The 103,701-nt window shown below is 40.1% G+C and overlaps 10 protein-coding genes across 14 annotated transcripts; 3 read left to right on the forward strand and 7 right to left on the reverse strand.

Annotated features, from left to right (window-relative positions):
* Nucleotides 1–1,894: 1,894 nt before the first annotated feature.
* On the reverse strand, nucleotides 1,895–13,245 carry LOC102219984 (prospero homeobox protein 1). Of its 3 annotated transcripts, XM_023352463.1 has the most exons (6): nucleotides 13,206–13,245; nucleotides 11,759–11,850; nucleotides 10,283–11,680; nucleotides 6,427–6,534; nucleotides 4,980–5,174; nucleotides 1,895–2,553 (listed from the first exon to the last, which is right to left on the reverse strand). In XM_023352463.1, the coding sequence occupies exons 2-6, from the start codon at nucleotides 11,828–11,830 to the stop codon at nucleotides 2,386–2,388; spliced, it is 1,941 nt and encodes a 646-aa protein (XP_023208231.1). In that variant the 5' UTR covers nucleotides 11,831–11,850; nucleotides 13,206–13,245; the 3' UTR covers nucleotides 1,895–2,385. The 3 variants fall into 3 exon arrangements, with proteins under 3 accessions (XP_023208231.1, XP_005797823.1, XP_023208230.1); XM_005797766.2 differs by having other exon boundaries at nucleotides 10,283–11,850; XM_023352462.1 differs by having other exon boundaries at nucleotides 10,283–11,850; nucleotides 13,143–13,230.
* A 2,231-nt stretch (nucleotides 13,246–15,476) lies between these two features.
* Nucleotides 15,477–26,487, forward strand: LOC102220845 (dihydrolipoyllysine-residue succinyltransferase component of 2-oxoglutarate dehydrogenase complex, mitochondrial-like). The gene is made up of 15 exons (XM_005797684.3): nucleotides 15,477–15,606; nucleotides 16,487–16,520; nucleotides 16,603–16,642; nucleotides 16,918–16,979; nucleotides 17,081–17,155; nucleotides 17,233–17,288; nucleotides 18,054–18,162; nucleotides 19,042–19,203; nucleotides 19,377–19,462; nucleotides 19,561–19,658; nucleotides 23,055–23,185; nucleotides 23,587–23,660; nucleotides 23,734–23,817; nucleotides 23,924–24,091; nucleotides 25,805–26,487. The coding sequence occupies exons 1-15, from the start codon at nucleotides 15,544–15,546 to the stop codon at nucleotides 25,937–25,939; spliced, it is 1,377 nt and encodes a 458-aa protein (XP_005797741.1). The 5' UTR covers nucleotides 15,477–15,543; the 3' UTR covers nucleotides 25,940–26,487.
* On the reverse strand, nucleotides 25,958–36,587 carry rps6kl1 (ribosomal protein S6 kinase like 1). Of its 2 annotated transcripts, XM_023352782.1 has the most exons (12): nucleotides 36,495–36,587; nucleotides 35,198–35,317; nucleotides 34,857–35,031; nucleotides 34,507–34,631; nucleotides 33,744–33,836; nucleotides 32,753–32,800; nucleotides 31,683–31,815; nucleotides 30,200–31,603; nucleotides 29,607–29,696; nucleotides 29,385–29,467; nucleotides 29,199–29,294; nucleotides 25,958–28,814 (listed from the first exon to the last, which is right to left on the reverse strand). In XM_023352782.1, exons 3-12 carry the CDS (start codon nucleotides 34,990–34,992, stop codon nucleotides 28,704–28,706), a joined length of 2,319 nt encoding a protein of 772 aa, XP_023208550.1. In that variant the 5' UTR covers nucleotides 34,993–35,031; nucleotides 35,198–35,317; nucleotides 36,495–36,587; the 3' UTR covers nucleotides 25,958–28,703. The 2 variants fall into 2 exon arrangements, with proteins under 2 accessions (XP_023208550.1, XP_023208551.1); XM_023352783.1 differs by lacking the exons at nucleotides 34,507–34,631; nucleotides 34,857–35,031; nucleotides 35,198–35,317; nucleotides 36,495–36,587 and having other exon boundaries at nucleotides 31,683–32,666; nucleotides 33,744–33,784.
* A 797-nt stretch (nucleotides 36,588–37,384) lies between these two features.
* Nucleotides 37,385–40,045, reverse strand: LOC102219474 (olfactomedin-4-like). The gene is made up of 5 exons (XM_005797764.2): nucleotides 39,939–40,045; nucleotides 39,688–39,855; nucleotides 39,389–39,601; nucleotides 39,038–39,179; nucleotides 37,385–38,299 (listed from the first exon to the last, which is right to left on the reverse strand). Exons 1-5 carry the CDS (start codon nucleotides 39,996–39,998, stop codon nucleotides 37,503–37,505), a joined length of 1,380 nt encoding a protein of 459 aa, XP_005797821.1. The 5' UTR covers nucleotides 39,999–40,045; the 3' UTR covers nucleotides 37,385–37,502.
* Nucleotides 40,046–42,071: 2,026 nt separating this feature from the next.
* On the reverse strand, nucleotides 42,072–44,476 carry LOC102219212 (olfactomedin-4-like). The gene is made up of 5 exons (XM_005797763.2): nucleotides 44,377–44,476; nucleotides 44,120–44,287; nucleotides 43,334–43,546; nucleotides 43,100–43,247; nucleotides 42,072–43,022 (listed from the first exon to the last, which is right to left on the reverse strand). The coding sequence occupies exons 1-5, from the start codon at nucleotides 44,428–44,430 to the stop codon at nucleotides 42,190–42,192; spliced, it is 1,416 nt and encodes a 471-aa protein (XP_005797820.1). The 5' UTR covers nucleotides 44,431–44,476; the 3' UTR covers nucleotides 42,072–42,189.
* Nucleotides 44,477–45,407: 931 nt separating this feature from the next.
* lrrc74a (leucine rich repeat containing 74A) lies at nucleotides 45,408–51,811 on the reverse strand. Its single transcript, XM_023353046.1, has 14 exons — nucleotides 51,751–51,811; nucleotides 50,517–50,699; nucleotides 49,286–49,461; nucleotides 49,103–49,210; nucleotides 48,917–49,010; nucleotides 48,741–48,790; nucleotides 48,580–48,661; nucleotides 48,406–48,491; nucleotides 48,135–48,329; nucleotides 47,961–48,056; nucleotides 47,268–47,411; nucleotides 46,992–47,096; nucleotides 46,537–46,622; nucleotides 45,408–46,075 (listed from the first exon to the last, which is right to left on the reverse strand). Exons 2-14 carry the CDS (start codon nucleotides 50,623–50,625, stop codon nucleotides 45,466–45,468), a joined length of 1,941 nt encoding a protein of 646 aa, XP_023208814.1. The 5' UTR covers nucleotides 50,626–50,699; nucleotides 51,751–51,811; the 3' UTR covers nucleotides 45,408–45,465.
* Nucleotides 51,761–55,862, forward strand: angel1 (angel homolog 1). Its single transcript, XM_005797761.3, has 10 exons — nucleotides 51,761–51,875; nucleotides 52,324–53,037; nucleotides 53,346–53,572; nucleotides 53,659–53,728; nucleotides 53,820–54,262; nucleotides 54,360–54,495; nucleotides 54,599–54,709; nucleotides 55,042–55,075; nucleotides 55,249–55,412; nucleotides 55,492–55,862. Exons 1-10 carry the CDS (start codon nucleotides 51,785–51,787, stop codon nucleotides 55,650–55,652), a joined length of 2,151 nt encoding a protein of 716 aa, XP_005797818.2. The 5' UTR covers nucleotides 51,761–51,784; the 3' UTR covers nucleotides 55,653–55,862.
* A 1,488-nt stretch (nucleotides 55,863–57,350) lies between these two features.
* On the reverse strand, nucleotides 57,351–64,222 carry vash1 (vasohibin 1). The gene is made up of 7 exons (XM_005797760.2): nucleotides 63,318–64,222; nucleotides 61,744–61,832; nucleotides 61,400–61,456; nucleotides 60,979–61,053; nucleotides 60,185–60,566; nucleotides 59,133–59,242; nucleotides 57,351–58,703 (listed from the first exon to the last, which is right to left on the reverse strand). The coding sequence occupies exons 1-7, from the start codon at nucleotides 63,531–63,533 to the stop codon at nucleotides 58,634–58,636; spliced, it is 999 nt and encodes a 332-aa protein (XP_005797817.1). The 5' UTR covers nucleotides 63,534–64,222; the 3' UTR covers nucleotides 57,351–58,633.
* Nucleotides 64,223–64,797: 575 nt separating this feature from the next.
* fcf1 (FCF1, rRNA-processing protein) lies at nucleotides 64,798–68,596 on the reverse strand. The gene is made up of 8 exons (XM_023352535.1): nucleotides 68,513–68,596; nucleotides 66,790–66,854; nucleotides 66,605–66,676; nucleotides 66,370–66,518; nucleotides 66,179–66,251; nucleotides 66,001–66,088; nucleotides 65,143–65,237; nucleotides 64,798–65,046 (listed from the first exon to the last, which is right to left on the reverse strand). The coding sequence occupies exons 1-8, from the start codon at nucleotides 68,513–68,515 to the stop codon at nucleotides 64,998–65,000; spliced, it is 594 nt and encodes a 197-aa protein (XP_023208303.1). The 5' UTR covers nucleotides 68,516–68,596; the 3' UTR covers nucleotides 64,798–64,997.
* Nucleotides 68,595–103,004, forward strand: arel1 (apoptosis resistant E3 ubiquitin protein ligase 1). Of its 2 annotated transcripts, none has more exons than XM_023352533.1 (22): nucleotides 68,595–68,653; nucleotides 69,262–69,477; nucleotides 70,730–70,898; nucleotides 72,185–72,405; nucleotides 73,113–73,184; nucleotides 73,313–73,539; nucleotides 74,287–74,524; nucleotides 74,627–74,796; nucleotides 74,921–75,101; nucleotides 96,026–96,270; nucleotides 96,370–96,447; nucleotides 96,523–96,664; nucleotides 96,753–96,874; nucleotides 96,997–97,072; nucleotides 97,507–97,616; nucleotides 97,719–97,898; nucleotides 98,162–98,284; nucleotides 99,232–99,361; nucleotides 99,466–99,524; nucleotides 99,640–99,729; nucleotides 99,821–99,996; nucleotides 101,056–103,004. In XM_023352533.1, the coding sequence occupies exons 2-22, from the start codon at nucleotides 69,330–69,332 to the stop codon at nucleotides 101,156–101,158; spliced, it is 3,060 nt and encodes a 1,019-aa protein (XP_023208301.1). In that variant the 5' UTR covers nucleotides 68,595–68,653; nucleotides 69,262–69,329; the 3' UTR covers nucleotides 101,159–103,004. The 2 variants fall into 2 exon arrangements, with proteins under 2 accessions (XP_023208301.1, XP_023208302.1); XM_023352534.1 differs by having other exon boundaries at nucleotides 96,155–96,270.
* The last annotated feature ends 697 nt before the right edge of the window (nucleotides 103,005–103,701 follow it).

Raw genomic sequence — 103,701 nt, forward strand, 5'->3', positions numbered from 1 at the left:
TTCACACTTTATCACCTAACAACCACGAACCACAAAGTGGAAAGAAAATGACGCATGGCTTTCAACGTTTCTTACAAATCAAGACCTATAAAGTGACATACTCTGCAGAACAGCTTTTCGCTGCAAATACAGCTCTCAGTATTTTGTCATATCTCCCTACCAGCTTTGAACATCTACAAACTAAAATTCTTGCCAATTCTTTCTAGCAAGAGAAGAGGTTCAGCCAGAGGGAATTAAGATATTTGATTGATCCATTCTAGACCATGAATCTGCTTTAATCTAAACCATTTTAATATATCTCTTTCTTTAGGTTTAGGGTCATTATCCAACTGGAAGTTGAACCTCCTACTCAGCCTCAGATGTTTCATGACTTCTAACAGGTTCTATACATGGGATTGTCTTATCTGTCACACTTCTCATCAGTTCTCACTACCTCTTCTCCATCCTAGCTGTACCATTGTGTTTTACATGTGATGGCAAGTGTTAGTTTTCCAAAATCAAAAGCTTGTGAATGAAAGAGAAATTTTAAACTAGAGTTCCTGTGAGTTTTGTAAGATTGAATGAGCTGTAATTACCCACACCTGAGTTGTGGATATCTGCAGCTCCTCCAGAGTCCCTCTTGGATGCTTCTCTGATTAATACTTTCCTACATTGTGCAATATTAGACCATGTCTTGTTAGGGTTGCATATGTTACATATTCCACTTTGAAACACAATAGTCCACAGGATGTTCAAAGTTTCAGATATTGTTTTATTACCTCTTTTGACTTCCTCCCTGACCCGTCTGCTGCGTTTGCTGGTCTTCATGATGCTAGTTGTTCACTAATGTTCTCTAACAAACCTGTCGTAGCTTCAGAGAACAGCTGGATTTGTATATAGAATAAATAGCACCCAGAGGTGGACTCTGATTACTAATTAGGTGACTTCTGAATGTCACCTTCAGTGAAGGTAGTTTCACTTGTACAAACACACAAAGAACTTTTTCTATTTTTACTGGCAAAAAAGATCTGAAAACCATGTATGAGTTCCCTTTCATCTCACATTTGGGCACTATTTTAAGATGCTCTTTCATCAAAATACACTAAGGTGTACGGAGATGTTTTTAAATAACAAAATATAAAAACGTGTGAAAGCATTTGCAAGGTGCTGTATACAAATTGTGCATGAAAGCACAACGTTATTTATCTCAGATTAATACAAGTAAGTTTTGTTATCAGTTTATTCGTTTTGTTGAGGTGTCAATATTTTTGCTCTTGAGACTCTTGTAAATTCTATATGTACTTCAGGTGCAAAAATTACTTTTCATGTTGCACAAGTTGCCCTATGTACGCCCTATGTACAAACTTATAAAGAAAATCACACTGAATGTTTGTACTTACTTGGAAGTTTGAGTCTAGAAAAGCATATTTGTCATGTAAGAAAAAAAATAAACAAACTGTTTTATGTTGCTGCTTAACTTTAGTATGGGTTTCAAACAACCCGGAGCCTGGAAGAAAGAGTCATTGGGGTTCTGGAATTTTGCTTTGGTGGCACAACTGCGATATGAGGTCACCTCGGGCATTAGTCATGAGGAGGGAATGCATTGTGGCTGTTTTTAAGACATGGCGGCCATCCACATCCGCAGCGGCCGCACAATGAATGCAGGCCTTAGAAAGTTGACTTGAATTGGCTCCGGTGAACAATGTGGACGGCATAGTTCGGGGAATGTTTAACAGCTGGCTGTTGGACGTGGATTAGAGGCACCTTAGGGGAACCGCAGCAGCACTCGTGACACCTTTTCAGGCAAAAATAAAACATTTAAATATGTGCTCATTGGAATATTTCTCAAAATAAAACTATAGCATTGTTTTTGCTTTATAACTTAGTGCATTTTTAATTTCAGTAAAATCATCCAGAAAAATGCCTGTTTGCGAAATATGATTGTTCTTTACAAGACAAGAGTTTTACCTTCACACATCATTTGCATTTAATCAATAAAACACTAAACAGACGGGCTAATAATGTACAGACAGAACATTAATAAATTATGCAACAGAAAACCAGCACTTCATGTTTCTTTACACAAGATGCAGAGCTTTGGAATAAAATTAAAACCAAACAGTTATCCATATTGACTGGTAAAAATCTACATAATGAATGATTACATCTTTGCATTTTGTTTACGCAGCTACAAACACACAAACTGTCAAAACAAAAAAGCAAACATTATCTTTTTTATCTTCTAATTTTAAGAAAGCAGAGCATAACATTTCACATTAGGGATCCATTTCCTCTGAAATCACTTTTAAACTATATTTCACCTCACTAAATTACACTACAAGAATTGAACTAATACCGTCAAGTAACAAATCAAAATTCATCTGTACAATTTTCCAAAACACAAATCTATAAGTAGGAGGATGTCTTGAACTCCTCTGGGATTTCGCTGTCCAGCTTACAGATCACCTTGTAAATTGCCTTTTTCCACGAGGAGTCTGAATCTTTGGTGGCAGAGATGGCGTTGTAAAACTCATGAAGGGTGATTTCAGCGACCTCCAGGAACCTGTCGGGAACCTAGAAAACAAAACCAAAGCAGGTTAAATTATGAGTGGATCTCAGTGTTGAAGAAGCTTTTATGTAATGCTTTGCTACAAAACGGATTCATATTTGCTTCTCCTAAATATGTGAAATGAGGACCTGTAGAGCATTTCTTCAAACACTCAAGCTGATGAAAGGGAGTTTTTCTCTTTGTTCTCTGAGCAGATACTACAAAAGCAACACAGCAATCATTAACCTTCAATTGAAAGTCTCTTTCATTATAAATTCTTGTTTTCGTGAACCTAAAGTAACTACCATTAAGGTCTAAGAGTTTATGCTAAGTTTAAAGCAACAAAACATAGTAATAAATAATAGAAATATATTAGCTCCTCACTCTGACACCCCTAAATAAAAATCCAGGGCAATACACTGCCTTCAGGGTTCATTTAATTGATACTCTGTGTGTACGTCATACAGCAGACCAAATGGCTATTGTGACTCTGGAGGAGCTGCAGAGATTCACAGTGAAGGTGGATTAACATGTTGGCAGGATATATGCAAAAAAAACAACAACAACAAAAAAACAACGTCTTGCCTCAAAAAATGTATTGGACACAGCACACATGTGGATGAAGCTGCTGTGCTTACAACAAACTAAAACAGAACTCTTTGGCTGAGATGTAAATAATGTGAAGGAAAATTAATGCTGTACATTACTTTGAAAATACATTTCTCATGACTAAACACTGTGGTTGCAGGATCATGCCATACAGATTCTCCTTTTCTGCAAGGACAGGGAACCTGAAGGGAGCTACATACAGGAGGATCCTTGAAGAAAACCAGTTAAAAGCTGAAACAGGGTTGATAGTAGGGCAGATGTTACCAACAATATAATGGTTTATAATAGAGCAAAGTGTATACATGTGTTCGAGAGGCCCAATCAAAGTCCATAACTAAATCCAAGGGAGAGCCTGCATCAACACTTGAAAAATGATGTTCGCAGGCACTCTCTATTCAATCTGACTGAGCTTCAGAGGAATGAAAAAACTTTCAACCTCTAGATGTACCAAATTATTTTAGAGTCTTGCAGCTATTATGCCATGTAAAGGTACAAAATATTGATTTAGAGGGACTGAATGTATTTGCAAGCCACACTTTTTTCAATTCTATTTGTAAAAAATTTTGAAAATGTATAAAGATCTAAGTGTGTGTATCCTGATCAAAGCATGGTTAATGATGAGTAAAACAAATCGTTGCGGTAGGACTACAACTACTACAACAGAATCCATTAAAGTTTAGATGCAAAGGATGAAGGGAGAGAACCTCAACTCAGCACTTGTTTCCCATCCACTTGTCAGTTCAGACAACAATTGTTTGCATAAGTTATTTTTCTTTTCCCTCATCTCCTGACACAAAAGCATCCCTGGGAAAGGAATGTCTTGGTCCCAAGGTAAAGAAAACGCTCCCATCCCTTTCCCACCACACAGCCTTCTCCCTCGGAATCCACAGCATCTTTCTCAGCATTCCGCATCAGTAGCAATCTCTGCCCCACTCAGGCGTGCGGGCTCTCTAATCCTGAGTTGTTTTAGCAGGATTTTGTGGCTTCCTCTTCCCACAGTTTGATAAAGCGTCACTCTGGAGTTTAGATAATGCCAATAAAGGCTGGCCAGCCACAGGTGCAGTGTGACACAAATAGGTCAGCAACACAGTCAAACATGTGCATAGACATGCAACCAATGCAATATTTACTGATTTATGTTTCTATTCCTTGAACCTTTTCACATAAACAAACAGCCAGAGTTATGGAGTGGTTTAGAGCAATACATGTTCATGAAGTAGAATCCAAGTTTGTTTTGAAATTTCAGTTCTTATATGTGTAAAGATGGTAAAAACATGCCCCAGAGGACTTGCAGCTGTCTTGCAGTAAAAAGTGGATATACATAAAATATTCAATGTAGATCCTTGCCACACACTTCTAAATTTATTTGCATATTTCTCCTTCCACTTCGTAATCATGCACTACATTGTGTTGCTATTTGATCCATGTGTACATGTTTGGTCACATGTACTTCTTCACATGTTGCTTCATCCAACCACTTTCTGTGCTTTAAGGTCACACAGTGGGTGGTGTTACAGAGATCCAGGGAAGTCCCTCGTCTCTCCCAGAGACAACACAGGGACAAATAAGAAAAATAGCCATGCTGGATGTATATCCAGTGTAGAATCTTCAGTTAACCTAATTTTCATGTTTCAGGACTGTGAAAAGGACATAAATGTACCAGAGAAATCAAACATTCAAATGCAAAAGCCTCAACCAAGATAAGCTTCACTCTAGAGGTGCTAACCACTATTTAATATTTTGAAGAAGAAAAAAAAAACCAATTGGACAATAAAACTTTCTTAAACAGTCATACAAGAGAAACCACAACATAACTGTGAGATGACGGGTGAGTGACACCTACGTGAAAATCGTTGGCTTTGTTGTAGTGCATGTTCAGCGCCCGGAAGAGCTCAGAGTCCCTGCTGACTGTAATATCTTTGACATCATGGACGCCTTCAGCGATGGCCTGGCGTGCAAACTTCTCCATCTGGATGTAGTAGAACTCCCTGAAGTTGCTGAACCACTTGATCAGCTGAGAGGTGATGCAGCGATTGAACTGGGAAATAAAAAAAAAAATTGAGGGGGTGAAGTAACAAATTAATTTGACTGCGCTGCAACAGAAAGTCTCGCGCTAACAAGTCTTTGCAGTTGGAGTGTGGCACACCAAAATTTAAAGCTGCAAAATAAATTGTATTGTACTCCCTAAAATGTTGTAGTTTATTTGTACAGATTGTAAATCATTTTTCACATGTGTAAAACATTTTTCAAATTTCAAAAAGTCTTCAGCATAGGTTTGCACACTTATTAGCTTCACCGTACTTGGAGGACAATATGCCACCAAACGGTCAGTCAGGGAGAAATATTAATTGCTCTGATCTTTTCCCACCAATGAATGAAACAACATCTGTCAGGGTTGTGTTTTTAAACTCAATCTTGACATTAGTCTTGTTATTCTATCTCATCATCCAGAAAGACAAGAAAAAAAATGCCTAAAGGCTGGGCAGGCATCAAAGACGCTTCTTCTGTCTGCTGTGGCGGATGAGAAAGCAGCAGCACATAAGGACAGAAGGAAGCTTCCCTCTCATTGACTCGGCTGATAGGATGGAATCAGACACTGGGATTATGTGCCCTTTTGTCCGTTGCCACTTCCCACCACTGGATTGCAAGCAAGGAGGAGACGTTCGCAGGGCTGCAGCACCAGCAGCATCCCCCCCTTCTGACCCGAGGGTCAGCGCAGACTGAGAGACAGGGGCCCGCGTCGGCTCAGAGATCCCAAAGATGAGATAGAATAGGTAATAGAAGAGAGGGCTGGAAGATGTTTTTGATGAGATTTGAAGGAGATGGTCCAGGTAAAATGAAGGAAGAAAAAAACTAACTCAAGATGACAGAAAGCTAAAAGAAAATATCAAAAAGGCCTAAAACAAACAAACAAACAAAAAAAAAAAACACAGGATGTTGTGTTTAGTACCAGATCACCGCCTCGTTGCATCTGCAAAGGTCTCTAATACCAACTCTGTGTTGACACTCAATAGCAATCCCTTGCCTAGAGAGTCCTTTGTCACTCCATTTGCTGACTGGAGAGGCTTTTTTTCCAAGAGAGAATGCCCCTGTATCTCCCTCTGCCCCCAGGACAAACTGGCAGATCAGCGGCTTTGTTATTTAAACCCTCTGCGGTTTTTGTCTCTCTCCTCCGACACACTGCTGATTATTTCTATCACAAACACATACTGACAGGTAGACACTGGAGGTTAAATAGCAGGACAATTATTCTGTATATCTATCTTTTTTTCTACTTGTAAGCATTTTACCTTGACGTCAGGGAAGAAGGTTTTCAGCACATTGGAGCTCGGGTAGCGGGTGTAGAAGAACATGAGCTTTGCCTTCTTCAGATGACTTGGAGTGAGGCCCTCCTGGATGTTCAAGTTGGTGTTAAGGAAAACCCACAATTAAAGTCAACGACAGGATCCGGCGCAAAGTGATAGTGGACCAGAGGATCATGTTGCCTCCATCTTGGGCCAAATTGGATTTCGCTAAAGAACAGCTCGGCATTAACTTGGAAGTCAATAATGACCCTAACTTGCGCTTATTGGCAAAACAGAATTACAAATTAGATTAGGGATTTTTAATTAGAGAGCTAAGCACTTCATGCCTATAAGTTAAGACAGCTTGTGTTGAAATGTTTTGAAAGGAGACACTGATTGTTAGATACAAGTGGGGAGGGGGATTTTAAGACAGCATATGTTGCTATTTTTTTATTAAATAAAGTGGCCAAAATGTCAGCATGTAGACCATACAGTGCCTCGCAAAAAAGTATTTCTTTCTCTATGCTGTATTTTAACAATATACAAAAAACAAGCTTCCGTGTCTTTTATATAGTATTTTTATGATTGACCGATACAAAGCAGTGCATAATTTTTACATTTAACATTTGAACAAATAAAGAAACATGAAATTTGTATTGTTCATATGTGTTTAAGTCCCATCACTATGATACCCATAACTAAAAATCTAATTTGAAAGTTATCTAAGCAATAAATAAAGTAATTGATATCTAAGTTACCCAATTAGTTTGTTAATCTAAATTAGTACAATTTAATTTCAGCATAAATCCAGCATAGATTTCAGCATAGATTTTCTGCGAAGGCCTCTGAGGTTTGTTAGACGACATTAGATAACAAACAGGGTTATGAAGCTCAAGACGGAGGATAGAAAGGACAGGGATAAAGTTGTGGAGAAATTGACACAAGTTTAGGTTATAAAACAATATCTGTAGCTTTTAGTATCTGACAACTCTTCTTGAGGCTACTCTGCTTTAATACTACAGTTGACAAGCTAATCAAGCAGATATAACCTGATTAAATAACCAGATAAAAACAGATTGTTAGACTTTTTTTGTGTTCAATGAAGAGCATTTAAAAACATTAAGCTTATTCTGAACTAAATTTAGCATTAGGCAGTTGGAATATTTATTGACATGGCTGTTTTAAATAAAATTGATTAAATTATATATTTTATTTTAATTTTAACATTAATTTTGATGTTGATTCTATTATACTGTGATTTTTTTTAAATATCATGATTGTCACAGATCTAATAAAGATGAGTACCTAATTCAATTTAGTTAATTAAACAATGTAAATAAAACATGCAATTATATCAGAAGTTCTTCTCCTGGAGGTGCTTCTGACCATTTCCTATGTAGTTCACTGCCTTTAGGTCATAATATCTCTTATCAGGTCACAACACCTCACATTTATAAGGGAACCATGCCTTTGAAATAAGGAAGTATGGATGAAAAATTTATGTGGCATTGTTCAAAGAGGAGCAGAGCTCTTTGCACTGTAAAGATAAAGTGAATCCTAAAAGGCACCACGCAATATACCTCTCTAAATCCTTGGCAATACGACCATAGACGAAACTCATCACCTCCGGGATTATATTGAAGATAATGTATTTTATTTTTGAGGCGACTCTAAGAAATGTATTTTCCAGTGATCATTGGAATTCATGTAAATGATCATGTAAGTAACAAAGCAAAACAAGAATGTTCTTCTGGTCCACAACACTAACTCTGTTATTTTCTTCTCAATTTCCATCAAATGTATTCAACAACAAATGCTCAAGACAAGAGCTCAAGTGCTATGGTTGGGAAGCACTTGTGGTTTCCACCAGCACTCACATGTGACCTTTTAGAAGCACCCCTATCACTCTGATGATGGAGAAATAGATCCTGCACCTTTTCAAGTCTGAGGGGAAAAAAAACTGATGCTTCCTGAAACAGAGACTGAAGCTTTCTCTGCCTTTGAAAAATTGGCTTTTGTTCCCGGCAATTCTTATCAAAGCCTTGTATTCCTTTTTATTTGTCTTTCTCTAGACTTAAAGTCATTACTCTGCTCAGATTAAAGAAGATGCTATAATTTTCTGTGGGGTTAGCAAGATCAAAGGGAAAATTCTCCTTGAAGTTTGTTGCTGGAACTGCCCACGTTGAAGTGAACCTCGACCAGCAATTGTTCAAATGGATGCACTAAAAGAATAGAAAGCCTGGTCTAAATAAAGAGAAAATATTGTGCATATGGAATTTTCTAACATATGTTCTCCTAAGTAAACAGGTGGCATCAAGCTCTCCAAACTGCAACCATGTAAAACATAATATGTTGATAGAAAGCCATGCCATTTGGTGAAATTTTATATATATATATATATATATATAAAAGTAGCTTTCCAATTGTAACTGCAATAATTCACATAAAAAACCAAACATATGACTATGATTGTATTTTTGCTGAATTTTAAAAAAGTGAAATAAGGCTCTACCTGGTGCCTGACAGAAAAATTTTTGCATCTTGAAATTTTTCACATTTCATCACAATTCAAGGAAGGAGAGTTAATTATGAGTGATTAACAAATGATTTTTTTTACTAAATAGAATTTTAAAAAATGTAGTGTGCATTTATTCTCAAACCCTCTTAACAGCGATTCCCCACAATAAGTCAGTAGAACCAATGTTCTATAGAAGCCATCTAATTAATTCATATCCTCCAAATGATTACAATTAAATCTCAGAATAAATCCAGCTGCTACGTGATGGTTTCACGGGTTTGTTGTGGAACATTAGTGAACAAACAGCATCATGACAACCAGCAAAAACAGCAGACAGGTCCAGGAGGACGTGGTGGAGAACTTCAAGCAGAACTGGGTTATTAAAAAAAATCTGAAGCTTTGAACATCACACAGTGCTCACTTCATTCCACCATCTGAGACTAAAAAATGTACGACACATCTGCAAAACATACCAAGACATGGCAGTACACCAAACTGACAGGCTGAGCAAGAAGAAAAGTGATCAAAGAAGCAGCAAAAATTTATCAAAAAAGCAGTAAAGAGGGAACTCTGGAGGAGCTGCAGGGATCCACAGCTCAGGTAAGGCAATCTATTGACAACTCAACCATTAAATAAACTTATATAGTGCTTTTCCAGTTATTTTGACTACTCAAAGCACATTCACAAACACTGACACATTTATACACCAATATGCAGATCAATAGTCAGCTTTTGGCTAAGTGCCTTGCCCAGGGGCACATCAATCTTACAACCTTCTGATTATAGGACTCGACCCACTGAGTCACAGTCACCCCAGTGGGTTGTCTCTAATCCAACTTTATGGAAGACTATCATTATTGAAACTATTGTTGAAAGCAAACTGTAAGACATCCGGTCTAGTCCTAAATCCAATTAACTTGAATCTGCTGCTGACAAACACTCTAAACTGATTTGACAAAGTTTGAGCTCTAACAAATAAGAAAAAAATGTAAATCTCACTTTTTCTTCATAGAGAACTCCTGTCTCTATGAAACTTAAAGTTATATAGACAGAAGTTAAAAGAAGGTCCAGCAAGTATTGACTCAGATGGGTTGTATATGAATCAACGCAACAGTTTGTAGTTGTCTATTTTTTTCTAATTTAAAATCTATCTCTCCTTTTACTTTAATTTTAGACACTGTTTTTTAAAGTGTATATTACAAAAAGTCCCATTAAATAATTTTGAAAATTGTGGTTATGTGAGAAAATGTAAAAAGGATCAACAGGTGTGAATACCTTTGCAAGGCACTGTAAATCACGAAACTTAAAGCTGCTCTAGTTCAACCTTCTGGAACCAAAGGATATATTGAGAGACATGTAGGGGTTTCGTTCAGCCAGGCTCTGCAGTTCGCCGCTCTCCATCTTGACATGGGGCAGACAAAGACCATCAACTCCCACTGCTCCCATGGAGGAGGGGCGATGGTGGTGGCCGAAGTGACTGGATGCCACCTTGGATCTCATGGCGACCGCGTCCCAGGACAGGTCCACTGAGTCCGGGGAGGTCCTGTCCATTGAAGGGGGCATGCAGGGGAGTGTGCCAAAGTTGGAATGGGGCCCGTACTTCAGAAGGTGCTCCAGGATGTGGCTCTCGTGGAGAGGGGGCGCGTAGCTGAACTGGAAAGGCGTTTGATGAACGGGGTACGGCCTTTTCACTGTTGGAGTGACGGAGCTCACTTGGGTCACTGGGGGCTTGCGAACAACTAGTGAAAGTGCTTCTGTCTGGTCCTGTGAGGTTTGAGCCTCCGAGCTCTCACAGAGCTCTGACGATCTGGATTTTGATATCTCTTCGGCTTGTGAGTGATCAGGGGCCAAGCTCTTCCTGTCTGCACCCAGGCTGATCTGTATCTCTGGGGTAGAACACACACGCTGCTGGTGGGATATGTCCATGTCTGTGGAGGAGGACACCTTCTTGAAAACCTTGTCGATGCAATCATTAACTGCTTTGGAGAGCTCCTGCTTCAAGGTTTCCTGAAGGTTCTGACTTTCTCTTTGGTGCATCGGGTAACTATCTGCTTTGATTCTGTCATTACAGTTTGACGTTGCTGTACTGTTATTTGTCTCCAAATGCTCTTCGGGGCTTATGTAGCATGCGTCTGTGCTTTTTCCTATGATGTCATGCTCAGAGTCAGCTCCTGCAGCTTCTCTCACAACAAATTCTGGATCTTCTTGGCTGTAAACTTGCAGAAACTTTTCCTGGAGTTGACGCAGAAGCCTTTGCATGCTGTGCAGCTGCTCTTTCAGCTTGTGGCATTCCTCTTCCTTGGTATTGCAGTTATCATTGCAGCTGCTTCCAGGCTTTCTGTTCATCTGCCATCCCATGGTATTGTGCTCCTGATGCTGAGGCAACCTTTGCTTACGTTTGTTCTCCCTGCATGATTCTCTGGCCTCCCTCATTTCTCGGGCATCTGTGTCGCACCGCTCCCCATCACCGTGCTGCCTGCTGTTGGGAGAGCCAGCCATGACTCTAATAATGTTCTCCACTCTAGCTCTCTTGGCTTGCAGGTGATCGGGCAAAGGGTGATCTTCTTCTGGGCTGACTCCCGTGGAGACATGATCACTTGGGGAAATGGCCTCGACTGTGCTGTCCTTCGAGGAGACGCTGCTCTGGTCCTCTTGGCCAGAGTCAGCAGCAGCCACAGAATTAGAGAGGTAAAAATGGTTGTCATCTATTGCCCTTTTATTGTGAATCGTCTTCCTGAGGAGCTGAGAGATGATGGATCCGTTTGAGTAGGCGGCCAGCGGTTCTTCGTACATGTTTCTACGAAAGCAGGGCAAAATTACCTCAGGTTTGTCGTCCTCTAGGCAGCTTTCACTGGAGCTGTGCATGGTCTGGTCAGGAAGACTGAGGTTCATGTTCGCTGCCGATCGTCACACTGCAAATGTCAAAGAATTTGAATGGACAAGACACAAATTTTAAGATGAAAATAATTGAAAAATGGGTTGCATTAACAAAAGCATTTTTCACATCATATACATAGAGTTTTATCGTTCTTAACTCCTTTGTCATTTTTATATTCCTTTATCCCACTTTGTAATTCAAAAACTCTCCACAGCCTTTAAATACAAAATTATCTACATGCATTGCATATTTGTACGGCAGGCTCATTCATCTTTGTGCAACATGCAATCTGAAAGAGTGTGTAAAACATTTTACATTTCTTCAGTTTAGCAAAGAAAAGTAAGAAATTACTAAAGAAATGTCTTAAATAAAGGAATGTTTGAATTTTTTTCATTCTCAGTTTGTTATAATGGTTTACAGAAAGAATCAAAGAAGAGCTCTCACGAGAGCCGCAGACCACACATTCAACACAGCAACAAGAAGAATCTAAATGAAAATTATGAGATATAAATGAATTTACTTTATTAAAGGAAAATCCAGATTAATTGTTTTTTTTTAAGAAAGTTGTGATAAAAAGCTCTGTGTTCATATAATAAATAAGTATGGAAACTTTTTTAATGGTAATAGGAAAAAAAAATTCTAAATTATTTTGAAACATCTATCTTGGAACTTATAAATTACATTGTATCTTATTTTTAGTGGATTCAACTGAAAGATGCCATTTATTTTATTGATTGCCAAAAAAAATTAGCAATATTGAATTATAAATTAAGATATCTCCTTTTATTTAGACTAATGCAAGAAAATCAGCTTGTCTTGCTAGCAGCAGTAAACAAAATGTGAAATTTTAGCAAGCTTTAGTGATAGGCGTTACTGTTATTATTTCTATTATTAATATTAATATTATTATTACTTGTAGGAGCAGAAGCAACAGGTTAATAATTATAATATAATACAATATTGGAATTAATTCTAATTGAAGATTCGGTGTAGTAAAAGTATTATTATTTGTTGACATATCAGAAGGCTAATAATACTAATATGTATAAAAATTTAAATTGAAGTTCAGCTGCAGAAAATCTGAAACGTTTTAATGAAAAATACACAAAAATCTGCCAAGAAAATTCAAATGATTGATTTAAAAAAAGTGATTTCAAATGGACAGCAAAACTAAATTCAAAAGTTAAAAAAGTAAGCACGTCATCAATGTATTAAGAATCTTATAAACTAGTGGCAACATTTTCAGTACAAATAACATGTAACAACGACAGTGTTAAAAAGCACGGAATTACAAGAAGCGAAGAGAGTTGCATGCATTCACTTTACCATATTTATTCGTGTGTACAGCCTAACCGGCGTTGGATCACAGCGGCGCTGATGGGACCTTACCTGTTGCGCTGGGACGTGCTGCCGAGCTGATGGCCTGCGCAGACTGCGAGTTGGCTGCGGGGAGTGCGGAGGAGTCGATGCATCAAAGCCGGGGCGTGGCCATGCAGACACAGGGAGGTGGTCTGAGGGTCTCATCAACCAGAAGATACTCCTGCACCTGAGATATATGACTGGGGTTGTTTTAGAAATGACGGACTGAAATCTGATGACAAACTTCAAATAAATGAGTCGATGTGCACAAACTTATTAATATCGTCCGTTAATATTTATCAAGCTCAAAAGTCATTTGGAAGAGACTCAAGTAGAGTCATGTCTGTAAAATATGATATAGGTCACTTAGTATTATTTTTTAAAAAATATGTAAATAAAGAAAACATTACTTGAAAAATAAATGTAAACAATATTGAAGTTGTGTATTCAGTGTTAGACAAGAAAGATGAATTAGAAAAGCAGGTATTACAATTGAAACATGCAGCCTTCTCTTTTCTTTTAGCATAAAATCATTTCACAATCAATTCAGCAAATCAAACAGTTTTTTAAAAAAGTATATTGCTATTTAAGTCAACTGTACTGTGAAAAATTATCTTTACACTTTGGAATTTTACATATTTTGCACTTAAAAAAATCCAAACAGTACTAACGTTGGCATTATCACTTAGAAATATGCTGTATTTTCTTATCTTTAGTGATTGCATTTGAAAGTCACATTGCAACTCATTTTTGTTATCGGTTGAGATATTTTGATATAAATCTTTAATGGTGACAAACGATGATGGCAGCATCATGCTGTTGGGATGTTTTCTTTTTTACAGGGATAGGAAAACTGGTGAGAGTTGATGCAAATATCGATGGAGCAAAATAGAGAACAACACTGGAAGAACAACCTGATAGATGCTTTTGCTGAGAGAAATTAGAAATTTGATTCAAGAGTGTTCGAGAAGGGATGCATCCAAAAGTTGAAGAAAGTTTTTCAAGGACTGAATCTGGGCACCTCCAGGCCTGATCATATGGCATATTCATGTGGCGCAATAAGAATCAATATAATCCAAGTCATAATTTGTGGCAAGGCTGAAACAGACGCTCTGGATCCAACTATACTGAGCAACAACTTTTCTTTTTTTCTTTTTTGCAAAGAATTGCCAATTAAATTCAGATTCTATATGTGTAAAGCTATATGAGATAGCCTGAAAAGACTTGCTATGTGTAATCCTTCACAGTTAAGCAGTGCTTTATGTTAAACTATCCCATGGAATCTAATTTTTAAGTCTGTATCAGTATGTTGCAAATTTGTGAAAAAAAAAAAGCTAAATGGGAAGCAACACAATTAATTGTACCGCTCATGGTAGTAACATGCTCCACTATTTTCGTTCTGATTTGTTGTTTTTGTAGACTTCTGTTCATAATTTTTGTCTCTGGTTTTGGTTGTCATGCAGCTAGAAGGATTATTGCTCTTACTCTTTTACTTTTGGACAGTTGTAATAATGCTTAATCTTGGCAACAAGATATTGGAACTGTGATTACCCGATTAGCACCTCAAAAGCTCAAATAATTCCTGCAATAGGACACAATTAAGGCATCCACGAAGGAGGTTTCATGGATGCCGAGCAGGACTTAAGAGAGGAAAGAAAAGGAAGAAGTTCAAATCATCTCTTCTGTTGTTCATAGCGAGCAAAGACCATCTCTTCTACTCCAGCCTCTCCCTGCCGGGCAATCATACAGCCAAAGGTATGGCAAAAGCAAATGAGGTGATCTAGGAGTGATTGTCTACAGCTGATGGTATAATTAAGAACTTGTTACTGTGGAATACTGTCTCTGCTATTGTCTGATATGGAGCTGTTAGCATGTCATGTCACCAAGTCTTCAGTCAGAGGCCTTTTGTTGTCAGACTGACTGCTACTGCAGATAATTATTGCCCACTGAATCACCATCAACAACTCTTTGAAGCTATTTGGATGATATGAGTTATGACAACATTTAATAGCTCTTAGGGATATAAATAACAAAAAGTATTTTCCGTTTGAATTTAAATTCAATACTTGTGCAACACAATGAAGCAGTGACATGTACAATTTTATAATGTTACTTAACAATAGGCTAATCATTATTTATTTATTTTTCAATCAGCTAATAATGTTTTACAGATTACTAGCTGATTATTATTTATGGGTATTAAACACAATTTCTTTTGGAAATGGTAAGCTTTTCGCCCTGTCCCCCCTTCAGCCTGAGAACTTGGTTTATCCCACGCAGCTTCCTCGACTCTTGCCCGCGCCCAGTCTGTCTCATCGGTGTGACCGGAGTTCCTCTTCCGCTGACAGGCTGCTGTCACACAGCTACCATGTTATCCCATTCCCGGTGTCTCACCAGGAATTTCGGCCGCTCCCTCTCTGCCATCCGCCAGGTAGGTACAAAATTTACCAACTTCGGTTGCTGCTTAGCTCTGCTTGCTTCTGGCTGCGGAGAAACCGCAGCTTCTGTGCGCTCAGCTCTGTCCGTGCTAGCATTAGCATTAGCTGCCCCCGCTTTAGGCCACGGCTAGGCCGGAACATTGCGAGCCAAGGACAGGGTGACACTTGTCAGCACAAACCAATACTGCAAACCTCATTAATATGTGGATATCAACACTGGAGATGTTTGACTTGGCTATTCAATGTTCGTGTGAGGTTGTTTTATTATATTCTCGCATCCCTGTGGAACATGCTAACAATCCAAAGCTAAAAAAAATACCCTAATGTTGGCTAATGCACTTAGCTGTCATTAGGCTGAGGTCATATTGTGAGTGAACGCAAATTATTTGAATATTTGGGGAGTTTTCCAACTAATGTGTAAGTGTGACCGGCGGCAATGTAAACTCGTCACTTTCAGTCCAGGCTTATTGCCGGTGTGTTTATAGTTTCACACATATACTCAGGATTTAATGCAATTGTTCGAACCTAAATATTATTTTGCACTTATTGATAAGGTATCCATATTAAACTTACATTTAATATGAAAAAAAAACTTAGAAAAACCTTTTACATAGTAATAATATCGATTGTGTCAAAGGTCAAAGTTAACCTGCAAAAGTGACTTTTGACCCGCAGCACCTCACTTCTATCCTGTCTTGCACAGTAATGCGTAGTCCCCAGTCTTCTGAGGAAGATTTCTTAATGCAATCAGTTTTGCACATTTGTATAATTTTTTAAAACTGTGGCATGCAGACATAGTAACTGTGGCATGACTTATACATAGTCACATGTATAAGTTGCAGGTATTTTGACTAGATTGTATCTTTTTTGCAGGGAAACAATGTGTTAGCTCGTCGGGCCACTGCAGGTATGCTTTGTTATTGCTTGAACCATAGGCTGACCACATACATGTAAGATGTTGTTTACATGGTTTTTCTATTTATTTTCAGTTCTATCAGCCTGCCATCCTACAACTCTAAACAACAATGTGTAAGTACATTGTTGTTTACTCCCTCTAAAAAAGGATGTACTGTCAGTCATGAACATGTTTGACATGACAGATATGCCTTGGAGCAGGCAATATTTCATTGAGTAATATTTGGCTGCTAACCATGCAGTCCTAAATCTATTTTTATGTCAGACTGACAAATAATCATTCAGCAGTGACTCTCAATTTACAAACTAACTTAAAGACGTATTATAATTTATTTAAATGAGAAATGTAGAGTTGTGTCTACATTATTCTTGTTTTTCTTTCTCATCAGACCATATAATCCCCGTTCCAGTGTCTTCCAAGTCCAGTACTTCAGGACATCTGTAGCTTACAGTATGCAATCTGTTTGTCCACCAGTTTTAAACTTGTCTGAACATAAAATGCAATGATTGATGTATGAAGATAATCCTTTTCCTTTTGACTTTACTCCTTAGGAGATGAAGTTATCACAGTCAAGACTCCTGCATTTGCAGAGTCTGTCACAGAGGGGGATGTAAGGTGGGAGAAAGGTAACACCTTTGATAAGACTATTTTACTCACTTTTCAGAGGTTATCAGACACTAATGCAAGGTTATGTGTTCCACAGCTGTTGGAGACTCTGTCTCTGAGGATGAGGTGGTGTGCGAAATTGAAACAGATAAGGTAAATTAATTTACTTTTGATTCTTTGGAATTTCTGTTAAGGTCATGTTATAAATCTGCAAATTTGTACTTCACTTTATAAGTTCTGTTTTGTAGGTGTAATGAACTGCTGACCAAACTTATTGACACTTAAGAATCCTAGCATCAATTTCATAGCAACCAAATCAGGGCTTTTACTAGCATTTTTGTCTCGCAAAACGTCCAAAAGAATTGTTTTTTTTGCTTTTGGCATAAATCATGAGCATTTGTTTCATAGCATTTAACATTTTAAACACTGTATGGACACTAAAACACATGCAGAGTGATAAATCAAATAAGAGAAAATTATATAAAGCTGCCCTTTCGTTATTTATAAATTGCAGGAAATATGCCTTTTGGCATGTTTGAATGTCATATACAATTTGAGTGAAGTGGAAATGACCAAAAATAGTTTTTCTGTTACACACTTTATTTAAAATATGATGGCTACTGTAATATATCCCAAAAAAATTTATATCAGTTGCATTTATGTATTTTTTTTGTTTGTCTTTAAATTTTATTCCTTTTATTATTATTTGATATATATATATTTTTAATTAAAACCGGATTATGTAAAATTAATCTAATGGCGCAGGGTTAAAGCAGAGTATCATGTATGTGTTGACTAAGCTGACCGTCATAATTGACTCTAATCAATTATGATAATCATTCAAGGTAGCCCTACACTATTAGTGGATTTTTGTCCTTGGTTTTTGTTTTAATTTTTGAGTATTTTTCATCCTCTCAGACATCAGTGCAGGTTCCCTCTCCTGCTGCAGGAGTGATAGAGGAGCTTTTGGTCCCAGATGGGGGGAAGGTCGAAGGAGGAACACCACTTTTCAAGCTTAAAAAAGGAGGTATGAAAATCCAGGCTTATAAAGAGTCTCTGATCCTACAAAAATAATTATAAATTGAATTTCACTTTTAGAACATAAAAACATCTGTTTTTATACCTGTTCTTAGATTACATTTTAAATTTCAGCTCTGAAGCAAATAATTAGTTGTAGTTTTTGGGAAATAAAATCAAAACATCAATTATATTATCCAGCCCTAGCCTCTTTGTCATACAAGATTATGTGTTTAATGAACAGGATGGAATAAAACCTGGGTCACCATTAGATATTCATAGTATAGTCTATAAAAATACCACACTGTCATATTACCTCAGAAATTTAAATTGGCTATATGTAACATGATCTAATAGCTTTCTTTGTTTTGCAATTGGAAGTATTTCCAGAACACCTCATGTGTTTCTTGTAACAGATGAAAAGTTTAGTAGTCTTTGTTCTGCCTGGTGAATGACAGTGATCAGCAACAGGTGAGGGAGGGGACAAAGTTACATTACAGATGGGAAAAGGCAAGAAAGTGTGTGTGTTTTTTTGTAGGTATTTCAGTAGCATTCAAAACAATATGATGGCCAGCTTTAAATCCAGGGTCTTCAGTGAAACCTGGAACCGTGACATATCATAATTGTTATGAATTGTACAAAGAGTCTTAAACTTAACCGGAAACCAATTAAATTGACATAGTGGTATACACCTTAAGGTATTACTCAAGTTAATGTAACTTGGATGCTAAATTACATTTGTTGTAAGACATAAATGTAAATATTGATCTTAAAAACTGTTTTAATTTAATGCACTCTTCTTTTTTTTATATGTATATTTTTTATTGTTTGAAGCATGCAGAAACTGCCTTATAGCAGCTGCCTTCACTTTTTCTTTGTGTCCCTTTAGCTGGGGCTGCTAAGGCTCCAGAATCTCCCAAAGCTGCTGCGGCTCCTTCACCACCTTCTGCTGCTCCAACTCCCCCACCTCCTCCCTCCACCGTGGAGCCCATTCCCACCACCATGCCCCCCGTGCCACCTGTGCCAGCACATGCTATGGACACCAAACCAGGTTAGTTGTCATCGGACAGACGGTCCGTGTCATGTGAGAACTCATTTGCCTGACATCTGCATTTGTGTCCTCCAGCTTACACAACTAATTGTTTTGCATCATTTTGGTCAGCGTCTTTTTTTGCCGTCCACGTCTGGAGGTGCTGACTACTTCATTGTTTTTCTGTCTTGAAGTTTCAGCCATCAAACCCACTGCTGCTCCAGCTGCGCCAGCAGCCCACGCTGAGGGAGGAGCTAAAGCAGCAAGGACAGAGAGCAGAGTAAAGAGCACCTTGATATTTTATTTTATATGAAATCTTTTAGGTTAATGATGTTTACTATAAAAAATGTTTTCTGTGGGGTTTCTTTATTTTTGTAGGTTAAGATGAACCGCATGAGACTAAGAATTGCCCAGAGGCTGAAGGAAGCTCAAAACACCTGTGCTATGTTGACTACGTTTAACGAGGTCGATATGAGGTAGGAAATTCTCAATTAGTTGACCTACATTATTAAACCCTCAAAGCTATTTTGGATTATATGTGAAATGCACTCTGCTGCTTACCGAGTACTGATTGGAAAAAGTCAACTTTTAATTCTTAAAAGATTTACACATCCTGGTTTCTGTGCATATCTACTTTTTGGTAGTTTGTATTTATTCAGACTTCCTGTCTAAGTGCCGTTTGCATGCACCCATGTTAAAAGGCACAACAACACTTCCACAAATGGTTATAGATTGGAATCTGCCCAATAAAAAAAAGCTTTTTGAAACCCAATATCCTCTTAAACACTGGAATGTAAATATTTGGTCATAATTTCATCTAAAACGAAGATAAGAATTGTTAAAACAGGTTTTATTAATTTACAAGGAAGCGTTAGTGTCTGCACTTGCCCCCCGTGCTGAAGAGGACACTTTGAGGATTTCTTTCTCCCCGCAAATGTGTGGTGTCGGCTTTCGGCTATTCAGGGTTTTCTGTGTATCCTAATTGGATTGACATTGATGGTCTGGAGGAAGACTTCCCAGTCCTGGGCTCATCTGGAGCCGAAGGAATTGGTCGGAACAGGAGGCGGGAGCATCTGCAGAGGCCCACAGAGACCTGCGCTCTGAGTGGAAGAGCTGCCTGCACTGATATGGGCTTTTATGACAGCCCAATAAGATTTACAGGCTCTAGAAAGTGAAGATTTTTATCGCTTCTTCTCTCCTTTCTCGGAGAGTCTGTGTCTTGGGAGGGGCTAATTATGTTAGCGGAGAAACCCTAGAGCTACAACAGGGTTAGAGACAGGAAAACAAACAATTAAAAAGAGAGATACAAGAGAAAAATGAGCAATAGAGAAACAATTAGTAGAACAACTTCAATAGCTGTATACCTCACTCTCTTCAGCACCATTATCAAAAAGTAGATCCTTTGTCCAGATTTAATACTTAAATGTATTGCCAAATTATTTAAGAGCTATAAACATTAATTATTATTTAGGGAAAAAGTTACATCATCATTTAATTTGAATAAGTGAACCTCATTTAGATTTATTAGAAAGAAGGTCATATAGAATTGAAACTAGAAGTTTCCACAAACTGAATAACGTTGTACAGCTTTTTTCTCATCATCTGAACTGTAATCAGACCAAAGTTACTTGTTTTAGGTTAGTTACAATTACCTAAATTATTTCTACCCTTATTATTTCTATCTCCTAAAACTAGAGAGTCCATGCAACAATGATGAGAGAATATGTCAAATTTGTCATCAAAATCAGAAGTGGTAAATGGTTTGTACTTGCATAGCTCTTCATCTTCGTAGTCCAGAGGACTCCAAAGCGATTTCACTCCTAATGCCACACCTGGAACACACTGCTTTCTTGACATGATAGGAATTGCTCTGTATCTCTTGCCTGATGGCAGCAGCTGGAAGAGACCATGGCCAGGGTGTGAAGAGTCATTTAAAATGTCCAAAATGTAGCTAAGACAATAATCTTTCTTTATTATTTAAAGAAAGATTATTAAATAATATGAACAATATTTGTTCGCAGAGTTTATAATGCAATTAATTCAAAACAAACATGCAGATTTTAACTCTTTAATCAATAATCATGGTTAAAGGCAACGTTTCAGGCACTTCAATTCTCACGTGAAGATGAAAGTCAGCACCTTAACGAACACCAGAGCACGACGTTTATATTACAGATGAGATAAACTGGTGAACAACTAGACTCTATGACCACCATATGTACAATGAAATACATATCTGCATTAAAAACTGGATTCATAATATTCTTAAATAAAGAATGTTCAAAAAAAAAACTGTACTCTGATAAATATATAACTTCATGGATTGTTGAGGAGTATTAGGAAGTACAATTTTCAGATTCCTGATTGTGTTGCGTTCATCTGTTCAGTTATATACAAGTATGTACATGATGGGAAAGTCCAACCATCACAATGATGAAATTAATATGAAACTGTTTGGTCGTAATGACCATTGTTATATTGGTGGAAAAAGGGGGACTTTTGTAAGCCCAGCTGGGAAGCATAGGAGTGGCAGCATTATTTTGTGGGGCTGTTTTGCTGTAGGGGATGCTGGCGCACTTCATAAAATAGATGACATTATGTGGAAATATTGAAGCAACATCTAAAAACATAAGCCAGAAAGTTATATCTTAGGTGGAAATGATTTATCCAAATGGACAATAAACCAAAGCAAATGGCCAAACTGCTTACAAATGGCTTAAGAACATCAAATCTGTTGTGGCCATCTCAAAGTCTCAGTTCTATGGAGAAGTTGTGGGTAAATCTGAAAATGCATGTGGGAGCGAAGCAGCCTTCAATCGTGACTGAGTTCCTCCAGTTGTGTCAGGAGGAATGGGCCAAAACTGCAGCAAACTATCATGACAAGCTTGTGGAAAGAAATTGAAAACTTTTGACCCAAGTATTGCAGTTGAAAGGCAATGTTACCAAATACAGAGGAAATGTATTGACTAATATTTTATTAGGTAATAATATATATTATTAGTGAATTTTATTTATATATACATGTATATATATGTTTGTCAATTATAAGTATTATTGACTAATATATTCAAAATCATTACTGTGGCATTGAACAAATAGAAATATTTTTGGTCATTCTAGCTGACCTAAAACAAGAGAGTCCATGCAAGTTTGGTCTGATTTAATTTCAAACTGTAAAAAAGAAAAAAAAGTTAGGTTTATGTAAACTTCTGGTTTCAGCTGTATTCTATGCATTTACTGCTGTTATTTTTTGATTACGGGGTAAAGGTAATGTAAAAAAAAAAATCAATCTATCTGAAATTTAAAATATTGCATATTGCCACTTAAAAATGAGGACTTTTAATTCAGAAACGTCGGCCTGTTTAAAGTAAGTTCATATCCTCTGCAGTTTATGCACTGATTCTTTCCTTCTGCATTATTGAGGCGTGGTAGAAAGGCAACTTAAGGAAGGTTTGTAGGTTTTAGCTCATCTAAATTATTGGGTCTAGTATTGCTCATCTTCCCCTAGACATAGGTCTCCACAAATAATCACAAACTGTGGAAATATCACATTGTTTTCCTTCCACTTAACTTTCCATTTTGAATACAAGCATAACTTGGCCAGAATTTCTGTTTACAAGAACTAATAGAGTAATCCAATTACGTAGTTACACTTTTTGAATCAAATTATTTAAAAAAAATTGCTTTTTATGTAATATTATGTTTTCAGATGCACTTTTATCTTCACATGTAAAATCTTTCCGTGAACATTTATACTTTTCAAGATTTCATTCCCACTTTTATTTACATATTTGCGAAGACTCCGTTCCGTTTCAGGCTTCATCGTTGTCTTAATGCCGTGTTTCACTGTGACTTCTACTTTATTTCTGCAGTAACATCAGCGAGATGAGGAAGGCTTACAAAGATGCTTTTCTGAAAAAACACAACATCAAGCTGGGCTTCATGTCTGCGTTTGTGAAGGCTGCCGCCTACGCTCTAGTTGATCAACCTGCTGTCAACGCAGGTACAGAATTAAACTTTTCAAGACTAGGAAACCTTAACTTTGTGGTGGATGTTTCACTCTGTCTTTGCACGTTTGGTTTCAAGGCGGGCCAAGTGTGTGTGTGGTGAAGAAAAAGATTTAAGTTTCATTGCCCAACCTCAAAACCAACTCCTAACTTATTTTCTTCCCCTAGACTACCCTGACCTATTTAGAAAGACCACAGTGAAACTAGGGGGGGATGTGTTGTTGCCTTTTAAAGATCTATAATCGTCTGCGGCGTTGATTACCCACAACTTTTGACTTGCATGTGAGAGCGAGTGGTTTACAAGAAAACAGCTTTACCTTGATGGAAATGAAGCGAGAACTTGTAATTTATCCTGGACGAGAGATTTGTGTAACATTCATGTTATTTGTGTTTCCAGTGATTGACGACACAACCAAAGAGATCGTGTACAGGGACTATGTTGACATCAGTGTTGCAGTAGCAACACCAAAGGTAAGAGAAGTAGACTTTATTGTATTAAAATACCTGCTTCAGAAGTAAAATGTGTACTATATTTATTTGTCAGGGATTGGTGGTTCCTGTAATACGAAATGTGGAGGAAATGAACTTTACTGATATTGAGAAAGCAATCAATTTGTTGGGAGAAAAGGTACGATTTCACATCACTTCATTATTAAGCAGTTTTCTGCGGCCACGCGACTCACTTTTGATGTTTTACTTAATTTATTTATTTTTTTGTAATTCTACATTCACAGGCGCGTAAAAACGAACTAGCTGTTGAAGACATGGATGGAGGCACCTTCACCATCAGCAACGGTGGCGTGTTTGGGTCCTTGTTTGGCACACCTATAATCAACCCACCTCAGTCTGCTATTCTGGGCATGCATGGCATCTTTGACAGGCCTGTTGCAGTGGGTGGCAAGGTTGGTATTTAAATTCCTGTTAAAGATGCACCGCAAAGTTGGCTGATTTCACACTTGATCGACTCCTGGAAATGTGCCACACCACACGCAGATCATGCAAACAGTCCTTGAACTTGGCGTGGAAGTCATTACTGAGACAAAGAGTTAGTTGGCCATTTTCAGTAAAACTAAGGTTTAAATCGCATTGTCTGCAGAGGCTTTTTAGGTTTTCCTTAAGTAACTAATTTAAAAAACTAAATCTGAGCTTCAACAAATGACAGAAGCTGACTATATCACAGCAAAGTTTATCTCTTTTATCTAATTCTGTCATTGATCATGTTTTATTGAGGCTGTACTTCTCAAATAGGAACAAGATTTTTTTTTCTCCCTAGTAGTTTTTTTTATTCATGTTAGAATGATAGACAAGCTTCCTGTCAGTAGGTGGCAGCAGTGCTCAAAGTAAATAGGCTGTCTTTTTGAAACAGAATAAAGTAACAAATGTTTACAATAAAAAAATCATTAAACCCAGTGTCCCAGCTTCTCTAAAAATCACAAGCTGAGCAGACTTGTTTAAATGTTATAACATTTTTAAAATTCAGTTTAACCCAATTTGCAAGACTTCAAATAATAAAATCAGCAACAACTTAAAATTGAAGTTGGTGCAGCTCATTTTATGAAATTTGTTGTGACAATTAGGTGCATGACAGAATAACTAAGGACCACTGGAATAGGGAAATGTTGAGGCTTTTGGTGATGTCATATTCAGGTTTAGGTTCACCTCACACACAGGGATCACTGTTCCCAGTAGGACTGCGTCTCATTGTGCGATAACATGGGTGAAAGTTGTGATAACCATAGAAGTCAGTGTGAAATTTATTTATATAGCATATTTAAAAGCATCAGTTGACCAAAGTGTTTCACTATTACAACCAAAATTATAAGATGGTTATGGCTCACTCATGCACAATCACATAACAGTCCAGGCTAGGTTTTCTGACTCATGATAAATAAGTAAACAGTGTTAATTTCTTTCTGCTTGGTGTTCTTGACAACGCTAAACTCCAGATAATGATTAGTTACTATTAGCTACTGCTACTATTAGCTATGTCTACTGGGAGAAATATAAAATTCCTTATTTCCACTCAACACAGTTTAATGAAAAAAACAGACATTAACAGCAAATTCAAAATATATTAGACACAGCCTTAATTTATTGCAGTCCAGGCAATTGTTCATAATGCACATTATATGCTGCAATATTGTGATTATAATACATTTGTGATATATTTTTTTAGTTATATGTTTCAGTTAGTAATCCTAACCCTGCTCATTATGCTTAATGCTGATATAAGATTCTAAATACAAATTGTTAGTTGCTGAAGTTACATTGTGAAGTGTGCAGTCACAATTTCTTTGCTTTAGAATAATAGCATAGTGGTTTAAGTTTGATCTATTTAGCTGAAATCTACACAATTAGATATGATTAAAATGGGATGGAGTAAAAAACTAATTTGATTTCACAAAGTCTTCAAAAACTAGTTTAATATTTATGGTTCCTGAGGTGAAATCTGAGTTTTAGAATCAGATTGATTTCAGATTTCTTTTGTCAGATTAAAAAAAAAAAAAAAATAGTCTTTGTTTGCATCTAATTCCCACTTAAAACTAAAATTTCTAAAACAATTTATTGACAGAACTGAATAAAAGACTCCAAAATGTGTGTTTTCTTTTGCGTAGGTGGAGATCCGTCCCATGATGTATGTTGCTTTGACGTACGATCATCGTCTCATCGATGGCAGAGAGGCCGTCACTTTCCTGCGTAAGATCAAGTCTGTGGTGGAGGACCCCAGGGTGCTCCTCCTCGACATGTGAGCCTATGACAACTCTGGGCCCACTAAACCAATCCCACACAAACAGCGGCTGTACACACCTAAAAAAAAGAAACTTTACCATTACTGCAGTTAATGTATTGTTGTCTTGGTTAACTAGGGAAAAAAAGGTTTGTTTTGAAAAGTTAAATTGTGAATGGACATTTGTAAGACCGGCTGGGCTGCAAGGTTTGGCACTGGGCTCTGTGGTTTCAGGTGCTGGTCTCTTGATCAAAGAAACAAAAAGAAATATTCTATAACTTGTTCGCCAAATGTCATTTTCTACACAGAATTTAATAAAAATCCAGTTGTTGTGAGATGACAGGCAAGTAAAGATACAACTACATAGAATTTTATTATTGTGGTTGAGAGATGAACAATGAGCACATATTGGGCTAGAAAACAAGGAACACTATGTTTTAAAAATCTCCAAAGTGAAGGAATCCTCAGAGGGTTTATGCCATCTAGTTCATGAAATTCTCTTTTTGCTGTGTGACATAGACTATTTAAGAGAAAAGGAAAGTTTTAAACAATAAAAACTTCATTACCCCACTGCCCGTTTTCTGTTGGATGATTTTTGTGGATAATTCTTGAATGTTTAATCTGAGGGCGTGAACTACAAATGACAAAAAAATGTAAAAATTAGCTATTATGCTTTAGAATGGTGTCAGTTCCTCCAATATTGCTCAGACTTTAACTCGTTTGAGAAGCTCTGACAGTTTGTAGGTTTTGCAAGTGTTTCCAGATAGGCCGCATTATACTGATTATAGTTATTTTAGAAAGGGAAATGTACAGGTCAAAACATGAATATTATCATTTGATGTGCCATGATTGTAGCCTTAAGCAAAATCAAATCTGCAATCGCTAAGTTTAACCAATCACTTCCTAAAAGAAACATTAATACTTAAGCTGATGGTAGGTTTTAAAATAGTAATTGACCACTATTTGGAAAAGAAAAACTGAACAAATTGATAAGTTTGTAAAACTGGAATCAATGTTTTGGCTGCTTTCCTCCTCAGCTCTTAATGTGGATATTAGCATTTAAATTTCAGTTAATTTTTTGTCTAGTTCTCTTGAAGCAAAAAAAAAATTATAGATTGCTTTATCCTGGGATATTTCATTGTTACAATAGCAGTTATTTTCCTGCTATTTTCAATTAAAATCCATCCACAATTTTGATTTAAAAGGGATTTTATTCACATGCATGGCGATTATGAAGATATGTAAAACTTAATTATCAAAATTGCATTAAAACACATCTGAGTTCCCATGGGAAAAAGTAAATCTGTTCCTTAATGGAACACAGTGCCTTGGAAAAGCATCAGATTTTTCACATTTTCCCACATTACAACCAAAAATTAATATACATGAGAAAAATCAACACAGATAAGTGTTTAACAGAAATGTGGCTGGTAGAAGATATTTTTTCCCCTCATGGTTGTGGCAGCATCATGCTGTGGTGATGCTTTTCTTTCTCTTAGACTGAAAAACTGGTCAGAGTTGATGGGAAGATTGATGGTGCTAAACACAGAATAATTCTGGAAGAAAACTTATTAGAAGTGTAAAATATTTCAGATTGGTGTGAATGTTCACCTTTCAGCAGGACAACAGTAAATGGATCCAGAGCAACAAGGGAGTGGTTCAGATCAGGGGCGCCAAGTCCGGTCCTTGATAATTACTGTGAGGCATATTTTAGATAAATCCTTTCTCCAACACACCTGAATCAAACACACACTGTGATGGGGTTCTATTATAACTTGGACAAACAAAAATGACTTCAATGCATCACCTTCAAGGTGACTTGAGTCTAGCCACAGACTGACTCCTTGTGGCGCAGAGCCCTGCTTTTAAAGCCACAGGCTCCGCCTACAGAAAGACCAAATATGCAAAAACAACTAAAAAAATTGCTTATAACTCAAGTAAACTCTTAAGGTATACACAGTAACAAATTGCGACTTGCGATCAAAAATACAATACTCAATTTAATAGAAAACACTCAGTACGTTCTGACGACATCACTACGTCATCATGTTCCTCCTGGAAACAACCCTGCTTGAAAATAGAACCAGCAAAAAGTTTGAAGCTGAAAATAACAGATTAGGCTTCATTTGTTAACTGAAGCAGGAACACCACGTGTGCACCCACGATGAGCCACGTCAGTTTAAGCTGGAACAAAAAGACAGTTAACGACTATGTATACGTTTGTGTGTGCGGGCGTGCTTGCATGCTGACACGGACTCATAATTAAGTTCCGGCTCGTGACGGCTCCTCCGTCACACATACTTTGTTACCAAACCTGTGCAGAGCTAAATGACATGCTGATGAGGGAATTAAATATTTTGATTTAGGTTTTTTTTTTTTTGGAAAAGTTAATGGTGTGAAAAGTTTCCTGATAGCTCTTGGAAGACTGGACCCAGGTACTCCATGTTTTGATCAAAGCCTATTTTCCATATGTTTATAGAATAAAGATGGTTATAAGTATTCACTTCAGGGAGATAAACATCAGTGCACTTGATATTCACAGATTAAAATCTTGTAATTTTTTTGGAAACTGCTATTTTGTGTCACTCTCCCACATAAAATTCCAATGAAATGATGTTTGTAATGTGACAAAAGTCAAGTGGTATGAATACTTTTGCAAGGCACTGGGTATCCCCAACCTTTGTTTAATTTTTTCTTTGGGAAGCTCCTGTAAAATTGTAGGATGTTTCAATCCAGCTGATCTGTTTGTTTTAAAGTCCAGTATGGCACAAATGATGGGAGGTCTGCTAGCAGGACAGAGCTTTCCAGGAGACACCGCTGAAGAAGGGGTGGCATTTGATGTCGCTTACTCCTCCACCTCCAGAACCCAAGCGATAACCTGCATCAAACTGAAGTAGCTATATAGAGAAAAAAGATTCAGTTACACACTTTTTTTGTAGAATCTTACAAAACTGTTCATGTAGTTTAAACTTAAACTCTGAGCTGGAAGGTTGAAGATAACAGTAGAGGTGGTGCAGCATTTTGAACTGGGGCAGACAACAACACCAAACATACAGTCAGAGTTGAAAATGGTTTTGATGAAAGCATATTTATGTTGAAATGGTCTAGTCAAATCCAGATCTGAATCTATGGCAAGACTTTAAAATTACTGAAAAAATGATCAAATATTTAAGTCCCTAAATGTTAAAAGCAGGAATCTACTTCTCTGTGTTATAGTCCCAAAACAGATCAATGTTTGTGGTGGGGTGCGAATACTTTTGTGAGGCACTGTGAACTCTAACCTCAGTGAGCAGGGACGCAGCTGCAGCACTTAGGTGGTCAGGGATGAGCAGCTGGGTGTGGGAATGGATTCCCGCTGGATGGAGCTGCCAAAGGGGCTGGAGGAGCAGGGAAGATCTTTAGCTTCATCATGACATGTGGAACTGCTATGGAAACCAGTTTCACTACTTTTATTGTGTTCATCTCACCATTCCTGTTAGAAGTTCAAAGAGCAAAGCCCCGAGACTCCACCAGTCACAAGCCTCTGTAATCCTCGACACTCCTCCGATTTCTGGGAATGCACATTGAACTGGGTTTAGTTATGTTCATGTTTAACGTTCCTTCAGAAAACTCCAGTACCACTGACTTGTTGCCACTAGATGGCAGGGTAGACTAAGGAGACTGGAGCTTGAGGTGATGTGTGTGTTTACCTGGAGCACAGTACATCTGCTCCATGGCTTTGGAGCTAATCTCTGACTGAACCTCACTCCACTGGCTGAAAAACGTCAAACACACCTTTCCTGTGAAAACATGTCACTTAGTTAAACTTCACATTACATTTTGTGCAGACTTGAAGCGGACATTCAAGTTTACGCACCCCTATTATAACGCCTCATTATTAGGATGTAAACAGTGAGACTCAGGTGATTACTTCTCAGAAATGTTTTCCTTGTTTAATGTATCCTATAATTGTAAGAATTTAATTGAAAAAACAAGAACTGGAGATTAAAGTTTTGCAATGTCCCAGCCAGAGATCAAACCTGTTTCTGATTTAATGTCTGTTGCAAGATATTCAAGGCTGGTGTGAGTTCAAGATGTTTTCTAAACAAGAGTGGGCAAATAAAAGAATCAACACGGGCTTCACTAAAAATATTATGCCCACAGTTTGCTTTTCAATTGTGTTGCACATGTCAAAGGTCACATTAAAGTTAGGGAAAGTTCTGAAATAATTTATCTTGGTCTCATTTTTTACATCACTTAAACCTGGTCATTTGACAGGGGTGTGAAGACTTGTTGGTCTCACCGTTGCCAGTGAGCAAAATGTTCCTCGGGTTGAGATCCCGACACAAGATGCCTTGCTCGTGTAGACTCTCCAGGGCCAACAGAATCTGCGCCCCCCACACACGCACCTCTCCTTCTGGAAGCCCCCAGTAGCTCTGTAAGGCCTTCTCTGCAGGCCTGGAGGTCTTGGCAGGAAAGCGCGGCAGGTGACACCAGCCGTCCACCTCAATGATCTGGTCTTCTTCGTGCTTCTCTGATCCCTCCAGGTTCTTTCTGTCGCTGTGGGATGTGGCTCCCAATGGGTCAGGAGAGAACCAGCTTACGTATGATCCTGCTTTTAGGTTCTTCCCTCCAGGACTCACTACCTCACATGCCACTTCTATACCCTGTTTTTCACCTCTGGGACAATTTTCTCTTTTTTGACATGCTCCTGATGACTTAACCTGTGTATTAACGCTTCCGTGGAAAAGAGAAGCAGGAAAATCACATGAACTTTCAGAGATGATGGTTGTGTCCGCATGGTCAGAAAATACTGCTCTGTCCGTACTCCTGATGACTATCATTCCATTTCTTTCTTCTACAAGGGGACTGCTTTCTTCCTTTGACTCTGCATTTATCTCTTCAGAACTTTCAGCAACAAAAGATCCCTGATGAGAGCCATTAGTTTCCCATGATGCCCTGCCACGGATTTGGGTTTGGCAATGGAGAGGGAGATGCAGAATTGCAGGAGAGGAACTCATAGCGTCTTTTTGACTTTTAGGGGGTTCTGTTCTTTTAAACAAGATCTGATTTGTCTGAGGTGTTGCTCTTTGCAAATTATTGCCAGTCACTGCATAGAGGTTGGTGTTGTTATAGCTGTGTGCTGGGTCTGCAGCTTTCCAGGCTGCCTCGAAGTCTGTACTGCACTCTATAAGACCCATCCCAGCCTTCTTTTTATGGAGTTCTGACATGACATCGAGAGCTTGGCTGACACGGGCACAAGAGAGAGGAAGAGCTGGCTTTTCCTGAGCTTCGTTGGAATGCAAACACAAACTAGGGGCTGGTGGATGGATGTGGGTGTTGACCTGTGTCCTCGTGAGGCCGGAGATCAGCGTCTGCTGATCCAGCTTGGTGTAAAATGACGCGGCCGATCGGGTGTTCTGGAGACAACCTGTCTCCTCTATGTAGGAGTGAGTCCCGCAGCTTTCCAGTCGCTGCTGAGTCTCGTCCCATGAGTTTGGGAAGTCTGTATCCGGACTCTCGTCGGTCAGTTTGTGTGGAATCGCTGCTGTGCTCCTGCTGTTTTGCTGGTAGTCTCTGCTGATTGCAGGTGAGGTGTGGCTTGTCTTCAGCTTGACGTTGTGCTGCCCAGAGATGATGCATGGGTCCAGGTGTTCCCTGGCTTTCTCACTTCTAAGTTTGTGCAACTTGGAGAAAAGCCTCCCACCTAAGAAAAGACAAATAGTTTTCCTTTATGTTTTTGATGTTTCTTGTAAGAAATACACGGCCAGATGTAGCCACTTTACCCTTGATATGCTCCAGATGCAGGTACACAGCATCCTCACTGACATAATACCGTAGCAGCTTCACCATGTAGGGCACACCTTGAGGAATAATGGTTGTTTGGTCTCTGCTCTCCCAGCTAGATTTGACAAGGCTCTGTGAAAGCGCACACATGTAATGATTTATTTAGAGAATTATTCTGAGAAACGTTCTGGCTCATGACTTTGGAAGTGTTTGACACCTGCGTCTTGTCAAGGTATTAAAACCACTTGAGCTTTTTCACATTGTGTTACATTACAACCACTGAGTTCAATGTGTTGCATTGGAATAGTGGATGATACAAGATAGTGCATAGTTGTGAAGAGGAAGGAAGTGAGACATGGTTTTCATTTGTTTTATCAACAGAAAGTTTAAAAGTGAACATCAATTTTCAACTTTTGCCACAGATTCCACATTGGACTTTGTTTCTGACTTTACCTGACTTTACCTTTGAAGTCTTCACAGAACAGCTGTAGTTCTACTGAGTTTAAATTACACATAGGTGGAGTCTTTTTAATATTTTAGTGACCTCTGAAGGCAATTGGTTGCACTAAAGGGGAATGAGCGTAAAGAGGTTCAATACAAATGTTAGGTGACACTTTAAAGATCAATAATTGCAAAGAACGTTGAAACCATGTGTTATTTTCCTTCCACCTCATAATTATGCACAGCTTTGTGTTGGCCTGTCACATGAAACAACAATGAAATACTCTGAAGTTTTGGTTGTATGAAAATAAGGAAAATGACAAAGGTATTAATACTTTTGTAGGGCACTGTAAATATTACTTTAGCTGAAATTTAAGATGCACTTCACTGTCTAAAATCATGAGAGCTCTCTGGCAGATTGATGCTGAGAAATGATGATGGAGAAAGGATGGAGACAGTTTCCATCGACTGCTTTGATTACAGGAACAGGCCTGCTGCCAGGTAAAACCCTCTCATCGTGTCCAATAGTCAGCGGAACGATGCTAGAAAATGAATATGTAGGTTTTATGTAGCATATTGAAGTGGATGTGATCAATTATTGGCTTTTAATTCTGTAGAGCATCCTTACCTTTACAACAAACGTCTCTTTGTTGACCATGCTTTGCACAATCAGGACCTTTGAAATAAAAAATACAACATTCTCAAGCTTACATAGAAAAGCAGGTAAATTATTGCAGTACTGTATATATATATGTATATTTTTTTTTAATCACGGTAAAATGCAGTGGATAATTTAAAACTTCATTATGTCAAGCTACAGCTCCCCTTCAGAGTTTTTGGCCCTGTGGAAAAGACATAACTTCATTTCTGTATTAAATAATAACTGTTCCAAAATTGTTGGTGCTTCATTTATTTGCACTTTGAATAATTACTACCAATACAGTGACCATTCTCACTCTATTACTCTTAAAAAGGGAAAAACAAGAGAAATTTCAATTCAAGTTGGGCAGATTTAAAAAAAGAAAATTCTGCAAACCTTTATGCTTTAACAGTAAAGGTCAATTTTTTATATGGTGAGATGAGAGCAGAATTGGGCTTTTCAGTTACAGTCACTTTAGGTCGGTCTGATGTGAAACAAAGGATGGTCCTTCATCATCACTGTTAAGTATACTGGAGTATCTGTGGGTCTATTACCATTCCAAAGGCTCATAACCTTGTTGCACAAAATGGCTTCAAGGACTCTCTAAAGCACCACACAGATCTAAATAAAAGAAATCTGGTGGCCTTTACCAGAACACTCAAAAGGGGACTTTCAGGTAGTATTTTATCAGATTGGTAACCAAAATACACAGTTAAATCAAAAGACAAGGTTCAGTAGATACACAAACAAACTTCTTCTGTCCTGTTGGCAAAGGAAGGTTGTTAATTAGCCAGTGATTTTATAAACAGATAATTATTTAATGTGAGAGTTGTTTCCCCCCATAATGTACTTAAATATAATTTCTGTTTTATTTTGCACATCTTTACCTGGGGTGTCAATCAAAATTTTAAAGCTACATCACAGTATTTAAATAAACAATTTCATTGTAATGGTTTACAGTGAGAGATTATGTACCTACCTTATCGCTGACTCCCACCACTTTACACATTTCCAGATCCTCTACGGGAGAACTCAGGTGTCGGATCGGGCGAAATCTCAGACTGCTGTAGCCCTGGGAATCAAACCCACAGAGAAGACAGCAGTGCCTTGATTGGACAATGGAAATGCTTGATTAAATGCAAAAATTATGTGATTGAAATAGCTTTGCACTTTCAGTTGCCACGTAAGTGAATTAGGCTATACAAATAATTTTGCCTTTCCTAATTTCAATTTATTCTGTGTATTTTCTGTTAAGATATTGCACACATTTCCTCCCACAGTCCAAAAACATGACTGTCAGGTAAATTGGTCTCTCTAAATTCTTCCTAGGTGTGAGTGTGAGTGCGTGCATGGTTTTTTGTCCTGTCTGTCTCTGTATTGCCCTGCGACAGACTGGTGACCTGTCCAGGGTGTACCCTGCCTCTCGCCCGAAACGTTTGCTGGAGATAGGCACCAGCACCCCTCCTGACCCCACTAGAGACAAGGGTGTACAGAAAATGGATGAGTGGTGGATATTGCACACATCAAAATATGTCTATGACTGTCTGCAGCTCCCCTTAGCTTAATCTATTTAGGTAACGGGTTTTAGATTCCTTAATTAAATGTGATGAAGTCAAGTTTTCAAACGTTATGCTTTAAAGAAATATGAAACGCAGAGATACTGCAGTTATTTGCAGTACCTGAGTGTCTGCAGCTTATCATCAGGTTCTTTGTTGATAAGCTACTACAGATGGTTAACTTACCCCTAAATGAGTGCCTCCTTTTCCTAGGTTATCCTGCAGATGGGTTATAAAGATTTCTTCGGCTCGCTTCAGATACTGGGTTGTTTTCCTCTTCACAGCCTCCCTCCTATCTTTGTTTGGGTCCACTATTGAAGAAGCGCAATGTTGTGTTACCAATAAAAAAATAATTCCTGTAGCTCTGTGGATCCTAAATCTTACTCTGTGGGGAAAAAAGCTTAACCAGCAAATGAACCTGTGCTTAGCATTTGCCTTCTGACTTCCTGCTCTTTTTTATGTCACTGTCACATGCCCGCCTTGTGAAAACCCGGCTATTCCTATCCCCGGTTGAATGATTCATGCCGTCTACTCACACTGAACTCCATTCAGCAGTAAGTCCACTCCATTCTTGTAGTAACTGAAGGCCGCCTCGTAGTCTTCGTTGACCTCGCTGTCCAAAGCCATTCGGATTTGCTTGGCAGCTTCCACCAGGTAATCTCTCTTTGCCATTTCTGAGATTCTTCTGGGTCTCTCAAGGTCCAGATGGGCCTGTTCACAGCACAGATAGTTGGACGTTGGTGCAGACACATTAAGACATGAACAACCTATCTAATTAAACCCAAACTGAAAATGATTGTGTCGCGACTGTAAGTATACATATATTAGAGAAGTTCTGCTTTTACAGAGTATTCAATCACCATAAACTGGCCATCACCTTTGCTCCTGCGTCTTCTTATCAGCAGTAAGAAACATCTCTCTCTGTTGTCACTGTGTTCTGTGTGTTTCTGCCCCCAGAGAAATCAGGGCTCAGGTCTGTGTTGCAAAGCATGATCATCTGAGCCAGTGGAAACAAACGGTTAACATCTCAAGCAGAACAGGAAGTGAAAATAGACATGTGTTTTCTATTTTGGACGAAGAGAAAGAAAAAGAAGAGCAAATGTAAAGACAGAGAGAAATGACACATGTACATGGATTAGGGTAAGATCAGCATTATGAAATTTTTAATGCACGTCTTACACGTCAATTTAACAGCATGCAACAAATACAGGCCTATGTGAGCCACGTCATAGCCACATAAATTTCTAGTCACAGTAATACACAAGTCATTTGAAATAGATCATGCATGAGATCTCTTTCATACACTGCCTTGCCACAATATTCATATATTTAAATTTTCGTATTTTTTTCATGATACAATAACAAATCTCAGAGTATTTTTGAGGGTATTATATAAAATGTTCATCTCCCAGCAGGAAACACTAAATATATGACCACTGACAGATTGATTTATATCTAATCAAATTTAATCTAAACCCAGCAGCCTAGTCAAAGTCCAGACCTGAATGAAATTGAGAGTATGTAGCAAGAAAATTTATATTTACAGATGCTATCCATCCAGACTTTTCAAACATGAGCTATTTTGCAAATCAATGACAAAAGAATTTAGTCTCTGAATGTTCGAAAATAATAGAAACATACACCAAAAGACTTAGAGCTGAAACTTTTGTAAAACTTGATTCCACAAAGTATTTACTAAGAGGGCCTAAACAAATATGCACCCCACATTTTCATTTGCAAAACATGAAAGGCATCCACTTCATAAATATTCACAACTAGGTTTTAGTCAGTCACCTTAAAATCTATTAAATCTTGTAGGTGTAACAAAATGTGACATAGTGCCAGAAATACTTTTGCAAGGCATTCTGCATGGCATTGTGGGCTACAGCTAAAAGAGCACTGTATGAAATAATGTCAGTTTTCTCCCAATGTTTTAATTACAACTGAGCCTCTGGCATCTCACATGCAGACATTCAGTCTCTGTCATCAGAGCAGAACATCTTCAGCGACATAAGGAAACACAAAAAGCCATCTTAAGTGTCCTCCATCAGTATCCATCATCCCCTCAACCTGGACTTTCACAGCCAGTGAGCTAGCAATGTATCATCACCCATAATTACACTAAAACAACAGAAGACAAGTGTGCATGCAGATATAAGACAGACTGTACCTACCGTAATGTAAGCATGGCCTGGACTCTGCGACCCAACAGCAGCATCAGCACCAGAAGCGACCCGGATCATCAGCAGGAGGAACATACTCATCCTGCTGAGCAGGAGAGGAGGAGGGAGCTCAGCCGAGGCTGCTGATTGGCTGAGCATGATGTCATTTAAGGGTACCATTTCACACAAGGCACTCGCTTCCCCCCACTCCTCATCATAGACGGTGAAAGATTTAAAGAGACAGTGCTGTTTGAGTGTATAGACCGAAGAGGCCATTTCAGCTCTGATTTATTGTAACAATGGAGTTCAGTGTTCACCCTATAATCCCGCCGCTAACTTGAAATAATAGTTACCATGTTTGGCTTTTCTGTGCTGTGGACTTTAAAGGTGGGATTTACTCCCCCCCATCCTACTTAAATATCAGCATCGGTGCTCAGTACCAGAGGGAGTCAGGCTCCAACTAACAGCACAAAGAGGAGTCACCCCCAACCACACATGCATCCTAGGGGAGGGCAGGTTCACAGAAGGGGGTTAGGCACAGCAGCATGACTCTGAAATCTGATCCTGCAACCTTATCCACAAAAATACAAGGATTATCAATCTTAAATGAATCCTTCAGCGACTATTTTTGTGTCATATGAGGACTTTTCCCTTTAATTAAACAAAAACAGACATTTATCATTTCTGAATTTACTTGAGAAACAACAACCACAGCAGATTATCAGCAAGAGAGACATTTTTCAATGTGTTTATCACATTAGATAGAGACTGTTTCATTGGACACCTCTGATTTGATTATCATGTGTCATGCATTTTAATCTAAATAGTTGCAATATTGCCTGTGGCATAAAACATAACCCCTAATACTATCATATATAACATACAGAACACAACTGACAAAATGTGGATGCTTCAGTTTGATTTATTCAGGAAATGGCAGGGGAAAATCTATAAAGGTTTTATAGAGTGGCTGCAGATCACTCATATCAATCACAATACAAGGATCGAACCCATGTTGAATCATTCTTTGTTAAATTTCACATTGTATGACACATAATAGCCATCGTTGAACATGTAGAGCTTCTGATCAGAGGGGTTGTAGTCCAGGTTGCTGTATGAATTCTGGAACTTCTTGAATTGGATGCTGAGGTTTCTCTCTTGCTTGGTCTTGGTGTCGTAAGCATAGAAGATCTCCTCAGTGTTGATATCCACCGTCCTGCTGGCATACATCACTCCACAGATCATGAAAGCATTGCCAGCTGACTGTTTGTATACACCAGTATGCCACGTATTCTCAATGCCAAAAGAGTCTTCATTTATTTTAGCAATGACAATTTTTCCCTTGTTCCCAGTCGAAGCATACATTACCCACAATCCTGTTTCATCAGCTGCAAAGTCCAGGTTCTGACTGTCCGAGTAAGCATAAGAGAAACTTGTGCTTGCGCCAGAAATCACTCTGTAGTCATACTTGGAAGAGGTCAGATTAAATTTGGTCATGCTGAAAGGGGTGTTGTGCTGGTAGTAAATTGAATTACTGTGCACTATGTAGTTGTTGCCAACACCCACCCAATCAGTAGGAAGGGTAATTCTTTTATAGTTCTTCCTCAAGAGCAGATTTTCATAGTTGGAGTAAAAATAAAAGTCATAGACACCCCCAGGACTGGTGTATGCGCCGTAGAAGTGCAAGTTCTCATAACCTCGGATAGGCTTGGAGTCTTTCCCCCAGCCACCGTACACGTAACCTGAACTGAGATGAGCATTGAACTGCACCACCAATGGATTGCTGAAGCTTAAGATTCCCGTGTGATTGCAGCTTCCTGAAAAAGAGAAAAAAAAAAAAACACAAAGGATGTTGGCAATGCTGCTCCATCTCAGTAAATTAGAATATCAAAAAATGTTTATTTCAGAAAATCAAGTAGTGTGATATTTGATCATTACTGTTACAATAAAAAAAAATTTCTAAGAATATTTAAATTTGCAGTAGAACCACTATGAATGGAGTTTTTAACAGAATTGCTCTATTGAAAAATGTAGGACACGCAAGAGAAACTCTTTCATTAATGAGTATCTCTTAGATGAAATCCTGCTTCATGTACCATGGCATGGAAGTGACAATGATGAGGCCTAAAGATTGTCCAGGTTGCTTTAAAAGCAGCCAGTAATTGTCCCTGCTGTTTGTAAACTTTTTTACACAGTTTCCCTTCCATTCAACTTAAACTTTGAATCTACACTTTGAGAACTGCCAGTCTCCTCAGCAGTGACCTTTATCTCTTTCTCTCCTGCTGGACACTGCATTAAAATTTATTTTTAATTTGATCATACTTTAGATAATGTTTTAATTTTCTAAGGAACTGAAACTTGGCTTTTCATGAGCTGCAAGCAATAACTGTCAAAACTAATGGAAATGGGTGGTTAAAATATATCTCGATATACGTATATATAATAACAGCAATATGATGGACGTTTTCTGAATCAATAATGTTATTATTTACAAAGATGCATTTTTAGCTGTTGAAGTACAAATTGTTATCGATCATGTTAGGCAGCCCTCTTACCAATATCTGGTTCGATTATATCTTGGTCCTTCTGACACTCCTCTAGTTTCATCTGCAGCTTGGCAAACTGATGTCGGATCACCTCCAGGTTGCTCTTGTCATAAGTCTCCAGCTGGTTCACAAGGAGCGTCATGTTGTGGATCTGGAGACAAAATAATAAGAAAACTATTGCATGTGGGAAGGAACTCTACCAAAGGGTGTCAAGTCTTGAAAGGAGTTGTACTTCAATACAAAGGTTGCTGGTTGTAATCCAATGTCCAATACTTTTGTAGATTTATTTGTAAGATGCTACAGGATTCAATATTTATGTATCCTGAGAATCTAAGAAGATTTGTACAATTTGTGTTTTACCTCAATGTACAGACTGTTGAACAGGGGTGAAGAAGAGTTGAGCGAGTCTTTGAGCTGAGACACCAGCATCTCAAACTCTCTGAGTTCAATCCTGAGCATCTCAAAATCTAGTTTGATGTAATCATCGGGACTGCTTTCCAAGACGGCCAATCTTGCCTCCAGTTGCTTCAGTTCTTCAAGATAAATCACCAGTTTGCCCTTGTACTTCACCATCTGAAAAAGACAAGAGCAGCTATAACATGATTTAATCATATTGCACGTTTCTAGTTTTTATTCTTCATCCTATCCCTAACACACACCTTATTCTTCTGGATTTCAACCTCCAGGATTAGATCTTTGCTGACTTGCTGCATGTGCTCAACGCGGTCTGCGGGGAAGGTGGTGTCAGGGAGGAAAACATGGCAGATGCACTGACCAGATGAATCCACAGAAGTCGTCACATTTCCAGACTCCCAGTCTTGCACTGGCTAAAAATGAATTTGACATTTACATTTATTAGAACAACCACAAATTATGCCATGAAGACATCATAGAAATAAAGACTACTTACAATCCAGGCCAAAGCAGGACTAGAGGCGCTGAGGAGCAGAACTAGAACCAACAGCATCATGACTCACCTCACCTCACCTCTCAAATGTCTTTTCAGACTTTGTTGGAGTTTTTAAAGACTGCTCATATCAGATCATTGCGAACACCTTCTCTTTTCACATGGTTATTAACGGATTCAGCAGTCAAGCAGATGCTCATTTACAAGCAGCTTGTGATCGTCTTTGTTTACACACAATGCAGTAAAGTCTTGGGAATCCAGAGTATAAGACCCAAATAGGATGTGGATGAGAAAATCACCACATGTGGATGAGAAAATCACCACATGTGGTAACATCATAAAGCACTTTTTATGATTCCTTCATTGAACTTAGTATTTGTGTTTGGTGGAGCAAAGGCGTGTTTAGACAGCATTTGTTCATTTCTAGTCATAGATAGTGATAGTGTTCTTGTTTGCTTTCTGAGTCAGGTGGTTTTATGCCAACGCAAGGTTTGAACTGAACATGGAGAGCGAATTGGTCATCTGTCATGACAGCTAAAACTTTTTATGGTCTGTTTATTGAAGCATCACCTCAGAAAGTTTCAGCTTGAAGGATTGTCAGTGCTTAGCTTTTTTTTTTAATGTGTGGTTCAATTTGCAATTTCCAAAATGTAACTCAGAGAAAGAAAAACAAAACATTTTGTTCACTGTATAACTTTAATGTACTGCATAACTTTATTTGTGCAAAGCTAGATTTAATTGCAAAAAAGGATTCAAAAGTAATGCCATTTTAAACATAATAAACTTTGACATGTTTTTTGTTCCCAAGCAAATCAGTCAATCATTCAAGTCTATTTTAAAAGCACATTTCAGCAACATCGAATCTGTGTCTGTATTCAGGGGCTGATGGTGTGCAAAAACGGGATCCTGTAACTTTGGCTAAATTAGAAATGATTAAACGCCATCAGATGCTTTAAATATTAATTTATATTTCATTTTAGCTGGTATAGTTGGGTATTATTGGTAAATTTTACTCCTTTTTTTTTCTTTAAAGCTACATCAAATTTTATCAAATTTTTCCAAGAATATGTTATTTTTTTGTTTTTTTTTTATTTATATATTTGTTAAAACTGCCACCACATCATGACAGTGTGAGACAGATAATGTGTAAAGATCAGGCTCCTCCACTTCCTCCCTGAGCTACTATTGCCATCTGAAGACATGCACCTCTCCCAATTTGTCCCAACCAAAAGTAAACAATCAGAGCGAGTAAGAGGGTCTTAGGGCTGTCAATCAAAGTCGCATACATGCTGCTAAAATGTACTAATGGCAAAGAAACAACTGACCTTTGGCATTTTGTTGAGGCACTATTTATTGCTATTAAATAGTTTTTTCAAATTTGCTCAAATTTATAATTTCATTTCTATATTTGTTGATTCATTTACTATCAAAATCCCTTCAAAATGTAGTCTTTTAATGTTATATATTGTTTGTATAGATTGATTTTTGATAAAATATACAAATACTAATTTTCATGTGAAGTTTGAAAAGGTAAAATCTAATTTTGGATGACTATACACAAAAAAGTCCATATTGATGTTACTACTGACTTTTGATACTCCCAAACTGAGATTATATCAGATTAAAAAATCCTATAGACATATGATGCAGAAAAAAAACTTACTTAGTGGGAGAAACATTAAGGGATTTTAGAAAAGGTGTGAATATCTATGATGCAAGGTTGGAAGTGAATTTAACAGCTTTCCTGAAGAAAATTTGAAAAGAAAATGGTTATAATATTAGTATAATATTTCTTTGATAATCTTTTAGAGAGGGTTTTTGTTTGCCAAAGAGATCCAGGGAAAGAACAAAATCAAAGGACACTGACACTGTCTTGAAATTAAGATTAATTTTTATGCTTTGAAGGTTTCTATTGATATGTGTTGGTCAACATTCACAGTACAAATTTCCTTTGTTTTCACAACAGACTTTAACTTACACCTTAAACTGTTGTATAAGTGTTGTTGATAGTACATAAAAATTCAATTACAGAACATTTATTTGGTTTCATTTGATTTTGATTTAATTTGATAAATTATTTGTCTTACTTCTAGCAGAAAACCGATAAACAGTTGAATAACCAAATGACACAACACCTTTTGCATGCTTCAAATCATTTATTAGCAGTCAAGAAAAGGGATGGTACAAGAAAAAGGAGAAAAAGAAATTCATTAATCATTCATATCACATTTCTCTATCAAGGAGAGAAAGTTGTTTAAGTCACCAGTAACACCAGTGGCGCCACTGTGGCTTCAACTGTGTTGTTAAACCAGAGATGGTAGCTCACATAGTAACCATCATTGTACATGTAGAGCTTCTGGTCAGTAGGATTATAATCCAAGTTTGTATACCTGTTTTGAAACCTCTCAAAGGTAATACTAATGTAGCTCTCCTGTTTAGTTTTAGTGTTGTACTTGTAAAATATCTCTTCAGTTAGGGTGTCCACTGTTCTGACTGCGTAAAAAACACCACAGATCATGAAGGCATTAGTAACACCTGGCTTATAAACACTGGTCAGCCATTCCTCTTCAATCCCAAAGGAGGCCTCGTTTATTCTAGCTATGACCACCCGACCCCCGGACCCTTCAGTAGCGTAGGTCACCCACAATCCTGTTTCATCTGCAGCAAAGTCAAAGTTCTGATTGGCGGAGCTGCTGTATGAGAACCTGGAGGAGGCCTTGGGAACCACCCTGGACTCATATTTCATGGTGGTAAAATTCAGTTTAGCTAGTCCAAATGGGCTATTTATCTGATAATACAGAGTGTTATCACGCATTATAATATTGTTCCCGGTGCCATACCAACCACTGGACAGGGTGTGATGGAGAAAAGGGGTTCTCAGAATAAGGTTCTTGTAGTTAGTGAAGAACCGGATGTCCGTCATGGAAGTGGTAGAGTAACCAGCGTACCAGTACATGGACTCTCTGTCAGAAATAGGGTTTGAATCTTTCCCCCAGCCTCCATAATAGTAGCCGGCATTTAGCTGGGCATTCAGATGGCTCACCACAGGCTTGCCGACCCTCAGTAGGCCAGAGTTAGCACAAGAACCTGAGGTGAAAGAGAACAGTCAGTTATATGAGTTTAGTGATTGTTTCCATCTCATGTGATTGTGTGAATCAGCTCACCGATGTTGGGGTTGAAGAGCTCCTGGTGGCGTCTCTCACATTCCTCGAGCTGAAACTGCACCTCTAAGTACTCTCTGCGAGTTGAAAGCACCAAATTCTTGTCATAAGTCTTCTCCAGTCTGTCCAGGGTGACCAACATGACAGTTACCTGTAAGATAACACATGCTTTTGTGTTAGTCAAAGACTTAATTTTTTTCCAGGTGACCTTCTGTGTGTCTACGGCTGATGACTCACCTGTACATGCAGGGACTCAAAGACAGTGACCGAAGCATTGATGGAGAATTGCAGCTCTACAATCAGAGCCTCTACTTGTTTAATCTGCACATTTATCTCTTCAAAGTCAGCTTCATTGTAGTCATCAGGATTCTTTTCCATTGTTTCGATTGTCACCGTCAGCTTTATGATCTTTTCTGTGTACTGTGTAATCTTAAGTTCATAGTCCTCCACCTGAACATAACAGATTTCAGTGCAAATTTAGGGATTCTTCTTCTACATCACTAATAAGTTACAATGCCTTGCAAAAGTATTCATACACCTAATTTAAAATAATAACAGCTGCAAATCCTTTTAGTTATGTTTTTACCAGCTTTGTACATCTAAACCCAAGTCTTTGTCCATTCGTTTTGCAAAATAAATCAAGCTCTAAGTCTGGATAAAGTGTACCTGTAAATTGAAATGTTAAAATCTTGACTCTCATTCTCAGTTTGATTTAGTAATGGATTTTGATTTGGGCATAACTTTGTAGCTCTGGCTGTATTGTCCAGCTTGGATGAACCTTTACCACAATCTCAAGTCTTTTGCATCCTCTGACATGTTTTCTTCCAGTTATCTGACCACCACACTCTTCATATTTATATTTGTAAAAATCTTTGAAAAGGTTGTCTCCTTATCCTTCCAGTTCACAATAAGCTCTCCTTGGAGTTGGTTTAGCTTATAAAATCCAAACTAAATGCATTAACATTTGAGATGTGAATACTTTCACAAGGCCCTGGTTAACACATCACACGTGTTCCTTAGTACCTTGCCCATCTCCAGTTTCAGCTTGTTTGAGATCTCAACAGCGGTCTGCTCCACCACCACCAAATCACCGACAGGAAAGGTTAAACTGGGCAGGAAGGCATTGCAGGTGCACCTTTCCTCACCTCCTGTCTCATTCCTTAAACTCTCTGCACTCCACAGGCCAACACCCTGAGATGAGGATTGGAGGAAACAGTGATCAGCACATGTCTAAATCAAGGAATGTACAAAAAATTATTTCAAAGTCCTGCCATACATACCCCCATGGCTACAGTGGAGCTCAGCAATGCTGAGAGTATTAGAGTCTTGATCATTTTGCAGTCTGTATCGTTATGGTTGTGGTGGCTTGTTCTCCACCATTTATATAGCCTATTCCTATAGCTACTCCTGGATGCAACACCTGCCACAGTTCACAGCATTGTTGTCCCAGGCTGGTGACAGAATATGCACCTCTTGTCAAGTTTATCACCCGGATAATAAATAGCCAGATGTTTGCAGAAAATTATCCCTGTGCATGTGTTGGTGTCCCATAGAGGAGGTCATGAATAGTGTACATACAGTAAAAGTAAAAAAAAAAAAAGAATAGATATTGTTGAACAAATATTCAAGTTTATTCATAAAGTGCATTAAATATGATTCCAATTTAAAACTCAAATACTAGTTGAACTCAAAAAACCAAGAAAGAAAACACAATTAAATCAACAAAAGTAAATCAAGACATGGAAATATTAGAAGACATAAATTGCTCTATATGAATATAGAGCAATAGATTAAGAAAATGCTATGTATATGGCTGTATTTTAAGACTATTTTAAAACTCCATTCTGTATATACTTATGGTTGTCTTTGCCTGAAATCAACATTTTTATATAACCTGATACATTTAACTATGACAGAAATCCCATACTGACTAAATTTGTAACAGGGAAATACTTTTCACAGAATAAAGCAGACTATAAAAGAAATTCAGTAAGACTTCATATTTAGTGTGAATGTTGAAGGTCAAGATGCTAGTCCTAGAGGCTATCATTTGTATTTCAGCTAGCTTCAGCCTTTAGCTTATTGTAGCCTATAAACTGTTGTGACCTTACAATTAACTTTGTAAAGAGTATTCTGAACAAATTTCTAATACTGGGATTTTTGCATTCACTGAAAGTTTTCACTCCTTCAGTATTTCTATTTACATTTTGCAGGCTTTTGCTTCATTCTTCTGCTTCTGCCTATTTCTCACATTTCTGCTAACCTGACTTCTTATGCATCTGCAATTTTCATAAAAAATATTTAGCTTACAGCATTCACACTACATTGTACAATGCAAATTTTTCTTTTTTATTATTACACAGCCAGTGTTACTTGATGCTTTTTGTTGGATTCTGTGAGTCTTTCACACCGTGCTTCTTCACTTTTCGTTTCTTTAATTTCGTAGTTTTTGCCTTACTCTCTAGCTGCTGTGTGTTTAGAGCAGGCCTGGACCTGGTCAGGCTGTTGCCAGTAGGACTTAGCTTGCTGTAATCCGTCTCTAGATCGGAGCGAACGCCCTGAGCAGAGATGGATTTGCTTGTTGGAGAGTTGGGGGAGGCAACCAGGAGGTTGGGCTGAGAGTAGGACCGCATCGCTGGAGAACTGGTGGGACGGTAAGGGGAGGTTCCTCCCAACATGGGCAGATGAACATGGTCGCCGCTCATATTAGTGACAGAGTAGCGACTGCTGTTTGACATGACGATGTGGTGCCAGGAACTGAGAGGGGTAGCAGAAAAGGGCTGGGGGCCACCTGAATCTTCCTTGGCGCCTCCTGGGGAGAAGATCATGGAGCTGTGAGGTGTGACAGCTTCCACTGCCGTCTGGAAGGTCTTCAGTATACGGTCACTCTTCTGCTTTTCTTTCTTCTGGCGGGACTCCACCTTCTTCAGCTGACGACGGTGATCTCTCACCATCTGTTTTCTTGTATCTGCTAGTCCCCTGAAAGAAAGATTAAATACATTAAAAACAATCTAACTACCACTCTACAATTTTCACAAAAAATATTCAGCTTACACCATTCACACTGCATTGCACAATGTAATTTTTTTTAGTTTATTTTTATTTTTGATCTCTAAAGATATTTATTGTCCACAAATTAGTAATGTTGTGATGGTAGTTGGGTTCAAATAAAGGAGGGACCCACAAATTGAATTCTGTTTAGGGCCTCATATAATCTTGGACTGGCTCTGGGCAGATAAATTGAATGTGAAAAACCTCCACGGGAGCGGATACTTTTGCATGTCAACATGATTGTTGAACATGTGATGTCATTTATATTTCATATCTAAATCATGTTGTCTTCAAACAGCAATAAACCTCATTATTGCACAGACATCTACACACTATTACACAGTCAATAAAGCCTGTCAGTGAACATAATCAGGGTAGGATAACCTCACCTGTAATCTACCATTCCCGTTCGGCCCCGATCAAGTCTGTGAATCAGCTCCTCGATCTGAAATCGACTCAAAGGAATGCTTGATTGCTAAAAGTTTCACACACACACACACACACACACAAATGTTATAAGGAGATATCAGGAGCATATTTCATTATCTGATGCATTACTCCAAAAGAGACTAAACTCACTGCAATCATTTAATGCATAGATTTGCCTGACTTTTCAAATATCTTTCAATGTACCTTTTTCAGTTTCAACCAACAATGTTTAAATGGGATTATATCAGAAAAAGCTTTCAGAAAGCCAAGCAAACTGCTGCTCAATCCATTTAAATACAAGAAAGGTCTACCTGCTCTAAGCAAAATGAAGTATAACTGAAGGCTGTTGGACAATAATTTATTAATCTGTCACATTATTGTTGCATGTGATTTATTACGTAATGGGCTTGGAAACCTGAACTGCTTTCCTGAAGTCAGTGACAGGTACTCGCATGGTGCCATCTTTGTCAATATTCCGAAAGAAGTCCCATAAACGCAGTTTACGTTTATCAAGATAATCCTGCCAGAAATAATAGGAGAAAGGGCTTTAATGATTTTAGTAGCATCAAAATATGTATTTTTGTGTAACTTTTAGGTTTTTTTTATTAAGTTTTAAATTAACATACTTTTTCAAAAAGTAATATCATGCAAAGTTTGTAGAGACTCTTATTTAAAACAAACTGCAGCCAACCTGAATGACTTTCATTGGATCAATGCGTTTGGGTGGTTTTTGAGCTACAAAACCTCCGACCCCTTCATACTGCACATCCAAACCAGGATGCTCCTGACACGTCAGTTCCAAAAGATTCACAAAGTTCTCATTCACCAGAACATTCTGTTCAGACGAAAGACACAATGGACAGAAATGTATCTTGTGTGTGATTTTCATTTACTTCATTAACTTGAACCTAAACCTTTTCTGCTAAGCTAATACGTCATATAAAGTACAGCGCCCTTCACATATGCTACAGCCACAAAATTGCATGGATTCCATGGGTGTTTTATTTAATAGAACAACACAAAGTAATGCATAGATGTGAAGTGGTATGAAGCTGATAAAGTCTTGAAATTCTTTTTTAAAAATCTGAGAAATGTGTTGTGCACTTTATTCTGATATTCCAAAATAAAACCCAGTGCAAAGAATTCAGCTTCAGCTCAGCTGTCAGTTAATTGCTAAATTAAGTTGTCAAATTTTAGGGCCTTCATTTTTTTATGTTTATTAAAAAATTATAACTGAACACTGAAGTTTGTAGCTGTAACCTAATTAAAAAAAAAGAAATAATAATAATAATAATAATAATCAAGGGTTATGAATTCTTTTGAAAATTTCTCTAAATGTAAATCTTATTAGGTCATCAAACTTAAAAGAGTCGGAATCACTCACACATATGTTGATCTGCTCCAGAGCCGTTTTTGGTGTGTTCTTCACCACATTTACCAGGGCAAGAGCTCCCTCTACTGTTACAGCGTTATAAGCCAGCTGCAGGAGTAAAGGAACAAAACATCATCCTACAGTGCATCTCCAATCTGGCCAAATTAACCCAGTCAGATAACCCACCAGGAGGACTCGTAGCGTTTCATTGTAATCCAGACCTCTGCAGAGCATACTGACTCCTTCATTGGTGATGCAGTTGTTGCTGAGATTTAGATGCACCAGAGTGTTGTTGAATTTTAGGGCCTCTCCCATGGCTAAGGCTCCCTCATTTCCAAAACCGTTCCACGATAAGTCAAGATGTTTCAGCATCGTATTCACCTAGAAATATAAAATGGAATAAGATCTTTTATAATGGTTGATCAGAAAGGAAATGCTGTTTGTTATTTAGTCAAACCTTAAGACCAGCAGAAAAAGCCACAGCCCCTTTCATTCTAAGGTGATTCCAGCTGAGATCCAGAACTTCCACGCCTTCGTTGTTTGCTGTTGAAGTTAGTGGGATTTCTTTTCTGTATTCTTGTCAACTTTCTAACCACTATAAATTAGACACATATACTGTACTTTACCATACCCAGCAGCTGTCCCAGATATTCTCCTCCTTTTCCACAAAACTTATTATGACTCAGGTCCAGATCCTTTATTCTGGAATTGGTCTAAAAGCAGATGTGAACGCAATGTGATCATTTTAGTAAAGAACCAAAAATTTGTTTTATTCATTTATTGCCAACTTACTGACAGTGCTTCTGTAAAATGCTTAGCATCATCATCTGCGAATCCATTTCCTGAAAATAAATAAAGTGCTAAATTAGTAAATTAATAAACTTTCTCTCAATATTAGTCGTAGAAATGTTTCCTTTCACATAAGCCTCCAACAAAAACACATACAAATTAATGTAAGTCCAAATTACCTGAAAGTTTAATGGACTTTAAAGAAATGCTGTCCATCAACATCTTAGCTACATGCTCAGCTCCTTCAGATTTCACATGATTGTTGGATAAATCCTGAAACAAAAACTAATTGTTTTAAGAAATTCTTTTTTCTTTCTTTCTTTCTTTTTTGTATCCTAGTGGTTTGTTTTTGAATTTTTACATACCAGATGCTGGATGGTAAAATTAGCCCTCAGCAGCTCTGCCAGATATTTGACCCCCTCAGCTTGAATATCATTATAGGCCAGCTCAAGAGTCCTGATGTGCGCATCAGACTGGAATAAATGCAGCTCATCAGATTTATCTTTTCAAAAACTTTGTGACAATGTGAAATTTCATTTTGAACTCACCACCAAAGCAATAGCGAGTGCTTTGCAACCTAACGGTCCGAGGCCATTGTAGGTGAGTGTCATTGTTGGGGAGCTATAGTTTCGAATGAAGTGGGAAACTGGAACCACACCCACCAGTTTGCAGGCCTCCATGTACACCTCAGCAACAGACATGTGTTTGATGAATTTCTTTTTCCCTGAGTTTAAATGAAATGTACACAGTAAGTACCAGCGCGACCCCTTTCATGTGGAGACTGTCACTCAGGAGCACCTTTGAAAATGTGGATATTTTTTCTTTAATATATTCAGGTGCATCTTAAATTAATTTTCCACAAATGACAGTGAAATGTAAAATTCGCAATTTCTATAGTCTTGTTTGACTTTTTATTTCAGTTAGTGTTGTTTATTTCAACTTACAGTTAATAACATAATTTTTTCTTTTATTTCTTTTTCCAAAAATTATAATGTTTAATAGATAAATGCCCGACTTCTGTAGTACATCTAAGTAATGTATAGTGCTTTTAATTTTTGGTAGGAGCTCCTTTTGTATGAATTACTGTATCTGTGCACTATGGAACTGTAACAGTTGTAGCCCAGATGCAGCCCATGCCTTGTGAATATTTGTAAATCTCCATTGTTTGTGAAAATTTTTTCTAACACACTTTTTCCTTCCTCTTGACATTTCAGCAAAATGCTTGGATGCAGCAATTCCACAGCAATAACTTTTGTGGCTTTCTCCTCTTTGGGGTGAGTGTCAGTGAAATATCTTCCCCATGATTATGTAAGCCAGTGCTTCTCAATTTCAGTCCTCAGGCCCCCCTGCTCTGCATGTTTTAGATGTGCCTCTATTCCCAAACAGCTGATTCAAATGATTGCATGACCATCAAGTGCTGCAAAATCCTGTTAATCACTCGTAGATTCAATCCAGGTGTGTAACAGAAGGGAAACACCTAAAACAGGCAGGGCAGGGGGGCCTGAGGACTGGAATTGAGAAATACTGATGTAAGCCAAAATACATTTCTGTGTGAAAACATTTCTATTTATTGGTCTTAATCTTCATCTTCTACCTAATATAAACACTTGAAATAAAATTTGGAGCACAGTTCCACTTTTGTACTTAGTTACAATAATAAATTATTTTTGTAAAATAATTTTCGAATGTATTGAGACTAACCTGAAAGGCAGCCCATAAGTCTATTGTTTCATAGCAGTGAAAGCTTTTTCAAAAACAAAAACAATTTCAGAAACTCACCATCGGACTCCAATTCTTGGTCAGACTCGGTGTCTGTGGCTTGTGACTCAATAGGTGAAAGACAGTCTTCATCTTTCAAACTTAGTTCTTCAAAGGAGGGTATTGACATTAGAGCTTTACGTCCAAGCTAATGTGATATCCTTCCCTTTAACAACCTTTTAATTTCTTTTGCAAGAGTTTGTACTGGGAAAAAACATAGGCTAGTTACGTCCAGAATGTAATTCTACCCTTGAGATTATGTGTCATGCAGAGAGCTATTAACAATTTATGCATCAGCTTGGTTCCCATTCTCTTCCTGCAATACTAACTGTCGGCATTTCAAAGCAAAGCAGCAAGTTCATGTTTTCTAATATATGGTATTTATAGTTAAAAGTTAAAAAAAAGCCTCAAAGGAGTTAAGGAGTTAGGAGTTGAATTAGTCTACCACAATTTTTGTCGCAGTTGTTTGGTTAATTAAAAGCAATAGATATTGAGGTTATGCTCCAACATGCATGTCCTCAGTAAATAGTGCTTTCTTATGGCCCACTGAACACCTTAGCTTATGATTTAACAATCCAAAACCCTTTTCTTCTAACTTTTCTCCTTCCTGAAAACCTGACACACCTTTAATTAAACTTAGCTAAATCCTATTTAATACATATTCAATTTTTTTTAATCTGCTTAACAAATTCTTCAGGTTGTCTTTAATATGTTATTTGCATTTTTTTTTGTTTTAGTTTTTTTCTAAATCTTTCTAAATAGTATATAATAAAAATCTTTATAGCTACATTTTAGATTCTCTAATTTAATTGGATGATTATCTTCTCGCCTGCTGTTCTCATTTATGATTAAACTATGCTTACTCAGTTCAATATTTTATATGCGGTTTTATTCTTATTGCCAAATAATTACAAATACAATGATACTTACTTAGTTTAGCATTTTTGGGGGTGTTTTATGATTGTTTGCCAGACTGCTTTATGTTTGTTTGCAAGACTAGGTAGGCCCAAAACAGTTTTTGACTGGACCAAAAACAACCAGTCTAAATAGACTTCATTGAAGTCTATTTCTTTAGACGGCAATAGTTACGACATGTAGACAGTTTTAACACATATGTAAAAAAAAAAAACATATTTTTTAAAATAAAAGTTACATGCTGCACTTTTAAAGTAAGAGGGCTTTGTTGTTGAGTACTGAGGTCAACAAAATTGTACATGAATCTGCGCAAATTATATGAGAATTTGACTTGCCATACCTTGCTTACCAACACCACCAACATCAAAGTACGCATGCGCAGAATACATTTCAGAATCATGATCGGCGTTTTGCTGTTTTACGCGTTCTATCCGCTAACTTGGTTCTTGTTCCGTCGACCGTCAGGTACATCTAGCTATAACTTTTATGAAGGCGTTACTTAGACTTGTTTTACTTCTCTACTGTTGACTAATGGTTACTAAGGTTAAGTTTGCTGCTGACTGAGCAGTTTCTTTTCTGCGTGCGAAGTTATGTTTTTTTGTGTTCATAACTTGGTCTTACACAACTTGTGTGGTTTTAAAGGTCAACTGACTTGAATTTTCTTCCGTGTTGCATATTTTGTTTTAAACTGCTAACTGGCGGTAGTTGTTTACCCTTATTCTTACGCCCCCTTAAGACGTCTAAAGCATAACACGTGTTTACAATTTGCAGTTCTCTTTACTGATAGCTGAGCTAGAGCTTCGCAGTTTTTAAAATAAATTACTTTAACAAGAAAATAAATACAACAAATTAAATTAATTAGTGGCAGAGCATGAATGCACCACTGTTGTCCTATTTTTATCCTTTCTTGCAGAGGCCTTGAAGAGAAGTGTTCCTCAGTCAGTTAATGGCACAACAGTGTGGGATGGTGATACTGTCACACTTGGGAGCACCCAGTCTGAAACAACCATGCAGGATCAGAGTGGAGAGACGAAGGAAAGGCTAAAAGAACCAGTGCCTCAGAAAAACATTCAAAGTCCCAACACGGATGAGGAAAACCTGTCGGCTGTCCTGCAGAAGGACATGAGGATTGACGCAGCTGCAGAGACAACTGAAATGCAGACTACATTGGAGGAGGAAAGAGAAGATCCCAAAATGGGAGATGGGGAAAAGGTTGTCTTCCGTGACGTTATACATGACAGTCAGAATGAGAAAGAAATAAGCACTTCTTCAGGCGATAATGTCGATGTTCTGTTAAAATACCCGACGTTGGAGGGAAGCATGGAAAAAACCAACTGTCCTGAAAAGAATCAAAGCAAGACTGAAAACAGTAAGGAAATGCTTCAAGCGTCCAACGCTGACACGTCAAAGAGTCCAGATGAGTGCTGGGATGATTATATAGTTACCACTGGTAACCCCCTTCTCTCCAACTCCCAAACATATCTTAAAATTGATGAGCAACATGATGCACAAACCGGCTGGCACTTTCCTGTAGGACCTGGCCTAGCACAAGAAGTTTTCTGCCCACAGTGGAGCTTTCCTGCTTCAAGTTATTACACTACTGTGGAGCCAACTGTGCCCTTTGAAGGTAGGAAGGATTTTTATTTTTGTTTTAAGTAACTTTAGCCTTGCGCTTAATATCTTCCAGATCACTCTGGTGATCTGGTTCTGGTCTGCAAGTTTGACTAATGAGTTGGATTTTTTCAGCTCAAAAAATTGTATTCATTATATACCATGTGTTTTTCTTCCACTTAGTTTTCTGCCAATATGTTTGGATACAGCCCTCTGTGTGCAGGAAGCATCTTCTGCATTGACCTTTTTTGGCGTATGCTAAATGTGGAGTCTGCCAGTGGCTGTTTACTAGAATATAAAAGTTTGTCATAAAACATTTTACAGTGATGTGGAGAGTGTGGGAGGACTTGGATGCTGATTCTGAGAGCGTTCTGACCCCGATCACAATCAAAAAGGCCTCTCTGGACTTCACTGTCATGTCTTACAACATCCTTGCCCAAGACCTTTTGGAGCTGAACCAGCATCTGTACGCACACTGCCCCCTAGAGATGCAGCAGTGGAGCTACCGCTGCAACCTGCTCTTGAATGAAATCGAAAAATGGGCACCAGATGTGAGTCAGATCCGTGTGTTTTCTTATGTATCCGATGTGGTACAGCAACTGATCGTTTTTGTGTGCTCTTGTCCGTCTGTGTGTAGATTTTGTGTCTGCAGGAGGTTCAGGAGAACCACTACCATGAACACCTGCATCCTCTCCTTTCTCAGATGGGTAGAGCAGCTAAGATGACCCAGATGAGCTGTATTGGTCCATGACGTTGCATCAAAAATTTCATACATACTCTGCTCATGTTTTTCCCCAGGCTACACCTGTGTGTACCAGCGGCGTACAGGAACAAAGACCGATGGCTGTGCTGTTTGCTATCAAGGCTCACGCTTCGCCGAAGCCGCCGTTTCCAAGCTGGAGTTCTTCAGACCTGAGACCGGGCTGTTGGACCGGCACAACGTGGGCATCGTCCTGCTGCTTCGCCCGCTGGTCACCACAGAAGCAGAGGTCAAGGAGGCCGGCCCGTCCCTCTGCGTGGCCAACACACACCTGCTCTTCAACCCCAGGCGAGGTGACGTGAAGCTGGCCCAGTTGGCAATAATGCTGGCAGAAATCGATGCTGTGATAAAGTCCTGCAAGGCCAGAGGTGAACACTGTAATGTTGTCTTCTGTGGAGACTTTAACTCTGTCCCACACCTGCCTCTGTACCAGTTCATCACCACTGGTGAGCTCAGCTACCAGGGTCTGCCAACATGGATGGTGAGGAAACAAAACGGAAGGACAATTGTGTTCAATCTGAGTGTGGATCATCCTCCTGCTGATCCTTGTGTGTGTGCATGTGTGTTGTGTCCAACAGATTTCGGGCCAAGAGGACCTGTCCTATAAGCCCAGTTATCACAGACTGTTTGCTCCTCTGTGGCCCAGCTCTCTGGGGATCTCAGACACCTGCCAGTACACAGCAAATATCAATAAAACACAAAGTCAGAATTCAGGTCTGTGATTGTTATCAGTGGTGTATTTGTTATAATGATCTGAATAGCAGGTTTACATCTGTAGTACAACTGTTTCCCATGATCCCCTGCTCTCCTCATGTAGGGACTCGTGGCTACTCACATGAATTCATGCTTCAGCTGCGCTTCTGTCCAGCCGCATGTGTTCGTCCTGAGAACCTGGCCCTGATTCCTGGAGTAACCGACAGCAAACCAGGTTGTGCACACATGCAGTCCTAAAAAATAAATCTCTTCTGGGTTACAGTGGGACCTGTGCAGAAGTAATAAAAAATATGCTATTTAATATGTAGAACCAAGCAGGACAGATGGATAATTAATTTTTTTTAATTCTCTAGCGATGCCCTTGAAGTTTGTGAAAAGTGAGACATAATGATCTTGAATAAGGGTTATATCATCTCCTTCCAAAAGTATTAAAATATTTTAATGTTTCCTACATTTTGTCTCCTTGTGGCATTTATTTTGTATTCAGCTGTTTTTCCACACCTGCTATTCTTCAATATTAAATTTCTTGTTTCTCTTTGAGCTCAGATACTTCAGAGGACGCTCAACATTATGAGAAAAGGTTGGTTCACCAGATATTTTGGTTTCCAATCTAAATAAATATTATATAAAGTGATTTTTATCTTTAAAAGCCACAATCATTGTCCGTTTTAGAATCACACTTGTAATAAAATGTGTAATTTACTGACAGGATATTTAAAAGCAGAATTAAGATGGGTACTGAATGTGTCGCAGGTTCAGAGACCGTCTCAGGCATCAGGTGGACTTGGAGTCTGTCTATAAACACGTCCTTCCTGGTTCTGGCTGTCCAGAGGTCACGACCCTGCACTCTGAGGGTGGAACTACTGTTGACTACATTTTCTATTCTCCAAAACGTACTTTGACCAAAAAACAAAGAGGTAAAAGGACAGGATTGGAAGAAGCCAGCTACCAAGTGTTGACTTTAAATTGCTTGTATTTATCATTTTCTTCTCCTAGCTTATAAAACGTCTGCAGGAAAAGGCCTGAAGCTTGTTGGTTCGCTCTCTCTCCTGTCTGAGGACTTCTTGTGGTCAATGAATGGACTTCCCAATCACATATTACCTTCGGATCATCTCAGCCTGGTGGCTCGATTCCAGCTGGAGCTTGATGACGCATGAAAAAATAGAAGTTAACTGTTGAGTTGTAAGAACTCACTCTGTTTTTTTAGTGTAGAAATAATGAACCATTTTGTTCATAACACACGTTTGTAGTTTTTATTTTTTTGTACAATACTCTCCAATGAATGGAAGTAGAAGTTTGAATAAATATTTTTCAGGTATGCATGGCTTGTGATTCAGCCCATCGTAAATAAACCTGCTGCTGTTTAATCCTCAGGATCTCTGTGTGATTCAGAGCTGGGAATGTGACCTTAATATCTGCTCTCAGACATTCAGTGTGCATGCGTGTGTGATTAAAGCTTGAATGAATAAATGATGTGTACAGTTAATTTAGGCATGTTGGCACAGAATAAGAGCTTCTCACGTTCCTTTAACCATATTTTCTAAATATTGGTGCATCACAGATTTTTCTGTGATTAAATACTACAGAAACTTTTGTCTTCTGGCACTTATGGCTTTAATGGAACTCTACGGCTCTCAAACATTTAAGGTAATTGCCCTTCAGCAAGTTGCAGAAAAACGACTTGCATTTTTGACCCATCAAAAAGCTGCTGGGATATTTCTGCTTTTACGACTTGGATGTGCTCCCTGATCTTAATTCTTGCAACCACTAAAAGTTATTAGAAAAACCCCTCAATATGAGGAAGACCAAACCTATTGGTGCCAGCCATGATTACAGGACGCTGCATTAGCTTGCAGATGTAGTTTTGAAATGGATAAACAGCCTCTGAAATAGAAATGTATGAAACACGCATAAAAAACTAACTATAAAACTAATAAATGATTACAACAAGCATCACATAAATTATTTCAACCAGTAGGGATGAGACTGACAATTGGGAGTGAGCATCCTAATTCTTGTGCATTCAGAAAATAATTTTTTGTGGGTATTTTTTGTTTTATAACAAAAAACACATGCTTTTGGGATTAGCTGCAATTAAATCACTTTAATTTCCAAAGACAAATTAAAAAGGTTATATAACAGTAGGTGAACATTTTTCCACGATTGTAATTTACTTAACTTTTAATCTTAACCTCATGAGTTACTGATGGCAGGTTTTAGCCAACTATTAACATCTGTTTTCAGGCCAGATTTAATCAAATACACATTTTCCCATGATAAAGCTGCTAGTGGTGAATAATGTAACACACATTTTGATTGTACTTGCAATAAATTTTGGACCATAATCTTGTTTCATGCAAAAAAAAAAGCAATCCATAAACAACCAAACAGATGTTAAACATAATTAATGCTTAGTATGCAACATCTGGAGAATTGTAAGACTAATCTAAAATTGAGATTAGCGAATTTCACCCTGATAATCATGATAATCTGTTAAATTATAAAATGCTGAAACCTAACACTCCTTTACACCCCATCAGTGTTTTTATTCTCTGGATCTTCTACTTTCATTTTACAGAGTTAGTGGCTTTGGGTTTCTTTTCCATAAACGTAAGAGAGTTTGTTTTTACAGTTCTCAGCCTGCTCTCATTATTGTATTGACCTTCAGCTGAGAACACGATTTTCAAGTGACATCCTGGTGAGTGAGACACATTCCCAGCCTGACATTCAGGCCGAGAATGTGAAACAGGCCAATGTCTATACTACTTCTAATAGTTTCATTATTCTCATTAGCTAAGGGATTTGGAAACATGGTATATTCCCACAAAAAGTAAAAAAAATCTAACAGAAACAAACTGATGTGACTCTTTATTGTAAGACTGTAAACTGTTTTTGACACAAAACAACTGCATTACAGAACACTGAAGAGAAAATGGAGAACACTCAGCGAGCAGATCAAACTGTTGATGGTAGCAACATTCAGGAGAATGTGCAGTGTTTACTGATCACAAACACTGTGGGCACCATAAAACGTTGTAAATTCCAGTAAAAAATACAAAAGCCCAGATAAAAGTGCTGTAAAAATTTCTTTACACCTAGTAGACACCATTTAAGGCAAGAGAAAAATGCTACAATTAAAATTTAGACACTAAAAAAAAGCTGGTATACCATATTTGCAGTTTGAGTCAGAAGTTTACATGCTGAGTTTTCGCAATGATCCCAAAAAGTCACCAAAACTGTTTTTGCGAAAAGACAAAGCAGGGGAACGTCAAGATTCTGCAGTGAGAAAAATCTGAACCATATAAATTTGTGGACTATGCCCAAAGGCTGGGCTCACACCGGAAAATAAAGCAATGATTAGCTTCTGTAAACTTCTGACCAAAGCTGTACTGTAAGTCAGATTTCAAATAGTTGACATCTACATATGTATTGAATGCTGTGTTTGTTAGTTAGCTATAAGGGGAATCAATTTAATAGACAGATTGACAGATTTTATATTCTCAAAGGTTTTGGATTGTTCATTAAAGCGTCTTTTTACACTTGGAGATATACATTATATGTATGTAGGTAACTGAATAAAATCTTGATTTTTCTGTAGACAAACAGGTTTTGGGGTCACTAAAAGCTTTTTTTTCTATTAAAATTTTTAAACAAGGCACAAAGGTAGCAGGCATAAACAAGTTACTACACATGTAGCTGTTGTCTAGTTAAATCAAAGTGAAGTTACACTATGCAATCTGTCTTAAACTTACAGTACAGTGATACAGATTGTAGAAAAGCCTAACAGCATAGAGATGTGATATGTAAATTAATGCGTGTACACTTAGCTGTACTTATTCAAATATAGTTTTGGGTTAAAGTAGCAAAACTGCACTTATTTATTCATGTAAAAATGCAATCTGCACATTTAGTCCCTCTCTTCATAAACTGGGAGCTTTGCCAGCACCAATTACTGGAACTGTTACAGAAAAAAAGGTCTGTAACAACATAAGGAGAGCTGAATGAGGTGCTTGTTTCAGGAAGAACAGTTGCTGGTGACCTGTTCCAGAATGCATTCAGAAAACAGGCCAATGTCTACTCAAAGGAAGTAAACCGGTAGGTCCATCGTGCAGATGTGTAGTAACAACAGAATCCTTCTTCAGACTCTAATCTGGTATCCATTAATATCACTTGGTTTTTGCTCCAAAACCTTCTTCTCTCCAGAGGGGCTGGAACAAAAACAGAATCGTGATGATTAATTCTTATGCTATTTCTTTAGCCGGTTGCTGTGAGCAATTCAATTATTAATACAGTGGAAAGTCTGCAAACCCATCTTAAAATGCAAGGTTTTTATAACGTAAAAATTAGACTTATTTCAAAAGTTAACTCTATTTTTTAAAAAAACATGTTGTCTTTTCGGGGAACAATTTAAAAAAAGTTGAAAAAAGATTTATTTCTTTTTCTACTAAGTTGTACAGGTTTTAAGACACATTAAAACAAGAGAATGGATTTTAAAAGAAAATGTTTTCCCTTTTTTCAAAAATCAATAAAACTTGCGATTTCATCAGGTCGATGCAGGTCTTCTCTGTCTTTTGTACATTAAGTGGCTGTATTGTTTTTATGAGAATGGATCATTAAGCGCATGTGGTCAATCCTACCGTCTCTCAACTCGACTGATCCTCCGGATGGGGCTTCCTGGTCCTTTGAGAGGAGAACCCATGCTGTTTCTCCTGTCCTTAGTAGGAGATGGAGGCACTGGCTTTCCAATCTGCAAAAAAAAAAAAAATTGTATAACTTATTAAAAATTACATTTGAACATCAACAGTTCCTCTGTTCTCCCCTTCTCAAATACCCCTAGCTTTAATCTGTTTGTGCTTTTAAAGTGATTGTGTAGAGCACTCAGTAGAAAGGCCTCTTACTGATGGATGGAGCCGTTAGTTTTATTATCCATAATGTGCTGTATCATGGCTACACTCATAATCTTGGCATGAGAGGTGATGACAGAGAAACATCTCAGAGAAATTGCCTCTCAAACAGCAAATCAGCTCAGAGTCACAGTGGAGCAAAAGATCAAAGGAAATGCTGGCGCATCTTAATGATGAGTAAGTTAATTACCTTCAGTAATTGAGTCCAAAAGGAGATATAATTTTTAATACAAATACATGTTACAATTTTTATACATACAGTATATATACTGTATGTATATATATATTTTTTTATTTTATTTTATTTTTTTATTTTTTTATTTATGAAGACATTTTATGGTGATGTTATGGTCAACACAATCACAGAGAAGACTGCTGACAATACTCCAGTTGGATCTGAATTTCTTTTACTAAAAAAGAAAATTTTACTTCTCACAACACAGTACTGCACAGATAGACACTAGGAGGTGCTAGAGCTCCTGCTCTTTTTCCTCTGGACAAAAAGTGCCCTTCTGAAATGTTTTTTTTTTTCACAATGTAGTGTGTGACCTGTAATAAATCTCACACTACTAAAGCAGCTGGGAATTTCTTGTGACACACAAGGTGCCTTTTTTTTATACTTGAGCACCTGCCCCCCAAAAATATCTCTGCACGTCTCTTCTTTCAAATAACTTTTTGGATTGGTAAGATGTGCTAGCTTCAGGATATAGCATAACACTATAAAAAGTAATCACCATCAGTAATATATCAAATACACAAGCAAGAAATTTGAGGCCCAGCTGTACCTTCAGTCTCATGTCTCGAGTGTGTCTCTCCAGCTCCTTCCGCAATTCCTCCTTGCTCAGCTTGTCCACGTCCAGTATGGAGTGTTTCCACTCTATCTGCTCCACACTATGAGGGTCATGGGACACGTACTGGCCAATTTTAATCTTGCGCAGGGTGTGCCAGTAACCCCTGTAGGCTCCTTCAAATTCCTGAACCAAGTCCATGAGTGTTCGAAACTCCAGAGGCTTGAACATGAGGTCGTCCCTGCGGCTCATGCCCAGGGCGCCGAACCGCCCCCCGCTGTGAACCCCAAGCACAATGTGGTAGAAGTGGTTCCCTGAGAAGTGAGATTTAAAGCTGAGCGGGAATCGCTCCACACCGGGCATGTTGTTGGTGAGATGGCTACATCAGCATATGTCAAGGTACTCGACGTCAGGAATTCCTTAAATGTGGAGGCAGTGGCACTACTAAACCAGATTTACCAGGAAGGTCAGTGTTTTTTAAGGGGGCACAGAAGAAAAGAATGCATCCTCTGCTACCAGATGAAACTCTGATCCTATCTCAATATGGCAGAAGCTAAAAGTGCAACGCCTTAATTTTTATTTCATTGTTAAAGTAAAACTTTAAAAGTAGGAAATCAAATTGATCCAAAGGATCAATTATTTTTGTTTTTTGTGTCAGCGCATCATAAGATATGATTTAATAATATGTTTTGTTCATCATTTTCCAAAGCTATCCCTTGGTCAGAATCACAACAGCAAATACATTTAACACAATCTGAATAATGCAACACGCTCTACAGCTTTAAAGATACATGGCCAGGATCACCGCCTCTAAACATTTAATCGGCAGAGCCTCTTTTGTCATCTCTTTAGCGATGTCCATCAACCTGTGAAAAACAAAAGAAACAAAGAGAATTGTTTATGTTATATTTATGTTTGCACAAAACATAAACACAAAATCTATATGTAATAAGTGCGAAGACTGTTTTTGTATTCACCAGGTCAACATTACTTCCATGAGTCAAGGAAATGGGATCAAAATTTAATAAAGCGAGATCAGGAAGTGTGTTTCAGGCATCTGCTGACTGACATTAGCAGCTACTTGCAAAGCCCGAGGGTAAACAAGAGACACAGCTAATCCGAATGCATCCCTGGCAGACGCAGCACCATCCCAGTTACCCTCCGAGGACAGAAATCTGTTTGTGTCTTGATTCCAAAGGAAGAGTAACTCACGCAGTGAGAGGACGGCTTTTCTTAATCTCAAAAAACTGTGTTCCTGTGTGATTGTACCTGTAAGATACAGTTAAGGTTTAACTGTTACACAGGCATGAAGAGCAGCATGAACAGAGAGGGGGGCGCAGCTCTTTAGTGCTTTGTTATATTCATAGGCTGCTGATTAATAATGAATGACTCTCTGCACTAAGTGGAAATCATGGTTTTGGTACAGAGTGCAGAGTTTACACTGGATAGACTATATTACACAAAATCCCTCATTTAATTTTACAAAACAAACCCCCAACTAACTCATTTAGCATTAAATGAAAGCAATCAAGTACTGTAAATGCATGGGAGGATACTGTAGTTCCCTGATGTACTTCTGTATGGCTTCCAGGCGCTGTGGGATGGTAGTCGAAGGTTGGTATGAAGGCACACTTGGCACTGGAATCTGTACGGGGGGAGGGTCAAACAACTGCATTACAACAACAATCACAATATTCACAGCAACTTAAGGCAGTTTAATTGGGTAGAATCATACATATGAAAGGGAATTCAAAGAGCTTTAGAAGACACTTGAAGAACAAAAAAAATATTCAATTTCAGCATTGCATAAGAAGAAAAAACTGAAAAAAAAGAAATATAAAAGAAATAAATAGCAGAGACATAATAAAAATATACTTCTTAAATAATATTTGACCTTAATGGGTCAAATATGAAGGTTTAGCCTCTTACTAAAGAGGCAAAACCTTCAGACAGACTAGACAGACAACACTCTGATCACAAGAGGATTCTAAATGATTTACACCTGACAAGCAGCTTTGAAATACATTTAGGCCCAAGACCATTCAGTGCCTTATAGACAGATAACAAGATTTGAAAAACTGTTAAAAACTGGGGGGAGGGGGCATGCATTGATTTAAATACTTTTCTTCCATTTTTCTTGCATTGGTAAAGGCTCTGCCAGCAGTGACACACAGAGTCTTCTTAAAGACAGGGTGACAATAATTTCACTCAATGAAATTAAAAGCTGATTGTATTATCTCCGTGTTTTGATAGAAAACTCTTTATTCTGGAAATGTTTTGAAGATGATAGGACGCTGGTGTAGTAACAGACTGCATTTGGATGTTAAAATTTAGGTCACCAATGTTTTATGCATCTTTTGAGGATTTTAGCCTCATTAAGTCAAAAGCTTAGTTTTTATTTCTAACCTTGCCTTTTCTGCCTTGAGTTTGAAGAAATGTTGCTGTATTCACCCACTGACAGTATGAGCATAATGACTCAGTGATGGCAATAAACTGTGGTCATGCAGCGGCACTGACACCAACCGGTGTGTTATAGCACCATTATGTTGTAAAAGATTCTATAACACTTCAAACTCTGAGTTGGGTGAAGCAGGTAAATGTTGCAGTAAAAGTGGCATGAGAACTGAGCCAGGAGGAACACGTGGTCTTCACTTTCTCACATTAATAATTGCCAATTGACACAAAGTAGTCTTAGTCTGCAAAGTAATCATGGTGCAAACTTAACAGAGAACCAGCTAATCCCACACATTTACCCATTCATTGCAACAATTCGCGTGTTGTGATGTCAATGTAGAACTGACATTCAGCAATACCAAGATAGGTGCTTTTTGATGAATCACCAGCTATTAAAGTTTTATCAGTGCTGTCTCCTGGTTGCAACTTATAGAAACTATTTTCTTTTACCAAAATGGAAAAGTTTATATATGGAAATGTAACACTCCTTTTTCAAATAAAGTTTAATCACTACAGTTTTCAGGAATGCAATTTTGTTTAGACTTTGAACTCTTCTAAATTAGATTTCTCTCTCACTCCCATTTTAGTGAAGTGTGAAATAGTATGAAAATGTCTGTACCTTATTTATTTGAACAATTACAATGGATGAAATGTCTTATAAGTTTGTTTTTTTTACCTTGGGCAGATCAGTGGCACCCCTTATCTCTTTGGCCAGAACTTCACCGCCTGGGTGGATTCTGGCCACATGGCGCCACATCCTCTCCCAAGTCTCCTCATCCATCGGGAGGCCTCCTCTGTTGACGTAGAAAGGCACCCCTCCATCCTTTAACTCTTCCTCCCCTTCGTCCTCCTCATCCCTCTCCTCTGCGGAGCCCACGGTGGCCCTCAGCATCCCTCCTTCAGCAGGCAGCCACACAGTCCAGATGCAGAAAAGTCCTGCCTTCGGTTCTGTCACTGGTTAATCAGCTTGCAGGTCTAAAGCAGGTTCCAGCAGCAGATGGTCATCTCATGACCTCCAGGAGATTATGGCATCAGTGTCTCACAAAAACAGTCAGCGAAGCTTGTTGTTAAAGGGGATGGTAAATCTCTCCTTGGTTCCTCAGGCTGATGCAGACATTTAAAAAGTGAAAAACAAAGGACTTTTTTTTATTTGGCAGCAAATGTTTTACACCTACTAAGCAGTCTGGAGGCCTTCTAGTAAACAGCTATCCATGCTTATTAATAAGACAATAAAGGCGACTTAATCATGAGAATGATCCTCATAATGAATCTGTTCATCTTTCTACAAGTATTCATATTCTCCCCAATGCAACACCGCTAACGAGTCTGTCAGGTGGTTGACTTTGCAGGCAACAAAGTATTAGAAAATCCTAATTCCTTGTACCGCTGGAGGTCATTCACGCCTCAAATTGGCTAGAAATCGATGTTCCTTCGAGGTCCCTTTTCTGCGACTTTCTTCATCCTTTCAGTCTAGGCTCATCTTATGAAATCCTTTCCTCCCAATCCAGCCGGCTCATTGTTCCTGCAGATGCTCTTCTACATTGGTTTCTGAGTCCAACGAGCCGCTCAGACACTCCCCGAACTATAACTACTGCGCATGCGCCAGTCTCAGAAAATGATCTCAGCGGTGACAAGTGCTGCATTCAGGTGCTCTTCGTAAGAAATCCGCGAGTTATATTTACAGGTGCATCTGAATTAAATAAAGCCTCCAAAAGTTCATATATTTCAAACCTTAACTCAAGACGTGAAACTTATATATTCTACTGATTCATTACAATCCAAGCCGTTATTTCAGCTAAGTTTGATGATAATGGATTACAACTATTGAAAACCACAAGATTCAGTTTCTTATTGAAATTAGAATGTCACATGAGATCAATGAAAGGCATTTTCACACAGAGGTTAGGCTATGGCCATGTTTTGCCCTGTATACTAATCTAATCTGGCCTGCTTACGCCATTGTATCCAAGCATATTAATGAAAAGTTGAGCGGAATGAAAAAATGTGGTAGAAAATGTACAAAGAAATGAACTTTTTCATTATAATTCTAATTTACTGTCATGAACCTGTATGTAGATCAGGGTTGTGAGAATTTGTTTTAATATTTTTGACACTTTTTTTTGTAATATTTTTCTGCAAAATAAAAAAACAAACAGTTCAGTTAGTGATTTATTTATTCAGAAATTAAATTGCAACAAAATGTTTGAAGGTCACAAGAAATAATACAATTTGAAAAGCTGAAACATTACCAAACCCATTCCAGCAGTAAGTCAAATCTGAACACCTCTGCACTTTTACTACAACAGTTGGTAGGAATCCTTAATTTATTTACACGACTAACTTCAGGGCAGAAATATCAAAACCTTGGGGCACCGTAGTCGTCAGGCATACGTTCAATGTTATACCTGCAAACAGAAATGAAAAGTATTAACAAAAACATCTTTGTTTAAAACTAAAACATGCAAGGTTTCCAGATTCTGAGACAACTTGATATTTGTTACCTGTGATTCGAGATGTACATGATGGGTACTCCAGGTATCTTTCTGACTCTTCTCTTCAGATCTCTGTCCACAGTGGCCAGGATGTAACACTTGTGCTGCATAAAAAGTTGTATGTAATCAATCTCTATATTCACAAACAGCACCGCAATATAATGCATTTAACTGATTTAACATGGTATCATCTAAAATAATAGTATTCCAAATAGATTGTCTTTGTAAAATGTAACATTCAGCAGAAACAACTGATGGGACAATTAGCACTTCTATTACTTAGTTATAAAAGCAGTTTGCCATTAATTTGACCGTCTTGTTTTTCTCCATTCACCAACTGTGTCAAATGCCCAATTTGTTTGATTATTTTTCTTCTGTGGTCCTTCAGGAGATTAAGGTCGAATCACATTTCACACTTTATACACCAACTTTCAGAATAATACCTACAAGGCAAAACTGCTCATATCTGTTCAACCTGTAATTTTACACTTAAATAATTTTTTCACACACAGAAAATCTCTAATTTGAAATTTATCCAATTTATATTTTACATTATTGCGATTGTTCTTAAATTTATTTATTTATCCTCTAATCAGAGCATAATCACAATTGGTTCCTGTGCCAAACAAAAAGATATGCACAGCCCACAAATCTAAATGTTTTCATGTCATGCTTCCTAATAAAAGGCTATGCGCTGATCATGAAGTTTATTTTACTGATCAACATTTTGTTCTTCATAAGTGTTTAAATTTAGTTCACTTGCATTCACTTTAGCAGCTAAAAAGGCTAAAGTTAGACATTTTACCAATTTAGCTATTTTATGCCACTATATTCCTCTGGATGTTTACTGCTATGCATTTATTTTACCTGGGTCACCCTTTGCACCAAACAGTCATCAGCATATGTGCCCTTATGTGCGCATGGCAGACGCTCAAAACGTGGATCCTTGGCTATCCTGTCAAACAGACAACATTGTTTAGATGGAAAAGAAGAACTACATACATGTTGTATGTCTGCAGAATTAAATGATTGCTGGAGATGATACCTGAGAGCCACTCTGTATTTCATCCCCAGCTTCTCGATCTCAGCCATCACACAGTCTGTGATATAGGGTATACCTGAAGCAAATCACGTGTCAGGGGGAAAATGGTTTAATTTGATCTGTCATAACCATTAAATAACATTCTCTAACAGAGCATGTATTAAGTCTACATTTAGAGTTCAAATACTTCTTACATTTGGCATACAGGCAGTCCATCATAGACTGAACAATGTCCAGCTTGGCTTTAATGGAAAAGTTGATGAAATTGGTATCAACAAGAACATGGTATGGTGGGCCAAGCTGGGTGTTGTACTGGAAGAACATGCATGACGGATACTTGGTGCTGCAATGAGAATGAAAAAGAAAAGGTCAAAAAGTGCACAGACCACAGGTTAAGATACAGTTTATTGAGTTGAGTGGTTAACGTACACTTCCCGCTCCTTAAGTTCTGAAAGATCTTTCTTCTTCTTGTCTCTCTGTTTAGCACGGTCTTTTTCTTTTCTATAAAGCAATGGCAAAGTTCAAATGAGCTAGTTTTTTTTAATGCTGAATCCAGTGGTCAAAGAACTGCAACAGATATGCAACCAAATTAAACTGCAGATTTTAGGACTTACATCCTATGATCTTTGAGATTAATCATCCTTTTCATTGCAGCAAATTTTTTTGTCTTCTGCTTCCCCTGAAAGAAACACACATAGACATCAGACCAAATAAAATAATTTATATCAAATGTTTAGAGCATCAGTTCCCAAATCACTAAGAGCAAAACACACTAGTGAAAGTTATGTATTGAAGCATAATCAGTAAATCAATTAAATTAACAGCAAAAATATTTTTGCCAACTATTTACATTTTTTTCCCTTTTTTTCAATTGTAACATTTACAGTACATATATTTTTTATTATTATCTTTTTTTTATTTACTTTGATTTTTGAAGAGGATTTCAAGGCTCCACACTTTATGGCTTAATCTTAACTTTAGAAATGACTAATTTATAACATCCCTTTGATGTAAATAGTAAAAGAAAAAAAAAACATTACCAGAGTTCAACCCCATCTGAAAACTAGTCTACATTTGAAAGCATGAAACAAACACTCAATAATTTTAGTCAATAAATTAAAGCATCATTGACACATATTATTTATTGCGATATTTTTCCGATGTTTCCTTCAATACATTTGAGTGTTTTTGGTTTGCAGCAAATCAAAGCCATTTTTAAGAAATTTGGAATGCACAGGCAGGCAGCACAGTTGCCTTGCAGCAAGAAGGTCCTGGGTTCGATTCCCGGCCCAGGGTCTTTCTGCATGGAGTTTGCATGTTCTCCCTGTGCATGCATGAATACTCTGGCTTCCTCCCACAGTCCAAAAACATGACTGTTAGTCTCTCTAAATTATCCTTAAGTGTGAGTGTGTGCGTGCATGGTTGTTTGTCCTGTCTGTCTCTGTGTTGCCCTGCAACAGACTGGCAACCTGTCCAGGGTGAACCCCGCCTTTCGCCCGTTCGCTGGAGATAGGCACCAGCACCCCTCCCAACCTCTCTCCAGTGTACCGAAAATGGATGGATGGAATGCAACTTAAGACTAGTAAAACTAGTATTTTTAACAAAAAAAATTATTCCTGCTAAAAAAGTATGTCCATGTATTATACAATACAAGCAAAAAAAATGGGTAAGTTATATCCCATATACTAAATATCTTTTAGTGTTGGTTCTTGTATAAGTAACTCCACTTTATACTTAATTCCCTCTACAATGTAGAATGGGCTTTTTTTCACAACCCTCTCAAGGCTGCAGCCACCCTATTACTTTTTCCTTCCACTCAACTTTCTAATAATAGGTTCGAACACTGCACTGGGTTAGCATCAACCTTTACTAAAGATTATTGTGGCTTACTTTTCCTGTGAAGTGTGATAACTGGTCATGAGATAAGAATTGATCATTAACTTTTTTTTTTTTTTACTGGCTTGTACTATATTAAATTTGTCTGAGAAAGTTTTAGGTTTACCATAGCTGCAAAGTTATTCATCAGATTAACAGAAACAGAAAGCGCCTGAAATATATCGCTCAATAAACATTCTTAATTGTGTTCAAATTACATTTTCAACGATATCCTAATTTATGAATTTAGATTAATCTTATGTTTAGAAGGTAGGATTGTAATGCTGGCTTGTTTTAATGCTAGGTAAACTGTGCTAAAGCTAGTAAGGTATATCTCAAAAGCATGTCTCCATAAAACGCTGTAACAACAAAAGCTGTAAAAGTGTAATAACCAAATTAAAGGTATGTCAACTTGAATGCTAATAGGTTAAGATGAAGTAGGGAGAAATCGACATTATTTACCATATTTCTGAGTTTCAGGCTTTTAAAGTCTCTGGAATCAGCTGCCTCTCCTCTCCTCGTGTGTCGATACTAAGACGTCATAAGTAGGCGACGACTCTGTCCGAACGCTCCGGTTGCTATGCTAACGACTGACAGACGAAGGTAAATGCAGTGTTTATTAAACAAGTAGTACTTGTAGATCTTATTGGCAAATGTAATACCTTGTTTCATCCCTAAAGTTGTATGTAGGTTTCTGTAAAGATATTTGAATGTGCGGCTTGATAACTAGCTATTATTGGCTCAGAGCTTTCTAAAAGGACGCCTGGCTAACCTGGCTAGCTGTTAGCGCTGTATTTTCTTTCTGAATGCTCCCGTCGTAGCAGTCAGCCTCTGAGCGAGAATTGGTGATGTTGCAGTTTACCTCATTGTTTCTCTCCCTTATTGATTTCTATTTGTCAGCCTACACGTTAAAATAGATTTTTTTTCTTAGCTGTCTGCCAGGATACCTTTAATAAATTAAGCTAGCTCAGACATCTCTTCAGTTTCAGTGTTGTTTTTGAATAGGATTGTAAATACAATCAGATTGAACTCGTTTTCCTGTTGTTTTCCCTCACCATTCAATAAATTTACAAGGTAATTCATTCACGTAGTGTCCCCATTCATTGACAAAATTCATGTTATAATGATTAACAAGCTCAAAGCAAAGCAGTATTTGTTCAGTCTTGCGTACATTTGATAATTTTGTCTTCACTTTTCTCATTCCGTGGCAGGAGTTTGGACTCGTGTGGCAGTTGTGAGAGCACGGAGGGATCTGAGTGAAAGGCTGAAAGATGGTCTGATGGACCGCCGCTTCTTCCTGACCCTCCTCTTCTGCTCTGTATCGTGGATCTTGTTCTGGGAAGTACGGTGGAAGAAAAGAAAAGAAGGTCAGATTGAGGAATGGCTCCAAGCACATAGCCTTTCTCAATACAGTCACTTATTTGAAGGTACGTTTTTTAGACTAGTACATATGAGTTGCAATATACAGAGTTTGTTTTCAGACGTTTCTGGGAAAATCTTTCTGACTTGATTTTTGTGCATGTCCATGGTTCTCAAAAGGTGATATAAGCGTCAATGGTGTATCAGTATTTGGGTGCTCAAAATACATTTTAGCATTTTCAAGGTGAATGCTGCATTAAAACATTACCTGTGCTTTATAGCTGAAAGTATTAATGTTAATTAGTTATTAAGAGTTGTCAGTCAAAAGAAATAATGTTGCCAATGTCCTGTCTGTAGGTTAACAATAATTACAGCTTCATTGTTTTGACAGTAACAAATGTGGTGTAATTTATATCCCTGAATTTACATGGAAATCAGTAAAAATCACGAACAACATTGCCATCAGCCATTCAAAAAATTTTATTTCATGATTGTTTTCATTTTATTCCATCAAAAACTGACATTCCTTACTGTAGACTATATTTTCACCAACAGAGAATATTATGAAAATGATTACAGTGATAATATTTAGTATTAGTACATTTAGCCGAAAATCTAATTACAATTGACAACATATTTAGTGACACTGCTTTTGGAAAAAAATCAGATTTGGCATCAAATACATCATCTCATTTGAGGAGATGTGAGCAGAATGTAAGTGTGGGTATTTAAACACCAAAGAGCACTAAGTATAACATGTAGCAGAACTTAAAATTTTGTATCTCTGCAAGGATTGCTTTTTGAACATATTTTTTCAATACTTAATGCAGAGAGAAGTTACAGTAACAGCTGCTAGTAGCTGCCTAAAAGGTAACATTTAAGTGGTTGCTTGTGCTTTTCAGAATGGTCTGTTTAGCTGGTCCAAAAACTCATCATAGTTATTGAACTACCAGCATTGTATCTGAGGGTCTGATTACACTCAGCAAAGCAGCGAAAATAATAATACAAGCGTTTATTGCTCTGTTTATGGTGTAAATATATCAGATCCTTACAATTAAAACCTCATACATCCGAATGGATGATTAAAACTGCTTAAAGTATCATGTTTCTCATACAAGCACAGCAGTCTGAATGCTTGGTGAATGGTGTGTGATTTTTGACGCTGGGATTCCCAAGTCTGTGTAATTTTCAAGGAAACCCTCTTGTTTGTTTTTGTTATCAGAAGGTTGGGAATAAATATTTTAAAGAACAGACATCAGCAGAGACTTGAATATTCTTGTACTTTTGGACATTTCTATGTGGTTTTTATGCGTCGCACAGATGTGCAGACACTGGAAGAACTGAGTCTGAGCGCGCTGAGTCGTCTGGAGGAGGTGGTGAAAGAGCAGCAGCACTGGAGGGAAATTGCAGAAGCTCACATCAAGCTGCTTCGAGACTTTGCCTTCCAGGAGTGGCTTTGCTCGCAGAACCTAGAGCACTACCACCACATGTAAGTAAGAAAAGCCGTGTGACATGAATTCATGAACACCCTATTTAGGGATTAGTACTTTAAATGTCATTAGCTTTTTTATTTTAGGTGCTACATTTCTTTTTTACTTACCTTGTTTTGGTTGTCAGATTAAGGTTTTCTAGATGCTAGAAAGGATTGTTTAGATATTCACATAAAGTAGTGTTTCCAGTCTGCTGACACTGATCCATCCAGGCTTCAATGTATTATGCACCACAAATCTAGAACATACTTCCAGAAAACTACAAAACTGCTGGTACACTGAGCTCCTTTAAATCAAGGTGAAAACCCAATTTGTTTAGCATTGCCTTTGATTAATAATAAGTGGGATATATTTGGCCATTGTAACGTTTTTTTGATGTGTGCGTATGTTATAATTTTTTATTGTAAAGCACTTTGAAAACCCTTGTTGTTGAAATGTGTTATGAATAAATTCAACTGTTAAGAAGGTTCTAACTATAGTTCTAACTATTCTCATCTTGATTCACTCGGAGTTAAATTTAAGTCTTTATTACTGACTTAAATATAGCAAAATATTTCAATAACATTTTCTGTTCTCACAGTCAAATTAGTTTGATGGAATATGATTGTAAGGCAAAATGTTAGGTACTGAAAAACCTAAGCATAAGCCTGAGTGATACTGTGACCCTACATCCTTACTCAGATTGGTGTTGACTCTGGATAATAATGCAGCTAAATAAGCTTCAAAATACTATGGCAAGTAATGCTGCACTGTTCAACACAATTTAAAAAGGGAACAATGATATATTTCTAAAATTGCATATCATGGGGAAGGAAGTACAAACACTACCTTCTTTTATTTTTTATTTCAAATGTCATCTTGACCGTAAACTTAGAACTCATAAGTACACACCCAGCAGCTGCTTACGCAGAAAGTTAGACTGACAATTAAAACTTGCAACAGGAAATTACTGTTTAGCCATAAAATGTTAATCAGTTTGCAGAGCATTTTCTCTCTTTCCTTGTCTAAAAAATATATTTAGAATGCATACACTGGACAAGCTGCTTCTTTGCTTAGCACCTTGTTTATCTGAAAACACTGGGGATGCCATCATGCACAATTTCACACAAACTAGTTTTGTCCAAGGGACGGCCTCCTATGTCATATAACAGCAGCGGTGTGGCTTATTAGACAGTAGCGTACAGGAGCTGCAGGCACGGTGGAGTGGTTTGCTGTAGAATGCTATCTTTAGTTATTTAACTACCCAAAATACTTTCATTTTTGTTTTGTTTTTTTCTCACACCAGACTGAAAACCTTGGGTTGTATGAATCTGGATGACCTGTCTCGATTCGACAGTCAGCTGCAGCTCTCTTTAGCTGCCTGGGGTTACTATTACGACGACTACATAAAGCTGTCCACAGGCATCAAGATTCTGCAGACCTCTAGAGGGAGTCGAGACCAGGACTACGAGATCCGGCTGGTGCGCAGCCTTGCTGAGAGGCGTCTGAATGAGAAGTGGTCAACTGGTGAGATGGATTATTTTTCTGTTTCTTTGAGCTGTGGTTGCTTGTCTTCAGCTTTTATAGTCAGGGTGTAAAAAAGGGACAGGTTGCGTTTGAGTATTTCTGTTGGTACAAAGTTCACTCGTTGAGTGTGACTCAGTAAGACAGAACAAAAATTTTCCAGGATGACACTCATGTATGTGTAGCCTCTGATAACTTTAGTGTTGCTTTACTTGTATGCAGAGCACAGAAGTTTGCGTTTTCTCTCAGTAAACCATAACTTTTACTTTCATAGTGATAACAATAAGTCGGTCCACGAGGGCCGGCATCCTGCAAGTTTTAGTTCTCTCCCCGGTAGTACCAACAACCTTTTCAACATGTCAATGTTCTTCTTACTTCTAACGAGCCATCATTTGATCCAGGTGGGTTAAACCAGGGAGAAAACTAAAATATGCAGGATGCCGGCCCTCGAGGAACGACTTTGGGCACCCATGTTCTAAATAATAATGCATTACAACTAAATGTTGTCATGCTCTTGATGCTGAACTATTCCTCTTGTTCCTCAACATTCCTTTCTTTAGGTGTGGTTTTCAGCTATCCGTAACTTAAGACGAGTTATATGGAAGATCATAATAAAAAGCAAAAATATAATCATTCAAATTTAATTTGATGCTTTAGAAAAAAATGTTCTGTATAAATTTAATCTTTGTATTTTTTTTTGTTTTCCTCAGCGGGAGCTCTCCTTTTTGGCTGTACTGTGGCACTGTGCTTTTTGATAAGGGACCTCATGTTTTACGTGATTGGTGAGTTCAGGATAAGCTGTTGGGTTGATTGATGGAAAAAAACCAAAACCTAACAAGTTAGTAAATGTGTTTGTGTAGCTTTTAATATAAAATAATTCTGCCTAGTAAATCCTCCTTTCTTTTGGCAGGTGGAATTACTGTTTCCATCATAGCGTTTTTCTTTACCATCAAGTTCCTCTGTGAGCTCGCAGCTAGGATCGTTAGCTTCCTACAGAATGAGGATCCTGGAAGAAGAGGCGACCGCAGCATCTACGACTATGTCCGCGGCAACTACCTGGACCCTCGTTCCTGTAAGGTCTCGTGGGACTGGAAGGAACCACAGGAAGTCGGGCAGACGATGACCTTTAGAGTTCAGGTAAAAACAGATTTATAAAAGGGATTAAGACTAAAAATATACACAGTGCCTTCAGCATTTTGTCCTGTCACATCAGTGTTTGTTGTTGTTATAGTATTTTTTATGGTCTCTCTCTTTATTTTGAAGTTTTCACTCATTGTTATTTGTAGACAAGCTTAAGCTTTGTCAGGTGGCATGGGAAGCATCACTGAACATCAGTCTTTAAATCTCTTTATTGTAGTGCTGGCTGTGGTTCAGGTCATTTCTAGGCGAATCTCCACCCCAGTGACAAGCCTTTCACAGCTTCTAGCAGCTTTTCTTTCTGGATTGACCTGAGTTTAGCTCCACCAATCACTGCGCCAACTCTGAGTAGTTTCCTTACTGCCACCACAATGTGTTATTGAGGTGGGAACTTCTCAGGGCAGTTTGCTCGACTTGTTTTTATTTCCTGGTAATAGAGTAAATGGGGCTGAATACCAATGTATGTGAAACCTTTCAGATTTTAATTTGTTACAAATTTTTTAAGTTGTGCATCCCTTTTCCTGTCTCTTCTTAATTATGCAAAGCCTTGCGTTGATCTGACACATAAAGTCTACCAAAATTAATTGAATTTGTTGCTGAACTATTACAAACTGTGAAAAATTTAATGGGATATCAATAAATATGAAAGACTCTGCATCTACTATAAAACCCATAATATCTGTCTCTGAAAAACAGTGTTTACAAATATAAAGTTGTTATTCTCACATTGTGCTTATGCTGTTTCAGCTTTTTTACAAGAATGGTCAACCTTTCCCTGCGCATCGGCCTGTGGGTCTGAGGGTGAACATCACCCACATCGAACTGGCTCTGGACATCCCGGTCACCCAGGAGGTTCTGCAGGAGCCGGAGTCCAACGTTGTGAAAGTGGCCTTCACAGTGCGCAAAGCTGGACGCTACGAGGTTGCTGTAAAGCTGGGTGGCCTCAATGTGGCCTACAGTCCTTATTACAAGATATTCCAACCAGGTGTGAAGATAGTTTTATTTTCTTGTGCTTGATTTATGTTTTTTTTTGTTTTTTTTTAAAGAAATCTTATACATTTTTTAATCTTGTCATTTCTTTTCACAGGTACAGTTGTTCCATCTAAAACCAAGATAGCCTACCATTTCTCCACCCTGGTGCTAACAAATGGCCAGCAGCACACTTTGCAAATTGAACCCAGGGACGAGTATGGAAACCCCACCAGTAACTCAACGTCTCTTACGGACGAAGAAAACTACAGTGTCCATATTAACTCTGTAAGAGAAAACATCTTGTTCTTTTTTTGACAAAAAGTCAAGTGAAAGTCTGGATCTATTTTCAAGTCCTGTTCACAGTGAGTTAAACTTTGCCAGTATATTCATGCTGCTGTTTTTTTCCCAGCTTGGTATTGTGGATGATGACAGCTCAGATGATTTCTACAGCAAGTCAGTTTCACTCAACAAGCAGCAGTGCCAGGTTTTGCTGAGACTCACCCTGAGGAAGACGGGTTGTTTCAGGGCCCGGATCTCTTATAAGGATCAGCCGCTCAGCAACGGGGAGTTTGACATAATTGTTCTCAGTGGTGAGCTTTCTCTATTTGCCCAGTAGGTCGTTTTTTATTAGCCTGTGTCTTCAGAGCCTAACACTGAAGGTTATCCTGCAATAGTCAGCCCCGCCCACTCCTCACTACTACCCAGGGCTGCCTACTGACCAGTTCTCTGTCTAACAGGTCCGGAAAATCTCTGAGACCTGGGTATTACCCTAAAAGTACTCTATAAGAGATAATCTATTTAAACTGGTGGCGAAAGTGATTCGTCTAGCTCTAACTACCTCCAATCCAGAAGTTATGACCCTTTACAGTTAAGAAACAATCAGCTGAGTAGCCCTCACAGCTGCATAATTCCAATAACCACTTCTGTTAACGGTAGCCCACTTTCTAAATCATAACTTGCACTTGGAACCGGCTAGATTATGTTTAGTGACTTAGATGTAAGTCCCAGGGTCATTATTTATTCTCACCAAAGGAAATTATGAAGCCTCCTATTTACTGGAATCATGTACATTAGTTTTCCCTTAATTAAAAGAACTGAACGAAGATTAAATGACTCTATTAATTCCAATGTCCACCAACCTCTTTAGAATTTTATAGTATAAATTTATTAAGCAAGCTTAAGCAGGGATATGCGACATACAAATCAATAATCAATCGTAAATAATTCAAAAACAGTGTAATAAAATTTACATGTACAATCATACTACCCTGTCCTCTTTTCCCTGACTAAAGTCGCAAGTTCTGAGATGGAATTTCAATGAGCAGATTCAACTCATACCCAGACGATGGTGGATCTTTGGCAACAGGAATTTCTAGCATCCTTGGTTGAGGTCTTTGCCTTGTGTGGAAAAAACCCTCTTTAGAAAAGAAACAAAGCAGAACGGGTCCGAATCCTTTGGCAAAACCCAGTTCCTCATCCCTGAGGGAGCTTTGTCCTTCCTCCAAGTCTTGTTGCAGAGTTTGTATTTGCTGGGCTGAGACGAGACCGACGATCGAATGAAGAACCAGGGATGGGGCGATGGAACCCAGTCCTTCCTTGGCGGTGTGAAGTCCGAACTCTCCCGTGGTTCTGAAGTGCGGTCCGTGGCTCAATCTGCTTCAGCAAGTTGTCTCTCCTTCTGCGCCGTCGGACTGGGAACAACTGGTTCCTCTTCTCAGCCCCTTTTTATGCATCTCTCCACCATGTGTGTGTATGGGGAGGTTTGGCCTACGTGACTTTCTCCACATCTGCTGTTTCTCATGAAAAAGTCCTCACATTGCCCAATCTATTTCTGCTGACCATGGTGGAAAGTCCCGTACTTCCCCTTTCTCCGTTGCTTCAGCCAAACTCAACACTCCAACCATCCTGTGCGCTCTGACCATCTGTTCAGAACTGCTTGCGACATTTCCTGTTTCAGGACTGTGCTGTATTCCTCTCTTTTTCTATAACCCACTATTATGTATTATAGCTCATTAAACACATTAAATCTGTTGTTAAACCTGTTTGAATTAATTTCAAATGATTACAACTTCACATCATCACAAGTTTGATCCTTAGTTAACAATCAATCACATCTCTTACTTATTATAATTCATCAACCATAATCTTTCCACAGTTAATTCATTACAGAAATCATTACAGATCACATTTCAGATAATACATTTCAGAAGGTTATTATGTGATTACTTGTATTCATTTTACTATTCCTTCATATTCAATTTAATTAGCTTTTAATCAAACTACAAGATTACTTATTTTCTCTCAGGCCTCTATGCACCTTTTCTGCATGCACCCGGAAAGATCTCACACCCCATGCCAGTTTTCTTGACACCCCCTCCATGAGATCGGACGGTGCTTCGCAGAAAACACAGAGTCCAAAGTCAAAAGAGATCAAGTCCATCATCACAAGTGATAGTGAGGATGTCCCGCTCATAGCAGGTAACCGGAGACAATGAAGGTGTCCAGGAATCCACAACCGCATACTCCGACAGATTGGATGGCGGAGAAAGCCAACGTTCTGCGCCCAAATCGTTGTCAAGTGTAGAGTCACCTGAGACGGAAAGGGTGGAACGTTCCAGCGGAGGCGGCAGAGGCGAAGGCAAGTCCATGCCGAAGTCGGGCAGCGTTGATGGATTGTTGCAGTAGTCGTCCAACTCTGCCAGCAGATTCTGGAAATCCATATCACTTGGTGATGGAGATGAAGGGGAAAGGGTATCCTCATTCTGGCATGCTTGGGGAGATGAACTGAGGTTCTCAGTTTGGGTACCTCTCTCGTTAGTCGCACTGCTGGCTTGGCATCCGACGTCGATAAACAAATCCGGAGACACGGGACGTGTAGGCGGAAGATAATCGCCCACCGCCACAATTCGGCCATCCAACAGATGTAAAGTTGGGAGGCATTGCCGAGTAAGTTGGTGTTCCCACAACTTATGAATTACGGGCAGCCGTAGCCCCGTATACAATGGATATGCTGGGAAGTCGTCGTCGGCTAGGCCAAATGCAGAGGTCCACACGATTTTGTGCACCCGTTCCAGGGATCTAGATGTGGAATCCGCTATGTAGGGCAAATCCTCCAGCCCTGTAGCGCAGAGAATTGCCGTTACATCATTAAAATGGCTGCTCACGCATTTGTGACACCAGCGGGCGGACGATGCCACCCAAATGAATCCATAGGATTCTGCGGTGATCCCACATCCCACACAGCAGGTTGATGCCTGAGGAGAAACAGTAACCCAGGTAACTTCATGATTAGTGGTTATTGATTAACTACATGTACTTACAATGACGAAAATGCTAAAGCGAAAGCTGAGAGAGTAGGCTGGTTTTAAGCCCGTGTGCCAGCTTGTTTTGCGAGCCAAGGTGAATTAATCACAGGAGCCGAAATGTCATGATCTGGTGCCGGTTCACCTCGATCATAGACATGAGCTGAATCATGGAATATTGCCGCGTAGGTCATCAGCCATACAACAATGGCGAGGTCCGAGGTTTCATGAAGCCAGTAGAGGACCACCAGGATCCCCCAAACCGTTGCCCAAAGAGCCAGAATTACCCACTTTTGCATCCAAATTCGCCGTCCTCGACCCTTGATAGCCAAGGCCTGGCGCGCTAAGTAGATGAGGATAGATACTGCGAAAAGCCCTTCTAGAATGGCTGTGAGAATCTTAAATGGGGCGGCTCGTGTAGCTTGTGCGCCCCCCAGGACCAATTCCAGTATCAGGGCTGCGGTGTCGGTGATGAGCCACAGGCAGACCACAACGCCCCTGCGCCAATTGATGCGAGTACGGCCCATCAAGTAACAGGCAAAGAGGGACGAAGCCAACCCCCATCTGTGGAGAATGATTGGACGGAGGATAAGCTTGGCATATCCTTGTAGCGCGACGAAGATCCTCATAGGATGTCCCTTGGGCCAAGGACCGGTGTGGCAGAAGACTACCCAGGCCAGGGTAATCCCTAAGTGCTCAATGGTACTCACTTGAATCGGTGCAAAAAGTGAGTTGGGATTTGATGAGTTGGTCGAAGAGTTGTTTTCCATGATGTGAGATGATGGTCGCTCTGGATCAGATCCTGTCGGCAGCTGCGATGAAGGTTGAATGGGTCGCAGGCACACGGCAGCTCTCTCTTATGCAGGAGTAGGCTCCTCCTTAGGGGGGAGGGGCTGGTAGTTCCTCTTTTTGCAACGACAAAGTGCTTTCAGCCACGCCTCCAAGACGATTTTGCCGATGAGTATTGCTACGGCGACGCCCAGGAGTCCTAAGAGATATGGCCATAGCACGCTCAAAGCGTCTAGCAGCCACTGTTCAACAATGTTGAGGCCTTCTTCCACCACATGAGCAATTTCTTCCACAACCTCGGTGGCGACGGCCACCAAAGTTGCTCCCATAGTCTCATACCAGAAACAGTCATGTCTATTAGAGCCTTCTCCACATTGCTGCCAATGCTCCATAGTGGTGGAGCAGGTGAGATTGGAATACAACAGGTTGGGTCCTACCCAGTCAAACCCTGAGTCGATGTTCCCTTCACACAGACTTTTCCGAAAAGCATGTCCTTCGGCGATGGCTATAAGGGGATTTGGAATGAACGGAACGGGTAGTCCAAGAATGCTCTTGCGCTTCTGAAGATGATATCCTAGGATTGCGTCGGTGCATGTCCGTCCGCTCACTATGGCCCTCCGCCATGTGCCATTGATTTTCCGCCAAGTAACCTCAGAAGAGTGAGTGTCATACTCCTCTGCATAATGTTCCTCGCAGTAGCTTTCCCAACCTCGAACGGTTTGGCAGGGTCTCCTGGCCAAACTGATCGTGCATTCGAGGACCCGTCTTGTCGTGTTTCTACAGGTCATGCGCCAAGGTCTTGGGTTGACATAACTGTCAGGTCTCCAAAAAACTCCAGGCCATATCATGCGGTCTTTCGAATAAACCGTGGCGATGTACTGGTACTTGACCCAGTAGTTTGTTGATTCCGTGAGGCATGGTGTTACCCAAGCTTCAAACTCATCTTGTTGGAGTCCCCACCACTCGTAGTCCCAATTTCGAGTGTAATCCTCGTACCAGGCTCGCAAAGCCCATTTGGCAGTAGGTGCTTTTTCAGGATCAGGGCAGTTGTACCTCCAGGTGGAGTGAAGAGCGTTCCCCGTTTGCCAGAGGTCACAACGTGGCGATGAGTGGGTTTTCCTCCAACAGGTGTCATTAAGGCTCTCAAAAATTCTTTTGGCGACACATTTGTCAATTTTTGCAAAGTCATTTTTAGGAACTTTCAGAAGGTCATCAGGAGTTGGAAGGGGTTGTGTACGCAAATTGGCAATGTGTAGCTCCTCCAAACCAGTATGAGAGCGAACCGTTCCCTCCGGGAAGTCTCCCATAAAGAACGTCTGGTCTTTGGCTATGTATGTCCATGGGAATGAGTTGTTCAGCCAGGTTTCAACCTCTGTACGGATTGTGCGTGTAGAGTGCCACAAATCAGCCCAGTATTCTTCTATGGCTGTAACTATATAATTCCGTCCTGCACATTGCACAAACTTATTCCAGAGGCAAGGATTCAACCAACTAAAGTGGTGTCTATAACAGTGCTTTTGCTCCTCATCATACATAAACCGTCTAGGTCCTTGTCTGATCAGGAAAGCCGTCATGTTGGTCAAATTGGCTGATGTAGGCAGCATCGTTGTATTGACTGGAAGATTACCTCGGGAGGCATTTCGATAGGTCCAGTTGCCCGTTGGTGCTGTAGGGATGATGTCATCCTTTCTGCAGTTCAGGTGGATGTCTCCCCAAAACTCCCCTCGTGGAAGCCAGGCCCGACAGCCTGAGGACCTGTGTGGGGCTGGGTATACTACTTCGGTATCCCAGTACCCTTGACTTGGCATCAATAGCAGCGATCGACAAGCCATGTTGCAATGCCATTCTGGCATACCTCGGTCCGGGTGAATCCAGTTGCATCTGACGGTCCGTCGTTCTTTGTTTTGCAGAACCCGTATCCAGCAGAGCACTCCAGTCTCGAGGAAGTCATAGTTGTAGATCTCCCAGGTGCGATTCAGAAGGTCGTCCAGAGTGGAGTCGTTCAATCCGAAGGCTCGGCGCTCCACGTACTTTTTCCCGTTGTCTTTGGCGAACAACCCGGTTCGGTTCTGGACAGATGTTTCGTTATTCCATGGTACAAAAATAGCCGTGGTGCTTGTATTCCAACAATTGAAGTTAGCGTACTTAGAATGTCCATAGGTGACCCTTGTATGCGTAAGATACCACGGTCCAACTCCGATGAAGTAGAAGATAGTAGCAAGAACAGCAGCAGCAAACAGCAGGGCAAGAAGCGTTAGCAGCCCTTTCAGGCATAGGGTTTTTCTGGTTATCGTAGTCGTTTTCCGTAGCAAGGGTTCGTTAGAGATTTCCGAGTCGTCGTCGGTGTCAGTAGAGCTGTCTGATTCCGATGTAACATCCAGCAACTCCGGGTCTGTAGGTCGGCGCCTCATGCCGATAGCATCCATCCTGGCCAGATTAGTGCCTCTCTGGGATCCGCTGTATCAGGCGCTGTACAGATTTTTCTCAAAGAGTTGAGGTGGCCTTGGTTGGCAGGGTTCTTTCCAACCCGTCTGGTGGCCCTTCTCTGCTGCAGGGCTGTATATATGGGAGAGGGGTAGGGTAAATCAGGCTCCAACCCCCTCCACACCCACTTCCAGTGGAACACCCTCCAGTAGTCCGGCCTAGGGAATGGGCCTGGGGCGGTTCCATTTTTCAGCGCCTGGTCTTGCCAGGATTCGTGTTTGTACCCTATTGGGGCAGGTACTGAGATATAGGTGTACAATGATTGTCCATGCAGAGTTAGTCTAGTGCGGTACCCCCAGGTTGACGGAGTAAAAATCCTCTGGTGTGGTGGATTGGGGTAGACCCTGTCTATTTCCAATTTCAATGGAAGCCTGGTGTTATTAAATATATAACATTCTGGATTTATTTCCCTCTTTACTATAGTTCTCGCCATACTTCGTGAAGTGGTCCAAATGACCATGTCATTGAGTGAAATTTCACAATACAGTCCTTGCAGTGGTTCAAGATAATGGGGACCCCACCTAATCCGTAGCTCGATCCCCTGTAACCTGAAATACACTGTATTAAAAGTCCACGGTAGAGATCTTGGGCACATAGGGGAGATTGATGCAACATTAACCGTGTTGTCGGATCCTCTTCCTTTCCAAGCGGGCGGTGCGGTAGGGATAAATAAATGTGGCTTCATGGCCGGGGGCGTCGTGTATTCTTCACTTTCCCCCACCTCTTTTACGTTTTGGAAATTGGTGGGTCGGAGATATATGAGATACTTAAGAAAATAGGCCTCAGTGAGCGGATTGGAAACAGTGAAATCTTCTCTTGGCATATCTAGTAGAATGGAGGTGGTAGGGAGTTTTAAAAACGGGCCTCTGTCTGATAGTCCCGATGAGACTCCAACCCCCACTTTGAACAATCTAGTCACAAAACACTGTCTCCCCTTTCGTTTTTTGGTTTTTTGCTGACCTGCAGACTCGACGACTCGTTTTCCTCCTTCCGGTGCGTCCATCAGTCTTGGTTTGTCTTTCTCCATGGAAATGCTGAGGCGAGCTTCTGCCAGGCGTGAGTTTTGGATTTCTTCTTGGGAGGCTCCGGCTCCGTACTGGACACGGTGGCGTGAGTCTGCTCGTCTGGTACCACTTTGATGGCTGCTCCGACTGAGTAGATCCCTTTATAGGGGACGGTGATCATGCGCACTGACAGCTGGACATGACAGGAGGTGCTAGGATCAGAGGGCGTACTCGCCCTGTGAGCCACGCCTCCCGGGTGTTGCAAAACTCCATCCCGAAACTGGGATTCCGCTGTCACCCAGTACAGGCAGGACTTCTCTTTTGGTCTCACCGCATTGCTGCCCCATCCTTCCACCTCTGTGGTGTAGTAATACATATCCGAGCTGCGCACCCCATCTTCTCTTGGTACATCCGGCAGATCCACTATGGGTATCGTGCAGTCATTGATGACCTCCAAAATTAGATGTGCCCAGGTGGTTAGTTCCCAGGGGCCTGTCCACCCACCGTTAACGGCTTGCTCTCGGGCGTCATCTGGGAGTGCACTTAGCTCCTCAGCTGATGGTTGGTATGCGTGAGGCCGATGTACCCGGAAGACCACCGGAGAGTGGTTGGCATTCAATGGTGGACATGACAGGGATGCTCTAGCAGCGTCATATGGCCAGGCGGCTTGAACAGAATCCCACAGGACATCATGGGGCCCTTCTTCCCTCTTCCACACCCATGGGTCCAATTCCTCTGGAGTGTTCGGAGGGGCGGAAGGTCCTGGTAATATTATCGGTATGGAGCTCCCATAGTTCGGCTGCACTTGCCCATAGGTTCTGTAATATCGCAGCGAGCTGTAAAATCTTGTCACTTGCCACCCTTCAGCTTCGCCTGTCAGTGTTACCTCTCCCCTCTTCAGCTGTTCCTCGCACACAGGGCAGTGGTGTAGCTCATCTCCGTCCCACGTGCAATAACAAGTTCTTGGTTTTTCCTGGAGCCACCCCCATTGGGTTTCCAACTTAAGCCGGGGCAGGTAACCCACTCGGCAGTTCCCACAGACTGTGTTGTTCAATACCGTGACTGGGGAGACGCGAAGGTGTTGTAGCATCTCTGCGGTAGCCTCCTGGTGTCTTGGCTTCTCACGGCCCGGTCCTTCCCAGATAATGGGAAGATGGTGGTCGGCTAAACAAACCGGGCAGCCGCTTTTAGCTTTTCTCCAAACCAGCATCTCTCTGTCCTCCGACAGGACTCCATTTTTGGCCCAATCCAATTTCTTCAGGGCTCGTCCTGCCCAAATCCCTGAAGGGGTTCTTCTAATTACAACCACCCCTTTCACGGTGGCCAGTCCGAGATAGGGTGGAATGGTACATGATTCACTGGCCATTTCACCGGCTTCTGTTTCGCTTTAGTCAGGAACCGGCTTGAGCTGCTCAACTCCTTGGATCCCTTTTCTTTCCAGCAATACTGTGTTCCTATCCAGTACTTTTTTGACGATGTCAGTTGTCTCAAACTTGGGTTTTACTGCTGCATGTACAGGTTGCTCTCTTGCTTTGACCCACACGCGCTGTCCCTCTCGGAATGGCACTCTGGGCGTCAGCTTCTCCTTTTTGTCGCTGGAGCCCCGCCCCACTTCCTTCGTGGTGAACGGCCGTTGGTTGAGTTCCATCGCAGGGGCGGGTCTTTCGGCTCTGCTTCTGTCGTTCAGGGCCTGCCCTATTTCCACCGCTTGGGTGCTCCAACTGTTGGTGTTAGCATTTTTAGCTATCCAGCTTTTCACTAACCCTATGGCTCGTTCCACCACTCCGTTAGCTTGTGGGGTATAGGGTGGCGAGTAAACTCGCATTACTCCATACTTCTGACACCACTGGTCAACCTGTGAATTACGGAAATGAGTCCCATTGTCCGTGCGCAGCTCTTTCGGGATTCCCAGGGCACTGCATACTTGTTCCAGCATGCCGACAACGCTATTGCCGTTTGCTTTCCTGGCTGCTTTTGTAGTTACAAACCCCGACATGGAATCCACCAGCACTAAGAGGTACTTCTCACCTCTCCTTCCTGTTATCCCCATGGGTCCTGCAACATCCATGCAGACTGAGCCCCAGGGGACCGTGCTTTTGATGGACAACCCATCCATCCGCTGCCCTCGGCGACCTGCGTTGTATTGACCACACACTTCACAGTCCCTTAGCACGCGTTGGACTTGTTTCACTGGGATCCAAAGGTCTTGCTCCTCCAGTTCCTTACGGGTAGGTCGCACGCCTGCATGTCCAAGGGCCTCATGCACGCTCCGCACGACCTCGACCACGTATTCTTTTGGGACCTCCCGTCCTTTGGGAGTTCTGTCCCACTTCTCGGTACCGACAAAGACGATCTTCCTTTGTTGGACATAACAGTCCACTTCATCATTCCCACGCCAATGAGCTCCCTCATGCGTGTGTGCTCTTTGGTGCTGCACTTCTATTTCCAACTGCAGCTTCAGCTCAGCAATTTTTTTCCACAAATCTTTGTGTGCCACTGGCTTGCCCTTTGCTGTCTCGAAACCATTTTCTTCCCAAATGGCCAAGTCTTCTCTGAGAGCCTGAGCGCAGTAGTAACTGTCGGTTACTAACCTGGCACTTTTGATTTTCCTTTTCACCAGCTCCAGCAATCCTTCCAGTACTGCCGTCACTTCTCCGGCTTGAGCACTACCGGGGGCCTTTCCTTTCTGGCGGCCTTTCTCTTTGCCGTCCTGCTTCAGAATAAATCCCCAGTATGCCGACTGGTCGGACCCCTTTCTGGATCCATCAGTGTAGATTGTCCATTCCGGTTGTCCTGGCTTCTCAAGTGTTTCTTGTGGTTTTTTCTTACTGGTAGGTTGTGCTGGCCCAATTTCAAGCTCCGGGTCCAGCAAGATGTCCTCCCATCTTCCCCACCGAGTATTGGTTGCTTTAGTACTTTCCACAGTTCCTTTTCTTAGGTACTTGTGAACTTGGCTTTGTGTGATGACTTTGACTGGTTGTCCTTGTGCTAAATCTTTCAGCACACCCCAATAGCGGGCTAACACCGCTAGCTCTTTTTCTTCCTGCGGGTATTTCTTTTCAACAGAAGTTAGAGTGTAACTCCACAGGGTAACCAAGCCTCCATTTTCGTTACTCACTTTGATCATGGCATCGTCATTCTCGCAGCTGATCTCTGCCACCAGCCTTTCTGACAAACTCCTTGGCTCCAATCTCACAGCTGCTTGAATGGCCCTTCTCAGTTCCTCTAGGTTCTGTTGATTTGCTGCTGTCCAAACCCAGGGTCTTTTTCCGTCTTTCTCGTCGTCCTCACTTTTCCTCAGGCAGTGGTACAAGGGTTTGGCATATTTCTGATAGTTGGGTACATGGTCTCTGACATAGTTGCACAGTCCCAATATTTTCTGCAGGTCATTTTCTGACTGTGGTGGTTGAATGTTTGTCAGCTTTTCTCTGTACCCATCCGAGAGTCCCAAGTCCGACGTGACTTGGAAACCCAGATAATTCACTTGGAACTGTCCAAATTGACATTTCTTGAGGTTTAGCTTCAAACCTGCTTTGGTGAGATTTTTAACCACTTTTCGTAGCCTCTCTAGGTGTTCTTCTTCTGTGTCATCAGCAATAAAAACATCATCAATGTACACAGTTGCACCCACGTCCCCCAACACTTCCATCACTGCTGACTGGAACACGTTTGGGGAGTTCTTGTACCCCTGGGGTAACCTTTGCCACACATAGCTCTTGCCTTTGTGGGTGAATGCAGTTTTACCTTGCGACTGTCTGGCGAGGCGTAGAGAGAAAAATCCATTGGCTAGGTCGATGCAGGACTTGAACTTTTTGACTCGAAGAGTTTTCAACGCTCCTTGTGGATTGATCAAACTGGCTCGGTTTGCTATTGTTCTCCGATTCAGGGCCTTGAAGTTGATGACTGGCCTCCAACCCCCTCCAGCCGATTCAGGTTTCTTCACCGCCTGGATGGGGCTGTTGGTGATCGGGTTGAGCTCCTCTCTGATGATCTCTAGGGCGCCCAGCTCCTTCACGATCTTGTCCATCTCCTCGACTGCTCCTGGGTTCAACGGGTACTGCCGAACAGGTGGATGAACCCCACCTTCGATGTGATGAACAAACTTTGGGCCCAAATCTCCACAATCATTTTTGAACCGTGCTACCTGTGCTGTAGCGATGATTTCACGTAGCTCCTCTTTCCCAGCCGGGGAGAAGTCACTCTCTTCAAGTTTCTGTTCTGTCACCGTTGGTATGTCGACCGGTTTGTACCAGTCTTGCTTCTCTGATCCTGTTTGTGTTGGGCCGACTTTCACCAATCTTGCTTTCAAGCTCGTCAGCCTTCTCTCCAGCCTACGATGTGTGCTTTTCTTTTTACTGAGTTCGTCTAAGTCTTTTACTGTAAGGAGATTGTAGGGACCTTTCACCCATACTACTCCTTTCCAGGTCCCATATGGCATTTCTTCTATTTTCCCATTGGCAAACTGAACCTTCAGGTGTCCTGCTGTTTTTAGGTCTTTGCGGGTCATCGACACCTCCGCTCCGGTGTCCACTAGGTAGGGCACTCCTTCCACTTTAGCATAGATTTCGTCCCCTTCCCAGTAGGCATTGTCTAAAACGACCCGCGACCTGGACGCCATTACTTTGGTGACCCTCCGGCCCCGGCTTTACGGGACTCACGGAGGGCCGTCCTCTCTTCTGGGCTCAATTTCCTATACTCCTCATCTGTCAGGAACTGACCTTTCCCTGGCTGATTTGATGAAGCCGGAGGGTTGGTCGGTTTCCCTTGTGGTCCTGGTGGTTTCTGCTGGAACGGTCGGTTCCGGAAGTTGGGTGGCGGTGTTCCTTGTTGAAACGGTCTGCTCTGGAAGTTGGATGGCGGTGCTCCTTGCTGGAACGGTCTACCCTGGAAGTTGGATGGTTGTCTGATGTTAACCCTTCCAGGTGGCTTTGCCGGTTGGCTAGCCTCCTTCTTCCTTTTGTCCTCGTAGTACTGTTGTTCCAGGTCGAATCCTTGCACTGCTACATCCATCTGAGCGACTGTTGTGCTTCTCACTGGCAACTTCACGAACACGATCTCTCCTCTGCGTCCTTTTGTCACCTCACGCAGTACTTTCACATATCTCGCAGGGGAAACGGTCTGCTTAAGTGTGTGCCAAAGCGGTTCCAACCGGCTTCCCTTGTCCAGCCGTCCTCTGGCTCTCTTCACCTGGGACTCTTCATCATCCATGTCCTCCAACACCAGCCTCTCATAGTTGCTCTGTGCTGAATCTGTTCCAACCATCGGGTCCGCAGTCACGCTGGTCAGCCACAACTTTTTGGCTCCCTCGTGGTTGGTGGTAGACAACACAGTTGGCCAAACATCTTTTAGATATTCTTCATTGTTTTCGTCTGCGTTTTTACTCCTAATCACCAGCCTTAGATTCTTCAATTCGGCGTAAGCATCCTGTCCCGTATTAGTGGCAGGTAGCTGAGTCAACGCCCCTGGTGGTCTCACCGGGATCTGTGGTCCTGGCTCCGAAGACGTCGCCTGAGGTTCCTCTTCATCAGCCGACACTTCGTCCAGCTTCTGTCGAGCCTCCCTGGAGTATTTGAAGGCAGCTTTCTTCAGTCGTCGCAGCATCACATCATACATAATTCCAATGTATGCATTCCTGAAGTTGGTAGTCAGGGAATAGTGTGCTGTCAGAGTGGAGCAGGATGGTGTCATCAGGATGTTAGCCCATTCTCCGATTGTTGCTTCCACCTCGAGCTGCACCCGGTCTCCCAATCTGCTGGCCCATCCTGCCGGGATCTGGTACTCGGTTTGGCCGACCTCTGGTACATACGTACGCCGTCCGTCCTTAGCCTGCACGGGACCCCAGGTCACGTCTCTTGCCAGTCTCTCAGAAGATCCTTCGATGTCAAAGGTTTCTATTTCTTTCTTCTTACCCCGATGCTGTCCTGTTCGGAGTGTCTTATGCTCGGCCGGTAGTTGCTTTGGGTCGGAGAAGACGCTGCCGTGATCGCTCTCCTCTTCTTCTTCTCCAGGATGTTCGATCTCCGGTTGCTCCTCTTCGTCCTCCGAGTCACTGATGTCCTCATACTGCTGTTGTCGAAGAGGTTCTCTCCTGGGGGAGTTCAGCGGTCGAATCTTGGCTGGTTTCATCGGTCCTTCTTCTTTCGGGACCGTCGGCTGCTCATTCTTGACTTTTCCCGCATTGGGTTTTTTCAGTTCACTGTGGCTCTCTTCAAACGAGAACTCCTTAACGTACTTTGCTGCGGAGAACCCTGGTTCAACAGGTGTCTCCTTTATCTTTATCCTGGGTGGCTGCACGGCCTTGGCTTTTCCTATCTGGGTGGTGTTTAAAACCTCACTTTGGGGAATTTTTAAGGGATATTTCTTGATTTCTTGCGATGGATGGCTAATGCGGCATTGCTCCTCCATCTCAGCTGCCAATTTCACCCCTTGCTCAGTGCGGAGTCGATGCAGACGGGGGTCAACCACCACCACCACTTCTTTGAACACAAAGAAATGACTGTTGGTCTTGGCTATATTCACCACTCCGTTCTCCGCTATTGATCTGGCGGTGTCCCTTGGCAGATCCGGCGATCTCAGTCCTTGTACACTCACTATGACTCTTCTCATGCATTCGTTGCTGGCCGCCGCTAAGCCCCGCTCGAGTCCATGCCACATCTTCTTCCGATATTCCTCCAAACCCTCTCCTTTTCGGTAGACGTCAATCGGGACTAGGATTACAGCACCATAAGGGAGACTATAGCCGTTCATCAAGACTACTTCTCCCCTTGTCTTTGGGCTACAGGTGGCTTCTAGCAATTTTGAATCCGCTTGGTAATATTGCCCTGCTTGGTCCTCAAGGCTGCGTCTGAACTTTCGATTGTGGATCTTGTATCTGTCATTGGTGAACACAATCAGTCCGTCACCCTCAAGATCCCATATTCTTCCAATAACCTGATAAATCCGGAGGCCGGTCTGCAGTCTAAAGTTGCTGGCCCCCGGTGGTATTTCGGCTAATTCTCGGGCCATCCTCCAGGTGTCCGATTTCTGAGTCTTCTTCTTAGGGCGACCGGGGTCCCGCTGCTCCTCGTCCGATTCCTCCCTGTCCTCGTCGGAACTGCTGGCCGCTGGGGTCTCCGTAGGTGGTAGTGGATGCCTTCTCTCCGTGCTGTGGGCTCGGGGATGAAACCCGGGCTCCAGACCTCGTCGCAGGGACCAGTCCCTGGCCGCTTGCTCCAACTGCTCCTCAGTGAGGCCGCCGACGAGCGCTTCCTCGGGGTCTTCCTCATTGGCTGGTGCAGGTGGGATGTCCTCGTTCCGCGATGGACCTGGTGGAGCTGAGGGACCTCCATCGCTGTCGTCGCTGCTGTCACCGCCGGCGTTGTCGTCGCTGCCGCCCGTCAGGTCTATCAGATACCTCGGAGGTTGCTTCGTCTGGCGAGTCGGTGTCGTGGTTCTGCTGGGCAGTCGGGACGGAGGCTCAGCCACCTCCGACCCTGCCTCTTCGAGGGCTCGCTCCTTTTCCTTGCCCTCTTTGTAGGTTGAAAGTCTCTGCATGGCCTCAGCGTAGTCTTTGTACTGGTTCACCCCCTTGGCGTTTGGGTCCACCAGGATTCCATCGATGCCCGCCGCCAAGGTAGCTGTTTTTACTACGCGGTCATACTTTTCGGAGGGGCTGTGGACAATTCGTAGCTCACCATCCGCCCATCCTTCAAGGAGGTCAGCGAACCATTCCAGCCATCCTCTAACCTCCGGCTTCTTAGCCACTTTCACTGGGCATCTGACGACCCCCAGTCGGTGGCCGTGTCTAAGCTGGGTGCAGTAGTATATCCGTTTTTGCACTATGATTTCCATTGGGCTCCGAGCAACGTCCTTGCTCATGGTGAAGTGAGAATCAAAGAACATCTTTTTATTTATCTCAGTCCAGGATTCCAATCCATCACCAAGTAATATCAACATTACAGGAAATTGCGATAATGCAGATTTGGAAAGATGGGATTGATGATTCTTCCCATCCCGGCTGATGTTGCTTGCCTCTTGTTCCATTGCTGGCTTTTGTAGGGGCTCCAGTTCCCCTCTTTCTTCTTCTTCACTCATAGTTGTCTTTGTCTTTCGAGTCGCCTATCCCCCAAAGCCTCTCTTTGCGCTTTCGAGTAGGGATGGGTCCAGGCTGTGTTGGCTACTGGCTTCACTGTCTGGATCTGGTCATTCTATCCTCAGTAGAAGCTTTCCCTCACCTGTATGCTATACAGTTACTGCGAGGGTTGTGACTGATGGCCTTGTCAGTCACCACTAACTCTCTTCCCTAAGAGTTAGAAACCCAAGTGAGCTATTCAGAGTCTCGCATCTGTTTTCACTGACTTGGTGTCTTTGGGGCCCGCCTACTCAGTTGTGCGCCGCCCCACGTTGGGCGCCACTTGTTGTTGCGCAACACCCCCCCCCTCCTTTCTGTCTCTACTCTCTCACTCTCGTACTTCCTCTTCTGAGAGGGGAGATGTGCTACCAGCTCTCCATCTAACGGGTTAATTGAGTTTCCTAAATCTGCCGGGATTTACCCTGTCCAGAACTGAAGTAAACTCTGTTTAAGCTGGTTTCGAGAAACGATTCACCTGATTTTTAACGGCCTACATCCAGGTGTCTCACCCTTCTTCCCTCTGTGAATTAGCCAGACTGAGCAGCCTACAGCCAACTAGTTTCACAGAGCACACCTGTTAACGGTCGCTCGTTCTCTTATTTTACAACTTGCATTTGTTATTGAACCAGGTAGGTTTTAGTGACTCGGGCGAGTCCCAAGGATGACGTTTTAAATTTGGGCTACCAGCAACTTAAAAACATTTTAAACTTTTTCCTCTCCAGAATCAAACATCACAGCTATTTTACAACCATCAAAGAACTTTAAGGTGACTCATTAACTGAATGTCCACAACATCTTTTAGATTTTCTTTATGCTAAATATTTTATTAGTAAGGCATTTTTGCAAGGGTCAGTACAGCTTAATTCAGTAGCAGAAATAATCAAATAAGTAAAATCAATCATCTAGTCTGTCTTTCCCTACTGCTGACACTGAAAACTAAAAAAAAGGAACCTTTGAGAGAGACGGACGGAGCATGGCGCCTCGAACCCCAGACCTGGCACGACGACGAAGAAGGTGCTGCAGCAGGAGGAAGACGCCGATCGATGAAGGCCAGGATCTCCGCAGGTCTGATGATGAAGAAGGTGTTGCAGCAGGAGGAAGACGCCGATCGATGAAGGCCAGGATCTCCGCAGGTCTGATGATGAAGAAGGTGTTGCAGCAGGAGGAAGATGTTGATCAGCGAAGGCAGGAATCTCTGTAGGTCTGATGAGCCTCCTCTCCGCATGGATGGTGAGGTCACACAGGACTTGGTGCTGGCAGGAAGGAAGGCACCAGTTCTTCTTCTTTGTCTTTGCCTTTGTCTTCATCTTTGTCTTTGGGGTCTGAACCCAGCCGATGAGAGAAGTGCGATTTGAAGCCACAGGTTGTGGGGCTGACGGGTTGGTCCCCATGGCCGGACAGTCTTCGGCTCCGTGGCCCCGGCTCTTCTTCAGCTGCAGAGTTCTTTGTCCATCTCTTGGCTCGAAGCTGCCCGGAGGATCCAACGAACGGTTCCTCTTTTGCACTCACCTTTTATAGGGTTTCTGACTGCTTAGACAGATGATCTCATATCCATCACTGTCTTACAGACATTTCCTGATGTCTGTGCTAATGTCTCAGGGTTGCTCAACCTCCTATGTCCATTGCCTGCACAACCTTTCACCTACTCTCTAAATAAGGCGTTGATCATCTCTGCTCTCCTGTTAGTTCCTTGCCTTTCACCTTTCACCTACTCTCTACCTCCAACATATCAGTGATGTTTAATTGCAGTTACACCTTTTACACCATTTCAAGTTCAATGTCAAAATCACATTTATATCACATTTATTTTCTTTAGCTTCTTTGATTTAGCATTCATTTATAATTTTATAACCATAACTTATATCACATTTATTTTCTTCAGCTTCTCTGATTTATCATTCATTTATGATTTTATAACCATAACTTATTAATTATACTTATTATAATCTTAATGTGAGTTATTACAGATGTTTTTCTGAAAAGAAACCAAGAATAATACATGATTCTAATTATTTGATGCCAAAGTTACAGTTACTTGTTTTTCTTGTAACTGTTCCCACAAATGTTCGTGTAAATATTATTACAAGTAAACCAATATTAATATAAGTATTTTACTTTGAATCTTATCAAATTACCAAAATGTTTAGATTTCATTCTTTAAACTTTCATGATTTAAAATAAGGAATAGTCTCAGCTATTTTTTATAAATCTGCAGGCTGGAACTTACTTCCTCTTTTTCCAGGAAACCTGCTTTTCCTGTTTAATGACTCTTTCTGACTGACTATGATTTCTTATGATTAGATAGAAAAAAGTAGAATTAAAGCAAAGTTTGCATGAGACAAAAACAACACACACAACTAGATTTATTTTATTGACACTTAAGTCTACTGTTGGGCCTAGATGTCACTTGAGTGATTCATTTTAAAGATAACTTTATTTATTATTACTGTTAAACTAACTTTATTGACACTTAAGTCTACTGCTGGGCCCTGATGTCACTTGAGTGATTCATTTTAAAGATAACTTTATTTATTATTACTGTTAAACTAAAATCTCCAGCATGGGGAAGTGGGATGAGCTCGGATTTTCTTGACACCCCCTCCACGAGGTCAGACCTTTCACATGCTGGGAGTCCATCACCCTCCTGCAGTTCGCCGTCCTCATCCCCTGGAAAGAGAAGAGGTTCGTCTGGGATGTGAAGATGCAGATTCTTCATCCTCAGTTGTCACAGAGGGCTCAGTGTAGTCATCAAAACTCCACTTCTCTTGACACCCCCTCCTTGGAGTTTTGATTTCCCCCATGAGGTGATGAATGTCAAAGAAAACTTGGATCGTTCTGATTCTTCTACAGGAACTTTCGCTGGATGAACTGTCGGTTCTTCAGGATGTGGGATGATTCTTTAGGGAAGGGAAGATGGGCTGAGACAGAAGGCCTCAAAAAAAAAAAAAATTCTGACTGTTCAGCAGAGCAAAGCAAAAAGCATAAGCATCATGACACTTTATCCGTAATCATGATCCTTTGCCATTTTAATCCATCAGGTTGTGACAGGAGTTCTTCTTTAGCATAGTCCAATTTCTTCACGGCCCTCCCAGTCCAAAGCCTTGAAGTTGTTCTTTGAACGGCAACCTTCCTGTAATAGTGGCCAGTCTACTGTAGGATGGCATGGTGCTTGATTCTCTGGCCATCGTCTCGTAATGTTCTGGTTCGCTGTAGCTAAGAACTGGCTTGAGCACTGCTTCCTCATGGACCCCTTTCTTCATCAGTAGTACTGTGTTGAAGTTCAGTACTTGCTTTACAAAAACTCGGGCGTTGAATCTCAGCTTGATCCCCGTAGCTGCAGGCCGATCTTGAGCTTTAATCCAAACTCTCTGCCCTGTTTTCAGTGACACTTTGAGCTGCAACTTCCCTTTTTCTTCTCTGAGCAAAAAGGAGAAGTGTCTTCGCCTCCCTGCTTTCTGTGACGTGAACGGAGTTCCTCTGCAGGGGAAGACCTGCTCTTCTAGCAGTTGTCACTGTGTTCATCAGCACCAAGAGGTACTTCTCACCTCTCTTTCCTGTTGTCCCCATTGGTTCTGCTACATCCATGCAGACTGAACCCCATGGGACTGTGCTCTTGATGAACAAACCTTCCATCCGCTGTCCTGGGTGCCCTGGGTAGCTGTGCAGAAAGTTGATGCAGTTCTGTTGAGGTCTCCTCCTTTTCCAAACGATCTGGACGGCCGGCTTCCTCCGGTTTCTTCCCCAGATTTTCCTCCTCGAAGTGATCATCCATCACTCCGTCTCTCCGTCGGTTCGAGTTGTCTATCCCCCAAAGCCTCTCTTTGCGCTCTTGAGCAGGGATGGGTCTAGACTATGTTGGCTACTAGCTTCACTGTCTGGATCCGGTCATTCTATCCTCAGTAGAAGCTTTCCCTCACCTGTACGCTATACAGTTACTGCGAGGGTTGTGACTGATGGCCTTATCAGTCACCACTAACTCTTTTCCCTAAGAGTTAGTAACCCAAGTGAGCTATTCAGAGTCTCACATCTGTTTTCACTGACTTGGCATAGGGCCCTCCTACTTCGTTAGTCGTGCCCCACGTTGGGCGCCATGAAGGTTATCCTGCAATAGTCAGCCCCGCCCACTCCTCACTACTACCCAGGGCTGCCTACTGACCAGTTCTCTGTCTAACAGGTCCGGAAAATCTCTGAGACCTGGGTATTACCCTAAAAGTACTCTATAAGAGATAATCTATTTAAACTGGTGGCGAAAGTGATTCGTCTAGCTCTAACTACCTCCAATCCAGAAGTTATGACCCTTTACAGTTAAGAAACAATCAGCTGAGTAGCCCTCACAGCTGCATAATTCCAATAACCACTTCTGTTAACGGTAGCCCACTTTCTAAATCATAACTTGCACTTGGAACCGGCTAGATTATGTTTAGTGACTTAGATGTAAGTCCCAGGGTCATTATTTATTCTCACCAAAGGAAATTATGAAGCCTCCTATTTACTGGAATCATGTACATTAGTTTTCCCTTAATTAAAAGAACTGAACGAAGATTAAATGACTCTATTAATTCCAATGTCCACCAACCTCTTTAGAATTTTATAGTATAAATTTATTAAGCAAGCTTAAGCAGGGATATGCGACATACAAATCAATAATCAATCGTAAATAATTCAAAAACAGTGTAATAAAATTTACATGTACAATCATACTACCCTGTCCTCTTTTCCCTGACTAAAGTCGCAAGTTCTGAGATGGAATTTCAATGAGCAGATTCAACTCATACCCAGACGATGGTGGATCTTTGGCAACAGGAATTTCTAGCATCCTTGGTTGAGGTCTTTGCCTTGTGTGGAAAAAACCCTCTTTAGAAAAGAAACAAAGCAGAACGGGTCCGAATCCTTTGGCAAAACCCAGTTCCTCATCCCTGAGGGAGCTTTGTCCTTCCTCCAAGTCTTGTTGCAGAGTTTGTATTTGCTGGGCTGAGACGAGACCGACGATCGAATGAAGAACCAGGGATGGGGCGATGGAACCCAGTCCTTCCTTGGCGGTGTGAAGTCCGAACTCTCCCGTGGTTCTGAAGTGCGGTCCGTGGCTCAATCTGCTTCAGCAAGTTGTCTCTCCTTCTGCGCCGTCGGACTGGGAACAACTGGTTCCTCTTCTCAGCCCCTTTTTATGCATCTCTCCACCATGTGTGTGTATGGGGAGGTTTGGCCTACGTGACTTTCTCCACATCTGCTGTTTCTCATGAAAAAGTCCTCACATTGCCCAATCTATTTCTGCTGACCATGGTGGAAAGTCCCGTACTTCCCCTTTCTCCGTTGCTTCAGCCAAACTCAACACTCCAACCATCCTGTGCGCTCTGACCATCTGTTCAGAACTGCTTGCGACATTTCCTGTTTCAGGACTGTGCTGTATTCCTCTCTTTTTCTATAACCCACTATTATGTATTATAGCTCATTAAACACATTAAATCTGTTGTTAAACCTGTTTGAATTAATTTCAAATGATTACAACTTCACATCATCACAAGTTTGATCCTTAGTTAACAATCAATCACATCTCTTACTTATTATAATTCATCAACCATAATCTTTCCACAGTTAATTCATTACAGAAATCATTACAGATCACATTTCAGATAATACATTTCAGAAGGTTATTATGTGATTACTTGTATTCATTTTACTATTCCTTCATATTCAATTTAATTAGCTTTTAATCAAACTACAAGATTACTTATTTTCTCTCAGGCCTCTATGCACCTTTTCTGCATGCACCCGGAAAGATCTCACACCCCATGCCAGTTTTCTTGACAACACTCACATCTTTTCAGAGAATGAGAAGTCCTGCGTGGAGAAAAACGTGTCCACTCCAGGCATTAGCATCTACTTTGAGGCGTATCTTTACAGCAGTGGCAACTACAGCAGTTCATCGTGGCAGTTACCGGCCTCCTCTCTGCTAGCTCCTCAGAGGAGGCCCTCTATGGGCGAGGAGGATGAGGAGCATGACTCTCCTGTGGAGGGACAACCAGAGAAGGTGAAGAAACCAAAAAAAGTCTACTGCTACATATCGCCAAAGGTGGGTAGTGGATCTTAAAGATTATGTCTGCTTGTTTCCTTGTTTTGTATTGGATGTGTTTAAGTTCACTGCAGTGATTTTTGGACGTTTGTCAAACAGCAACTATCTGTAAAGGAGTTCTACCTGAAAATTATTCCATGGCGCCTTTTCACCTTTCGAGTATGTCCAGGAACCAAGGTAAGTAAAATGAGACCCCAATTAAGGGCAATTTTTACTTTCTTTTCAAGCTAACAGTAGTCTTTTTCTTTTCAGTTTACCTATTATGGTCCAGACCCAGTTCATAAGTATTTAACTCTTGTGGTGGATGACGGGATACAACCTCCTGTGGAACTCAGCTGTAAAGACAGGAACATCATGGTTGCCACCTTCATTCGCATCCTGCACAAAAACATTGGTTTGTCTCAGCCTGGCAAGAATTTTATTGCTCTTAAAAAAACCCCGATAACGATCCTGTGGCGGTAATGTCATGTTTTTGTCTCCAGGCGGCTCTGAGACCTTTCAAGATAAGGTAAACTTCTTTCAACGTGAACTCAGGCACATTCACTCCAAGAAACCTCGCACCAAAACCTGCCTAAAAATTGCTCGACATACTATTCTCGAGACGGTGAGTGCGTTTTCCTTTTTTTTTATAATAAAAGCAGTCTTCAAAATAAAATTACAGTAGTAATATAATTCCAGCAATGTTGTAACAGCTGAAATAATTTTGATTCTTGTGGTATTGTGCAGTCGTTAAAGGTTACAAGAAACTTCTCTGTGTCAGACTGGAGTAAAAACTTTGAAGTTGTGTTTCAGGATGAGGAAGGTAAAAAAAAAATCAACCATTTTTATGTATAGTATCTTATGAACGTAGTCATACCCCCTTGAACATTTTCACATTTTGTCAAATTAAAAACACACTTTATTATATTATATTGAGACTTTATGTAACAGACCAACACAGTCAAAGTCTGGAAGTGGGAGGAAAGTGATGCATGATCAAGTAAACATCTGAAAAGTGGGGTGTTAACAGAGGGCTCAATTCATGCTGTACTGTACTTTTCATTCTACTGCACTTTCACACACAGCTTTGTGTTGGTCTATGACATAAAATCCCAACAGAATAGACCATTAACAATTTGTAGTGTGATTAAAAAACATTTAACAGGTATGAATACTTGTGCAAGTCTCTGTAACTATCTAATTTATCTAAGTTAAAGTAATGCATGGAGTTGATGACCATATGGTTTGTTTCTTCAGCTCTTGACTGGGGTGGGCCTCGCAGGGAGTGGTTTGAGTTGATTTGTAAGGCCCTCTTTGACACGTCCAACCAGCTGTTTACTCGTTTCAGTGAAAATAACCAGGGCCTTGTGAGTTATTCCTTATAAATATTTCCATAATAAACCATTATATTTCAAATTGGGCAATATATTGCTATAGAAACTACAATGAGACCATCCTTCATTCTCCAGGTGCACCCAAATGCTGACAGGCCGGCCCACTTACGCCTGAAGATGTACGAGTTTGCTGGTCGAGTAGTCGGAAAATGTTTGTATGAATCCGCTCTGGGCGGAGCCTACAAGCAGCTGGTCCGAGCTCGCTTTACACGTTCCTTCCTGGCCCAGATCATTGGCCTTAGGATGAACTACAAGGTAGGAAGGTCGTTGTTTTCATTGTTTACACTGGTCTGTCATTAGAGGTGTCTCATCATTTAAACATCACAAAGCCAGGAGAAGTAATCTGGTTCTCGGGATTATTTATAGAAATCCAGTCAGCATGTTGTGGTTTTTATCTAACCTGCTATGGGTTTCTAAAACTCTTCCTAGCCTTTAAAATCTGTTTTTGAGAAGATCACAAGATTTGTTTGATTTAAAAATGCAAGTTTTCTGTGTTCTTGTTCTGTTTTTCCACTTAGTACTTCGAGACAGACGACCAGGAGTTCTACAAAACTAAGGTCTGCTTTATCCTAAACAATGACGTGAGTGAAATGGACCTTGTGTTTGCTGAGGAGAAGTACAAGTCAGGCCAGCTGGAAAAGGTGAGGCAACACTTTGGAAAGGAAGCCCCCTTCTAATCTTTGAAGCATTTCATCTAGGTACAGGCAATAAATTAAATAAAATTAACCAGATTGCTTGTTTGGCAATAATATTCTTTTGCTTACGAAGTGGAAAGTGGTGGGTTCATACATGCTTTTTCTTTATCTACAGTTTAAAAGCAGCTGCCAAATAAATTGAGCTTTAAAGTCCTGTGGCTGAATTGTAAACATCAAACTTAACTGGATTAGTTTCTGAAAACATCAGTTTTTCACCAACTCATAAATCTGAAGATGAGCATGCTGCCGTATTGGAAAAATGTGTTACGTAGATCTAAACAGAAGGAATTGAGTTGTTTCATGTTCCACATCATTTGTGTGAGAAGATGAAAGCTGTAGAATACACTGTTCTGCTCATTCACGGCAGGACACACTACTTTAAATGGGCCTTTGCTGCCTTGTTTTATTTATGTTACAAATTTAAATATCAACTGATCATATTGGGAATTAATGCTCTTAGTGTCCTATAAAGGTCACATAATTAACAACTTCATTAATTAGAAAGTAGGTCTATCAGCTTTAAAGTTTAAGCACTCAGCATTCAGAGGTGAGTGAAACTACTTTAGTGGAGAATTAGCTTCTGCATTGTATTACATGACATAAAGTAATGTTATTGGTTGTTGCAGGGATGCATATATGCTAATCAGGCATAACAGATATATTAAACAGGTTGTAAGCATTTTGTCATTAAAGTTTATGTGTTAGAAGCAAAAAATAAATAAAATGTTGAGCAGTGCACCGTCAGGTGTTTACTATAATCCATGCATTTCAAATGTCCTTTGGGTTATTTCACCAGGACATCATTCATGTGTAAACCGGCGCTGTGAACAGTAATGTGATCGGACTGTTACATCCAGCACAAGCTGATGTTCTTTATTGGATTCTGATTGCAGGTGGTGGAGCTGATTGCAGGAGGAGCCCAGATCGCTGTCACTAATGACAACAAGATTCATTACCTTAACCTGCTCGCTCAGTACAGACTAGCCAGCCAGGTGCGGGATGAGGTGGAACATTTCCTGAAAGGTAAGGTGATGTCTGCAGCCACACTCACTGTTTGCTCAAACCGCTTTCATTCAATCTTTCCAGTTACGCTTACATCTAGAGTATAACTTCCTTATTCATTGCAGGTTTAAATGAACTAGTTCCAGAGAATCTGTTGGCCATATTTGACGAGAATGAGTTGGAGGTAGGTGTGTTTTGTTTTGGGACACAATTCAAGATACAGCCTGACTTGTTGTACTTCAAGTAATCTTTAAAATGATCAGCAGATAATCATGTCTGTTTGCATGTACTCTCATCAGTTGTTGATGTGTGGAACGGGTAATATAAACGTGCAGGACTTCAAAGCCCATGCTGTGATTGTCGGAGGATCATGGCACTTCAGAGAGAAAGTATGTTAGCGAAGTTATCTCTCTGAATTGTGTTCTGCCAGTAGAGTCCTGTCACTTATTTCTTCCTGTTTCCTCTATTTTTACCCAACAGGTCATGAAGTGGTTCTGGGCAGTGGTGTCCAGTTTCACCCAGGAAGAGCTGGCTCGTCTGCTGCAGTTCACCACTGGCTCCTCCCAGCTTCCCCCTGGAGGATTCAACACACTCTGCCCCTCATTCCAGATCATTGCAGCCCCTACACACAGCACGTTGCCCACTGCACACACTTGGTAAGGAAAAATGCACAGTGCACCAGTGTATGTTTCATGAATGTCAGCAGTACTGTAGATGTACAGTATTTGCAGTGATCCATCTGCTAAAAGCTAAGCTTTCAGATAATGGATCCTGGAGAATGACCTTTTTGCTGCAGAGTTACTAATTTACGGTAATTGTCAGTTTCTTTTCAAATTTACATATTTGTGCCCAGTTCCTCTTGCATAGTACAGAAAGAATCTTCCTTTTTTTCTGGATTCTAAAGACTTTTTCCTTGGCTGCACAATATGCTAATGATGTATCATTATCTCATTACTGAATGCAGTGTACCTATTGCAGAAAACACCTTCACTGCAATAAATATTATTTACATCCCATGCACTTGGGCTCTCTAATACCTCTGAAGACACTTGTTTAATGCAGCAGAAAGTTTTAGAAAGTGAAAAAATGATAAGGTGGAAAAGTTAATAAGAAACTGTAACCTTGTTTATTATTAAGGTCATGACTACTTTTGCATCACAATTAACTCTGATAATGAATGTTTCTGAGGAGGGCGCTCTCCACTCACTAAAAATAAAAAGCACTCAAGGAGAGGTTTTTAATTTTTTTTTTTTTTTTAAAGATTTAATTTCTGAAAATAACAGAAATGTTCTCTGACTTCATACAAATTCAAAAAATGAATGTTATTTTGTGGTAGAAAACTGTTTTACTTCTCAAAGGCAACTATCAGACCAACAACAGCAGCTGTCTTTTCTCCTGTAATCACAGCAGGAGGCTGACCTGACTAAACAAAAAATAATAGCTAATCTACCTCCAGTAATTATTTGCATCATGGTGGATTAATAAGAACATTTATCATTTAGGAAATAATTAACCTGTCAAACATGTAAAGGAGCAGTATTATGTGCCAAACGCTTTAACAGCAAATGTTGTTAAAGCAACAAATGTTAACAAATGTTGTTAAAGTGTTTGGGTTGTAATTTTACAAAATCATGCATCATGAACAATCTTGTAAGACCTCTGATTTTTATGGTGTGATCACTGTAAACGTCATCTAAATCTGGCGTTGTGTCCAGTTTTAACCAGCTGTGCCTCCCTACCTACGACTCCTACGAGGAGCTGCACAAGATGCTGAAGCTGGCCATCAGCGAGGGCAGTGAAGGCTTCGGCATGCTCTGACTCCTCCATCACTGTGGCTCCACTCATTCACATGAAGACCAGCACTGCTCCACTGCCCCGGTTTCCTGCATTCATTACCATCCAACAGCCCCAACATCTCTGCGGTCCCAGTATGTCTCCGTCAGGAGGAGAGAGATGTTCAGGAAGTCCTGTTAAACTGAGGAAAAAAAACCGTGGCTTCAGTCATATGAAGTTATTACTGTATGTACATACAATTGAATTTAGAAATAGAAACTGGGGGGGGGAAACGGTGATATTGGAAATAGTTTTATTTCTGCTTCCCAGAGTTTGCTTAGCTTTATGCGCTTTGAAAGACATGATACAGGAACAAAGGCCTTGAGTTTTATTGTATAATAACTGCTTCTTTTGCATTTTGCAAATGGAAGTACACTTTAAGTGCAACAGCAGCCTCTACATGCTGTGGGTCATTCATCTGCAGCACTTTGGCCTTAATCGATCAGGGACTGATATGTGTTTTATGTAAATATATAAGCTCATTCTTTTAATTCAGAACCTGTACAGAGTAATGTGTGTATAGACATTTTCTTTTGATGTGTCAGTTAAGGAGAAGGGATTTAGTTGTTGCCGCATGTATGCTAGAATTGTATTTTTTTGTTTGTTTTATTTGCCTGCTGGATGTGAAGAAGGGGTTTTAAAGGAAGCCAAGTAGTTTCTATTTTCTGTTTTTACCTTTTTGAGTCTTGGGAAAGTAGTTTGTTGACCCATGTTTAATAACCTGCCTTATCCAGTCCCTTTGCCTCTGATTGTAACCAGACAGTTGCTCTGGTGAGGGAAACATATGTGATAGTAACAAAATATGAATGAAGGAAGTTTTTGTTCAATCCCTACATAAGACTTATTTTATTGTTTCTTTGTGAGTCACCGTCTTTCATGTGTTTACCTCAGGATGTCCTCTGACACCTATGCATTAACTGTTCTGCAAGTTTCCACCCTCACTTTAACACCTGTAGCCATGTATTTTTGGATTCTGGATAATTTGTTGGAAAGCTCTGTACTTTTTGGGGGTATATGTTGCTTTTTTTTTGTTAAGTTATTGTGAAACTATTTATTTTAATGCTTTGAGAGTTGTCGATACTCTGAGCCAGTGGACGTTATTGGTTTGATTTTTCTGTGCGTAGTTGTTGCTGTTACTCTGCTGTTAAAGAGTTTACATTATCATTAGTCATTTTGTAACAATATGCCTGTAGGGGTGTTTGTACTACATCAAGTCCACTGAGGATTTTTTTATTTCAATATTATTAATGTTGTGCATAATTCCCAAAAACAGACTAATGAAGTTTTACTCTCTGTTAGCTCTGAATTCAGTTTTTCTTCTGAGAGATTGAGCTTTTCAGATGGTAAAGACACACAGAGTAATTTTTTTTATTTTAATTTTTTTTAGCTGGCCTTTTGAAACAATAATTACAGATTTGGTCTTTGGGTTGTGCAATGTTTAGAACTGAGGTGAGAACTGAAATGTGAATATTTCATCAGGGCAACATTTCAGTATGAACACCAATGGCTGAAAACATTTCTCTGTACGGAAATGAGAGGTTTAAGCATTACTCGTGTCATATGAAGCTTCTGAACAACGGTGAACAAGATTTGCTTTGTTGTTTTTAATATTTTTGTTTATGGTTTTACTTTTCTAGTCAATGTAAAGCTTGAGTGGGCTTCTGGGTGAGATGGACTGAGCGTGACTTTTACTGATGTATATATTGTGAATTGGGGATGAACTACTTCTGTTTTTCCTTTTTTAAAGACAAGCCTCTGCGGATGAATGTTCAAAGATTGTCTGGACTGCTGGTCCCTCATGTATTGGAATAAAAATATTGGGATAAATTAATCTTTTGAGCATGTATTATAATCAGATTGGGTGTAAATAGTGAGGGTTCCTATTCAGTAAGGAAAATTATGGCATGGGAAAAGAAAAAGTAGTATTGAAAAGGTACAACACTTTTATTCTTTTTGTTCTGATCCATCTGTCATTTCATTTTTTAAATTTGTTCATCCATTCCTCTGTTCATTATCCATCAGTTCATCTATTACCTTTGATCCATCAACCAACTAACCTGCCAACCATGTATACATCTATTTGTCCATCACACATTTCAATTTTTGTACAAAGATTGTTGTCCGCAATTATCCATTTATTTCTCTCTTTATCTATTCATCCAGCCACCATCTGTCATCCCTCTATCCATCTACGCATCCACCTTTCCATCTGCCAGTTCATTTTTTATCTATCCATTTGTCCATTTTCTTCTTTTCTTACTTTTCAATCCTTGAGTCTGAAAAACTGAAGGAACCATAATAACATCAACTTGTGTATATTTTAACCACAAGGGGGCGCTGACTCTGCATGTTACACTACAGTAGGTCAACAGTAAATGACAAGAGCCTGTTCCCCTAAAGAGCTGTGTTTAATATTAACTCAGACTAATTCATATAAAATCCTTCCTTTTCACACATTTCCCTAAACTCTGATTTAAAAGCCGTGTTAACACCAGGCTTACTGAGGTCAACCTTTTCACACAGCCAAG

Source organism: Xiphophorus maculatus, chromosome 19 (assembly GCF_002775205.1).
Source record: "Xiphophorus maculatus strain JP 163 A chromosome 19, X_maculatus-5.0-male, whole genome shotgun sequence".
Classification (NCBI taxonomy): Eukaryota; Metazoa; Chordata; class Actinopteri; order Cyprinodontiformes; family Poeciliidae; genus Xiphophorus; species Xiphophorus maculatus.

Bases quoted from the DNA above. Each gene is read 5' to 3' on its own strand.
- LOC102219984 (XM_005797766.2), bottom strand. From the start codon at position 11,830: ATGAACCTCAGTCTTCCTGACCAGACCATGCACAGCTCCAGTGAAAGC. The intron at 5,175-6,426 runs GTAAAATGCTTA...TTTATTTCCCAG, and splicing joins CCTTCTTCCCTGACGTCAAG to TTCAATCGCTGCATCACCTC. The intron at 2,554-4,979 runs GTAGGTGTCACT...TTTGTTTTCTAG, and splicing joins ACAAAGCCAACGATTTTCAC to GTTCCCGACAGGTTCCTGGA.
- LOC102220845 (XM_005797684.3), top strand. From the start codon at position 15,544: ATGTTATCCCATTCCCGGTGTCTCACCAGGAATTTCGGCCGCTCCCTC. The intron at 16,521-16,602 runs GTATGCTTTGTT...ATTTATTTTCAG, and splicing joins AGCTCGTCGGGCCACTGCAG to TTCTATCAGCCTGCCATCCT. The intron at 17,156-17,232 runs GTAACACCTTTG...TGTGTTCCACAG, and splicing joins GGATGTAAGGTGGGAGAAAG to CTGTTGGAGACTCTGTCTCT.
- rps6kl1 (XM_023352782.1), bottom strand. From the start codon at position 34,992: ATGGCAAAGAGAGATTACCTGGTGGAAGCTGCCAAGCAAATCCGAATG. The intron at 31,604-31,682 runs GTAAAGTGGCTA...GTCTTTTCTTAG, and splicing joins GCATCTGGAGCATATCAAGG to GTGGGAGGCTTTTCTCCAAG. The intron at 29,295-29,384 runs GTGAGATGAACA...CTGCTCCTCCAG, and splicing joins TTGAACTTCTAACAGGAATG to CCCCTTTGGCAGCTCCATCC.
- LOC102219474 (XM_005797764.2), bottom strand. From the start codon at position 39,998: ATGATGCTGTTGGTTCTAGTTCTGCTCCTCAGCGCCTCTAGTCCTGCT. The intron at 39,856-39,938 runs GTAAGTAGTCTT...ATTCATTTTTAG, and splicing joins GTCCTGCTTTGGCCTGGATT to CCAGTGCAAGACTGGGAGTC. The intron at 38,300-39,037 runs GTAAGAGGGCTG...TCTCTTTTTCAG, and splicing joins TATAATCGAACCAGATATTG to GAAGCTGCAATCACACGGGA.
- LOC102219212 (XM_005797763.2), bottom strand. From the start codon at position 44,430: ATGATCAAGACTCTAATACTCTCAGCATTGCTGAGCTCCACTGTAGCC. The intron at 43,547-44,119 runs GTACTAAGGAAC...TGTTATGTTCAG, and splicing joins TGAAACTGGAGATGGGCAAG to GTGGAGGACTATGAACTTAA. The intron at 43,248-43,333 runs GTGAGTCATCAG...GTTATCTTACAG, and splicing joins TTGAGTCCCTGCATGTACAG to GTAACTGTCATGTTGGTCAC.
- lrrc74a (XM_023353046.1), bottom strand. From the start codon at position 50,625: ATGTCAATACCCTCCTTTGAAGAACTAAGTTTGAAAGATGAAGACTGT. The intron at 49,462-50,516 runs GTGAGTTTCTGA...ATTTAAACTCAG, and splicing joins CCAAGAATTGGAGTCCGATG to GGAAAAAGAAATTCATCAAA. The intron at 48,662-48,740 runs GTAAGTTGGCAA...ATCTGCTTTTAG, and splicing joins ATTTTACAGAAGCACTGTCA to ACCAATTCCAGAATAAAGGA.
- angel1 (XM_005797761.3), top strand. From the start codon at position 51,785: ATGCGCAGAATACATTTCAGAATCATGATCGGCGTTTTGCTGTTTTAC. The intron at 53,573-53,658 runs GTGAGTCAGATC...GTCTGTGTGTAG, and splicing joins TCGAAAAATGGGCACCAGAT to ATTTTGTGTCTGCAGGAGGT. The intron at 53,729-53,819 runs GTAGAGCAGCTA...GTTTTTCCCCAG, and splicing joins TCCTCTCCTTTCTCAGATGG to GCTACACCTGTGTGTACCAG.
- vash1 (XM_005797760.2), bottom strand. From the start codon at position 63,533: ATGCTGAGGGCCACCGTGGGCTCCGCAGAGGAGAGGGATGAGGAGGAC. The intron at 61,833-63,317 runs GTAAAAAAAACA...CCCCCCGTACAG, and splicing joins GTGCCACTGATCTGCCCAAG to ATTCCAGTGCCAAGTGTGCC. The intron at 60,567-60,978 runs GTATCTTTAAAG...ATGCTGATGTAG, and splicing joins GAGGCGGTGATCCTGGCCAT to CCATCTCACCAACAACATGC.
- fcf1 (XM_023352535.1), bottom strand. The intron at 66,677-66,789 runs GTAAGTCCTAAA...ATTGCTTTATAG, and splicing joins AATCTCAAAGATCATAGGAT to AAAAGAAAAAGACCGTGCTA. The intron at 66,252-66,369 runs GTAAGAAGTATT...GATTTGCTTCAG, and splicing joins GGACTGCCTGTATGCCAAAT to GTATACCCTATATCACAGAC.
- arel1 (XM_023352533.1), top strand. From the start codon at position 69,330: ATGGACCGCCGCTTCTTCCTGACCCTCCTCTTCTGCTCTGTATCGTGG. The intron at 69,478-70,729 runs GTACGTTTTTTA...TGCGTCGCACAG, and splicing joins ATACAGTCACTTATTTGAAG to ATGTGCAGACACTGGAAGAA. The intron at 74,525-74,626 runs GTGTGAAGATAG...TTCTTTTCACAG, and splicing joins TTACAAGATATTCCAACCAG to GTACAGTTGTTCCATCTAAA.